General features: G+C 47.8%; 4 protein-coding genes and 2 pseudogenes across 12 annotated transcripts; 4 read left to right on the forward strand and 2 right to left on the reverse strand.

Moving 5' to 3' along the window:
- LOC130862340 (60S acidic ribosomal protein P1-like) overlaps positions 1-349 on the forward strand; it is a 440-nt pseudogene extending 91 nt beyond the window's left edge.
- A 7972-nt stretch (positions 350-8321) lies between these two features.
- U2af1 (U2 small nuclear RNA auxiliary factor 1) lies at positions 8322-19815 on the forward strand. Of its 2 annotated transcripts, none has more exons than XM_057751412.1 (8): positions 8322-8429; positions 11646-11733; positions 14848-14914; positions 17628-17677; positions 17760-17858; positions 18178-18311; positions 18391-18483; positions 19529-19815. In XM_057751412.1, exons 1-8 carry the CDS (start codon positions 8386-8388, stop codon positions 19671-19673), a joined length of 720 nt encoding a protein of 239 aa, XP_057607395.1. In that variant the 5' UTR covers positions 8322-8385; the 3' UTR covers positions 19674-19815. The 2 variants fall into 2 exon arrangements, with proteins under 2 accessions (XP_057607395.1, XP_057607394.1); XM_057751411.1 differs by lacking the exon at positions 14848-14914 and adding an exon at positions 14021-14087 and having other exon boundaries at positions 8323-8429.
- A 7534-nt stretch (positions 19816-27349) lies between these two features.
- Positions 27350-48864, forward strand: Cbs (cystathionine beta-synthase). Of its 2 annotated transcripts, XM_057751608.1 has the most exons (17): positions 27350-27433; positions 31191-31398; positions 35172-35278; positions 36184-36318; positions 36612-36691; positions 36995-37129; positions 37638-37707; positions 39034-39125; positions 40019-40144; positions 40563-40647; positions 42075-42180; positions 43163-43237; positions 43351-43485; positions 44849-44957; positions 45430-45514; positions 46236-46277; positions 47468-48864. In XM_057751608.1, the coding sequence occupies exons 2-17, from the start codon at positions 31199-31201 to the stop codon at positions 47569-47571; spliced, it is 1686 nt and encodes a 561-aa protein (XP_057607591.1). In that variant the 5' UTR covers positions 27350-27433; positions 31191-31198; the 3' UTR covers positions 47572-48864. The 2 variants fall into 2 exon arrangements, with proteins under 2 accessions (XP_057607591.1, XP_057607592.1); XM_057751609.1 differs by lacking the exon at positions 46236-46277.
- Positions 48865-53473: 4609 nt separating this feature from the next.
- Pknox1 (PBX/knotted 1 homeobox 1) lies at positions 53474-95662 on the reverse strand. 6 transcript variants are annotated; one of them, XM_057751108.1, is made up of 12 exons: positions 95588-95662; positions 74976-75221; positions 73307-73414; positions 71327-71454; positions 68740-68911; positions 66956-67126; positions 64447-64546; positions 63138-63235; positions 60365-60493; positions 58694-58770; positions 55719-55891; positions 53474-53859 (listed from the first exon to the last, which is right to left on the reverse strand). In XM_057751108.1, exons 3-12 carry the CDS (start codon positions 73355-73357, stop codon positions 53648-53650), a joined length of 1311 nt encoding a protein of 436 aa, XP_057607091.1. In that variant the 5' UTR covers positions 73358-73414; positions 74976-75221; positions 95588-95662; the 3' UTR covers positions 53474-53647. The 6 variants fall into 6 exon arrangements, with proteins under 6 accessions (XP_057607091.1, XP_057607092.1, XP_057607096.1 ...); XM_057751109.1 differs by lacking the exon at positions 95588-95662 and adding an exon at positions 88035-88084; XM_057751113.1 differs by lacking the exon at positions 74976-75221 and having other exon boundaries at positions 71327-71448.
- A 21295-nt stretch (positions 95663-116957) lies between these two features.
- Positions 116958-117078, forward strand: LOC130862495 (5S ribosomal RNA; annotated as a pseudogene).
- Positions 117079-123022: 5944 nt separating this feature from the next.
- Ndufv3 (NADH:ubiquinone oxidoreductase subunit V3) lies at positions 123023-132193 on the reverse strand. Of its 2 annotated transcripts, XM_057751922.1 has the most exons (4): positions 132068-132193; positions 130349-130469; positions 125770-126885; positions 123023-123240 (listed from the first exon to the last, which is right to left on the reverse strand). In XM_057751922.1, exons 1-4 carry the CDS (start codon positions 132113-132115, stop codon positions 123086-123088), a joined length of 1440 nt encoding a protein of 479 aa, XP_057607905.1. In that variant the 5' UTR covers positions 132116-132193; the 3' UTR covers positions 123023-123085. The 2 variants fall into 2 exon arrangements, with proteins under 2 accessions (XP_057607905.1, XP_057607906.1); XM_057751923.1 differs by lacking the exon at positions 125770-126885.
- Positions 132194-141315: the final 9122 nt, after the last annotated feature.

Here is a 141315-nt window from a genome sequence, read left to right on the forward strand (position 1 = left end):
GCCCTCATCCTCCAGGACGATGAGGTGACGATCACGGAGGATAAGATCAATGCCCTCATTAAAGCAGCTGGTGTCAATGTTGAACCTTTCTGGCCTGGCTTGTTTGCAAAGGCCCTGGCCAATGTCAACATTGGGAGCCTCATCTGCAATGTAGGGGCTGGTGGGCCTGCTCCCGCAGCCGGAGCCGCACCAGCAGGCTGTCCTGCCCCCCTCCACCGCTGCTGCCCCAGCTGAGGAGAAGAAAGTGGAAGCAAAGAAGGAAGAATCCGAGGAGTCTGATGACGACATGGGCTTTGGTCTTTTTGACTAGGCGTTTTGATACCATGGCTAATAAAAGAATGAATCTGTAAAAAAAAAGAGAGAAAGAAAGAAAGAAAGAAAGAAGGAAGGAAGGAAGAAAGAAAGAAAGAAAGAAAGAAAGAAAGAAAGAAAGAAAGAAAGAAAGAAAGAAAGAAAGAAAGAAAGAAAGAAAGAAAGAAAAGAGTCCAGGGGCAAAACTTAGATGAAAAGAATTAGGTCAACTTAAGTTATAAGAGTCAGTGGGACAAGCATAAGATAAGGCCGAGCATTCATAACTAATAATAAGTCTCCATGTCATGGTTTGGGGGCTGGTGGTCCGAGAAAGCCTGTTTTAGAGAAGAAGCATAAGACAGACAAGCACATTTTTATCGGGACCCTGCTCCCACAGCCACCACACCAGCATTCAGCTGGTCACCAAAACAGAGCCCTCCCGCCTCACACCTTGGCAATGCCCCACCTCTCCACATGGTGGCACTAGAGACCAGGTTTCCCACAGAAGCTTTGCCTGTGCCGGCTGCAGCAACTGGCTGACCTGTGCTAAGGAGAAATGGGCAGAACCTGCAGAAACCCACCAGCTCTGCCTGATTACTTTACACCCAGTTCGCCGAACTGAAAACTTTCTCCCTCTTACCCATGGCCCCTGCCTCCAGCTCAACCAAAACTCTCCAGAGTGTCCTTCCTAAACGTTTGTTCACTAGTTTACCGCCAGTCTCTTCCTGGTTCTAGATTCTTCTCCTCTCCCACGATCAGTCCACCCATCTCCTCCTCAGCATCCACAGCTCCGCTTTTTCAAGCACCAGTATTGAGACATGGCTGATATACCATCAACTTCAGCCTTTAAGTTAAGTGGTGTACCATGTTTAAAGTGGAACAGAATCCTCTATCCCTGCTCCACTACCAAGTGCCGGGACTTCCTCAGGATTTGCCTGCTTATCTGTTTCTGTTTGCTGGCTGGCTTGCTTTGAGACTAGGTTTCATTGTGTGCCCCAGGCTAATCTGGAACTCACTATGTAGCCCAAGATTGTAGTGGGAAGCCACTTGTTTGTTTCCTGGCCACCCAGAATTCCAAAATAACCACATAGAAACTGTAATAATTAAATCACTGCTTGCCCCATTAGCTCCAGCTTCTTATTGTCTAACTCTTACATATTAATTTAACCCATTTCTATTCATCTGTGTATCACCACAAGACTGTGGCTTATGGGGTAAAGCTCCAGTGTCTGTCTAAGGAAGGGTTTTATGGCTTCTCTTTGACTCTGCCTTCTTTCTCCCAGCATTCAGTTTAGTTTCCCCACCTAGCTCTGCTCTACCCTATCACAGGCCCAAAATAGCTTCTTTATTAACCAATGGTATTCACAGCATACAGAGGGGAATCCCACATCACAAGATGACCCTGAACTTGTGGCCACCATCTTTTCTCAGACTCCTGAGTCCTAGTATTATAGATGTGAGCCACCACCAGCAAGTTCTGGGATGTTTTCATCGCCCCAAAAGGAAGCACACCCATGAGCAGTCATCCCCTGCTGTAGTCCCCCAGCCCTGGGCAGCCTCACTTTCATCTAGGTGCACAACACACACACACACACAGACCCACAAAAATTAATAAATTTAAATTTTAAACCTGAAGAAAACAAACAATCTAGCTTAAAAACTGACTATGCAGCTAAGTGGAATCACAAATAGCTAATAAACACCTTTTATTTTTATTTTTTTTTGAGAGGGTTTCTCTGTGTACCCTGGCTGTCCTGGAATTCACTCTATAGACTAGGCTGACCTCAAACTCAGAGACCCACTTGCCTCTGCCTGCCAAGAGTTGACATGTGGTAATATTTTGTTTTTGCTATAACAAATAAAACTTGCAGCCAGGCAGTGGTGGCTCATACCTTTAATCCCAGCACTCGAGAGGCAGAGGCAGGCAGATCTCTGTGAGTTTGAGGCCAGCCTGGTCTATGAGAGCTGGTTCCAGGATAGGCTCCAAAGCTACAGAAAAGCCCTGTCTTGAAAAACGAAATAATAATAATAGTAGCAGCTCAGGATCGGTGTGGAACAAGCCACTAGAGCTACTAGTTAGCCACAGAGGCCAAGCAGTAGTGGCACACCCCTTTAATCCCAGCACTCAGGAGGCAGAAACAGAGGCAGATGAATCTCTGTGAGTTCAAGGCCACCCTGGGCTACACAAAATTAATCCAGTCTAAAGGAGAAACAGAGCCACCAGGCAGTGGTGGCTCACATTTTTAATCCCAGTATTTGGGAGTCCCACGCCTTTAATCCCACCCAGCACTAGGAAAGTGGCTGCAGGAAGGGTTATGACTGGGCTGAGCGAAGACTATAAGGTGGGAGGAGAGACATGAGTTTAGAGCATCCATTCTGAGGAGTTGTGGAGACAAGATCTTGCCCTCTTTGGCCTAAGGATCCGGTAGAGGTAAAAGGTCTCTCTAATGGCTGGCTCCTTTACTTCTCAGATCTTTCAGCTTTCACCCCAATATCTGACTCCGCGTATTTTATTATTAAACCCAATTAGAATTCACACTACACTGGGATTAAAGGTGTGTGCCACCGCCACCTGGCAGGAAACACTTTTTCAGATTATTTTTTAGTCTTAGAGATATGGCTCAGAGGTTGAAAGAACTTGCTGCTATCCCAGAGAACCCAAATTCAGTTCCCAGCACCTATATGGTGTCTCACGAAGACCCTGCAACTCTAGCTGCAAAAGTCCTAGCCAGGTGGTTGTGGTGAACGCCTTTAATCCCAGCGCTGGGGAGGCAGAGGCAGGAGGATCTCTGAGTTTGAAGCCAGCCTGGTCTACAAGAGCTAGTTCCAAGACAGGCAACAAAACAACACAGAGAAACCCTGTCTTGAAAGAAAAAAAGAAAAAACTATAACATCTAATTTTGTCATTTTTATTTTGTGTGTTTAGGTGTGTGCCTGCATATTGGATGTTCATCATGTGAATGCAGTACCCAAGGAGACCAGAAGAGGCATTGGAACTAGGGTTTCAGATCACTACAAACTGCCCTACTGCTGAACTCCCCTTCTAATCCTAAGAGGCTACATCATGATAAAAAATGTTATAAAGTCTCATTTGCAAGGGTCATGCCAATAGGAGATTAAGGACATTCTTTCAAAAAAAACACTGAAACAAACTATCCAGTGCAGAATGAAAACTAAGAACAAATAATACCTATTTCATGACCTCTAGCAGGGCCTGGACCAGGTTTCCAAATCAAATACATTCATATTTTTGCAACTAAATTCCTCTTGCTCTATGAGATAAATAGCAGAGGGATTGTGTGATACCTGGCTTCCAGTTGACTATTGGATCACTACTAGCTAAATCGTAACAAAGTGACTTGTTTAATTATAAGGTAACCACACACTGTAACTTTTCTGTTGTTGGTTCCTGGGAAAGCTTTGGACTTAGGTGGCCTCTGTAGCCGCTAACACAGTAATTCCAGGGTGGGTGGGGGGCAACTCCCGTAATACCAGCACTAGGAAGGAAAGGCAGACAGATATATTGTCAGTCTGGGGCCAGCCTGAATTCCAGGCCAGCCAAGGCTGCATAATGAGACCTTGTCTCAAAATAAATAAATAAATAAATAAATAACAATAGAAAATTCAGTGCTCCCTGCTCACTAAGACTCTTTTCACAAGCAGGTCATGTGGTCATGCTAAACAATCTGTGGGAGCTCCCACCCCCACACTGTCTTTCAACCCTTCCAACCCTTTCTCATTCTCACCTGTGTTTAACTCATTCTAGCAAGTTCTCCACCATTCAATGTCAATGTGTGAAGTACTTTGTGTACAAACTCAATGTTTTCTCCACCTGGCAGTGGTAGCCATGCCTTTAATCCCAACACTTGGGAGGCAGAGGCAGGCAGATCTCAGTGAGTTCAAAGCCAGCCTGGTATACAAAGAGAGTCAGTACAGCCAGGACTGCTACACAGAGAAATCCTGTCTCAAAAAACAAACAAACAGCCGGGCGGTGGTGGCGCACGCCTTTAATCCCAGCACTCGGGAGGCAGAGGCAGGCGGATCTCTATGAGTTCGAGGCCAGCCTGGTCTACAAGAGCTAGTTCCAGGACAGGAACCAAAAAGCTACGGAGAAACCCTGTCTCGAAAAATCAAAAAAAAAAAAACAAAAAACAAAAAACAAAAAAACAAATAAAATCAATGTTTTCTGTTCCTGTGTCTTTGGGTGATAAATTTTGGAGGTGAAGAAGGCAGTCTGCCACCCCTGGAGTTTGGAAATGTAGTTCATTTGGTAGAACACTTGCCTATTGTCTATGAGGCCCAGGAGTAGTGGTACAAATCTGCAATCCTAACACACAGGCAGAGGCGGGGAGATCAGGAGTTCGAGGATATCCTCAGCTATGTAAATTCAAGGGAAATCTGGGACATATAATAATGTCTTTAAAAACAGAAGAGTGGGGTGGTGGTGCTGCATGTCTTTAATTCCAGCACCTGGTAGGCAAGAGCAGATGGATATCTGAGTTTAAAGCCAGCCTGTTCTACATAGCAAGTTCCAGGACAGCCAGGACTACACAGAGAAACCTTGTCTCAAAAACAAACAAACAAACAAAAAATAAAAACAGAAAGAATTGTTTGGCCCAGAGACTATGAAAGCAAGTGCTGTTGGGGCCTACCAATTGTCTAAACACTTGCAATCGTGAAATGGTGGTGTTGATATTGATCGTGCAAAGACGGTGCCAATATCTATCTATCTACCTATCATCTATATATCATTCCCTCTTCTTAAAGGATATAAAACTCCCTTCACAAAGGGAAGGAAAGTAAATGTCAGAAACATGACTATTCAAAAGACATTCAGGAAGGGATGGATGTGTGGAGCGGTTGTGCAGAACACCGAAGGCCGCGTTTTCTTCCAGGCCAGCTTCTCTGTTGGGAATTCATGGCACTTACACAAGAGCCAGGCAGGAAACATGTCCTGGCTTCTTTTGCACAAGAGGCAAAAAGCCCATGTTCACACCTGTGGCCTTTTCCAACCTGCCAGCTTCACCGCGGCACCTGTTGTTCCTCTCTTAGCCCACCCTGCCTAACCAGAAACGGAGCCAGCAAGCTGCCTCCTCCGCCCCTGGCACTTGTTCAAACTGTAGCTTCCACGAGCAGATTCACAGAAAACCTGCCCGTGTGGTTTTCAGCTGTTTCCGGGTAGGAATCTTTCCATCCGGGCAGGTTGCTTTTCATCTCGGCGCTTTTGCATATTCATGTTCACCTTTAAAGTTCAACCGCTCCTGCTACTTTGCAGCTTGTCATGACCGACACACCACTCTCTGGCATATGGTGGCATCTCCATTGCCAGCTCCATCACTGGCAAAGATAGTCCCATATATGCACTTATAAGTTCCATTTATCTGTAGCTTTTTTTTCTCTCTCTATCTCAAGACAGGGTTTCTCTGAATAGCCCTGACTGACCTGGAACCTACCTCTGTAGACCATGCTGACCTCAAATTCACAGAGATCTGCCTCCCTCTCCCTCTGTGTGCTGAGATCAAAGGCGTGCTCCACAGTCACCACCACCCAGCTCATTTATCTGTATCTTAAACAAACTGGGAATTGAACCTGGGCCTTAGGAATGATAAACCACCATTTGTACCACGGAGTTACAAGCGCAGCATGCCTCCCTCCTTTTTGGAAGATCTCGCTATGTATAGTCCTGTCTGGCCTGTAATTCCCCATGTAGACCAGGCTGGCCCTTGGGAGTCTCTGCCTCCTGAGCATGGGATTAAATGTGTGCATTAACATCTGGCTTCCCCAGCCCTTTGCAAAACTTTTTGCATTAGAAATAAGAGTCACTAAGTTGTCCAAGATGGCCTTGAGTTTTTGAACCTCCTGATTTAGCCTCCAGAGTAGCTGTGATTCCAGGCTTAGACCACCAGAGCCAGCTTAAATTTTCCAGTTTTTCAATGGCTCTTGCCTATTATGGTTGCTATGAAACTTTGACTATTTCTTCTTGCCTCCTAAATGAGAGGAATTTTATTCATGTTTGATGCTTTTTGGAAAAGACAGCATTTCTGCAAGTCCTCCCAGTAAGCAATGGCTTCATTTAACTTTTTAAGAAAATGTATTCATTGTGCAATTATGCCCAAGGTCATAAAAATTTTGAAAATTAAAACACACTAGCCAAGTGCAGTGGACCATGCCTGCATCCCAGTTACTCTTACTGCTGAGGCAGGAGCATCACTTGGGTCCAGACTTGTAGGCCAGCCTGAACAACATAGTGAAATACTATCTCAGAAAAATTAATTCTAAAAAACCTTTAAAGTACACACGCGTTGGGTCTGGAGAGATGGCCTAGCAGTTAAGGGCACTTGGCTGGTCTTCCAGAGGGCTTGGGTATGATTTAAAGCACCCACACAGCCATTCACAACCATCTGTGGCTCCAGCTCTACGGGATCTGATGCTTTCCCTGTCCCCTATGGGCACAGTTTAGTGGAAGTGCCAGATAAAATAAACACAGAGCACCACTCGCTGAGGACGGTAACTGGGTTTCATGAGATGCAGCTGAGCCCATGAGCAAATGGAAACAAGAGCATAGCCAGGCAGTGGCAGCGCACGCCTTTAATCCCAGCACTCAGGAGGCAGAGGCAGATGGATCTCTATGAGTTCGAGGCCAGCCTGGTCTACACAGTGAGTTCCAGGCAACCACACAGAGAAACTCTGGGGTGGGGTGTACGGGTAAGAGCGTACAGACAACTGCCAGCTGGGCCAGTGGCTGGGATTCCAAACCGGCATCTGTTTGGAATACTACAGCTAATAGATGTAGTAGCTATCTTTACAGTCACGATAACCTAGCACCTGACAAGAAATAGCTTACAGGTTTGTTTTGCCTCGTAGTTGAGGGGATAGAGTCCATCACTGTGGGGAACGCATGGAGGAATATGGAAGTGACTGATCCTGTCCTCACAGACATCCCCAGAGATGCCTCTTCTCCACGATACAGGGAAGTTGACTTGAAGATTAAACATCACACCGGCCAAGGCACAGCTGATAACATGCTTAATAGTTGGTAGCGTGCTTAACAGACACGGAGTTCTGGTTTTGGTCCCTAGCTCCACATAAACGTGATTGGTAGTGCCCACCTGCAACCCTAACATTCAGGAAAGGTTCAGAAAGCTCAGAAGTTCAAGGTCATCAGTAGCTATACGTAACCTGCTGCTTATACAAGGTCCTCTCCTGGAGAAAAACAAAGCACGCACAATAAGACAAACATCACAGCAGCCCGTGTCTTAAGTATCTGTCACAGGGTTTGTTCTCATAATGTCTCCAAATAAGAGATAAATAGATGTGGCACGGAGAAGTGGATTAGAGACATGGGTAGATAGTTGGGTGGATTAGTGAGGGGTGGGGTGGGAAGATGAACAAATTGATGGTTTGGTCATCATTCTGGTTCCGATAACCAGGTTAATTGATAAGAGCCTGTATAAACCTCAGTTTCCCACAACCCAGCAGCCTTCCCTCTTCCACGGTTCATCCTCGGGTGGAAGAGGCTCTACAGCCAGTCGGTGGTGGTGCACGCCTTTAATTCCAGCACACGGGAGGCAAAGAAAGCAGGCAAAGTCATCCAACCGAGATGATCCCACGGCCTGGGTCTCAACTCGAGATAACAGGATTAGACTCTGCCTGGACATGTGGTAACTTGAAGGTGAGCTGGTGACTGTGGGGATGCTATAGGTTTAAATCCGTCCAGGAGGCCGGATAGGGGCCCTTGTCTAGAGCCGCACCACTGGGACGCCCGGGGTAAGAGAGTCAGCAAAGGGAGAAGGCGCGGTCCCAGCGGCGGGAGCGGGAAACCGCCGCGCTGAGCACGCGCGGAGCAGCAGTTCACAGTCCAGGTAGCAGGGAGCGCGCGGGACCCGCCCGAGCGGCAGGGAGTACGCAGGCGCCAGGGCCGGGGGCGGAGTTTCCGTGAGTTCTTCGTCCCTCCCCCACGCAGGCAACGCCTCTTCCAATTGGACGAAGCCGCTACGACGGGCGTGGAGAGAGTCGTCGCGTCCGGTGACGTCTTCCGAGGACGTCGGGAGAGTCGGCGGCGTCGGCTGCCGTGTCGGAGGCGTCCGCTGGAAAATGGCGGAGTACTTGGCCTCCATCTTCGGCACCGAGAAAGACAAGTGAGTAGGGGAGGCCTACCGAGGCTTGGGCCGGGGCGGCGGTGGGCCAACGAGTGCCGGCCGAGGCAAGCGATGGCGGCGCCCAGGCGTGGCAGGCCGAGAGGCCCTGGAGGCCTCGCGCCTCTGGGCGCCGCTGCCTCGTGGGCCGGGCGGCGGGACCTGGCGGGCTGCTCGGGCTGGGCCTCGGGCTTCATGGGACTCCGCGCCGGTTTCCACTCGGGACTCTGCCCCACGCCGCGCTCCCACTGCCGCCCTGGCTTCTGCGGCGAGTTAACGCGTTTCTTGCAACTTTGGGCTTTGAGTGTCGTGTCGGAAGTGCGGCGGCACTGTCCTCGCTAGAACTCAGTCTCTGGAACTGATCGTTGGGAGCGGAATCGACTGAGTAAACCTGCCTGCCGAAGCGTTGGCGGGCTGGCTCTTCTTTTTAAGTTAAGGTTTGCGTGGGGTAAGAAGAAAAAACATCACACTAATTCCGCTAGTATTTGTGTGCCACCGTGGCACATACCTATTTCCAGTGTGCTGGCTGAAGTTTAGACTAAAGGAAACGTCTTCAGACGCTTTGAAGGATAATTCTTATTTTCAAAACCTAAAGATTAAGTGTCTGGCGTAACTGCCCGGCGTAATAGTCACCATCTTGGTGTTCCTGAATCTCATACGAGGTTTATACAGATATCTGTACTGGGAAGCCTCTGTTTGTTAATAGATAACGTTTTTGGTGCCGCATCTCACTGTTCAAAATGTTCTCCTTTCCCGGCTGTCCAATCAGGCAGGCACCTTTATACAAGATAGTCTGCTGTGTGTGCAAAAGGGAATGTACCTAAAAGTCTCCTGCCCGAATCGGCAGTCACTTAGAGACGTCCGGGCCAGAGTTAGAGTATCAGCTGGGATAAAATTTAGGTTCTCAGGAAATCATGGAGGAAGTCTGTATGTGTTGTTAAGAATGACTGCAGTATATTAAAGGGACAGAGAGATGACTCAGTGGTTTCAGAGTGGGAACTGCTCTTTCAGAGGCCAGGAGTTTGGTTTCCCAAATCCATTTCATGATGTCTTGCAACTACCTGTAACTCCAGATCTGGGGAGCTTCATGGTCTGGCTACTACAGGCCCTATATATAGTAGGTGTACACATCCAGCCCCACATAGACTTCTTGGTCTTTTGAGACACGGTTTCTTTTCCTATCTCTGACAGAGTCCTGGAACTCTATAGACCAGGCTGGCCTTGGACTCAGATCTGCCTGCTTCGGCCTCCACTTCCTGAGTGCTGGGATTAAAACCACCCAGCCACATATAATTAAAAATAAAACCTTTAAAGTACTTTAAAATAGACATTCAAAACCAGGTGTGGTAGTGTGTGCCTTTAGTTCCAGAGCACTCCAGAGGCAGAGGAAAGCAGATCTCTGAGTTTCAGGTCAGTGTGGTCTGTACAGCAAGTTACGGGCCGGCCGGAACTACATAGAGACCCTGTCTCAATACATAAATATACACAGGAAATAAGTACTGTGAAGAGTGTGATTTCTAAATTCTGAGGTCACTGAGAAGATGGGTTGGAATGCAGTTAAATGTGTCCAGTTCTGACACAAGAGAGGCGTCCTTTCAAAATGCCTGAAGGGCCATGGTAGTTCTGGCCCTGTGTTCATGTCTGTAGTGAAGGGGTATCATTCAGATTTTTTATTTTTAACCTAGGTTCTGTTATTTCAGCAGAAAGGCATCTGTAATAGGGACTTGTGTGCCTATTAGTTTTTGAGTTTTTTTGTTTGTTTGGTTGGTTGGTTTTTTTGAGACAGGGTTTCTCTGTGGTTTTGGAGCCTGTCCTGGAACTAGCTCTTGTAGACCAGGCTGGCCTCGAACTCACAAAGATCCGCTTGTCTCTGCCTCCCGAGTGCTGGGATTAAAGACGTGCGCCACCACTGCCCAGCTAATTTTTGTTTTTAAGAAGTGAAATGGGGGACTTTTCTAGTTAAGTGTTTAGCTGTGATATATTTTTCTAGATTCAACTTGTCTGGTAGAAATCACCCTTGTACTCAACCACACACTCCATCAAGTCAGGGTTTCTCTGTAGCCCTGGCTATCTTAGAACTCAATTTCTAGACCATGCTGGCCTCAAACTCAGAGGTGGCCTGCCTCTGCCTCCCAGGTGTTGGTATTAAAGACATGCACCACCACTCCCCCAACCTTAAAAGGTCTTTATTTTCAGTTGATTTTCTTTTTTGTTTTTCAATACTTTTTTTTAATGTGAATTGGTGTTTTACCTATGTGTAGTCTGTGAGGGTGCCAGTTCCCTTGGAACTGGAGTTGCAGACAGTTGTGAGCTGCCGTGTGGGTGCTAGGAATTGAACCCAGGTCCTCTGGAAGAACAGCCTGTACTCTTAGCTGCTGAGACATCTTTCCAGCCCCTCAGTTGATTTTTCTAAAAAGATACTGTCTAATCAGGTTAGGTTGTGTAAGGAGGTCCCTCACAGTCGTCCTCTGGTAAACTCAGACTCTGATGTGTTGTTCCTGTCTGGTTATAACAGGAGGATAACTGGTCTTCGTGGTCCCAAATTTCACTGAAGTTGAGACCTTCAGGGTGAGGACCTAAGCATGTGGCTCTTGTAAAAGTTTTTATGGGGCAGCATTCCGAATAGGGAAGCTGCATCGAGTGAAAGTTCACATCACAGACTTGCACCCAGCCCTTGGTGGCTTTGGTTGGTTGTGTTTCCATGGAGTATCTAAGCAGTGCTAAAGAGACTTTGTGCAGACATGTGCTCTCCAAATAGCATGTTTGCAATGAGGTCTCCAAAGAAATTGCCTCCCCAAACATGAATTTGGAGAAAACCTGGATTTTGTTTTCTGTTTTCTTTAGATAATGACGGCTCTTAATTAAGCCTGTGAATAAGAATACATATCTCACTCAGTTCTTGAAACAGTCCCTAATTGGTATTGTCCTTATTCTGTAGATGACATCGAGGACCCAGAGAGTGGGGCGATCTTCAAAAAAGAAAAGCAAAGAAGATATTAAAAGGAGAGGGGCTTAGAGTAATGGAGCAGGCTAGAATTAGAGCATTCTGTAGGGAGATGATTACAGCCTCTAACATACTACCTGTAAGAGGAAGCATCCAGCCAGAGCTGCCGAACTTCTGTCATTGGAAGAAAAGTAGCTGGGAAATAAGATTCTGTTAATGGTGTTTTCACCATTTCTTCCCCAAAATAATCAGTTCTTATTCTTATTCCCTTACAGAGTCAACTGTTCATTTTATTTCAAAATTGGAGCATGTCGTCATGGAGACAGATGTTCTCGGTTGCACAATAAACCGACCTTTAGCCAGGTTTGTGTGTTGTTGGGCTTTTTTTTCCCCCTACATAAATTATCAAAAGTTCTTGTGCTTTCAATGGTGATTAATGTTTCCACACACTTAGTAAGTCCTTTTTCCCTCCAGTTTTCTTTTGTATTTGTTACAGAGGGTGATAGACCCACCACACCTCGGTAGGAAGTCCTGTTGTTCTTACCCTTAGAGGAGCTCCTTAAAGGGTTCACTGCCCTGCTCTCCCTTCAGATGACACTGGTGGATGTAGTAGTGATGAGCCACTGGGCGAGTATGTGGCATGGGTGTTTGTCTGCGGACCCAGCCTGCTCTAGTTCCTCAGAGAGGTCCACACTTTGACACAGTTTCAGCAGGCATCATGATCTTAGAGTTGTAATGATAAAGATGGGTATAAATTGCCCCAAGCAAGTCTGGTTAGCTCACTGAGAGGTGCTTGTCATCTTAGACTTAGGTCTGTCTAGGTTAGCCTCAGTCCCACATTATTTGGTTTGGTGGGGCAGGGAGTTGCAGGGAAGACGATCTGGTCTCAGCAGAGACTGACTAATGAATTAAGAGGGCAGAGATTGGAAGGTCTTGCTGCATCTGTCTGATTGGGCTGTGGAGTTCATTCTCCAGCCCAGGTCTACTTGCAGCAGCCCTCTAAGCCTTGGATGTGTCTTTTCTTGAGCACACACTTTTCTTTCACATACTTTGCCCTTCTTACATACTCTGTTTTTTGGGGTCTTGTTGTTGTTGTTTTGCTTTTTGTTGTTGTTGTTGTTGTGGGAGTTTAAGAAATAGACCAGTTAATACTGGGAGATAGAAGAAATGGATCTTGGTTTAGAACATAAGTCCCCAGGAAACCACAGCATTATATGTTTTTAGAGGGGAGAGTTCAATAGTTTAACTCCCCAGTTATCACTATGGTTAGTGTAGAAGGCACCTGTCCTCTAATGACCCTCAAAGTGACCCTTTTTTGTGAATTTTCATACTATCAAAGTACCTCCTTTAAACTGTTATGAGTGTGGTATTTGACTAGTAACAAACTCTCCCACCTGACCAATGGTTATTGGCTGCTAAATGTGCATGCCTTTAGCATGTTTGTGAGGCATGTGAAGTGGTAGGCAGGGGACTGTTCTCAGCCCTCTGGGCCTTTACTGTCCCGCAGTTGCCTCCTGTGGCCTGAGCACTGTCCTAGAACAAAGCAGGGAGGATGGAGCCCCATACAATGTAATGAGCTCAGCATTACAATAATCACCTCCTTTGGGTTTGGTTGACAAGTCAGAGGTCACTGTAGCTTGTCTTTGCATTGCTTTCCTACAGGGGACAGCCTTTGTATGCCTCAGTAGTGGGGAGACCTGCAGGGACCAGGGTAGTAGAGAACTGTTTTAGCTCAGTGACTCAGGGTGTGCGGTCTGGTGTTCAGCCTTCCTCCCAGGTGGGTTCCGGCAGCAAACGTGTCCCAAACACTATTCCTCGCCCTACACCCTTTGAGCACAGGCAGAACTGCTTTCTTTCTAGCACATTGTTGAGAGGCTGTGCTCTACTCACACAGTCTCTTGGCTAGCATAATTGTAGTGTGTTTCAGGGTGGGTTTCTTTGTAAGCTCATAGTCATGTGGACGTGAGATTGATGTACTATATTAGCTTACTAACTTAAACATGGTTTGTTTTTTCAGACAACTTGATTTTAAGAAGAACGGTACAGTGTAAGGTTTCAAGTCTGCCTGATCCAGTTTAAAGCACAAGGGTTAAAAGGATTTTTTCCTTAAAAGAAGGATCGCAAAAGAGCAAATGTTTTAACTATTGTATTATGTAAACAGAGACCCACCAAGAAAGTGTAAATAAGAGTCAGGTATCCAAGACAACTGGCGTGGCTGTTTTGCTAAGAGACCAGAGCTTGAGTACTGCATACAGTTGAAGTATGCGTTTGTTTAAGAGAGATACTGTGTGGGGAATATGATTATTATGTGACTTTTCAATATGTTTGTGTGTGCTGGCTTGAAGTACAAGAAAGTGTTAGTGTTCTCTTATCTTGTATTAAAGCACTTTATCATTGGTAACGGGGACCACTCAAAACAACAGATACAGTTCCTTCTTGGTTGCTGGCTGACTTGACCCAAGTCACTGCTCAAACTCTGTTTTCATAATATGATGGTTTTGGTGTTCTTGGCACAAGACACAAGTGTCTGACTTGTGAGAAAAACAGCAAACAAACGTTAACCGTTTGCAAACAAACTGTCTCTTTGCAATTGTCTGATATATGCACAGCAGCCAGTAGAATTCCCCTTTTTATTTTTTTTTCCCCGCAGACCATCTTGATTCAAAACATCTATCGTAATCCCCAAAACAGTGCACAGACGGCTGACGGCTCACACTGTAAGTCCCACAGTTGGAGAAATTTTTTTTAAAAACGATGGTGTTCAAGAGCCCACTCTTAATTGAGACATAACGCTGGCTCTGAGCTGCTGACATAGAGCTGTTGCAAACAGGACACGGTGCTGGAACCGCGTGGCGCACAGCCAGAACTTGACAGGGGCCGCGCTCAGGAGGCGCTTCTAGGGAAAGTCACTGGCCGGCCTCTCCTGTTGACTAACATTTGTCACGAGAGTGTCCGCCCACAGAAGCGGGTTTTAACCCGGGTAGCCGATTGCGGCTTTACAGTGACTGAACCCTGGCCTTCCTTAAGTTCTTTCTGTAAAGTTAAAATGTAGGAATATTAAGGTAAGTTGCCCAGTAAGTGTGGGTTTTATTTCATCATTATAATTTTTCCTCTAGGAAGTGGAGATTTCATGACATGAGATTATTGTATTTTTCTGGTACAGCGCTTGGTTCGTCGCAGGTGCGAGCACTTTTCCTCTTAGTCTCTGTCAGCTAAGAGCCGGTGCTATCCTTGCTTGGCTGGCACTTGGAGAGTCCGCTGTGGGCAGAAGTGCGATATTAGCATCTCATGAGATCTCCCAGCACTGCAGTGTTAGCGTAGTTCAAGACAGCCACCAACTAAGGGGACACCTCTGCTCTAGAGAAATAACCTGCTCTCTTTTCAGCGCCGACTCAACTGAAGCGATCATCACAGGCAACCGGTTAAGTGTGTACATTTAATTTCCATAATATAAAGTTGTTGCGTTTTGTATTTCAGACCATTGCCCTCTTGAACATTTACCGTAACCCTCAAAACTCTTCCCAGTCTGCTGACGGTTTGCGCTGTAAGTTCATACAAGTTCCTTCCCTGGTCCCCTGGGCTTGCGTGTCAGAGCTCAGTGTCCACTCCACCCGGTCTGCTGTGCTAGTGTCAACAACCGCCTTCCTAGAAGTGACAGGAGCTGTTGTCCCCACTGACCTTCTGGAGAGCTGACCTCCTGTCCCTTAGTCAGAGGATGACAGGACTGGCAAGGGCACCCTTGAAGTAGTTGGGACTTGCTGCTCTTTGCTCCCTCCGCATTTGGACCGTCACCCTGGGATGCACTGGGATTGAGTTCGAGGTCTGCTCTTCCCTGTGAAGAGCAGTGGCATCTGAATGGCTCTCACTTTCTGGAACTTGAGTGCAAATTGCTTAGAAATGTTCAGATTTTTACCTCTCAATAGCCTCGTTTCCATAAACTCTGCACGTCAGAGGTCATGTTCTTATATGAGGGCCTTGTTCTGAGTGTTTCCCGGGTGAGGGTCTGCAGCTCACACTGACCCAAATATTCCCGCTGCACCCCCCCGCAAGTGTGCTGACCAGATGAGCAGTCCCTGAAAAGATGCTCAGGGTCCAACCACGCACTTTGTATAGGTAGCACCTCCAGCCTCAGGAGGTAGTGTGCTACATTTGGTAATGAAGGGTACTTCATGGGGCAACAGCTTAAACTGGTACCAGTCAACATTGCAGATTTGTGTGCTGCGAATTACTGTATTTAAGTTAAAACTGTTCTCCAGTGGAACACTGGGATGCAGTCGTGTCCAAACCCAAGGTAGACTCCCTTGGATGGCCACAGCTAAATCCAGCACACCTGACCGCAACCTCCATCTGTTGGTTGGCTTACCCTGGGTAATAAATGGTCCCAGGGCCATCACCTACTGGAAATGGCCTGGCTGGGAGGCCTCTGGTGCACATGTCCATGAGTCGGGCTTTTCGTGTTTTCCCTGCTAAGGTGCTGGGTGTTTGTGATGGCCAACCCTGACCTGACAATAGAGCACTCTCTACATTGAGACAGCACTCACGTGGCAATCCTTGGTTTAAATACGTGGTCTCATTTTATTTTAGAAGGAAGGTCTGCATAGGAGGAGGGAGGTGTTTATGTGTGGCTTTATTAAGTAACGTTTGTTCTCATCCCTGCCCTGGGGTATAGCAAATGGAAACCGTGGTTGGTAACAGTGATTGTTCTTTGCCTGCTGGTTCAATTGGGGACTCTGCTTAATGACAGGGTGTTGTGTTTTCTGTCTCTTATTTGCAATGCACAGTATGTCTGGGGTATATTGTAAACTGAATTTTCAGCTCTTATTAAATCTTCCAGTCCTGGAGTCCAGGTTGTGGAAAGTAAATGAAACTAACGCTTCATTTTAGAGCAGATTACCACCTTGACATTTGTAGAAAAATACATTTCGGGTACACAGATTAAAGTTGAATATAAATCTCAGTTTTAAGAATAGTATTTCTTTAAGAAAAGTAATTTTCTAAGTTGTAGTATTTAAAATATATGGAGCCCATTGCTGTTCTGTCTGATCAGTTGTCTTGGTTGTGCTAGTCTCGGGCTTTTGGGGTCGTTTTGACTGATGGGAAATGGAACAGAGTAAAGTAGTCGTCAGTTTTAAACCATTACCAAATTGGGGGTGTTTTCCTTTCCGGATTTCCTGATCCAGAAGGCCTTGATATTAGCTGCTGTCATCTGCCTATGGAGCAGGCTTCTCGGGCATTTGCTGTTGCCTGTGACCTGTTCCTTTTCAGGCAGGGTGGGGCATCCCAGAAGGCTTGGTCAGGTACCATATATGGGGTAGGCTCCTGTCACATTTCAATAAAATTTGGGTTTTCAGGCCAAATCATTTCCTCAAAATTCAAAATAACTAAAACAACCCCAGATGGGTTAGAAAGAGAGCTGAAGTTATTAGAACCAGAGCCTAGACTAGGCCTTAGTTTCAGACACCAGAGCCAGGTGCCCTTGGTGTGGTGCCAGAAGAGGCAAGTTACCTGTAAGGTCGTCCAGGAATGTGGTTCACAGAAGGTGTTGATTGACGACCCAAGCTGGACAGCTCGGCCCCCAAACCCCGCCAGATCCTTTCCACCTCCTCGCTCAAGTGTTTGGAACATGACTTTATTGGCATCCAGTTCTGTGAGGTTGAGGGAATGATGGTTGGATTAGACCGACTGGGCACAAGTGCTCGTGACCAGCCATGACTTCACTTACTGCATGGCTTATGGAGGGTAAACTTGGCGCAGAAGTGGGGAACACCTTCAACAAGGTCTAACTGTGTATAGAGACATCTAAAATGCTGAAAGCTGGTGGCTTGGGTTTCAGTCACATCAGAAAGAAGTGTGTGGTATTCAGTGGTTGCCAGTGTGTAAAGGCACATGAGCTCTTGCTCACTCACCTGGTTTCAGCTTCCATTTTCACCTAATAAAGGGGAAATCAGTGTATTTATCTGGCCTCCAGTCTTAAGGAAAGCATTTTTATTTTAAAAGGTCTGAATCCAAGAGTCACCTTTTTCCTTGGACTTTGTGTGACCCTTTGGCACCTCCTAACGCTGGCTGTGGTTTTGGTAGCCAGGACTGAGGCTATGGTGGGCATTTTAAGATCTCAGCAACTCTAAATCACAAGCAGTTCGGTGCTCCTGTAGCATGCAGCTCTCTGGCCTGGCGTCCTCTAGACAGTCACTGTAGCAGTTGAGCTTGAGGATAGCAAGGCCACACGGCTCTTACCAGCTGGCTGTCTTTAACTGCAGGTGCTGTGAGCGACGTGGAGATGCAGGAGCACTATGATGAGTTCTTCGAGGTGAGCACTTGGGCACAGGTGGGAGGGCAGCCACGAGAGACCGGGCTGTGCACAGTGCTCCTCAACCCATGTTCCCCCTCAGGAAGTCTTCACCGAGATGGAAGAAAAGTACGGAGAAGTTGAGGAGATGAATGTCTGTGACAACCTAGGAGACCACCTGGTGGGGAACGTGTATGTCAAGGTACAGACCAGTGGGTAATGTCTAGAGTTGAAGCTGCTTGGACTGGCGGCTTAGTCTGTGTACTTTGTGTCTTTCTGAACTGGCTCCCTGTGGGAACAAACAGTCTGATACTTGCTCTTCGTGGGTTGGGTTTGAAAAGGTAGATAACACTTGGTGCAATCTTGGGCTGTCCTGGGGGCTGTCATGAGGAGGATTGGCAAAGTTTTACTGCATCAGCCCATAAGTGTTTTGCTCAGTGAGTGTGTAACAGTAGTGGGGTGGAGAATTAAACATTAGCAACACAGGAGTAGAGTGGCAAAGCCCTTTTTTTGCTTTTCAGTTTCGACGTGAGGAGGATGCAGAGAAAGCTGTGATCGATTTGAATAACCGTTGGTTTAATGGGCAGCCAATCCATGCAGAGCTGTCTCCAGTGACCGACTTCAGGGAAGCCTGCTGCCGCCAGTATGAGATGGGGTAAGCATAAGTACAACTCTTGGTGGGTGGAGCTTAGTCAGCATGGGCACAGCCTAACATGTCTGGATCTGACCCACAGAGAGTGCACAAGAGGGGGCTTTTGCAACTTCATGCATCTGAAGCCGATCTCAAGAGAGCTACGACGGGAGCTGTATGGACGCCGGCGCAAGAAGTGAGTCCTCTGGGTACATGGTGAAGTGGGAGGCTCCCCATTGCCAAAGAAAAACCAGGCCTGGGACTGGTGCAAATACAAAATGGTTGGGAGAAGCTCGCTCCCTGCTGTACAGGGAGGCACTTGTGTTCCAGAGCTGCATGGGTCTGCAGGGATTTCTGATGGTGCAGGTTGTCTGGTTTTGCATACATTGGGCCATCTTGCTGTATTGCTGACAGGTGGGCACTGTACTCTTGTTCCTGGCCCTGTGTCACAAAGAAGGGGTCAGGATGAGTCGAGGTCACTGATTCTTTCTAGATAGTTCTCTCCCTCTCCTGTTACACATAGTTCAGGAAGTAGAAATTGAGATTGCGGGCTGACGAGATGGCTCAGAGTTTAAGAGCACTGGCTGTTCTTCCAGGGGTCCTCAGTTCAGTTCCCAGCACCCACATGATGGCTCATAACCATCTGTAATGAAATCTGGTGTTCTCTTCTGACATGCAGGCAGAACAGTGTATATATAATAAATAAATCTTTAAAAAAAAATTGAGATTGCTTTGATTGTCAGCAAGAAGCAACTCTTTTTCTCTAAAAATCAACCTAATGGACTCTGCCTAGCCATTCCTAAGGAGTGGATCAGGTTGGAGAAGGAAGGGTTGTGTGTGCACAGCAAGTCAGTGTGGGTGTCTTCTGGGTGTGCATCCAGGCCTCACTGCTGCCCAGCCTGCGTCTGTTCTGTGTCTCTTTCCCACAGCATTTCAGTTGGTTCTAAGTTAGAGGATACTGAACATAGCACACACATTTAGTTTGGGGATGCATCCTTCCTAAAGATAGTATCTGAGTTCGAGACCAGCCTGGTCTACAAGAGCTAGTTCCAGGACAGGCTCCAAAGCCACAGAGAAACCCTGTCTCGAAAAACCAAAAAAAAAAAAAAAAGATAGTATCTAATTGGGGTGTGTCCCACACTTGAGACTTGGAAGCTACTGGCCTCATCTCTCAGTTCATTACTTTGCAGGTAGGGCTGTCAGTGCTATGCTTTGATGCCATTTTCTTGTCCTTGATCCAGGCATAGATCCAGGTCCAGATCCCGAGAACGGCGATCTCGATCCAGAGACCGTGGGCGCGGTGGCGGCGGAGGAGGTGGAGGTGGTGGAGGACGAGAGCGTGACAGGAGGCGGTCAAGAGACCGTGAGAGATCTGGGCGATTCTGAGCCGAGCTGTTTTTACCGTGTGTCTGCTAGACAGTGTTGTAGTTGGTTGACAAGCCAGTTCATAATGGGATTTTTTTTTTAAAAAACAACAAAAAAAAACAAAGATGGGTTTCTGAATAAAATTTGTAGTGATTATACAGTATTGGTGTGACTTCTTGTAAAGTCTCTGCGATTTTTTTAAAAAAATATATATTTATTTACTTATTTATTTATTATGTATATAATATTCTTTCTACGTGTATGCCTACAGGCCAGAAGAGGGCACCAGACCTCATTACAGATGGTTGTGAGCCACCATGTGGTTGCCGGGAATTGAACTCAGGACCTTTGGAAGAGCAGGCAATGCTCTTAACCGCTGAGCCATCTCTCCAGCCCCCTGCGATTTCTTTTTAAATGATTTATTTAAATTTATTTTTGTGTGAAATTGTGAACTGTCATGTGGGTGCTGGGAGTCGAACCCCGGTCCTAGAAGAGCAGCCAGTGCTTTCAATTGCTGAGCCATCTCTTCAGCCCCTGCAGTTTCTTTTCTAAAAGTACTAGTCCCATGTCCTTGAGGGAGGTTCATATCACTGGTTATAAACAAGTCTGAGGGCATAGAATCACAGCAGGCAAGGGTGGCTTCTTTGTTAAGAAAGCTGCTCTGGTGTCTTCATGACCAGGAATTGTTCTTCAAGCTTTGTAGGGTTCTTTCTTTCTCTGCTCTTAACAGCCGACAAGCTGGTGTCCAGCTACCACGGCTAATGTTTGTAAAAGAGCATGTCCTGGGGTGAGGTGCAGCCTGGGACCTGGTAGGGTCACGTGACTTGTGTTTTCGAGCCTGGTGTCAGTAGCGGTGCCTTTGGATGCAGTCCTGGTGGGACTGGCTGGCTGTGTTGATTGCTACGGAGCCCCCATGAACACTCACATTTGTCTAAGGCCTTCCTGTGTGTTGTCTTTTCCTAAACCTACCCTTGCTGCCTATCTAGATACTGTGATGGGTATTAACAGCCTGTGGCCATGCCAGGCCTCATTGCCAGGCCTGAGTCAGGTACCATCCTGAGTAACCTGCAGCCAGTTCTGGAAGTTTACGTAGTATCCTGCTAGCTCTTCACCCAGGGCAGGAACCCACTGTGGGTGTCCACTCCCATGTGTCCAGAGCATTGCTCTTGGGGTGGGAGGACTTGGGTCTCCCCCCGAGACATCACACAACACATAAGGAGGTACTACTTCCCCAGTCTGTTCCATGGACACCGTTCCATGGATATCGTTGGGGTGATACTGAAGTGTGTGCTGCCCCTTCAGTAAAGACAGGCTTTAATGGAGTTTAAGCGCCAAGAGTGATAGGGTTTGCATGTGAGCCTGCGACCATCGGCACAGGCTCATGTGTTTGAATACTTGGTCAGGTGCTGCTGAAGGCTGTGGAACTGTCAGAGGTGAAGCCTCGGGGGGAAGGAGATGATGGCTGAAGGTGGACCTTGACAGGTATAGCTCCTGGCTAAGCTCAGCTTCCTGTGCCGTCTGGGGTCTGAGCTACATATTCCCACTGCTATGGAGCCCCTGCCGCTGTACCTTTCCCACCATGAGGAACTCTGTCCCCTCAAACCTTTGGGTTATTCTGGCCATTATCAAAGCTGCAAGGAAAGACACTAATGTAAGTGGATAGGGAAAGCAAGGGTCTTCAACACAAATATCCCAAGCTCACCTTGTACAAGATTCATGTATGAAATGACTGGCAAATTATGGACGCTTGTCACCTCTACTGCCTCAATCTTTGAGTAGGAATCTAACTCCACAAGACACAGCAAACCTCTATACCCTGTAGTCACACAACTGTAGGTTCAAGTGAAAGGTTGGGGTTTAGGAAAAGTGACCTTCAAGTTTCTGCCATAGGAACATGAACAGCTTGTATCATGACCCAGACATGAGATGCTACCTCCAGTGGCCTAGTGCAAGGCTGATTGTGTACTAAGTTACGTTCACAGTCGGGGGTCTGACAGCCCTAACAGACCACGATTGCCCATACCCAATAGGCCAATTAAAATAGTGACAAGAAGGGCTGGAGAGATGGCTCAGAGGTTAAGAGCACTGACTGCTCTTCCAGAGGTCCTGAGTTCAATCCCCAGCAACCACATGGTGGCTCACAACCATCTGTAATGAGATCTGGTGCCCTCTTCTGGCCTGCAAGTATACATGCAAGCAGAACACTGTATACATAATAAATAAAAAAATCTTTAAAAAAAAATAGTGACAAGAAAAGAGGGTTTTATTTAATGTGGTCACCTTGGGAAGAGGACCAAAGAAGCCCAATGACCACACCCCCAAGTCCATCTTAAGAGGACTGCAACATGAAGTTTTTCTGTTTTAATTATTGCCTGTGTGTTGTCTTTGAGTGTTTTCTGTTCTGCCCATGTCCTGCAATCTTTTAAGTCCCAAAGAAATCACACAGAGGTCTACGTTAGTTATAAACTGATTGGCCCATTAGCTCAGCCTTCTTATTAACTCTTATAACTTATATTAACCCATTATTAGCCCATTATTCTTAATTGTGTTAGCCACATGGCTCAGTACCTTTTTCAGTGAGGCAGTCACATCTTGCTTCTCTGGTCAGGAGAGGACTGCAGAGGAATGGCTTCCTTCTTCCCAGAATTCTCCTGTTCTCCTGCCTCTACTTCCTATCTGGTTGTCCTGCCTATACTTTCTGCCTGGCTACTGGCCAATCAGCATTTATTTAAAATATAATTGGCAGAATACAGACCATGGTGGGTGAACATACTATGGCACACGTGGAGGTTCAAGGACAACTTTCAGGAGTTGGTTCCACCTTTCTGAAGCAGGGTCTTTTCTGGCCCACCTTGCTGAGTCGGGGTCTCCTTTTTTCTCTGCACTTCAGGCTGGCTGGTCTGCAAGCTTCCTGCCATGAGTCCCAAGGCTAGATCTGCACCACAAACTGCATCTGGCCTTTAATCCCAGCACTCAGGAGGCAGAGGCAGGCAGATCTCTGTAAGTTTGAAGCCAGCCTGGTCTACATAGTGAGATCCAGAACAGCCAGGACTACACAGAGAAACCCTGTCAAAAACAAAAACAAAAATCACAAAATACACAATCAGTGATCCCTGAGGGAAGGGAGAACCACCAATGATTAATGCAGAAAGAATGATGTGGTTAAAATGTCATTTGGTGACACTTGTCGATAAAAATTGGTTCAATGTAGATATTAGAGTGCGAGAGACCAAAGCGTCCCCATGGTTACTAAGTCTCCCCAGCAGGTTACTGAGTAATTGGAATGTGTGGCAGAGGAGCTTCTCAGGGAGATAGGCAGATTGCCCTAGCCATGCTCTCAGAGTTATTACCAGGGCTAGAGATGGAGCCCAGGAGACAGCATGCTGGCTAAGGGTTCATGAGGCCTGTGGCACCAAATAAACTGTCATCCTAGAACTCAGGAGAAGGTGGAGACAGAACCCGAAGTTCAAGGTCACCATTGGCTACGTAGCAATGGTGTATTTGAGGTCAGTCTGGACTACATATGAAATCTTGTCACAAACAAAACGAAAAGTTAGCATCAGCAAGGAGACAATATAATCCCTGACAAAAGCAGGGACATAAACTCAGTATCCCTTTCGTGGCCTTCAGGCAAAGTGTGTCATTCCCTGGGTCCCGCCAAGAGGAGGAAAGAACACACAAATTCAAATCCATGGATATGCTGCAAAAATGCCTGTCCTGGGCACTTCAGAAATGCCCCTGTTCAAATACAGGGTAACCTTGGAACCGCTCCAGATAAAAAGGAGGGCACAAACCCAGGGACTTGGCAGAGGACAATGTTGGGGCCACTGGCAAACTCTGAGTAATGGCAAGCAGCTGGAGTACAGTTTGTGACTTTAAGTTCCTGGCTGTTTTGGGTGGGGTGTTGTTTTAGAGACAGGGTTTCTCTGTGAGGCCCTGGCTGTCCTGGAACTAGCTCTTGTAGACCCGGCTGGCCTCGAACTCACAGAGATCCGCCTGCCTCTGCCTCCCAAGTGCCTGGATTAAAGGTGGCACCACCATCGAGCAGCAAGTTCCTGTTTTTGACAGGTGCATTGTGGGTATAGGAAGCAGTCCTGTTTTTAGGAAGTCATCAAGTATTGAAGGGAAAAGATGATTGTGCTGGCCAGTTTTTTTTTCTGTTTTTTATTTACTTATTTTTTTCAATTTGACACAATCTAGAGTCATCTGAGAAGAAAGATCCCCAAATGAGAAAATGCCTCCATCAAATTGGCCTTTAGGTAGGCCTGTGGGGGATTTCCTTGATTAATGACAGATGTGGAAGGGCCAGCCTATTGTGAGTGATGCTACCCCTGGGCAGGTGGTCCTCAGTGCTATGAGAAAGCAGGCTGAGCACGTCAGTGAGCATCACTCCCCTCTGCATCCATCCTGCCTTGACTTCCTGCCCTGACTCACCTCAGAGACGGACTATAATCTGTAAACCGTATACACTGGCTCTTCCACAAGTTGCTTTGATCATGGTGTTTTCACAGCAACAGGGAGCCAACTAGGACAGTGTCTCGCCTGCCTGCAGCTTGCTTCAAGAGCTCAGATGGCACAAGTGTGTGTGTGTGTGTGTGCGTGCGTGTGTGTGCGTGTGTGTGAGTGTGTGTAGGTGAGAGAATGTGAGTGACAATGTGTGGGGGGAGTGTGTGTGAGAGATAGAATGTGCGTGTATAAAAGGGGGGGTGGGGTGCAGGGCACAATGGGAAAGTCCACATGAAAGGCTCTTAGAACTTCCTTACTTCTCCCTACTCTTTCCCACCCCTGGCAGTCTGAAATTAGGTCACAACTGTCAATTTTAAACAAAACGAGATACTACACAAACTATCAAAAACTTGATTTAAAACTTAAACGCGTTTTTGTCCCCCACTTGCATGGGAAAGAAATGCAAACACGCGCGCGCACACACACACACACACACACACACACGTGCGGGGGCTGTTGGAAACTGGGGGAGGGACTTCTGGCCTCTTTCACTCTGTTTGAATAGGCAACCAGCCAGAGGCAAGCAGTCCTGGCTGCTTGAGTCTTGTCCACTGTAATTTCAATGCATGTCTACATCATCCCAGGGCTGTTCTCCATCCAAATTCTCATCTTCTCGTAAGGACACCTATCATCGTGGATTTAAGCCACTAGCATGGATGTAATCAAATCACATCCCCTAAGACCTGGATTGATTATTCTTTGATCTCTCTCTCTCTCCTCCTCTCTCATTTGTTTTTCTTTTGAGATAGGGTTTCTCTGTGTAGCTTTGGAGCCTGTCCCAGAACTCACTCTGTAGTCTCTAACTCATGGATCCCCCTGCCTCTGCCTCCCAAGTGCTGGGATTAAAGGCATGCACCACCACTGCCCGGCTCGCTTTCCTTCCTTTCTTTCTTTTTTTTTTTTTTTTTTTTTTTTTTTTTTTCTTTTTTTTTTTCTATATTCATTTTTTTCTTTTTTATTTTTTTCTTTTTCTCCTTTTTTTTTTTTTTTTTTTTTATTTCTTTCTTTTTTTTTTTTTTTTTTTTTTTTTTTTTTTTTTTTTGGTTTTTCGAGACAGGGTTTCTCTGTGGCTTTGGAGCCTGTCCTGGAACTAGCTCTGTAGACCAGGCTGGTCTCGAACTCACAGAGATCCACCTGCCTCTGCCTCCCAAGTGCTGGGATTAAAGGCGTGCGCCACCACCGCCCGGCCCTTCCTTTCTTTCTTAATTTATTTTTACAGGTGCTTTGTCTGCATATATGCCTGCAGACCAGAAGAGGGCATCAGCTGCCGTGTGGGTGCTGGCAATGAATCCTCTGGAAGAGCAACCAGTGCTCTTAACCGCTGAGCCATCTCTCCAACTCCAAGACCTGAATTTCTAAATATGGGCCAACACTCAGGAACTCAGGAGATGGGTTCCTGGAAATTCCTGTTAGTGTCCTTGCCTTTAGTATGATGGAATAAGTTATACCAGGAACCAACCAAACAAAAAACCTCAGCATACTTAACCCCCCTAACAAAAAGCCCCACTCTCCTATGCTGATCGCCAGGATCCACCCCTCCCCTCCCCTCCAGCCTCCTTTCCCGCTGGCACCCAGTTCTTAGACTCACCTTGCTCTTGCCCCAGGCACTCGCAGTTTCCAGCCCAGAAGACAAGATGTGGTCCCTTTGATCAAACGTTATCTTCAGATGTGCTTGGTGGCCCAGATCATCAATTCCAACTCTGGGGAGGCAGAAAGAACGGAAGTTGTTAGCCACCGTGTCTCAAAAAGCAGAAAGCAGGGGTGGGGAGATGGCTCAAGAGTTAAGGGCACTGACCACTCTCCAGAGGACCCAGGGTTCGATTCCCAGCACCAACATGGTGGCTCCCAGCAATCTGTAACTTCAGGTGCAGGGGATATGACATCCTCTTCTGGTTCCTGTGAGCACTGCCCACACAAGATGCACAGAAGTGCCCAAGCACACACACACAAAAAAAAATTTAAATGTATATTATCTTTATCCAAGACAGGGTTTCTCTGTGCAGCCTTGGCTATCCTAAAACTAGCTCTGTAGACCAGGCTGGTTTCCAACCCACAGAGATCGCCTGCCCTGCCTCCTGAGTACTAGGATTAAAGGCATGCGTCACCACAGCCAGGCAAAATAATTGTTTTTTTGAAAAGCAAAATTAATTAATTAATTAATTAAAAAATAGAAACAAATAAAACTGAGATCACCTACTTTGCCAGAGGAGACTCATCAAAATCAGCCTATTTAAGGTTCTTTTTAAAAAATTGATTTTATTGAGTTATAGATTTTTCTCTGCTCCCCTCCCTTCCTCTCCCCTCCCCTTCAACCATCTCCCATGGTCCCCATGCTCCCAATTTACTCAGGAGATGTCTTTTACTACATGAGATGTCTTTCTCATGTAGATTAGATCCATGTATGTCTCTCTTAGGGTCTTCATTGTTGTCTAGGTTTTCGGGGATTGTGAATTGTAGGCTGGTTTTCTTTGCTTTATGTCTAAAAGCCACTTATAAGTGTGTGTTTGTTTTTTAATTTTCCCTCAGAAGGAGTCTATATAGCCCAGGTTGACTTCGATCTCAAACTCGAGATCCTCCTTCTTCGAAGCCATCCCAAATGCGGGGATTCCAGGCATACCCCATCACGCCCATTTTAACCTCCTACGGATGGACATCAATATTGGGGCGCCCTTCCCGTGGCATCACGGGGCCAGGCCCCTCAGGCCGGTTGCTTAGTGAGCCTCAGGCAGAGCAGCGATGTGTGGCCCGAACATGCCAAGCCAGGAAACCTCACGTTTCGCCGAGGCACATCCTAGGGCGAAACGGGTCCTGGAAAAAGAGGTTGTCTGACACTCGGCCAAACTGTGCCTCAAGGTGCAAACCTTTGGGCACAGAACAGGAGCCCGCTCTGGTGCCGGGCGACAAACGTGTGTCAGACGGCAGAGCTTTCCGAACTTTCGAGCGCACCTCCCTGACTTCTCAAAGAACAGAAAGACGCCCGAGTGTGGAGGTGGGGCGTCCAGCCGGCCCCTTGCGGAGGCAGAGTGGGGGTGGGGAGGAGAAGGAGTGTGTGGGGGTGGGGTAGGTGGGCGGCCGCTCTGCGGCCCGGGATTGGCGGGTACCGGCCCTCCGCCCCCGTCGCCGAGCCAATCGCGTGTGCCTACTCTGAGCCGCGGGGTCGGTGCTAGACCGGCCCCCACCCCCACCCCCACCCCCGGTCCCCAACTGAGCGTTGAACCCGTTCTTGCGCGCTTTCCAGCCTAACCTAGCCGGAGCTTTCCCGCATCTGAGTCCAGGTAAGTTCTGGACGCTTGAGTCCCGCGGTGCCCCGCGGGCGCTCCCCACCCCTGCGCGAGGACTTGGCATCAGCTGCACCTGGAAGCTCAGAGCTGTGCCAGCTTGCGAGTCGGGTGCTCCGGGTCGCTAAAGTCTGTGTGACTCCACCGGGAGTACTCTGCCGTCCCCGTTGCTCCGCCGAGACCTGCGTCCCTTGCCCCGTTCCCACAAGCATCGACCTCCTCGCAACCCCAAGCTGAGTACCCACGTGTGGACCCCACGGCCACGCGTCTCGGAGCGTGGAGCCAGGTTCTAGGGTGCTCTGGTATCGGTCATCGATTTTTCCCTGTTTTGGTTGGAGACTGGTGTTTCGCAAATTGTTCTTATGGGGCCCTGGTGCCGAGTGGGGTAAATACTGAAGTAGTGGCGCGCGTGGGGTGGCTACTGCGTGGGAGAGCAGATTCTGTGCCTGGTGCCTGGTGCGGAGCCTGGCGCTGGGCGCGCGAGACCAGGAGTGTGCGGCAGCGGGGATGATGGGCGGCGGGAGGGTAGACCCGGGCTATATAACTTGCAACTTGGCAAGGGTTTCTCAGGTCACTGCCATACACTGTCCCCAATTGCCCCTTCCGCACGTCAAGTGGCCAGATGATGTGTGTGGGAATTCGAAGTCCCTCGGTAAACCCCGCTGGAAGAGTAGCCTCTTGTTGAGGAAGGTGAGGATGCCCTGGGGAGTGCTCTCCAAAGCGAGTTCGGGTCGCCGGGTGAGTTCCTGTTCCGCTAAGATACCTTGAAGGATGGCATCGGGTGACCAGTGCCTGAATGGCTTTCTGGGGAGTTCTACAACCAGTGGCGCCCAGCAGGAGGGCGCTCTGGAGAGGAGTCTTGCAGAACCACCTGCCTAGGCCAATACCTGGCTTCACGCCTGGAAGCTGTGTTCTCAGCGGCTCCCAGGTGGCAGGTTTGATTCAAATTAGTTTTCCACCAAGGGGACTAATGAGACAGGGCCGAGTGGGGCTCCTGACCTCAGCTGGGAGTGCTTGGCCCTGCCTCTCTTTTCCTTTTTATAGTCTATGCAGCCCAGATTAAGATTGAATCCCAGATTCTTGCTGGCCTCAGGCATGATGTTCAGTGCCCCATGGGCACGGTTACATCGGTTTTAGGGTGTTAGACATCCGCCCACCTCTCTGCTGGAGGTGGAGTCTTTGGCTTGCTGTCTAGTCTTGGGGCCCACAACACACTTGTGAGTACCCAGTATCAGCTTCTGTCTCTTGTGTTTTACACAGGAAGTTTATTCCTCCCTCCCCCACACACACACCCACTTTCAAGACAGAATTTCACCCAGCTGGCCTGGAACCCAGGCTGTCCTTGAACTTCTAATCTCCTGCTTCCACCTCTGGCGATTACTGGTTTGTGCCCCGTGTCTGGCCTTGTTCTTCTTTGGTGTAAATTGTGGGTTAATGTACATAAAACATAATGTCTTTTCTCCAGGTCATGGAGGGTGGGTCCTTCCACATAATCCTATGCACCTCTCACAAACTCCAAATCAGGCTTAGATTACTTAGAACACCAGAATGGTCCCCACGTTAGCAAACAGATGCTGAGGGATGTGGAGAGATACTCAGTGGTTAAGAGCTCTTGCTGTTCTTGCAGAGGACCCTGGTGGCTCACAATCATCTGTAACTCCAGCTCCAGGGATCTGGCTCTCTCATCTGGCCTCTAAGACCACCGGGCTTGCACATGGTGTACATACATACATTCAGGCAAACATCCACACATATTAGTAAATCTTAAAAAAAAATTTTTTTTTTTTTTTTTTTGGTTTTTCAAGACAGGGTTTCTCTATGGTTTTGGAGCCTGTCCTGGAACTAGCTCTTGTAGACCAGGTTGGTCTCGAACTCACAGAGATTCACCTGCCTCTGCCTCCCGAGTGCTGGGATTAAAGGCATGCGCCACCACCGCCCGGTCTTTTTTTTTTTTTTTTTTTTTGAGACAGGATTTCTCTGTCCTGGAACTCACTTTGCAGACCAGGCTGGCCTCAAGCTCAGAGAGATCCCCCTGCCTCTGCCTCCCAAGTGCTGGGATTAAAGGTGTGCGCCATCACACCCAGCTTTAAAAAATACCTTTTTAAAAAGCAGCTGTGATGCTCCATTCTTTGTGGAATAATAATAAGAAAACGTGTCTTATTAAGTACATACACATTTCTTTCACAACTGCATTCTTTGTGGAATAATAATATGAAAATGTGTCCTTAATAGGTACACACATTTCTTTCTTTTGTTTTGTTTTATTTTATTTACTTTTTATTTTTATTTATTTATTTATTTATTTATTTTGGACAATGAGTTGTCCTCTCCCACCAAGCTACATCCACCCTCTGAATAATTTCAACCTCCAGTGCAGTCTGAGGTGCAGAAACAGTCGCTATGGAGGCCGTATCTTCTCACTTTACCACAGTATGGCACAACGCCTGTCACTGTCTGTGCAAGGTTTTGGCTGGTGTTAAATGTTACCTTGATGCAGTTTAGATTCACCTGATCAGGGACCTCAACAGAGGGACTGTTGTCTAGGTCATTTTGGCTTGGGGTCGGTTAGTCCTCGATGTGGGAGGAGCCAGTCCCATGCGCTGCTCTATTCTCTGGACAGGGAGTTCTGAGCCGTGTAAGACCGGAGAAGGCAAGGTGAGAGCCAGTAACACCGCTGCATTTGTTTCTCCTGGCTCGTGACTGGCTATAATGTGACTAGCTGCAGAAGTTCTGCCCTGGCTGCCCTGAAATGACAGACCGTAACCAGGAACTGTAACTGAAATAAACCCTGGCTCCCCTCCGTGTGTTTGATCACAGCTACAGGGTGAAAATAGGACCAGTCTCGTGTGTTTTCATCATCTCAAAGGCCCTGTGTGTTAAACAGTTACTCTCTTTCTGCACACCCCTGCCTTTGATGTCCTGTACGCTCTGCTCCTATTGATTTGCCTATTCTGGGTCCCTCATATGTGTCAAATCATAGAGCATTTGATCATTCTGGGCATTTCTAGAAATGAAATTTGTTTTGTGATTGACTTCTTTCCTTTAACATCATGTCTTCAGAATTCATCCATTCTTATTTTTAAAAAACAGATTTACTTACTTGTGTCTATGTATGGGTGTGCGTTGGACATCTTGCTTGTTACATGTGTGCTTAAATATGAACTCCAGTCTTGATGAATTCAAAGCAAGCTTTTTTTTTTTTTTTTTTTCCGAGACAGGGTTTCCCTGTGGTTTTGGAGCCTGTCCTGGAACTAGCTCTTGTAGACCAGGTTGGTCTCGAACTCACAGAGATCCGCCTGCCTCTGCCTCCCAAGTGCTGGGATTAAAGGTGTGCGCCACCACCACCCGGCCAAAGCAAGCATTTTTAACTGCTGAACCATCTCTGTAGCCCCAGTCTATTCCTTTTTGTGGCTGGATAGTTAATATTCCATTGCATGGATGGAACACATTTTTGTGCATCCATTCATCCTTGACCTTGGGTGATGTTCACCTTTTGGATCTCAAGGCTGTCATGAGAACTAGCACACTAAATATCTATTTCCATTTTTTTTTTAATCTCTGCCTTGGGGTTGAGTTGCCAGATCATATGGGAGTTCTCTGTTTAATTTTCTGAACAGGAGCCTAACTATTTCCACAGCAGCTGGAGCCTATGCCTTTTCTCCCATCTTTGCTGGGTTTGTTTGAGTGGAGTGTCATTCTCACAGGTGATGTGTGAGCCAACTTCCAAACCAACAGATTTCTGCTCCCTCTACAGATCCCAGTATGCCTTTGGGGACATCCCAGTGTGAAGCTGGCTCTGCAGGGTGCCCTCAGCACCCCGAGATGCACTCAGGGAAAGGGCACCTAGAGAAGGGCTCTTCGGGGGACAGTGAGCGCCTATGGATCCCACCCGATACCCCGAGCAGATGTACCTGGCAGCTGAGCAAGCCCATGGCAGACTCCCCTCATTACCACACAGCACCGTAAGTCTTTGGCTTTGATCCCAAGATGGCGGGCCTATTTCCTTGAGAAGTGGAGCAAGGGTATGGGGGCATACAGCTACCAGGTTCAGAGTGGGGACCCCTGCTCTGGGATCCACATGGGGGCTGGCCCAGGGGGCTAGAAGCAATGTAGACCAGGTTCAGAGAGGCCAAGGTTTTTTTGTACTATACAGCGCAGATGTACTGAGTTGTACTGAGTGTTTGGCTCTGGTAGGTTCCTTTTATGGTTGGGCAGAGACTGTCAGTGGCACTGATAGATATCTGCTATGATTTTATTTGAAAGAACTCAAATCAGAAACGATTCCACACACAGTCACTCAGTAGCTTGCTCAGGAACAGTCACTGTGTCATGCCCTGTTCTAATCCCCAGGATGGAGCCATATGGGTTCCTGCCCTGTTGTAAAAGCCCTTAGGATTATCTTCATTCCCTTAGTCTAATGCCTTCAAATTAAAACAACTGGGTGAAAGGATTTGCGTTTTAAATCTTAGAGTCCTATTCCCTGTGTGTGGCCACCAACATTTATGGTTATTGGTTCAAAAGTCTGAGCAAGCAAGGGCAGGTGTGGGAGGCAGCATTTTCAAGACGCCAAAGGAGGGGGCGGGGGAGTATACAAACTAGAAGCTGTGCCCATTGAATGGGCTCCAGTGCTGAGAGGTCAGGAGACAAGTGGGGGCCTGGCGGGAGGAGTCCTTGCTGGGACAAGAGAGGAGGAGGTAGAGCCGGTGGCTGCAGAACTGACTGCCGAGGGCATCTGAAGGCCTGGGAACTTGTTCAAAGACATATGTGGCACGCATCAGCCCTAAAGGGCAGGTTTGTCCTTAGCTGCCTAGCCCTGCCTTTGTCAGAAGTCACTGGAGGGCCGGGCGGTGGTGGCGCACGCCTTTAATCCCAGCACTTGGGAGGCAGGGGCAGGTGGATCTCTGTGAGTTCGAGTCCAGCCTGGTCTACAAGAGCTAGTTCCAGGACAGACTCCAAAACCACAGAGAAACCCTGTCTCGAAAAACCAAAAAAAAAAAGTCACTGGAGGACCAGGGAGGGAGCCCGAGGGAAGGCTCACACACTAAACTGGGTCAGGGAACCTGGTATGGCCCCAGATATCAGCAGAGAAAAAGATGGAAGATATTGAACAGGGCGAGACAAGCCAGCCAGTTCCAGAGGTTCCTGATGTGGGGACTTCAGACGGAGGGACAGGTGGGCAGGCAGCCCTGATGGCGAATTGGAGTTTCTAAGGTCCTGTGGGGCTGCCCTCGTGAGCTGGTAAGGCACAGGCAGCTGGGACGGGCAACAGATCTGAGCCATGACCTGTACAAACAGCTGATAAGTTTCTGAGTGAGCACACCTGAGTTCCCAACCCCTATCCTGATGCTACCCCTGCCTGGCCTCGCTGCGGTTGAGGGTCAGGAGCTCTTTAACTTGTCCCAGCCTATCTCTACTTTTCTGAACCCAACCATAGACAGCCTTGGCAGGGAGCATGACCGGCTCTTCTACAGAGCAAGACTGCCTCTGTGGAACAGACACCTGGCTGGAGTTTAGCCTGTTGCTGCGTGTTGGCACCTGGGCAGCTGCTTTTCCTCCCTCCCTGGAACTCCAGATTGCTTACTCCTCCCCTGAACAGGGGCCAAAGGTGTCTGAGATTTCTATTTAGTCAGTTTGGCTCCAGTATGAGAAGCCTGGGGCGGGGAGACAGGAACCTGGCAGCCTTGAAGTCTAGGTGTGGGGCACAGCGTGGCTGAATACAGCTAGGGGAAGGCAGGGAGTGCGTGGACATGCAGCTATTCCTGAGCCTGTGGAGGGAGAGCTGTAGAGGAACTGTTCTGGAAACTGCTTTGGTCACTTTGTACTGCCATGGAAATGTTGAGGACAGCCTTGCAGACAGGCTTGACCTATCTATCACTGGCCCATAGCCCTGGCCCCAAGGGCAAACACGAGCAGCCCCAGCCTTGGCCCTTTTGTTTGTTTGTTTCTTTTCTTTTCTTTTTTGAGACAGGGTTTTTCCGTGTATCTCTGTCTGTCCTGGAACTCACTCTGAAGACCAAGCTGGTCTCAAACTCAGAGTTCCTCCTGCCTCTGCCTCCCGAGTGCTGGGATTAAAGGCATGTGCCACCACTATCCAACTGGGCCTTTTGTTTCTGTATACCACTTCTGCCTTGCTGGCTCTGTAACACCAGGCTTCTGGAGACTCTGATGGTATGTGCCATTGGCAGGTGGCAGGATATCTGGATGTCAGCAGTGAGGACTCACTCCTGAGAGGGAGGCACCTCAGTTGTTCAGGAAACTGAACGGAAAGAAGGAGCTCCTCTGTCAGCTGCGGTTGACGGACCAGAGGGCTAGGATACTCGGGGAAGACTTTCTAGGCAGAGGCTGGGTCTCTTGTCTCAAAGTCAGGCTTTGTTTGTTGGTTACATAGCCTAGCTTGTCCTGGGCCTTGAGCTCACAGTAATCCTCCTCCAGCCTCAGCCTCCCATGTACTAACTCAGATTACAGATGCCTGGCTGTTTTTAGTTTGACACTTTGGAGTCCACTGGTATCATGAACCCACGACACTGTCGGTTGGAGGTCGCATGTGGGTTTTGTCCCATTTGGCCTGGTGTAGAATATGATCCAGTCTGGGAGAGATGGCCAGTGCCTTTGCGGTAGAGCCATTTGAAGCATAATCTAATGAATTTTGAAGGAAGCTAACCCAATTAGCCATTGAGGAGGCACAGACTGAAAATGGAGAGGATGAGAAACTCTGCCACAGAGAAACGAGGGGCCAAACTTAGCTATATCTGTCTAAATAATGATTGGGAAAACCTCCACCTGACAGGGCAGCAGACCTGGCATGGAGGGAGTGCTCACTCCCCAGGAAGAGAGTGGGGAGGCAAGAGCTGCTGTGCAGGGGCAGAGGACTTGGGAGTTTTCTGGAAGCCCTATAAGGCAGGAGAGAGACAAGACAGGAGACATATGTGGTCAGTTAGTGTATCAGCTGCTCAGTGATACTCTGGGGTCCTATAATGTTTGAGACCCATAGAAGGAAGTAAGGGTTATATTTTGAAGACTGGGGTAAAGTTTATGCAGTGTAAGTTGAGCCTAAGGATGAGTAACAGACCCAGCTGGGATAGAGATCTTCTCCAGTAGTAAAGGAAAAGATGTTAAACAGAGAGGGGTGTGTGTGTGTGTGTGTGTATAGCACACATGCACATGTGGGAATCAGGGGGACAACCTTGGGTACCAGTTCTTGCCAACTTGTTTGAGACTCTCTTGCTGTTCTCCTCCTCCTCCTCCTGCTCCTCCTGCTCCTCCTCCTCCTCTTCTTCTTCTCCTTCTTCTCCTCCTCCTTTTCCTCCTCCTCCTCTTCTTTTTGTTTTGTTTTTGTCAAGACAGAGTTTCTCCATGTAGCCCTGGATGTCCTGGAACTTGCTCTGTAGACCAGGTTGATCTCGAACTCACAGAAATCTACCTGCCTCTGCCTCCCAACTGATTAAAGGCGTGTGCTACCACCTACTGGTTCTGCTGCTCTGGCTCATTTTTCTGGTTCGAGCACAGGAGTTTTAGAAACACACTACTATGTCCACATTTCCAGGGATTCTAAGGGTTCAAATCCAGGCTTGCCCAGTATGAAGCTTTAACCACTGAGCTGTCTCCTCAGCCCAGAGCCGGATTTTAACCCCTCAGAGCTGTTCTGTAATTCTTTATCTCCTAAATGCCCACGATGCCCAGCCTCCAACTGCTATTCTTTTTTTGGTTCCTGAATGGCCTCCTTTCTCTGTTTTAGGACAAAATCTCCAAAAATTTTGCCAGATATTCTGAAGAACATTGGGAACACCCCCATGGTCAGAATCAACAAGATTTCAAAGAATGCAGGACTCAAGTGTGAGCTGTGTGAGTGTTTGGCTCTGCTGGGACAGCCTCCATCTGGACCAGGATCCTGGGATGACCCCTAGCTGAGGCTCTGGCGGTTTTGGCAATGGGGTCTTCTGGGATGCAGGATGTGTGTTGGTGACAGAGATGGCCTCTCTAACTTATGGTTTGGGGTCAAAGAGCCTACCTGGGAAGGTTCTGCAGGGGTCAAAGGCAGAAGCAAAACCTGAGCGCTCAGCTCAGTGTATCTTTTTATATTTTTTAATTGTTTTTTGAGACAATGTTTCACTGTGTAGTTTTTTTTGTTGTTTGTTTTGGTTTTAAGAGACAGGGTTTCTTTGCTAGCCCTGGCTGTCGTGGAAGTAGCTTCTTCAGCCCAGAAACACCCGTGAGGTGGGAAAGAAGGCTAAAGAGCAAAGGAGGGTCCAGCATGGAGGGAGGCGATGTCAGGTGGGGGTGGGGCTGAGCAGAAAGGCTGGGCTCACTGACCAAAGATGATGGAGGCTGCCAGGGGTGGTGGAGTTTGGGGCAACTGGCAGGGGTTCCAGGGAACTCAGGTCTGAGGTGGTCTGTCCAGGGCTGCTTGAACTGGTTGCCTTGGCAGGAGTGTATGGACTCAAACCCAGACACCTACTGCCTGTACTCATTCTACTGGGACGGGTCTGCTACCCGTCTGCCTGCGGGTTCTTGACTGTCTTTCCCACTTACTTAGTATCGCCATGGGTCTGCAGGCCAGGTGGGAGACAGGCCAGCTATAACCAGGGGTGTCCAGGTACAGAAGTGGGCAATGGGTATACAGATGCCCAGAATGGCAAACACCCAGGCCCGCCCTCGTCCTGGGGGTATATCTGGGGTAGTTGAGGGTGGCAGGAATCTGTGGGGGCCAGAGAGTACTCCCCCCTCTCTGATTCATGTTTGGCTTTCAGTGGCCAAGTGTGAGTTCTTCAACGCGGGAGGGAGTGTGAAGGACCGCATCAGCCTTCGGATGATTGAGGATGCTGAGCGAGACGGCACCTTGAAGCCTGGGGACACGATCATTGAGCCGACTTCTGGGAACACAGGTGAGGATAGGACCAGCTGAGGCTGAGCAGAGGCTGAAAGTCCCTGGTCTGTGCAGACCTGCAGGGAAGTCAGGAGGCAAAGGTTGGCTACCTTGTTCTGTTTTACTTCACCCCCAGAAGTATACCTGGCTGCCAAAATAAATTCCCCTAACATCGCCATCAGAGTGTGGGGTTCCTCCCCAGAACAAGGGCCCTTTGTCCTTCCATGCTTCGGGGGCATGCTCCAGGCATGGGCAGGGAGGCACAGGGTCTTGGGCACAGGGCCCCTCTCACCCTCAGCATGCGCCCCTCAGGAATCGGGCTGGCTCTGGCAGCTGCTGTGAAGGGCTACCGCTGCATTATTGTGATGCCGGAGAAGATGAGCATGGAGAAGGTGTGTCTAGGGTGTGGCTAGGTGGAGGGCATGGCCAGTGGGAGGGCAATGACTTGATGGGCTATTGCTGAATCAAATGGATAAAAAGGGGAGCTGGGGGGGGGATAGGGGTGGCACTTTGGCTTTCCCTTCTGCTTTACAGTCTTTTTGCCTTGTTTTCTCTCTCTCTCTCTGTGTGTATGTCCCTCTGTGTCTTCACCCTTTAATAAAAGCCTTTCTTTACTGACTGGAGGGTACAACTTAGGCTGGTGCCTAGGCATAGGGATCAGACCCAGGGATGAAAGCATGGTTTTCCCTGTGCAGGTGGATGTGCTGCGGGCCCTGGGAGCTGAGATCGTGAGGACCCCCACCAATGTGAGGTTCGATTCCCCCAAGTCTCACGTGGGAGTGGCATGGCGACTGAAGAATGAAATCCCCAATTCTCACATTCTGGACCAGGTCAGGTGTCTCCCCTACCCCACTCCTGCTCCCCTAGGAGACAATTTTGTGGTCAGGGATTTGTGTTCAAGTGTGCTGTTTCCTCTGGGTCCTGTTGGGAGACTGGGAGACAGGTCTCTGCCCTGCATGAGCAAGGTGACAGTACTTCCTCTGGGGAGGTGCTTCAGGGCCCTGCTCAGTGGCAGCGCCAGTGGTTTTGGCTGTCCCACCACCCAGTTGTGCTTGGTCAGCAGTGAGGTTGGACTACCTTTCCAGAGGTCCCCCTGGGCTCTGAAGATGCAGAATGTCTATAGCCTGCATCCCAAGGCTCAATCCGCTGCTCATTTCCCTTCTGGGCTAATTTCACATTCTGATAACCTGATTTTAATATCTTGTCTGTGAGGTTCCCGAGATGAGGTTTTCTAGGCTGCTGTAGGACTTGCTGGTCAGCGTGGCACTGACTGTCCAGTGTCCGTACACGATGCAGGTGATTTCTGTTCCCTCACCACCCTTCTCTTCTTCCGCACAGTACCGCAATGCCAGCAACCCTTTGGCGCACTATGACGACACGGCCGAGGAGATCCTGCAGCAGTGTGATGGTGTGTGCTTTCCACTCCTCCTCCACACGCCTTGACCGCAATCATCTTCTTCTGCTTCTTCTGCTTCTTCTTCTTCTGCTTCTTCTTCTTCTTCTTCTTCTTCTTCTTCTTCTTCTTCTTCTTCTTCTTCTTCTTCTTCTTCTTCTTCTTCTTCTTCTTCTTCTTCATTATTTACTTATTATACATACAGTGTTCTGCCAAGGGAGTCACTTGCCCTCTCCTTGGCAAACTCAGCTTAAACACCCATCTTTGTGAAATAGTTTCTGGAGACACTATTCTTTCCCTGAGGCCTCTTGGCTTTCACCAGTGCCTCTCCCTGTGTTCCAGACACATGATTCAGACTGTGTGCCCACATTTAATTTTTTCTTTCTTTCTTTTTTTTTTTTTTTTTTTTTTTTTTTTTTTTTTTTTTGCTTTTGTTTTGGTTTTTGGTGTTTTTTGATACAGTGTAGCTCTGGCTGTTCTGGAACTAGCTTTTGTAAGACCAGGCTGGCCTCAAACTCACAGAGATCCACCTGCCTCTGCCTCCCGAGTGCTGGGATTAAAGGTGTGAGCCATATGCCCGGCTAGGGGCATTGAATTTGACATTCAGCTTTTCTTACCTCTGGAGCTACATGGTGATAGTTGTAGTTAGCTTACTCTAGTACAGGCATGAGGCTCCTTAGAACCATGTACATGTGCTGAGTGCCTATATCCTGGGGCTGGTGGGATCCCTAAGAGGGACTCATGGGAGAAGGTGCCTGAAGGTCCCACCCTTGGCTTCCAATTAGAACCTGGTGTTGGCATTGACCTGAGTGCAGACTTGTTCGGTGCCCAGGAACCGGCCCATAAAAGTCCGGATATTTGCTTAGCTGGTTTTATGAGTGAGAATTCTCATTTGGCAGAGTTGGTGCACATTGCTTCATTCCTGGGTTTGCCTAGTTCAGGCTTGCTTGATGTGGAGCTGACCCACAGCAGCATAAGAGAGCTTGGGCCGGTTCTCAGCTTCAGCCATTTTTCCTGTATCCTAAAAGCCCATTTTGCTTATCTGTAATCACCCAAGAATCAGACAGGCTAGGAAGGCACACCATTGACAGCTTATCTCTGTCAGACTTTTAGCTGCCCAGCTGTGACCCATCCTTGTAGATCAGCTACACTGGTGGTTTAAAGGCCAACGTCACAGTACAGACAGTAGCCCCTGCCTTGGGCATACTGTCCACAGGTGGGGGCAGTGCCAGGCGATGTTTATCTCACTGACATAGTTTGGCTTAATTGTATTTCCACCAATGGTCATTCAGAGTGGAGGACTGACTGAGCCATGACCTGAGAATGTCCTCCCTCCCCCAGGGAAACTGGACATGCTGGTGGCTTCAGCAGGCACGGGTGGCACCATCACAGGCATCGCCAGGAAGCTGAAGGAGAAGTGCCCCGGGTGTAAAGTGAGTGTGGCACCTGGGTGGTGCTGGTACAGACTGGGTGGCTGAGAGGGTGGGCCTGGACTCGCTCTCCTGCCTGTGCGGCCTGAGCTGTGTTGAGAGGCTCAGTGCCGTTGGCATCAGGCTGGCAGGTTCCTCTGCCTGGAAACTGGCTTCCTCCCACATTCCTCTCTCATTGCATTGCTGTCTTGAATAGTTGTATCTAGTCGCCCAGGAGGAACTTGGGGAGCAGAGGGTCCTGGGGGCTCCTATTCTGATTAGTGAGACTAGCCCAGAAGACACCAGAGAGAGTCCCAGGTTGTCTTGAGTTATGGCAGTGGTTCTCAACCTGTGGGTTATGACCCCCTTGGGGGTTGCACATCAGATATTCTGCACATCAGATATTTACATTATGATTCATAACAACAGCAAAGTTACAGTTAGGAAGTAACAACAAAAATAACTTTATGTTTGGAGGGTAGGCACAACATGAGGAACTGTATTAAAGGATTGTAGCATTAAGAAGGTTGAGAGCCACCGGGTTAGGAGCAGGCCTGATGAAGAGGGGCACAAAGAAATGGGCATCTTCTCCCCATGAGACTGTCCACCCTCCAGGAATATATCAGTGTGCAGAGCTGTCCTTTGCCCCCAAAGGGCTCTCCAAATGCCCATGACTGGGACCCTTCCTAGAGCAGCATGGGGAGAATCTTTCGAAATACCTTGGGCTGGATCTTAGCCCCAAAAGGTGTGACCTTCCTGCTTCTTGTCTGAGATTCTGGGACTAGCTAGCACAGGCATCCTGTGAGCCAGTCATTAACAGGCAGATATTAGTGGAATAATATCCTTTCTAATGGCAGCTGCCCCGGGCTGGGTTGGATTTCTCCCTGACCTGAGCCCTAAAGCTGCCCGCCCTGCAGATCATTGGTGTAGATCCTGAAGGGTCCATCCTTGCGGAGCCTGAGGAGCTGAACCAGACGGACCAAACAGTCTATGAGGTGGAAGGGATCGGCTATGACTTCATTCCGACCGTCCTGGACAGGGCGGTAGGTTGGGCCAATGTGCTCCCCCAAGGCAGAGTTACAGGCTGGTGGCCGCCAGATCCTTAATCCGCTTCTGCATTCCCGCACTCTAGCTGACCCAATGGGTGTTGAAGGGACGGCGTGGGGAGCAGTTACAGGAGCTGAGTCAGGGTGAAGCGCAACACCATGTTCAAACACAGCCTCTGAGATGCAATGGGAAGGATGGACAAGGATGGCCAGGGTGGATGTGGGATGACCACTGTTAACAGAGATTACCAGACCCATAGAGATGCGGGTGGTCTGAGTTACTCTGCAAAGCACAACGGAGCAGAGAAAGGGCAAAGAAGTCTCAGTTTGCAGACCCAGGGGACAAAGTCTTCTGGGAGGTTGCCCCCTCCACCCCCTCCACCGGAGCCGAGGCTCATGACCCATCTTGCCACAGGTGGTGGATAAGTGGTTCAAGAGCAACGACGAGGAGTCCTTCACCTTTGCCCGCATGCTCATTGCCCAGGAAGGGCTGCTGTGTGGTGAGTGACTGGGCGAGTCCTGTGCGGGGGCAGGGTAGAGGACCGTCCAGGCTGTGTGCAACCTACTCCAAATGCATGGACGTCATGGACATTCTGAGGCTGTGTAACCACAGTGACTTCCCTTCCCGTCCATCTGTCCAGGCTCTTCCTTAGCTGTTTGCTTGTCCTTTGCAGCCTCTTGGAGTCACCTGTGGAGATGAGAGCATGAGGCACAGGGCCCAGGCTTCATCTGCCCTTCTAGTGTCTGAGGCAAGCTCTTGTGGGTCCCCCCATTCATATACAGTCCTATCCCTGGAATGATGGCTCAATCTACAGCAGCTGGAGGCTAGGGCATGCTGGGTCCCACAGAAGGGCTTCCTCGGTCATCCTGTTCAGGGTGAACAGGGCACCATTGCCTGACCACAGGGCAGTGGAGACTCCAGCAGCTTGAGTTAGACCTGAGAATTGGAGAACACCAAGCATGCCTGAACTTGCCCTATAAGTGTGGCCCCATCTGTTCTGAGTCGTGCTGGAATGGGGCAGGGGAAGGCAATCAGCCCCTAGCATGGCCTGGTCAACAGCCAAACACTATTAGGAGAGCAGGAACAAGCCCTTCGATTGAAGAGAACTTTCAGTGTGACCACTAGGAGGAGGCCTGTGACGTGGGCTCTCATTCAGTGAATTTACACACACACACACACACACACACACACACACACACCCCCGCATGACCACTAGGAGGTGTGGCTTGAGCTCTCACTCAGGGAGTTTGTGCCCGCCTCTTGCACTCAGTGTAAGAAGTATAAACCTGGGGGCAGGACCATGGCCTCTGTGAGAGGCACCAGGTTGACCTTTCTGACTGACTTGCACCTTCTTAGGCTGAGCCCGGAGGAGCCCCAACTGGAGAGGCAGTGTCACAGTGTCTTTGGCTCTCTCTGGAGGTCCCAGGGCCAGGGCCCTCTATGGTCAGTGTCAGAGAACCTGATGTCACCTACTTGCTTTGCATGGTGGCTTTGAGCAGTCAGCGAGACACGTGTTGTCCTTGTTTGGCTCTTGGCTTGGGGTCAGGCTGTAGCTTGGGGAACCAGGAGCCCCTGTCGTGAGCCCCTCTTCTGACCGAGCATGAGTCACCTCTTTATCCCGGGGTCTCCTCAGTTCCCCAGAATGTTTAATTATGGAATGCGAGCTCCATTGACCTAGAGGAGAAAGATGATGCAGAGGAATAGAGTCCCTTAAGACCTGTTCTCTGTCCAGAGATCCCACAGATTCTTCCAGAGAATGCATGAGCCCTTCCAGAGCATGAATGGGCATGTGTGAGATGCATGCCTGAATGGTTCCCACAGATCCTTCTAGAGCATTGCCGTAGGTGTGGGGTTATACAAGCACATGTTGTTCATCTATGGATGCACGCACAAGCCTGTGGGCAAGTCTAACAGTCCTCTTGGCAGGTGGAAGTTCAGGCAGCGCCATGGCTGTGGCCGTGAAGGCTGCCCAGGAGCTGGAGAAAGGACAGCGCTGTGTGGTCATCCTGCCTGACTCTGTGCGGAACTACATGTAAGACACACCCCTGGTCCCTGTCGCCCTTCTGGCTGCTGTCACCTAAGTGCTGACTGTGGGATGCTAGGAAAGGGTAGTGGACAGGTGGACCCTGTAAGCCTGCTAGCCCCAGGATCCTCCATGTCTTCTGAGCCAGTGTTCACTTTGCATGGCTCTATCCTGAGCCTCTGTGTGTGTGTGTGTGTGTGTGTGTGTGTGTGTGTATGTGTATGCCCATGGTGACAGCTCTGGTAGACAGTTGTATCCCCTATACACTCCTCTGTCCTGGCTGAACTAGGAGGAGCTACTCTGCAGCAGGCCTCGTGGGCAGCAAGAGTGGTTCCTCACCCCTTGGACTTCCTCTACAGCCTGTGAGCTATGTTTGTTTTGAGTCTGGCAGCCTGGCAGGGCCACGCATGGTGCATGGGCATCCCGCTGGCTTCCAGGTAGGGTGATGAGCAACCCAAGAGACTATCCATCTCTCCTGCACATGGCTGGCCTGTCTTGTGTGTGCATGGTCCTGTTTTGTGTGAGTGCAGGCGTGTGCTCGAGGGGCCAGAAGCCCTTGAGCATCCTATACGAGAGTGCGTGAGTATGTATTTCATATCAGTGCTGGAGCAGGGGCTGCCTCTGCTGCAAGTCGTTGCCCCTCAGCCTGTATCCTGGTACAGATCCTAACAGCTCTGTAGCCTGCTCTGCAGCCTTTGGTCAGAATGGGAAAGGCTCCCTCTGTTGGGCAGACCTGGGGGGTCCAAGGAGGAGGCTGCCCAGGAACCTACAAGAGGGGTACTGATCACAGAGGCTTCCAGAAGCAACCTCCTTGGTTCCTTCAACCTCGATGCCCAGTAACCCCCAGTTCTCTGCCTCCCTGGAACTCTGCCATCCTTCCATCGTACGCTGAAATAGGCCCAAGGCAGTCACAAGGCCCTCTGAAACTCATCCCTGACCATGTATGTGCCCACTGCGTACAGAGGGCCTCAGTGACACCCTCACCCTGCAGGTCCAAGTTCCTGAGTGACAAATGGATGCTGCAGAAGGGTTTCATGAAGGAGGAGCTCTCTGTGAAGAGGCCTTGGTAAGGTGCTGCCTGACCCTGGCATCCCTGGACGAGCAGGAAAGGCGGCCTTCCCGTTTCCTGTCACGGCATTCACGCCGCCTCTCCCTGCCCTCTTCAACCTGCTCCTTCAGGTGGTGGCATCTACGTGTTCAAGAGCTGAGCCTGTCAGCGCCACTGACTGTGCTGCCCACAGTCACCTGTGAGCACACCATCAACATTCTCCGGGAGAAGGGCTTCGACCAGGCGCCCGTGGTCAATGAGTCAGGGTCAGTCTCACCCGCATGCTGGTCCAGGACTCTGCCTTTAGACTGTGCCAGGATCCCAGGTCCTGCTCTCCAGGCCTCTGTGCCCATGCCACTAAATGGGACGGGTAGCCACAGGCTGCATGTGGTCACTTTGCATACAATGTCTAGAGTGACAGACAGCTACTGACCACCTTGTCCCCCCAAGCAGCTGAGATTAGACCGTACTAACTCTTGGGGGGGGCCTCAGTTCTTCTGTCTCCCCAGTTCATTGTTAGTATGCAGGCCCACCCATGCCCTAGGGAGTAGGTGACAGGCACCCTGGGGGGTGGCACACACAGCAGTGCATGAATATGCATGGTAGGGAAATCCAGTTGACCAGCATCCTATATCCAGCTTCAGAAGTCTGATGGCTGGTCACCATGGACCCCCGTGGGGACATAAACACTGCAGGACTTGTAAGCTTGCTTGTCCCACTGTTCTTCCTCCCCCAACTGTTTTTTATGCATACAACTGCTTTTTGCCCTGAATACATGTATTTGTGTGTTTGTGTATCTATGTGTGTGTTTGTGTGTGCACACGCACGCATGTGAATGTGGGTGCACCACCTGTGTGCCTAATGCTTGTGGCAGTCAGAAGATATCAGATCGGGAGCTAGAGTTACAGGTATTTGTGAGCTGCCCTGTGGGTGCCAGGAACCAAACCCAGGTCCCCTGCAAGAGCAGCAAATGTGCTGATCACTGAGCTGTCTCTTTAGCTCCTGGGTTGAGTGTGAAAGGACCTTGACGTCAAGTCAACATAAGACACCCAAGACCAAGTTCTCTGCACAAGATTTATTTTCCCCAGAGGGACAAAGGGCAAGGAATGAGAGACAAAGACAGGAGATAGAGGATGAGGGAGAAGGGGAAGGGATATTATCTGGGGTTGGAAAAGGGAAGACAGGAGATAGAGGATGAGGGAGAAGGGAAAGGGGACATTATCTGGGGTTGGAGAAGGGAACATAGGACAACAGACTGCCTCTGGATAGACAGATGTGGCTCATAGGCCACTGGCAGATTTTAGAGGAAACAAAAGAAAGTAGGATGCGTTGGTTAATTTTGATTGGGCATGACAATTAGGGAAGCCAAAGGGGGGCATTTGATTGCTGGACTTTAATACTTTGATAGCCAGACATTGGTGCTTTGTCTTATGAATGAGTCAGTGGTCAAATAAGGGGATGGACCTTGATGGCTGGCTTTAGGAATATAATCTAACGGTTTGACAAGCCAGGGAGAATGGGGGAAGGGCAAGGCCTGCCAGAGCCACATTTGCCATGCTCAGTCCTGCTAGAGCCCCTTCTCTGACCCTTGCCTCTTCTCCCCCGCCCCCAACTCTACGCTCTTCCCAGGGCCATCTTAGGGATGGTGACTCTTGGGAACATGCTGTCATCCCTGCTTGCTGGGAAGGTGCAGCCATCAGATGAAGTCTGCAAAGTTCTCTACAAGCAGTTCAAACCGGTATGAGTGTTTTCCAGAGGGGAAGTGGGCATGGGAAAGCAAGTTGGGCCTTCAAGGCAGGGCATAGTGTTTGCTGTGCCCGAGGTAGGTCCCTGACCCATACCACCCCTTGGAAACTATACAGCTTGCTTAGGGGGTTCAAGGTTGCTTCAGTTCAAGGTCACCACTGTCACATAGATCTTGCGTACAGACCAGTAAAAACTCTGTACTCTTGGTTCATCTCTCCTTCACAGACCCCACAAGCCGTGGTCTATCTGCTAGTTTGGCCTCTAAGCAGAAGCCATGGTTGGAGTCAAATGGCAAGTCACTTCAAGCAGGTTGCCACAACACTGAACGCTCTAAGCTCTGTGGGGCCTTTGTTCTACTTATCTGAGCAGCTTTGGAGAATGTTGTGCCTCTCGCCTTTGTCAAGTCTGTGGGGGCTGGTAGCTCTGAGGGCCAGCATGGAGTATGGACACAGCTTTTCTTGCAGATCCACCTCTCCGACACACTGGGCACGCTCTCCCACATCCTGGAGATCGACCACTTCGCCCTGGTGATCCATGAGCAGATCCAGTGTGAGTGGGGTTCACTTGGTCCTGGGTTCTTGTTGCGGGCAGAGGGTGTTAAGCCCTGGACACTGGCCGTGCCTGGCCCAGGCTCTCTTGGTACAGACTTCTGCTATGCACAGTAGGCAGGTATGCTCCCTAGTGGGTGATAGGGAGTCTGTAGTCCTCATCTTCCCACCATAGCTTTTGACATCCTGAATCTCTCTCATGGACCTGTCAATCCAGTCATGTACCCAAGGAACACACAGGGCCAAATCATGCTCCAGTGGGCCCTCATGTCACCTGTTTAGATAGCGTAGCATTTACCTAGGCGCACAGGGCAAGACAGCAGGCAGTCTTTAAGGATGCTGGGGGTTGTCTCAGACACCTGTGACAGCTGGACTTCCTGGCCCTTCAGGACATATCGCCAGGAGCTATTGATTGGTTCTGATGGGCTCCAGGGGTACTCTGCAGGGAAGTGCTGGGCATCTGTTAAAAGGATAGCCTGTGAGCCACACTTGTCTCTGTGCATATGAAACACTGTCCTTCCTGCTCTCAGAAAACCTTTCCAATCTCAGCATCTTCAGGATGTCATCTGGGGATGACACTCTCAGGTCCCAGTGGGGTGAGGGGCATTGATTTTCATTCCTCAGTCCATAAGAACTGGGAGGGCCTTATATCTGGCTCCAAAGCTGGCCTACATGTGGGGGTGGCCCCATGTCTAACCCCTCTCCCGTCCTTGGCTCTACAGCACGAGACCAGGCCTGGTCAGGAGTGGTGGGGGGGCCCACAGGTATGTATGCCTCACCCATCCCAGCCCCTAGGAAGTGCTCCTCATGTTCAGAATCATAGCTTTCCAAGGGCATCTAGGGCCTTGGATCTCTGAGGTTGGGTTGGGTGGGAGGGGAACTCCTGATCTTTGAGCATCTCAAAAACAAACAAAACAAAACACGAATTCCAGCGTCAGGGGCAGCTGGACTGACAGGACAGAGCTGTGTGTTGTCACAAACTAAACATTCCCCACCAAAGCCTGCGCGGGGAATCAGCCTAATCGGAGCCTGCTATCACTTGCTCCATGTGGGTCCCAGAGCCAATCAAGTGGCCCCTTTGCTTCAGGGGTTCTGAAAGGCAGCAGTTGCAATTCTTCTGAGTTTTTCTGTCCTTTCCTGGGGTTCCAGATAGGCCAGTGAGGTGCCTATCCCTGATGAGTATCTCTCAAGGGGGCCTCTGTCTTCAGACCCTAGTTGACCTGAGCCTCTCAAGGACTATGCCGGCAAAGGCTACCCTGAGAAAAGGCCTGGGAGAACGGGTATCTGTGGGGGGGGGGAGGCACAAAGGCCCAGCCCACCATTATGGAGGTGGACACGTGTCAAGGGCTGAAGGCCAAGTCATCAGCCTAGAGACTTGTGAACCAGGGTAAGTCCTGGGCCAGGGACACCCCTACTCATGGGAAGCCCCTATGTTCCTCTCAGGCCCTCGCATGCTCTGTGGACAGAAGTCTGGGCTCCCCATATCCTGTCAAACTAATAGAAAACTGCTGTCATGTCCCCTCTCTGCCTGTAGGCCCTGTGCTGTAGGGCCAGGCCCAAGCCCAAGCTGACAGGAGGCTCCAATCTGAGAAACCTGAGCTGAAGAGGCTCTGGGTGCCATGCAGGACTCTGGACAGAAAGAGGGCCTGCGGCTTGCCCTGGCAGAGACACTGCACAAGGCCTGTGGGCATAGGCTGAGAGGACACCCCTGCCAGGCCGTCCATTCTGGGGAGCCTGGATTGGTTTCCGGTTCTGTTTCAGACAGCACCCAGCATCCTACATTAGAGCTGCCGAGAGGAACTGCCCTCTGGCGCTGCCCACGTGGCTCAGCTGGATCAGCAGTGGCTGGTACTGCTTAGAGGCTGGAAAGGGTCTCCTGCTTCCAACAGGCCGCAGCCTCAGATCAGCTCTGTATCCCAGCACCTTTAATCCAGCAGCTGTTTCCTTTCCTTAGACCACAGCAATGGCCTGTCCAGCAAGCGGCAGATGGTGTTTGGGGTTGTCACTGCCATTGACCTGCTAAACTTCGTGGCAACCCGTGAACAGAACCAAAAATAGAACCTGAAAGTTGGGACTGGCTTCCATCCTCCCTGCTGGGACCTTTTGGCTTTAGAGACCCCGACCAGTCATGCCCAAGTGCAACAGGCAGCACAAGCAGGTGGCTGTTGAGACCAGCTGCAGAGGTCCAGCCTCCCTCCTAGCATTCACCTTTCTAACTGAATCCCGAGCCTGAGTGCCTTACATGGGTGTCCTCTGGTGTCATGCCTTCCTGGTGTCACAAAAGAACTGAGGGGTGTCAGCTGTGCAACTGTGACAAGCCTGAGGGAGCAGCAAGTGTCCTCCCTAGAGAAGGGTCCAGCATGGGGAAGGGCAAACTCTGGACCGACTTTGTGCCCATCATCAGGGGCAGTGTTGTTCCCAGCACGGGAACACGTGGGTTTTAATGACGGTGTAGTTCCTGAGACCCGAGACCCACAGCTGTGAACAGAGTGCCCATGGTGTCACCACTTAGGTCATGCCTCCTGTCAAGCAGCTCTGGCTCACCCTCCCCTGCACCCCTGACAAGTACTTACTTACCCCACTTTCTGTCTCGATGGGTTTCCCTGTCCTGGGCACTTCATTAAATGGACTTACACACCCGTGGCCCCGTGTCTCATGGTTTCATGTTGAGACTGATGTCAGAGTTACATTCCTCTTCATGGCTGAGCAACGGTCTATTGTGTAGGTGGTCCTTGCTTTGTTCTGTTCACCCATGCACAAGTGTGTGTTGTTTTCACCTCTTGGATGTTGTGAGGGTCTGCACACGTGTCTGCTCGAACACATGTTTTTCCTGGGATGGATCCCGGATTGGGCTTGCTGCAATCCTGTTCAAGCATAATGCTTGACCAGGACCCATTGAGAAGTCAGATATAATTCTGATAGGTCTGCCTTTATGTTACTTGGCCTTTTTCCTTTGCAGCTCTTAATATTATTTCTTTATTCTCAATGTTTAGTGCTTTGAATGATGCAACATTTTTTTTTGATCCATTCTATTTGGTGTTCTGGAAGCTTCTTGTATTTTCATATGCATATCTTTCTTTAGGTTGGGAAAGTTTTCTCCAGTAATTTTGTTGAATATATTTTCTATGCCTTTGAGCTGGAGTTCTTGTCCTTATTCTATACCTATTATTCTTAGGTTTGGTCTTTTCATGGTGTCTCATATTTCCTGGATATTTTCTGTGACGCTTTTGTTAGATTTAATGTTTTCTTTGACAGGTAAGAGCACTGTTCTTTAGGACCATTGTCAGCAGCTACACGGTTATCACATAACCATCTGTAACACCAGTGCCAGGGCATTCAAGGCCCTCTTCTGGCCTCTGTGAGCATCAGGCCATACATGCAGGCAAAACACCCATCCACATAAAATAATAAAAACTGTCCAAGTATGATGGTATGAAAGAATTCCCAATTTGTATTAACAGTATTGCTGTTTTTACATGGCCAAGTCTTGGGTTCAAACAACAGGACCCCGAATGGCATCACTGGCATAGGTAATGGCTCTAAATGCTGCTTACCTATGAAGTACTCACCAGATGATCCCTTGAGCTCGGGCCACATTGGCCTTCGAGAACATCGAAGGCCAGGCAAGAGACTGGGAAGGGAGTATAACAGGGACCTTAGCACAACTGACTCCATGATGGAAGTACTGTTTAGGCCATAAAACTCCACAGGTATAGTAGCACTACCTGCCAAAATGAAAACAAAGACCTAATCCATCAAAGTCCATAGTTCTGAGAAAGTCTTTAAATATACTAACCTTGCTTTTAGGCTTCTGCATTTCCACTTCTGGCTAACTGTTCTTGTTAACTGAAGTATGTCAACCCAGAACATGGTTTTTGTGTTTAAAAGCTCATCCTGAGAAAGGCTCAGAGCTACAATGGGATCCTGGGCACCCAGTGGAGTCCACCAGGCCAGCTATTAGACTTCCTGTGTAAGTCCATGTCCGAGCAGTCTTCTCTGGGCCCCCTGCAGAGGAGAGCACACTGTTGGCCTATGGGGGTCTCACCAGGCAGACATACTCAGATGCCACAGCTGTGGGGGTCTTTAGGTTTGACCCAGGTTGTTGTTGGACTTGTAATTCTCCTGCCTCAGCATCCTAAATACTGGGATTATCAGCACAAGTCACCATACTTGGCAACATTTAGGTCTGAAGAATGGAAGGGGAATACAGGATCTAGTGAAGGCTGAAGAGCTAATCGTACAAGGATAAAAAACTGTGCACTAAGGCTCCCTCTTTGACTCCATTGAAAGGCTTGAGGGCTAAACATTGTATAAATCACAAAAGGCAAAAGCCCTAAGCTTTTTTTTTTTTTTTTTTTTGGTTTTTCGAGACAGGGTTTCTCTGTGGCTGTGGAGCCTGTCCTGGAACTAGCTCTATAGACCAGGCTGGTCTCGAACTCACAGAGATCCGCCTGCCTCTGCCTCCCAAGTGCTGGGATTAAAGGCGTGCGCCACCACCGCCCGGCAAGCCCTAAGCTTTTAATTCAAATACACTATCCATCTGCAATTATTATGCTAGGCTTGTCTCTGTTTAAATAGGTATGTTGAATCTGTAAGTCATCAATACTTCCCAAGATACTGGCCACCCAGAGTTCCAATTTTAATGTTATTTTTGTCTTTTTAGACAAGGTCTCTCCTATCTCAAACTTCCAATACAGCTCAATTTGAGCTTGAACTTCTGATTTTCTGACCTTGCACTCCCAACTTCCAGGATTATGGGGTGCTGGGCATTGAATTCAGGGTTCTGTTCAGGTGCTCTACCATCTGAGCTCCACCCCCAGCCCTTAGACACATTTCTGAAGAAAAAGCCTTTGGTCCACTGCTCCAAGCACAAGCTGTACCTTCAACTCCTAGACAATTTCCTGTGCACCTTGGACGCGCCCAGGATCCGCCTCGCAAGGGGTTTTACAGTGTGGACCAGCAGAGGGCACTGCACCCATGAGTCATTCTTTTCTTGTTACACCAAAGTAATTCAATTTATGAAAAAAAAAAAAGAAAACTATTTTGTAAATTTTTCCTGAAAAATAACGAACCGAAGCCCAGACCCTTGAAGGTGCAAATAAAGCTAAACTGTTGGTGCAATGTCAGCTTGTCCCTAGGAACTCTGGTGTCACCGCACGATGTGTGACAGTCTGCAAGTCTCAGCGTGAAAAAGCAGCTTGGTGGCACAAGCTTTACAGAATCAATTATCCACAAGGCATGTTTTTGTTTTTAATTTTTTCTTTGATAAATCAATTGCTTCACAAAAACCCTTTTCAAGACAACAACCCGAGAAAACATCGTTACAGTGCTCACATTTTAGAGATTGTCAGTTTCAGAGACCGAACTTAACTGAAGGAGGCAGGCTGCCGAGTTCTGTGGCCACCTGCGGGAGAAGTCCTCAGAATGGGTATTCCCTGCCAGTGTGCGGTAGCTATGCAGAGGGGAGCATGTTGCCGACTGCCCGCACAGGTGCGCCGGCCACTCAGCAGGCTACACAGTGTCCCATCAGCCTTAGGCGGAAAGGTCACAGTGCACATTGCATATACACTATTTGACAATCTGGACTCAAAAGGGAGAAAACTGAAGCCACCAGATGGGTGGTCAGCCAGTCTAGATTTCTGCTAGGCAGCCAAACAGCAGGAATGACACGGGTTGACTCAGAACACATTCGAAAGGCTCCAATGTCAGGGAGGACTTTAATAGGAATGGAAGCTGGAATCTGACCATTTAAACAAAGCCCAAAGGAGATGGACTTTCAGATTTTCTCCACAGGCCAAGGAAAGGAGAGCAGAAGTTATGCTTGGGCTTTTGAGACAGGGTTTCAGAATGCACCAGACTGATCTCAGCCTTGTAGCAATCCTCCTGCTTCAGCCTCCTAAGTGCTTGTATTCCAGGCACATGCCACAATGCCCAGTAAGCAGGTGTCTTGAAGGTGCAACCGACAGACAAGAAATGTGCTGGGCAGCAATTCTATGAACAGCTTGCCTCATGGGAGTTACTTAGAGGCATCTCAGTATGCATGGGAGGTGGACAGAAACTCAGGCTATGACCCTGTGCCAGCTCTTTTACAATCTTTTTTTAGAGTCAGGTTATGTAGGCCAGGCTTGCCTCCTGTCTCGAGTTCTGAGATTTGGGATTCCAGGAGTATGCCACTACACCCAGGTTTTCTCAAGATCTTCATGTTATCCCTCTGAATTTAGAAGCTGAGAGTTCAGGGCTTAAGAAAGCTGATTCAACTGGAAAGGACACACTGGATCACAGTGTTCAAATCCCAGCTAGCCACCAGCTGGCACGCAAGCCAGACAGCAGGGACTAGGCTTCCTTTAGGGAGAGTGCAGACCTCTGCAGGAGCTCACAGGGGCAACGCATTTCTGCTTTAAACTCAATACTGACAGTCTATCAGGCTTTTATATGCAGGACTTAAAACATTAAAGGAATTTGAGCATAAGTAATGGAAAGGCTGCCTAAAACATTATTCTCTCCTCAGAAAAGTTGCTGGCAAGAATTTTGGTTTTGTTTATTTTGTTCTGGTTTTGTAGTGCAGGCTCCTTAAATGGTTTGAAAGGAGACCCTATTTTTCTTGTGACTATTTGGCTGTCCAGGTATCCGCTCTATGACTAAACGGAATCAAGACAATTGGGGTGTGTGTGAACCGTTCCAGAAGAAAAATGTGAATTAGCTAAAGATGTCCCTCTAAGGTGACCTTGGCCATAACCATTACCACCCTTGGTTCCCAAGAATGGCACCCTTGACAGCTGCACAGCAGGTGGCCTAGGTACCATCTGTGAAAATACAGCCGCTCGCTCAACATGAAGTAGGGAACTAGTTTTCAGAGAAAAGGCCTCCGAAGTAAATCAAAAGCAAACCCCCAAACCTCAGCCTACAGTCTGCTCTGTCTTGACACCAGGAAATGAAGTCCCCAAACTGTCCTAAACCGTGGAAGGGGAGGAGTCTGGAAATGGAGGCAGCACCTGCACTGAGAGTGTGTGACAGCAAGAGCACCGCAGCCTCTGGGAGCCCGGAGTGGGGCCACCGGGACAACCCCTGCACGGGTCTAACTCCAGAGTCTGCCCATTGTGTAAGACGGTTTGGGCGTTTCATGTTTCCCCAGCTCTGAGCCAGTGGGGTAGAACACATTTTATATTAGTTTATAATAAACATTCTATGTATAACATGTTTTAACTAAAAAAAAAATCTAAAATTACCACCCAGTTAACATGGCAAGGCAGCCATGTAACTGCAGTCAGGTTTGAATTAGGCTGGACTAGGTATGGCAGAGAGCTATGACACTAAGGGCACTGCATGGCGGCAGCTCTCACTTACCATCCATTCTACTGAGTACACTCTGTGAGACGCTAGAGCAAGTGTACACTGTAGTCTGAGTATCACATATGAACACAAACTGGAGATGTCAAAAGTTCACTTGACGGTTGCTTTCTTTGAGCAGTTATGGTGAGACCCCCACCCGGGGAGCAGGAGACCACCATGGGCGGCTGCCTTTCAGAACATTCCAAATCCAAAGACAAGCATGTGCTGTTCCTTCTCTAGAAATTTATCCTCAATATAGTCATAATCCAATTAATAATTGATCTATAAAAATAGCTTTTTATCCAATAATCCCAGCAAGGTAAAAATAGGAGTTTCTTTTTCTATATAGCAAATGAAACAGGCAAATGCTGCCCAAAGAGAACTCAAGTGTGCTGTGGGCACTCGCAGCCCACCAGGGCCAGCGTCCTCTTGCCCTGTAGCCCACATGCAGGTCATCTTCAGACCTGTGGGCGACATAAGCAGCAGCCCCCAGACCTGCTGTAAACCACAGAACTCAACTGCAACTGCATCATTTTGTAAAAATGACAGCACTGTTCCTTGATCCTGTCAGGATGGAGGGGCAGGGGCCACTCATCACTTTTCTAGCATTAAAAACCCACACACGCACATCTGAAGGAAGTCGCTGCACCAGCGAAGACATCTTGAAGCTTGCTGTGAAATACAAAAGTGCACTCTTCTATATCTACATATAAAACATATTACAAAGAAAACTGTGTAAAATGTTTGCTGTGCAAACAATAGAGTCAGGTGTTCCAGCTCCGCGCTGGCCCTGCTGGCGCAGGTCCTACTGCAGGGAGTCACTGTTCTCCAGCACCAGCCCACCGATGTGTGTGGGCGCCAGCGCACCCCCGTCATCTTCTGTGCTGTCCACCGACTCATCTTCACTCTGCCCCGCCATCATGACCTGCTGTACGGCCAAGGTGGCCCCATCTGAGGACAGGGACTGAAGGCTGTCCACATTCATGTTTACAGGTGTGGTGATGGTCACGACGGCACCTAAAGTGGAGCACAAGGGTGTCACTGCCTTCACCAGCCAGAGAGAAGCACAGACAGGAACTGCCTGCTTGTTCAGTCTACATTTAAGACAGCCGTGTGGATGCCAGTCACTGCACCAAAGGATACAAACTACTCCCACCCTACTTCTGGAAAGGCGAAGTCCATACCATCTAAGACAAACTCACACTGTACAGAATCAACACTGCAAAGGAAGGGCAGCGACGTGGCGACAAGAGCAGCAGAAACAACTCAGCATGAAATGGATAGAAAGGAGAGGCATGCCAGTGACATGGACAGACTGCAAACACGCGCAACAGAAGGCTTGAAAAGAGGCAGGGCGGGGGCTGGGCTGGGGCTCAGCAGTAGAGTACACGTGTGAGGTCAGGGGATCTGTACCCAGCACTCCAATAACAACGTTAAAGAAATAAAACGCCATGATCATGTTCCTGCTGACTATAAGGGGCAAGGAAGCTACTTCTGCAGTGTTATCGATGACTGAGAGTCACAGTTGAGAAGAGGGACAAAGAAGGCTTCTGTGACAGTCCTTACCTCCACCATACCCATCCAAAAAAACAGTAACAGCCTAGACAGAAAGCCATTGAAGAGAACTTTTAAAAACTGTGATAAGGACCCTGAAGTGTAGCTCTCCACAGTTGATAGTTTCGGGGGGCGGGGAGGTAGGGGTAGGGAAGGGATTGGCCACCAGGAGTTTGACCATGCTTCAGTGAGCATATGGGTAATACGAATTGGACTTTTTTTCTTTTTTCTTCTTTTTTGGGGGGGCTATAGGCCTGGGAGGACTGAGAAGTGTGATCAGGGTTCATGATGTAAAATTCCCAAATAATCAATAAAAATATTGTAAGAAAAAGAAATGAAAAACTGTGCCCAAAGCTTCCTAACCACATAGCAGAGTATTGTCAAGGGAAAAAAGAAAGAATAAGGAGACACGGCTATGCCTGCACATTCAAACACACACACCACACCCAGTTGGAGGCAGTGGCACACACCTCAGTCAGAACTACTGAGGGGAAAGTGCTTAAGCCTGGAGTTCAAGGCCATTCTGAGCAGCTTCAGGAGGCCTTGCTTAAAGCAAAACTAATCCTGTACAAAACAAGGCAGACCTTGAAGAGCACACTGCACACAGTCACACAGTTGCTGGGACACACATCAGGACGATGACTTGGGACACGGAGAGTAGGAAAAGGTCAAAAGCAAGAGACAGGCACATGCCCTAAAGAAAGAGGCCAGGTGTGAGGAGGATCAACTCCGCTGTCTGCTGAAGGCTGAAAGGGAAAGGAAGCAAGCTGCAAGTAAAGGAGAGTGCCTCACTAAGGACACCTCAAGACCGGTAAGCATTCTCACAGGCAGCATGCACAAATTAACTCCCCACCACTGGAGAGCCTGAACAGCCATCCATGGACACCTCCTCCCGTTCTTTACTTTGAAATGTATTTGTTTAGTATCTGTGGAGTATGATGTAATGTGGGCATGATGTGACGGTCACAGGACAGCTTGCAGGAGTTGGTTCTCTCCTGGGAACCAAACTCAGGTTCTTAGGCTTGGTGGCAAGAGCCTTTACCCGATGAGCCATCTTGCCAGCCTTGAGTCTTAAGAAGCAAAGAAAGGCCGGGCGGTGGTGGCGCACGCCTTTAATCCCAGCACTTGGGAGGCAGAGGCAGGCGGATCTCTGTGAGTTCGAGACCAGCCCAAACCCTGTCTCGAAAAACAAAACAAAAAAACAAAAAAAAAAAAAAAAAAGAGGCAAAGAAAGGGCATCTCAGGTACACAGCTCTGCACAGGATACAGCTACAGCAGTGGGCCGGGCCCATCACTCCCTATGCCCATCTGAAGGGACGCACCTTCTGACATGGCAAGCTCACTGGGTGCTGCTTGTGCCACTCCTGATGCAAGAGAATCCGGCCAAAACCTCTGAACTGGCCTGTTCTGAGCAGGCTTTTTCTTTGTTTTTGGAGTCTCTGAACAGCTGGAATCCAACATTGGCTGGAGAATTCGTCTTCGGGCATTGATGAACCTGTGAGTAGACAGAGATACTCAGGCCAAAAGAACTTGTAAAGATTTGGCATGGGGTACCACCCTTTAGGAACCATGTTGGCAAGAGGAACACGAGTGACAAGCTCACAGACTAACAGGTCTCCAGAAGAGCAGGCCCAGCTCTTTTTTAGAAAATGAACTTAATGGGGCATGGTGGTGCACACCTTTAATCCTAGCACTTAGGAGGCAAAGGCAGGTAGATTTCTATGAGTTGAAGGCCAGTCAAGTCTACATATTGAGTTCTAGACTAGCCAGGGCTATACAAGGAGAACCTGTCTCAATTTAAAAAAAAAAAAATTCTTCACAGCACTATCTTGTCTGGTTAGCTCCACTCCTGTGGATTATATATTGATACTAACATGAGTCTGTGAGTTTGACTCTTTTCTCTAAGAATAAAAATGTAACACAACCAGCCGATATGGCTTGTGCTGCAGAGCATCCACCTGTGCTACCAGCAGCAGGCTGAGCCGTCAGCGAGACGCTGTGAGTCAGAGCTAGGGTCTAGTGTAAGAACCATGTCTGGGGCCAGTGAGATTGCTCAGCCAGTACAGGCACCCAGTGACTGTCCATCTCCAGACTCAGGTAAAGGTGGAAGGAGCTGACTCCATTAAGTTCTCCTCTGACCTCCATATGCATGTCATGGCACATGTGATCCTCCACCCTATTATGCACATATACACAGTAATAGAATGTTTAAAAAGAGATGTGTCTTTTCAGATGATGATTTCAAGTGAGAGGCTCTGCGTGCCCCACACACCCAGCAGCACAGCGAGCATGCAGTGACGAAATCTCCAATAGATCACACTGCTCTGTGAGTTGAAGAGCTCACACCCGAGCTCAGAGAGAGAGAGAGAGAGACAGAGAGACAGACAGACAGAGCAGCAGAGAGAACAGGCTGACCAGGTAGGTTGGACATGGCTTCTCATTGGGTATATGCTAAGAAGACAATGCCTCAGCGTCTGAGCTTCTGGCCTCCAAGACATCAACACAGTTGACTTTCTCTTTCTTTCTTTCTTTCTTTCTTTCTTTCTTTCTTTCTTTCTTTCTTTCTTTCTTTCTTTTCTTTTCTTTTCTTTTCTTTTCTTTCGATTTTCGAGACAGTGTTTCTCTGTAGTTTTGGTGCCTGGAACTAGCTCTTGTAGACTAGGCTGGCCTCGAATTCACAGAGATCTGCCTGCCTCTGCCTCCCAAGTGCTGGGATTAAAGGCATGCGCCACCACCACCTGGCTTTTCTTTCTTTTTCTTTTTTTGTTTTGCTTTTGTTTTTTCGTGACAGGGTTTCACTGTGTAGCTTTGGAATCTATACTGAAATTTACTCTGTAGACCAGACGAGCCTCAAACTCACAGAGATCTGCCTGCCTCTGCCTCCTGAGTGCTGGGATTAAAGGCGTGTGCCACCACTGCCTGACTAAAATAATACATTTAAAAAAAATTAAAAGTTGGTATTAAGTCTTCTAGATTATACAATTCTGGGAGCTGAGCAGAGCAGCAAGGTGGGGTACACAAGGATGTGAATGGAGAGAGCAAGGAGTCCAGCAGTGACAGAGGGCCCAGAGCAGCCACCAGGCACCTCTCAGAATATCTGTCAATGGGGTAACACATCAATCAAATGTGATACTAACATGTCATAATCAGGTGAAAATAGCCATAGAGACACTCAGGAGATTGTCACAGGAGTTGCCCAGTCTCAGCTACACCGCATGAAACTATCTCACCAATCACCAAAGAGAGAGTAGAGAGAGAGTCAGCCAGCAAGAATATTTCATTGTATTCAAAGCAACGAGAGAGAGAGAGAGAGAGAGAGAGAGAGAGAGAGAGAGAGAGAGAGCCAGTCAGTCATCCAAGAATGGTTCACTGTATTGACAGCAACATGCTTGAACCCTTTATATTTTTGCCGGCACTATATTTAACAGGAAATAACTCAAGCAGCATGGTCTACTATTTCTACTTAAATATTAAATACTGGCCCAAATGCAAGAAAGTAGGCATGCTTATGTACCCCTGAAGGATAGCTCCTGCATCTCTGGTAGAATAAGCAGGCCAACTGCACGGCGTACTCTAGAACTGCAGCAGGCATGGACGATGGTGATAGCACAGCCCCACTATGAAGTTATAATGCTTCTGAGTGGTAATGTGTGCTTCCCTTTCTGTGTGCTAATTCTACGAAGCTGACATTGTCTTCCATCTGAACACAGTGAAATGGAGACAGTGACTGCCCAGTGAAAGAGAACAGCACCCTGATGAACACCAGTTCTCACCATGGGAACACATGCCTAGGGCTCAACTATCTCCAACAGTGTAACCCAAATCTGCAGAGAATGTTTCACTTATAAACATGGTGGTCTTCTCCAGGCAGGTCTATCTGGGGAATGGCTCTAAGTCCCATCATGCAGCAGAATGAATGCAGGGACACATGCAAGACTGTCCCTAAACTGTAGGTCTAAAGTGATGGCATGGGTTTTTGTTTTTTTGAGACGGGGGTCTCTCAACAGCCCTGGTCATCTTGGAACTTACGTAGACGAGGCTGACCTCAAACCCACAGAGATCCACCTGCCTCTGCCTCCTGAGTGCTGAGTTAAAGGCATCACACCTGGCCATAGCCTATTTCTAAAGGAGAGCAAGAGGGCCACTGTGTTAGCATACCCGTGAGGCGGAAACATGTGCCAATATACCCTGACACATGTTGTCTCTGGCTGCAGCACTCTGATGGCAGCAGAGAGCATATCGGGAGGCCAGGCTCTGCCACAGTAACAGGTGTGGTGTCAGCACATGGTCATCTTACCAGTTGTTAACTTGAAGCAGTGTCAAATTTGTCTGAGCAGCAATTTGCTTTTTTTCATCCTCTGTTGGGTAGGGATGCTAAAAATAAAGAGGGTTACTGTCACAATGGGCTTTGAATTGAAAACGGAAACCCAAGACTATCTAGGCAAATAAGATGCATACAAATAAAGAAGAGAAAAAGCCGATACAGTAGAGCTTTCAGCACAACTAGACTACTTCGCAAATCCTTATCTTAGAAATGTTCAGATAAGAAAGAAGGGGGCTGAAGACATGGTTCAGCAGGTAAGAGCTCTTCCAGAGGACTGGGGTTGACATGGCAGTTGACAACTGTCTGTAACTCCAGTTCCAAGTGATCTGATGCCCTCACACAGACATATATGCAGGCAAAACATCAATGCACATAAAATAAGAATAAATAAATCCTTTTAAAAAAAACAGGTAAGAATGAAGCATCTCTCCTCCCTGACCAAGAATGTCCAACACTAGCAGCTGTCAGTGTGTGGTGAGAATGTGGTCAGCCAGTGTCCCAAGATGCACAGGTAATAGTAGTGGGAGTCGCAGCCCTGTTGTGGGGCATCCTCTGTGCCCAGACATTTGAGCCTTGACACAGCACATCTATATCAACTTCGTTGAGGTTTATTGCATGAGCAACACAACACGTGGCATCTTCTTTGACCCTGAGAATAAACGGAACTAGGATAGACCAGTGTCACTGACAGTTTTCTTAGGATCAAACCTCTGTTGGATTAACATGGTGTTAAAGTCCAGACACTGACTGCCCCTCAAAGGTCTGGGTATCAAAGGCTTGGTTCTTAGGCTGCTGCTATTGTGAGGTGGTGGAAACTTAGAAGGTGGAGCCAAGAGGGGGAGACCTTATGCCACTAAACAATAAATAAAAAGTGAGGTCAGAAACACAAGCACAGAGCGAGAAATCAGACAGCAGTCACTGCTTTCCCACTGCTTGGAAAACTAGGTGTTGCAAAGAAATGAAGACAAGAAGGCACAGGAAAAAAGGAAATATGTCCTCACTGGTCCTTATAACCAGGGTTTATGTTTGAGGAATATTAATTCATTAAAGGGAAGTGTGATAAGACACTGACGCCCGAAAAGGAAAGAGGTTCACCCAACGCATCACTTCCATGGGGAACTGTAGCCACTGCAGCACAGCCATTGCACTGGCCATCACTTCTTGTCCTTTACCTGACACACCTGCGTGGCAGCCCTCACCATCAAGTACACTTGTGTGCCTCTCTTCCTGCTGGGCTGCTCATCTTAAACTAAGCAAGCCATGCATTGGCGCTCCTCATTGTGCCCAACTTCACGATGTGCCTTAACTTACTGCATCTCCCTCTTAGATCCACTGCACAAGCAATGCTGCTTGCTCTTTTTCTTTGCCGCCTCCTCCCGTTAGCCCCATCACAGGTTAGGTTTTTCTGACCCAAATGGGCATGATAAGTAGTAGCTCAGTTGCTCCCTTTCCAGCCATAGGGGTATCCTTGCTGCATTTTAAGTTTCTTCAAGTCATTACTAGGGACCTATGCTCAAGCCCCACTATGGACACAGTATAATACTAAACTTAGACCTGGGTTAAATAAACACAAAAGTCAGTTTCCCGGGGACAGAAGCCAGGAGGGCACCTTGGTCACTCAGGGTGTACCCAATGCACTCTTACCCCTATGTGCTGAAAGAGCCAAGACCGCATCACATTGGTGGCATGTTTCGGCAGGACGCCCCTCTTGTTCTTGGAGGAGCCGTCTTCTTGATGCAAGATGCTGAGATCTTGATTCAACTGCAGCTGAAGCTTTTACACAGTGGACAAATAATGTCAGCAAGGCTTTGAAATGACAACACATCAAGCAGCTTCAGGTAGAGAAAGCTAACTTACTCCAAGGCTCTCAGGCTTACTTACAGCCAACAGGCACGTGTGGGAACCCTATACAGATTATATATATATATATATTTTGAGGATGCTGCAACACAGACAACACATTTGGTCTTCATTCCCATCTTTGCAGCATGTAAGCCCTACAATTTGTAGACTCTCCAAACTGCTAAGGGATGCTTCCATATTCTGAACTATGTCAGCTGTTGACTTCAGCCCCCAGGAAGGGACTGTTCACAGACTGGACTGAGGCAGAATCACAGATATCAACTTCTGTCGTGCACCAATGGGCTAAAGTTTAGGGTGATCACCAACAGGCAGTGGGGTTCAACAATCCTACTTGTGTTGTGAAGTTTCCAAGCTCTTGGAGGATGGCATACTAGTGAGGAACCAGGGAGTTCTGTGCCCGCCCTCTACACGATTCCTGCCTCTATCTGCATCCTCTGCAATAGACTTCACAATAAGACCAGCAGAATGGGCCCAGGCCTGGAAGACAGTCCTGAAACAGCTGGCTCTGACAAGACAAGCAGCACCGATGTGTCACCTGGCACTGTGGACACAGACCAAGGGGCAACTGGACACTTACATAATAAAAACCTGGTACACACAAAAAATAAGCACGCTGCAAGCCAGAGCATCGTGGAACTACGGCTGAGAGCACAACAGGAGCTGGGGCTGGTGTCGCAATAAGTGCTGACTTGATGCGACTGGAGGAGGTGAGCAGGATGTGAGAGTGGAGCCCCGTGCAGTGGAAGGAGGTGGGCAGGATGTGAGAGTGGAGCCCCGTGCAGTGGAGGAGGTGGGCAGGATGTGAGAGTGGAGCCCCGTGCAGTGGAAGGCAGGCAAGAAAGTTCCAAGGACACTCATCAGAGGCATGCTTCCCTTTAGAATCATATGTGGATAGAATAATTGGCTCAAAGGCTTGGAGGGGACCTGGGGGCAGTGGAGAAGTATTCAGATCTGCAGCCTGCCTATGGTGCTCTGTGAAGGCTGAGCCGTGACATATCCCAACCTGACAGAAGCATTCCAACTAATGCTGAGAGGTGAGGGAGTCAAAATCCGATACTCTTCTGAGTAGCAGTGGTACAATAAGTGGTCAGGCAGCTGGGGCTGCAGCTATGCGAGTAACCTTAGGTTCCACCCACAGCACCACATAAGTCAGGGGTGGTGACCCAAGCCTGTGTCCTAACACTCAGAAGGCGGAAGCAGAGAATGAGTTCAGGGTTATTCTTGGTTAGATACAGAGCTTAAGGACAGCTTGTGAAACATAAAAACCTACCTCCTGCCTAGTCCTCCCTCTCAAAACCATTTTTACGTGTGTGCTAGCAGTATGGTTAAAGACTTCTCAGTGGTCATCTCTCAGGAAGTCAGAGTCAACTCCAGCCTACTATCATCCTCATGACCAGGCCATGCACGGCCAGGAGGCAGAGGCAGGCGGATCTCTGTGAGTTCGAGACCAGCCTGGTCTACAGAGCTAGTTCCAGGACAGGCTCCAAAGCCACAGAGAAACCCTGTCTCGAAAAACCAAAAAAAAAAAAAAAAAAAAAAGAAACTAGGCAGGAATTGGACATGGTTCTATTGTCACAAATATTTAAAATGGAAAACGGCGAGGAAAGAAGGCCGACAGGGGGACAAGTGGCAACATTAGTGAGCTCTATCTCTCCCCTGTTGGACTTGGACCTGAGCAGTCACGCAGCTCAGACAGTCTCTGAAGTCCCCACCTATGCCAGGGGCACATGCATCTTTTTCTCTAGTGCTGTCACCAAACCTTTATGGACAAGATGGCAGCCCCAGACTACCCAGACACTGAGAGCACCTGCAGTCTACTTAGGTGACTTCTCCTTTCAGACAACAGCCATACCCCAGGGCTAGGCATGAGAGTCCTGGATAAGGATGTGGATAGAGACCTCACAAAGTGAATCATCTACAAAGTAGAACTATACTTTAAACCTTGTCTTTAATTATTCAAAGTAAAAAATTCATGTTTCTAGAACTCAGAGGGTCTTTCAGCTCAGAAGATCCAACTTCCCCATTTTACTACAAAGGAATAGGAAGACTGTAGAATGACTATGGCCACAATATGCCACAGGTCACCTTTGTTCAAGGAGCCAAACACCTGAAGGTCAAAGTCAAGAATTGCTACTGCAGACACCCAGAGCCTGACCTCAATAAAATACCCCAATCATGTCAAGGATACAAAGCAGAGGCCTGGGATGATTCCAGAGCTTGGGGTGTAGCTTCAGGCTAGGGGTATAGTCTGGGCTTTGTGGTTCTGAAAACTGAGCCTGGTTGTTCTGCATCATAGGACTATGAGTCATGATGTGTATACACAGTGGACATCATTGCCATGGCTGCACCTGGGGTTGTGAACAGCTTCCCTGGTGCTTCAGACTGTTCTGAATTTTGTAAACTTCCACAACAAGGGAGACGAAGCATGAAAGGAAACAAACCGACTACAGGCTGCTTGACAGCAAATGACAGTCACAAAAAGGGACAGCTTAGCTTGCTTCACCTACCCCCACTTAGGCAGCACTCATTACAAGTCCTAGAGGACATCACACACCTGGGAGTTCTGGATCCTAATTGTCCCAGGAGACAACGCCTGTGTGACCACTTGACCTTGTGGAGTGACCACGGTAACAGGCTGGTACACTGTGCCACCTCAAAAAGAAAAAGAGAATTTAAATATTAAACTACTTTTAAGTCTTAATGATTTAAAGCCATTCTTCCTGATATGCTTATGGAAGAAATGAAAAGCCTATTGGGTGAGCCTTTTAATCATTTCAAATGGTCAACAAGACTTAGCAAAGTATGTGGTGAGACAAATTATCACATCAATTCTGGTCTGCATGGCATCTGTCCTTGTCACTGGGGACCAATTCATAATACTAGGTAGTTTCCAGGTCCTGTGGATAGCACAATTAAAAACTATGTTATTTGAGAAGTTAGCAGATGACTCAGCAGGTAAAGGTGCTTGCTACCAAGCCTAGATAACCCGAGTTTGATCCCTAGAACCAATTCCTACAAGTTGTCCTCTGACCACACCCATGCAGTGACACATGTACATGAATTTGTGTATGTGGGTGCATGCACACACACACACACCAACTAAGTATTTTTAAACCTATGTTGTTTGAAACCATAATTAATTTTTGCTGTATCTTTTCTTTTTCTCTTTCTTTTTCTTTCTTTCTTCCTTCCCTCTTTCTTTTTCTTCTTCTTTTTTTTTTTTCCAACACAGAGTTTCTGTGTAACAGCTTTGGCTGTCATGGTACTCTTTGTTGACCAGGCTGGCCTCGAGCTCATAGATATCCACCTTCTTCTTCTTCCCGAGTGCTCAGATTAAAGGTGTGTGCCACCAACTTCTTTTCTTTTTTTACTTTATTATTTTAAATGTGTGTGTGAGAGAAAGAGAAAGGGAGAGTGGGAGCAGTATATGCACATGAATACAGGTGCCCACAGGGGATCTCCTGGAGGTGGAGTTATAGATAGTTATGAGCAACCTGACACAGATGCTGGGAATCAAACTTGGATCTTCTGGAAGAGTAGTAAGTGCTCTTAACAGCTCAGCCACCTCTCCAGCCCCTTGCTACATACAGTCAATTCCTATATAAAACCTTTCCCCCAAATGCTTTTGGTAGAAAACTACAATCTGTATAATATACTTGTTGAAAAATCAACAAGATGCAGATATTCAAACTGCTCTGGACTCTAGCACTATTATATTAGTAACTGGCATTGAGTAAAATACAATGAAATTCAGAAGAAAAAACCCAGAAGTTAAAAGGCATTCATATATGTGCTTGTTCTAATATAATGGATGTTTTCTACAAAAGCTCACAGAAAAGGTGCCCATTTTTAGGTGGTCCTACCTGCCACTGTTGCCATGGTTACATTTCCCTGTTGCAGGGCTGATGCTGGCACCACGATTCCCTGGGGGCTGAGAGTGCCTGTGATGGCGCTTTGAATCTGCTGAATGTCAGAACACACACATGTGGGAATTATTAGAACACAGAGAAAGCATGTTCAAACGTCAAAGGAAGCAAGATTATAATGTTGCAATAAGGAAGGTGAGGGAGGCCAGGGACACTGAGCAGATTCAGTGGACTGGCTTTCAGAAAGCAAACATCCTATATGGGAACTAGAGATGCAAAAGCAGTCAGACTAGCTGTGATCCACACCGTGGTGTGTGTGCAGTGTGTGGCTTTCCTCTTGCTGCTCAAGCCCAGGAGGTGAGCAGAAAGACCCTGCCTTCACATTACCACTTTCTCCTACATTAGGCTCAGGTACCAGTTCTCCATAACCAGACCCTTCAGGACAGAAGAACAGGTGCAAAGCTGACACCACTGGCTCAGAGGCACCAGAAGTGACCAGGACAAGAGAAGGAAGTGAGCACTTAGTGAGCACTGGATATTTCAGCCAATGCAATGAGGCAAGAAAAAGGAACAAATGCATAGTGGTCAGAAAGCGAGCAGACAGAGTTGTTCCTATTTGTACAGGACACCAGTGAAAGAAAATAACTAGGGAATGAGGCCGGGCGGGCTTAATCCCAGCACTCAGGAAGCAGAGGCAGGCGGATCTCTGTGAGTTCAAGGCCAGCCTGGTCTACAAGAGCTAGCTCAAGGACAGGCTCCAAAGCAACACAGAGAAACCCTGTCTCAAAAAACAAACAAAAAAAATAAAATAAAATAAAAAGAATTAGGGAATAGACCAATAAACACTTTACTTAGAACAGAGAAATGAACTCATCAGGTCATAGGATATGAGAACAAACACCAAACGTCGAAGGGGCTCTGAGGGGCAGGAAAGAAGGATGAAGAAGTAACAGGGGTGAGGGGCACCAAAGCACCACACACACGTGGAGTGTCAAAATGCAATCCACTATTTTCTACAGCTGACATCTGCTCACAGAAAAACACGGCTTTATCTGATTTTCTTATGAATGCTTTTACAGCACATTAAAATGTAACTGCTTTTTTTCAGGTTAGCAATGAACACAAAACCCAAAAAGTACAATCCAGGGGCTGGAGAGACAGCTCAGCAGTTAAGAACACATGAGGCTCTTACAGAGGACTGGGATTGGTTTCCAGGAACTACATGGCAGCTCACAACTGTTGGAAACTACAGTTCCAGGGAGTTTTATACCTTCTTCCAGCTACCTCAGACACCAGACAAAGTACACATACGTTCATGCAGATAACACTCATATATCTAAAAACAACAAATCTTAAAAAACAATTTATTTACAGTCATTTAAAGATATACTTGTGTGTAATTCTGTTTGTTTGAGATAGGGTCTCACTGAGTAGCTCTAGCTGTCTTAGAACTCTCTAAGTAAACTAGACTGACCTGACCTTGAACTCACAGAGATCCTCTGGCCTCTGCTTCTGGAATGCTGGGATTAAAGGTGTGCGTCAATATACAGTTGGCTACTTGTATGTACTTCTAAAAGTGCGTGGATTGCTATGGTGAAAGCTACAAAACACTGATGAAAAAGCCCTAAGAGATGTAAATAAATGCAGAGATGTGGCACATTCTGGATTGAAGAGTCACACAGTAAAGATGTCGGCTCCCCTAAACTGATACAGAGAGTTAATGCAATGCTATCAACGCCCACAGTGGAATTTGTTTTGTAGATCTACACGGCATCATTGACAATTTATATGGAAAGGCAAAGCAACCAGAAGAGAGCTAAAAACAACTCTGAGAAGGCTGAGCTGGAGGACAGCATCTCTTCAGTGCTGAGACTGCCAGGCGGCTGTAGTAATCACGGCCTGGTGGTACAGACACACAGCTCAAGAGAACACCAGACTCCTGAAACATGCCCACCTGGCTTTTGACAAAAGGGGAAAAAGCAGTTCAGTAGGACAGCTGCTAACAACAGGTGCTGAAGCACGTGAACATCTACAAACAATGAGAACTTTCAAAACTCAGAAATTTAAGAAAAATAAAAGTTTAAAAATGAGCAAAAGACATAAGCAAACTTTTCCAGCAAAGACGACACACAGAAGGCAGATCAGCACATAAAAGTATCATTTGCTATCGGGAAAATGCAAGTCCTTGATGAAATACCACCACATATCAGAATAGTTAAAACACAATGATGCTTCTTTCCTGCCTAGGCTTAAGAACATTCTGAGAAGTGAAATTAGTCAGATATTGTGTGATTCTACATCTGTGAGGAACTCAGAGTAGTCAGTTCACAGAGATGGAAACAGAATGATAGGGCCAGGGCAGGGGAGGTCAGGATGAGTTAGCAGTCAACTGGGACAGGACTTCAGGGCAGCCAACGATTCTGAAGGAGCTGGCAGTCTCAGAAGTAATGATGCATGATCAATACTACAGTGACCAAGAAGCACAGTAGGCCCCAAAGGCAAGTACCTGGGACTGCACAGGAGAGTATGGGCTCCCAGGCTCCCCACTCAACAGGGTCTCGCTGTTCATTTTTGTCTTCAGACAAGCAATGTACCGACTACAAAAATCTTTACAGAGTTCATTAACCTTTTCCAGTTCAAGAAGATGAATGCGCAGAACCTGGATTGCTTTCACCATCTAGAGGTAGAAAAAATAATGACTGTTAAGTGAGAAATAATGTGCCGTTATCAGAAGTCACCGTTATCACACATACTGCTTAGTTATCAAGTGGGAGCGACATCAGTGGCAGCAGCAGAAATGGAGCAGCACTGGCAATTGCACACAGCGTTCCAGCACTCCAGGGCCTCTGCCCCAGCCCGGCTGCACCTGTGCCAGACACGGGAACAAGGTGCCTCCTTCAGCATGGCCATGCTGGGAGTGTGGTTCAGTGCTTGCAGATGACGGGGCTACAGCCTCGCTCTGCTCCACCTCAATGTCCACATCTATCCTAGGGGTGGTTCTAAAAGTTTAACCCACCAGCTCTGCCTTTTCTGGATCATACTTCTGGTGTCAAGTTTAAGAACTCTTTCCTAGCTCTAGATCCCCAAGTTCTCCTCCTATCATTTCTCTTTTGTTTACTATGAAGTCACCACGGTTGAGCATTGCTCTCTAGCAATGGGTCACTAATGCCAAAGTGCCATGTCACTGACAGCCCTTGCTATGAACAAGGCCCAGCCCCTCAGCCACAGACTCAGGTATGAAGTCACCTACATTCTTGATGCTGTGAGAGACATCAGTAACAAGAGCTACGGAGCATGAGCTCTGTTAGATCCTGTGCTTAGATGAGGAGGTGCTTGCAGGGTGTAGAGGATACCTGTCTCCTTGACTGAGCCAGGCCAGGGATGGGCCAGGACCAAAAGGGCTTCTGCACCTTACTCAAATGACATGCATTTATTTCAGAGACCATAAAAAGTCGAACAGAGCGCATCTGCGAAAGCTCTCAGGTAGTAAACATTGAACACACAACGAGAAATCAGGAGCAGCAGAGCTAAGGCCAATACGATTTATCCACAGATGATGAAGACCTGCTGAGGGCCAGTCTTCCAGATACAAAACCCAGAGAACGCACCTTGCTGTGGGGCTCTGAGTTAATCTGATTTTGGGAGAAACTCAGGCTGGAAGGGCAGACAGTGTGGGTGCCCTGACAAAGGATGCTGGCACTGCCTGTGTCCTCAGAGACCTTGCCACTGGGTCGGACAGGAAGAAGGCACAGCAACTGGTGTCAGCACTGGGAGGGAGGCTGCTCTACAGATGATGGCTCGAGCCTGTGTCTAAGATTAGACTTGTACTCACAACACAAGTGCAACAGACACCCCGTAGGAGCAGCCTGCCCCAGGAAGTTTTTACAGACACCCATGAGAGGACTAAGTCCCACCTCAGGAGGAAGTACAAATCAGTTAGATTGTTTTTCTTTTTTTTTTTTTTTTCGAGACAGGGTTTCTCTGTAGCTTTGGTGCCTTGTCCCAGAACTAGCTCTTGTAGACCAGGCTGGCCTCGAACTTCCAGAGATCCGCCTGCCTCTGCCTCCCGAGTGCTGGGATTAAAGGCGTGCGCCACCACCGCCCGGCATCAGTTAGATTGTTAAAGGGAAAACTAGCTAGAAACTAGAAGACTAGGAAGGAGGAAGGGAGGGAGGGAGGGAGGGAGGGAGGGAGGGAGGGAGGGAGGGAGGGAGGGAGGGAGGAAGGAAGGAAGGAAGGAAGGAAGGAAGGAAGGAAGGAAGGAAGGAAGGAAGGATAAACTTTACTCACTAAGTTGTCAGTTTCTGGATCTTCACAGAAGAAGGGCTTCCCGTCCTTCTCTTGCTTCCTGACAAAGTTCTCAATGTCCACATCGAAGCTGGCAGAGGTTGTACCTTCTGAGCCCTGTGTGGACTGCTCACATTTCTCAAACAACAAAGCTAGTAATGGAAATAGCGGGTGCCTGCAGGGAAAGAGAGCAAAGGTGTGCCACCTCTCTCCACAAGTCTTTGCACCAATGACCCTCCCACCCTTTGTAGACAGGGATCCATTATATGAGCCAGGTTGGCTTCTAACTTGAGGCTCCCCTGCCTCAGCCTCCAAGTACTAAGTTACAGGGATGCGTTGTCTGGCCTGTATGAATGATTTTAAACAGTCTGTTACTTCTTTTTGTTTGCTCTTTTACATTTTTATTAAATATATGTGTGTTCTGCACCCACTGAGGTCAGAAGAAGGCATCGGATCTCCTGGGAACTGAAGCGGGGTCCTCTGAAAGAGTCTGTGCTCTTCCACCCTGAGCCATCTCTCTTAACCCGTCTGTGACTTGCTTTTTAGTTTGTTTATATGGCATGGATATTCTGAATGAAAGTGTTTCGTGAAAAAAAATTTTTTTTTCTGGTTTTCGGAGATAGGGTTTCTTTGTGTAGCTCTGTCTGTCCTGGAACTCACTCTGTAGACCAGTCTGGCCTCAAATTCAGAGATGTGCCTGCTTCTACCACCAACACCCAGCAAAATACTTTTAATTGAGTTAGTTTTAAGTTACATTAAGATAATTTGTCAAAGCTCCTGATCTATTTGTTTTATGATGGAGCATCTCACTACACAGTCCTTGCTGGCTTTGATTCACACTTCTCTTACCCCAGCTTCCCAAGGCGTGGATTACAGCATGGACCACCATGCATGTATTTAAATTATTATCTGTGAACTATCCAAAAATAAATGGACTATTCTTGGTGTTTAGACCCTTATATGTATATCTAGTCACATCAGAACCCCCAAACCCTCCTTTTTTTCTCCCTTTGGTATACCATGCTGGGATCCCTAGTCCCAGCAGGGGTCACCATTAAATTTTCTCTTGGTGTTATAAAAAGGCATTCATACAAAATGCAAGCCTTGGCCGGGCGGTGGTGGCGCACGCCTTTAATCCCAGCACTTGGGAGGCAGAGGCAGGCGGATCTCTGTGAGTTCGAGACCAGCCTGGTCTACAAGAGCTAGTTCCAGGACAGGCTCCAAAACCACAGAGAAACCCTGTCTCGAAAAACCAAAACCAAAACCAAAACCAAAAACAAAAACAAAATGCAAGCCTTCTGAGAAGGGCTTCCTTCATCAGAATAAGACAGCTGGGATTCACGTATGAAGTTGCATGCAGCCATATTCCTTCCTTTTAATGTTGAGTAGCATACACTGTATGGACCCGCTACTATCTGAGAAACATATAGGCTGTTCTAGTCTGTCAGTCATGAGGGGAGCTTCTAATACACTGTGGACAGCTAGATCTGCACACCAGCTCATAGTGCACTAACTGTCAAAAGGAGAAAGCACAACCAGGGGTGGTGTACACCTTTGATCCTAGCACTTGGGAGGTAGAGGCAGGTGGATCTCTATGAGTTCAAGGCCAGCTTGAACTACCAGTGAGTTCCAGGCCAGGCTAGGCCTATAAAGAGAAAGCCTGTCTCAAGGGGAAAAAAAAAAAGAAGAAGAAGAAAGGATGAAGCAACACAAATAGATAAATGTGGTATATACACAGAGAACACAGTGAAATATTATTCAGCCTCAAAAAGTCCCAGCAGATTCTATATAACAGATTCATGTTTAAAACATTTTCTGTGAAAGAAGCCAGTCAAGAAAAGAAAATCAAGAAGATACTACGTAACGGAAATGAACCCTCACTATAGAACATGACCTCACTCAGGAGATACTGTCAGAAGTTGAGGTCTACAGAGCAAAATGACAATTTCTTTCTTTCTTTTTTTTTTTTGGGGGGGGGGTGTTTCAAGACAAAGTTTCTCTGTAGCTTTGGAGCTTGTCCTGGAACTAGCTCTTGTAGACCAGGCTGGCCTCGAACTCACAGAGATCCGCCTGCCTCTGCCTCCCGAGTGCTGGAATTAAAGGCATGTGCCACCACTGCCCAGTTACAAAACGACAATTTCTAAAGCTGCATATGTGGAGGTCAGAGTCAGCTCTGTAGACTTCTCTCTACTTTCTGTGGTTCAAGAAATCAAACTCAGGTCATGTTTTAGACGGCAAGAGCTTTCCTTGCTGACCCATCTCAAGGCCCCCTTTCTCTTTTGGAGTCTGTAAAGTAGTCCAGACTGGCCTGGAACTGACTTTGAATTCTCTGTCCCCAGTGCTGATATTCCAAGTGTGTGCACCGCCATGCCTGGCTGAAGCTTTTCTGAAAGGCTACCCAACACAAAGATCTGTAGTATAGAACCTGTTTTACTATTAGAAGTAACACCTCAGTCTGAAAGGCGTCCCATAGTCACGGTATCCCAGTGGTCCCTCCCAGCTCAGTCTAGAGCCCAGCCCTGGTTCCACTTCACATGTCTGCACTCCTCCTGCTCCTCTGAAAACCACACAGTTCACACCTGGGCACTACCTATAAATTGCCTGCTTGTCGGCATCCATTGGGGTCTGAGACTCCATGGGAGGAGGACTCACTCCTTCTGCATCTGGGTCAGAGCAGTTGGGATCTTGCTCTGTTTTTAACTCGGTTACCACCTGCATCTTAAAAGGAGAAATTTTGTTACAAAATACAAAATATAAAGTGCTATTCATTCTGCAATTGGAAGACTATATAATTGCCAATAACACATAGAACATTAGCAGCAAAACTCCTTTGAATATCTCATGCTCTACCAGTAGACAACATAAAGGTCAAATTTCCAACACATTAAGACTTGAGATGAGCCGGGCAGTGATGGTGCACACTTTTAAACCCAGTACTCAAGAGGCAGAGGCAAGCAGATCTCCGTGAGTTCAAGGCCAGCCTGGTCTACAAAGCAGATACCATGACAGCCAGGACTGTTACACAGAGAAACCTTGTCTCAAAAAACCACACAGACACACACACATACAACAAAAACTGAAAGGATTTTGAAGCCATCACGATGAATTGCAGACAGGAACGGTGCAGTGCTCCCAACTAGAAACTCAGGAGACTGAACGGAAGGCTTGTGTTCTTATACTCGCACACAAACAGTTCAAACGCGACAGCACAACTTTGTGGCAGGGTTCAAGTTCTCCCACACCTGCCCTACACCATTATGCAAATAAGAACACGGGCTGGGGGCATAGCTCATGTGCAACATCCTGCCTGGATCTGATCCCCAGCACACTCACATCCATATAATATTTTTGTAAGATTTTTACATGTGTGTGTGTGGTGTGCATGGGGTGGTGGGTATATACATGCATGAGTATGGGTGCTCTTGAGGTCTAAAAGAGGATACTGGATACCCTGGAGCTGGAGTTACAGGTAGCTGTAAGCTGCCAGGGGTTCTAGGAACTGAACTCAGATGCTCCGTAAGAGAAGTAGTCAATCTTAATGCTCTGCCATCTCTCCAGACCCAGGATTCCCTTCTTGTAATCTATACTCACAAGGCTGAGGCAGGTCTTCCACAAGTTCAAGGCTATACTGGACTATAGCATGAGACCCTGTCTCACAAAACAAAATGCAGGGGCTACTAGATGGCTCAGTAGGTAAAGGCCCTCACTGTCAAGATTGATACACTGAGTTCAAGCCCTGGTACCCACACAGTGGAAGGAGAGAACTGAGTCTAGACAGTTGTCCTCTGACCTCACAATGCACTATGGTACATGTGCCCTATGTACAATAAACAGACATTAAAAAAAAAAAAAAAACAGAGCCAGGCACATGGTATACTTTGTGTCCTAGCACTTAGGACACCAAGGCAGGTGGGTTGTGAGTTCAAGGCCAGTCTAGGCTATGCAGAAAGCCTCTGTCTCAAAACCAAACAATAAACCCTCTAGAACACCCAGCTTATGGGGCATAGCAGTAAAGTGCTTGTCAAGCACTAGAGTTGCAAACAGACAAACATCCATCCAGCTTTTCTTTCCTTTTTTCTTCCCTGTGCTGGAATCAATCCAAATGCTTCACAAAAGCTAGGCAAGCGTCCAGTTTTAGTTTTTGCTTGTTTGTTTAGTTTTTTGAGACAGGGTTTCTCCCAGAACTCTGTAGAGCAGGCTGGCCCCTAACTCTGAGATCCTCCTGCCTCTGCCTTGTCTCCTGAGTGCTGGAATTAAAGACATGCCCCACCATCACTCCAAAAGTACCCAGTTTTTAATCCCCAGCACCACATGCTTGCATGCACCCATGCATCCGTGCACAATAAAATACTCTAAAAATGGTTTAGTGGCCGGGCAGCAATTGGTGTCGCTTAAGGAACAAGCATGAGCAATTGATAGCTCTGAGCTCTAATGTGCAATGGATGCCTAATATATTTGTAAGGTGGATGTGCGAGCTCATGGAGCTGAACATTCACACTGAGTGCTGTCCACATTTAGTGTCGGGTCGCCTGGCAGTGATCAGGATGCAAAATAAAGGTCAGGCCCTTACTTGCTGTCCATCTTGATAGCTGTCTATACTTAACGTCTGTGTAGCCATCATGGTTGATGAGGGTTCACTTCAGACATCAGATCATCTTGAGTCAGAAGCGAATGGTGTCTAGAAAAATAAAGCAGAAGAGTACCGGTTAACACGTCTTCAGCATTTCTTGTCTTTTATCCCAGAGCATCATGTAATTTCTAAATACTATGTATTTTATACAGAGGACAATCCCTTCTTAACTCCAAGCCAGACCCTCCTCGGCAACACCACATTTGCTTAGCGGTCACTCGCCTTACTGTGCTGGGCCCCAACCTGCTATGAGACGGCTGAGCACACCCCTTTATTCCCTAACAAGGAGCCAGTAAATACTGCACACACAGGACACTGGGGGCTGTGACACCAGAAGCACAGGGGTTAACCTAGAGAGACCCCACCTTCCTTGAGAACAGGACAGTGGCAGCAGAATAGGAGACTAATAGAAGAGACACCAAGGGCACGAGGAGAAAAGGAGAGTATGGAGATTCCTGGGATGTGTGGGCAGAATAGGCCTCCCCAGGAAAGGCCATCTAAGAAAGGCTTGAGAACCTGCAAGACTGGAGAGAAAAGAAAGGACTAATGTGCCCCACAGGAGCAGATGGCACTCTGACGTATCTGTGTGTGTGGCACAAATAAGTAAGCAATGTCATTTGCTTAATGATGACAGAAACCCTCAAAATAATGTTGCTGAGCTGGAATGCTAAGCAGGGATCTGACAAGCACGGGAGGTGGAGGGGGATGGGCAGCACTGGTCAGCCCCAGCTGGCCTACACCAGCATGCAGGAACTTGCCTAGACAGTCACTTTAAGACCAAGGGCAGGAACATCACTTGTCTGCACCAGCAGAATCAACTAAGGGGCACCAAGGGAAGTACTCTAGACTGTACAAAACAGAAGCACATACAGTCAGAGCAGGGCAAGCCAAGGACAGGAATGAGCAGCATGTCTTGAGACAGCTCAAAGAAGGGTGTCTATCCCACAAACAGTGTAGTGTAGCGGTAGCTGAGCTACCTCCTGTGCACATGACAGCTCCTCGGGGTTCTCAGATGAGGCCCACTTTATATCTTAAAAGTCAGAATAATGGGGCTAAGGCCACAGGGCTGACCAAAAGGTGAGCTAGCTCACCTCAGCATCATCATACTGAGTCTGTCCCCAGGTACCAGAGTTTCCATAGGCCCAGGAGCTAGCACATGGGATGGAGCTAATATATAAATTCATTAGATGCTTTGGGGACAAATGGCTTGGTGTAGACGCAAACTACTGACAAACACTGGCAAGTCAATGCAGGAGTGATGACAGAGGACGACCAGGGATAAGTAAGGCATCTTAGAGGAGAGGTCTGACTAGGGAAGTAATAATAGGCTGCCTACCACCCCTGTGCAGAAGGAAGACAAGAGACAAGATGGCTGAACAGAGCGGTAAGGATGTGTCTGATCAGGTGAGTCTGTGGCTACCGTAAGAACAGCAAGTTGCTGGACAGAAACCCACAGCAGGGGTGAGCAGTGGGTGACACATGTATAGACCAGACTGCATGGCTTAGGGGCACAGGAGCCAAGAAGGAGCTATAGGCACAAGAATCAGAGGAAGTGAGCCAGGGACCTGCAGGTGGACTAAGGGAGCAGGGATAGGTCCAAGCTTCCCACCTGAACACCTGGAAGAATAGAGCCGCAGGTCCCGAGATGAGCAAACAGCTAAGGTCAGCTCCATGGCTTGGGAGAGAAACAAGGCAGGACATCTCAGGCAGCAGGCGAATCTCAGATACCTTCTCGGAAACTGAGCAGAGGAGGCTGGGCTGGAATCACTTGGTCATCATCAAGGTACAGTGGGTACGGGTACACATGGAGATGAGCTGAGTCCTCCATAAGACACGTCCCACTCTAACCCAGCACCTGAACATGGACCAGATTTAGAAACAGGGTCTTACAGAGGGAATGACACTAAGGACTTGGGAGGGAGTATCTGGTTGTCTATCTAAGAGGAGAGGGGAAGCTCTGAGACATACAAAGAGGTTCACCATGGAAAGGCAGAGGCACACACTGTAGTAATATACCCCTCAGTCCAGGAAGTCTAAGCAGGGTCACCAGAAGCTGGAAGAGGCAAGGACAGACCCCTAGAGCCTTCAGAGAGAGTACAGTCCTATCTATAACTTGATCATGGATTTCCAGAACCATGAGAGAATCCCTTTCTGAGAGTGGTAGGGATTAAATCGGGAGCTGTATACATGCCAGAGAGCAGTCTACTGTTTAATATACCCAGTTTGCAGTAAACTGGCACAGCAACCCTAGTTTAAAATATATATACACATAAATGCATAATGTAAAGCCAAGAGAGCAGAGGAGAACAGAAGGAAGACAGAAGTGTGCTAAGAGATGGCATGGAGGCCGGGGACAAGAGGACACAGCATGATGTGATCAGCATGAGGAGGGAGCCACGATGGGGGAGTGCCAACCATGTGAAGGACTTCCTCAGGACCAGGAAGATGAGGACTGAGTCAGCAGCTGATGAACAGAAGGTCTGTGGGGGAGCAAAACAAGAACCATGGCCCCAAACTCTACCCCCAGAAGTGATAGTACCGGCACGGCACATTCCTGAGAACTGTCTGTACTAGGAAGGGTGGAAAAATAATAGAAACGGCTTACAGACTCAGAAGATGGGAGCTGAGTGCAGTGAAGAACTAAGTTAAAGACTTTTTTTCTCTTTTTTTAGAGACAGGCTCTCACTATGTAGCTTTGGTTATACTAGAATTCAATTTGAAGACCAGGGTGGTCTCGAACTCACAGAGACCTGCCTCTGCCTCCCAAGTGCTGGGAAGTCATACCACCCCCTATGCCCAGCTTCTGAATTAACATCTTTAAAACCCTGTTTTAAGTCTGCTACATCCGTGTGCTCTACCTCCCCCAGGACCTCGCTCTGGACAGAGCCACACACCTACACCTTGTTGAGCATCTCCTAAAGGCCTTTGTGCTGATTAAAGTCTGACTCTCCCAAATTCTGACTTCCACCTGCCCCTCCACCTTCAGAGCCAGCACAGCACAGTACCCTAAGACTTCATTTCCCTGTGGCTGTCATAGCCCAACTCTGGCCTTGCTCCAAACCACTCGCCAGGCTTTCTAAAATGCAAATCTGGTCATGTGACTAGCCTCATAAGGTTGCTTCTACCCAAGCCCAACCCCTGTATCAGCCCACCTCCACCCAACTTTCCTACCACCAAGAGTACAGCTCTATCTCCCTTCTGCAGTCACTCTCTCCCACCACAGACCCTAGAAGGTCTGTCTGCCTCCCACCCCTTCTGTATGTATGGCTAGCTATGAGTGCGACCACCTTCCTCCTGGGTCTTGCCTAGGAAACAAGAACCCCACAAAGAGTCTGGGAACTGGTGATCTTCAACCATCAGTAAACTGGAGGCATATGTCTCTAAAGGTCTGAGATGCTTAAGATATAAAAGTTTTTTGTTTGTTTGTTTGTTTGTTTTTGCTTTTTTGGAGACAGGGTTTCTCTGTAGCTTTGGAGCCTGGCCTGGAACTAGCTCTTGTAGACCAGGCTGGCCTAGAACTCACAGAGATCCGCCTGCCTCTGCCTCCCAAGTGCTGGGATTAAAGGGCCTGAGCCACCACCAACTGGCTGCAAGCTTTACTTGTCATAGCAAAAACAAAATATTATAACAACAACAAAAAGGCTAATTATTTTAGTATATGTATGCATGCCTGTGTGAGTTTATATGCACCACGTAGAGGCCAAAGGCCGCTGAATCCCCAGGAATTGGAGTTCCAGGATGCTGGAAGAAGCTGAGTATGGAGATCTGAATTTGGGTCCTCTGAAAAAACAGCAAGTGTTCTCAACTACTCAACAATGTCTCCAGTCTTACAGAAAGTTGTTCTTGTTGTTCTATTTGTTCTTTTTTTAAGACAGGGTTTTGAAGCATAATTAATAAAAACTCAGAAAAATTGGGGTTCAACCTAAAGGTTTGAAAAAGCAAAGCAGCCAGCCACTGGCTCTTACTTCTACCTCAGTTCAAAGTGGCGATCCTCGCCGGGCGGTGGTGGCGCACGCCTTTAATCCCAGCACTCGGGAGGCAGAGGCAGGCGGATCTCTGTGAGTTCGAGACCAGCCTGGTCTACAAGAGCTAGTTCCAGGACAGGTTCCAAAACCACAGAGAAACCCTGTCTCGAAAAACCAAGAAACAAAAAATCTACAAAGTGGCGATCCTGACTCCAGGAATCTCAGAATGAGAGTAAGACTGTGAGCTGTCTCCTCCCATTTTATATTCCTCTCTAGGGCTGGGATTAAAGGTATACACTGCCTATTTTCTAGGGCAAACTAGTGTGGCTACTGGGATTAAAGATGTGTGTCACCACTGCCTGGCTGTAAGGCTGACCAGTGGGGCTGTTTTACTCTCTGATCTTCAGGTAAGCTTTAGTTATTAAAATACAAATGAAATGCCACTACAGGGTTTCTCTGTGTAGCCCTGGCTGTCCTGGAACTCATTTTGTAGACCAGGGTGGTCTCAAACTCACTGAGATTCATCTGCCTCTGCCTACCAAGTGCTGGGATTAAGAGCGTGCACCACCACCACTTGGCATCATTTTGGTTTTTTTGGGATGGGATCTCTCTACAAATCACTAGCAGCAGTCCTAGACCAGGTTGGCCTAGAACTCAGAGATCTGCCCGACTCTATCTCTGAATACTGAAGGATTAAGGGCGTTCACCACCACACCCAGTCTCTTATAAAAGTTTTTTAAACAATTAGCATTCAAAAAAAAAAAAAAAGCCACTAGACTCCCTCACACGTGTAACTCCTTCCCTGGCCACTCTGGGTGGAGAGGCATATCTTCCAGTGTAGCCAGACCTCAAATCTAACAGGTTACTGACGGTTCTCCGCGTAAAGCAGGTCAGTCTGGAAGTGACCACAGCACAGGTCGATGGCCCTGAGGCTTCCAGATAGCTCTCACAGAGCATTTCCCATGCTAGGGAGAGTGGTTTAGAACAAAGGTGCCGCCCTGCTGTGTTAGGAGACACTTTTCCCAGTCTCACTGACAAGGCTTCCTGGGCAAATCTGGCTAAAAGATGAAGGCCGATGAACACACCTGGGAAGCCAGGGCAGTGTAACAATCCAAAGATTTAGTGTCTCCATGTCTGTGTTCCAGAACAGAGTACTGGGGAACCTCCCAAAACACTTGTCTGTCCACAGTCCCCAAGTACAGCACATGGGCTTCTGACTGCCAGCCAGAGGGTAGGACACAGTGAATTCTTTTTTCAAAAGGAAAAAAAAAAACCTAGAAAGAACATCAAAAAAACCCAAGAAGCATATGTTGCCGGGCGGTGGTGGCGCAAGCCTTTAATCCCAGCACTCGGGAGGCAGAGGCAGGCGGATCTCTGGGAGTTCGAGGCCAGCCTGGTCTACAAGAGCTAGTTCCAGGCCAGGCTTCAAAGCTACAGAGAAACCCTGTCTCGAAAAACCAAAAAAAAAAAAAAAAAAAAAAAAAAAAAAAAAAAACCAAGAATAGGGACGGCGGTGGTGGCTCCCACATTTAATCCGGCACTCGCGGGCAGGCGGATCTCTGTAAATTCGAGGACAGCCTGGATGGACTACAAGAGCTAATTCCAGGACAGGCTACAAGAAAAACCCTGTCTCAAAAACAAACAAAAAGAATAAGCTAGCACTTGGGAGGCAGAGGCAGGCGGATCTCTGGGAGTTCAAGACCAGCCCGGTCTACAAGAGCTAGTTCCAGGACAGGCTCCAAAACCACAGAGAAACCCTGTCTCGAAAAACCAAAAAAAAAAAAAAAAAAAAAAAAAAAGAATAAGCTGTGGGCATTAAAGTTGTGCTGATTTGAATGTGTTCTTCAAAAGTTCACGTTAAGTTAGGGAGCTGGAGAGATGGCTCAGTGGCTAAGGACACTCACTGGCTGTTCTTCCAAAGGACCGAGGTTTACCTCCCAGCACCCACATGGAGGCACACAGTCAACTGGAACTCCAGCTCCAGGATTCAATATACTCTTCTGCCCTCCACAGGTACCAGGTATATAAGTGATGCACATTCAGGCAAAATACCCATACACATAAAATAAAACAAATAAGGGCTAGGTAAGAGCCCTGGCTGGGGCTGGAGAGATGGCTCAGCGGTTAAGAGCACTGACTTACTTTCCAGAGGTCCTGAGTTCAATTCCCAGCATCCACATGGTGGCTCACAACCATCTGTAATGAGATCTGGTGCCCTCTTCTGGCATGTAGGCACACATGCAGACAGAACATTGTACATTGTATACATAATAAATAAATAAATCTTAAAAAAAAAAAAAAAAAAGAGCCCTGGCTGCTCTTCCAGAGGACCAAGGTTCAATTCCCAGAACCCACATGGCAGCTCACAACCATCCATAACTCTAATTCCAGGGGATCCAATGTATATAATCTCCTTGAGCACTACAGGTATATAGTACACATGTGGACATGTAAGGAGACACTCATACATATAAAATAACCTTTAATGTGTTTTTAAAAATAAATAAATTGGGGGAGAACGAGGAGGGCGATGGATAGCAGGGATGTGCACCTCTGCATGCATGCTGAAGCCCAGGATTCAGTCCCCAGAATAAAAACAAACGAAACCCAAAAGCAGTGAGAATGAGTATACAGCAGTGAGTGGGGAAGGCAAAGGTGCAGCCAGCATGCACTTCACTGCACCTTTCATTCACTCTTCATATATACTGGGGAGAGGGAGAGTCGTTCTCCTCGCTAGGATCTATCCTAAGTGTAGGGATGGATCAGTAAACAAAGTTGCTACCATACAGAAATCACTTTATTAACAACTGCTGTAACAGACTATGGGTGATTTAGGGAGGGACAGGGGTCTTTAACTTCCAAGTCAACCAACCAAAAAAACACAGGACCCTTGTTTCCTCATCTTTACCCATTACTAAGTTCCTCATTGGATGTCTCCCCTACGCAGCCCATGGTTTTTCCTACAGCTGCTGCATATATTTCACTGCGCTTGGCTCTTGTTGGTGGATGCTGATGGATGGAGCAGCACTGCGCAGTCTGACCTTGGATCTGCTATGTTAGTGGACTCCTTTAATCTATGGTTTATGCAGATTCCATGTTTTTTCCCATAAATGTCATTGCAAGCCATGCAGATACAATCCTGTGGAAAAATCTCTGTTTTAAGATCTCCAACTACACTCAAATGTAAATGAAGAGTAACAACAAACTCCAGGTGGTGGTGGCTCACACCTTTAATCCCAGCACTCAGGAGGCAGAGGCAGGTGGATCTCTGTGAGTTCGAGACCAGTCTGGTCTACAAGAACTGGTTCCAGGATAGGATCCAAAGCTACAGAGAAACCCTGTCTTGAAAAACAAAAAAAACAAAAAACAAAAAACAAACAAACAAACAAAAAACAATGAAAGTAAATCTTTAAGTGATGTGCTTGGATAACAATTGACAAGGATGAACTTGTGATGGCTTTGTCAACTGGATTAAAGAAAGAACTGCTTAGGGAGTCAGTGAGTAAGGGTATTCCCAGAGAGAGGTAATGAGGGGTAAGACACACCTGTGCAGCAGTGGCGCCATTTCACAAGCTGGGTCTAGGAAGGAATCAAATAGGAAAACAAGAGAACGGGAGCTGAGCACAAATACCTCCCCACATAGTTTTTTGAGACAGGGTCTTTCTATGTAGTCCTGGATGTTCTAGAACTCAGTATGTAGACCAGGCTGTCCTCAAATTCACAGAAATCCACCTGCCTCTGCCTCCCGAGTGCTGGAATTAAAAGCATGAGCCACTACCACTCATCTCTGTTTCCTGATCCTCCTAGAGATGAGCAAGCAGCCTCCATGTTTTCCCCACCATGATGGATTAATTGTACCCTAAAACTGTGAGTCAAAATGAACTCCTCCCTTAGATTACTTCTTGTCAAGTATTGATGGAGCTAGTGAGAAGAGTCCCGCAACCCCTTAGGGTAGAAGCCATCAAACCTGTGACAAGCCTTTAGGTCTGGAAGCAAATATCACAAGATTATGAAGAACTCCTCTTAGGCTACAAGGATGACTCCTTGATTTTAGGAGCAACCTTCTTAAGGCTATGAGGAAATTTCTCTGATTCTGTGCAACCCACTAGTTCTGTGAGTTATTCCTTTCAAGACTGTAAGAAAGCCCCATAAGGCTATAAGCAAGCCCCGGGTCACGTGGAACCTCTATAGACTAAGTGTTCTGGCCAACATCCCCTCCTTATATTAGAACTGACAGCTACATCTGTAAGATTTAAGAAAATGTCCCGCCGGGCGGTGGTGGCGCACGCCTTTAATCCCAGCACTAGGGAGGCAGAGGCAGGCGGATCTCTGTGAGTTCGAGACCAGCCTGGTCTACAAGAGCTAGTTCCAGGACAGGCTCCAAAACCACAGAGAAACCCTGTCTCGAAAAACCAAAAGAAAAAAAAAAAAAGAAAATGTCCCCACTGCTCAGGAGGCAGAGACCAAACGATCTCTGTGAGACCAGTCTGGTCTACATGCTAAGTTCCAGGACAGTCAGAACTACATACAGAGACCCTGGAAGAAGAAGGGGAAAGAAAGATGATGACAAAGGAGGAGGAAAAGAAATGATGTCCCTAACAGACTGCATCTCTTTATTATCAAGCTATCCTAGTCTCTAAGTTGAGGACCCAAACATCATAGACATGCAAGCTGTTTCCTATGATGTTTTTTTCCAACTCTAGCCTACAGAAAGCATGCATATGATAAAATGGTTGCTTTATGCCACTAAAAGTTACTAGATTTATACCAGAAATAACCATGTATTTTTTTTTTTTTTTTTTTTTTTTTTGGTTTTGGTTTTTCGAGACAGGGTTCTCTGTGGTTTTGGAGCCTGTCCTGGAACTAGCTCTTGTAGACCAGGCTGGTCTCGAACTCACAGAGATCCGCCTGAACCATGTACTTTTGAAATAGATAAAGTTACGATCTAGGAAACATACACCAAGTTAAACCAGTTTCCTGAGGTCGCTCTGCCCAGCTCCAAGGTCCTTTAGTTTCTTCTTCTATATAATAATACAGACTTCACAAGGAAATCAGGAAGCATTCTGTAACTTGATAAGCTCTGGTGCCTGTTAAGTTTCATCAACTCAATTCATGTATCATGGTGTTTTTCAAACTCTGAGTCAGCTAGACAGTTGACTGAACAGAGAAACACGGGGAATCTGTGTGGGGTTTAGACATGAAGTGTCCTTCTCTAAAAGACCATGTGTTCGATCTTTGACTGGTGACACTATTGAGAAGCAGTTGGGTGATGGGGTACTAAGTTCGTCAATGGTTAGGGTACTAAATTCACCATGAATGGGCTATAAAAAGATGGGGCCTTGCTGGAGGAGTAGGGCCTTATTGCAGCAGGTGCCTAGAGGTGTACCTTTAAATGGGTTAGCTAGCCTGATCCTTTCCTGCTTCTCTCTCTGTTTACTGGTTGCCATGTAATGAGCAAGTATCCTCTGCCATGCCCGTCCATGGTGCTTGTCTTGCCATTGGCCTAGAAGCAACGGGCAGCTAACCATGGACTGAAACCTCTTGAGTCTGTGAGTCAATATTACATCCTTCCTCCTCTAAGTTGTGTATGGTGGGCTATCTTGCTACAGTGATGAAATCCTAACAGAAATAACTGGCACCAAGAAGCTGGTGCACAGCCAAGAGATGGTGGCACATGCCTTTAATTCCAGCACTAGGGAGGCAGAGGCAGGCGGATCTCTGTGAGTTTGAGGCCAGCCTGGTCTACAAGGCTCCAAAGCAACAGAGAAACCCTGTTTCGAAACCGGCCCCCAACAAAGAAGACAACGAAGGAGGAGGAGGAGGAAGAAAGAAGAAGCAGGTACATTACTGTGACTATCTCACCATGTGGTTCATAAGCCTACGGAACTTGTTTGTAGGAGGAATGTGGAAAAGCTTGTAAGAGAGTTAAAAACTCTTTACTGGGCTGGAGAGATGGCTCAGCGGTTAAGAACACTGACTGCTCTTCCAGAGGACCCGGGTTCAATTCCCAGCACCCACATGGCAGGTCACAACTGTCTGAAAATGCAGTTCCACAAGATCTGATTCTTTCACATCAGTCCTTCACATCAATGTGCATAAAATGAAGTTAAATAAATCGTAAAAAAAAAAAAAAAAAAAACTCTTTACTGCTTCTGTCTTTCAGAGTGAACTTGGAAGGCCAGAGGTTGACAGGAAAGTGGAGAGAAAATATTGTGCGTGCTTTCAAGGTTTCTAACAGGAGTGAGGATTCCATTGAGAACGGGATTAGAGGCCATTTGTGTACATTCTGGCAAAGATGTATGCCTATATCTTGTCTATAATGAATTATGTGGGGCTGAATTGAAAGCAGATGGGCTAATTAAGCTTGTGGAAGAAATTCCCAGTCAGCCTGTGATGTGCTTATCGGTGGGTACTTTTGGACAGGTTTACAATAAAAACTGTGAGCAAAAAGCAGAAGAAAAAGATTTAGAAAAACAGTTTAGACACAAAAGGAGCTCACTTAGAATTACAGGCAAGATTGTTTTGGCTCTCCTGGGTTTTTTGTTTTTCCATATAAAGTTGATTATTGTCTTCTCCAGATCTGTGAAGAATTTTGATGGGATTTTGATGGGGATTGCATTGAATCTATAGATTCATAGGTGGCCTGGGTCTGAAAAAGCATGGGACAAAACCGGACTCGCTGAACAATGAGGACTACTGAGAACTCAAGAACAATGGCAATGGGTTTTTTATCCCACTGCATGTAATGGCTTTGTGGGAGCCTAGGCAGTTTGGATGCTCACCTTACTAGACCTGGATGGAGGTGGGTGGTCCTTGGACTTCCCATAGGACAGGGAACCCTGATTGCTCTTTGGGCTGACAAGGGAGGGAGACTTGATCGGGGGAGGGGGAGGGAGATGGGAGGCGGTGGCGGGGAAGAAGCAGAAATCTTTAAGAAATCAATCAATAAATAAATAAAAAAAAAAGAAAAAAAAAAGGAAAAAAAATTACAGGCAAGAGCTGGGCGGTGGCAGTGTAGATCTTTAACCCCAGCACTCAGAAGGTGGATCTCTGTGAGCTGGAGGCCAGCCTGCTCTACAGACAGCCAGGACTGTTATATAGAGAACAAGAACATAACTGCAGAAAAGACTAGACACTAAAGAGAAGCCAAGTACTTTGCATCAGGACAATAACAAAGCTGCTGTGAGGACACCTCAGGATTTGCCAGGCCCCATGGACCCCCCTCCCCCGCACCCAGGTTTAAGGATGTAAAGGCAAATATTCATTTGACTTTCTGCTAAGAAGAGAGTGCTTCCGGGAGTGTGCTGTTCTCCATAGGAATCAAGTTTTGTAACCTGAAAAATGCAAGATTTAGTGTCTTGCTGAGTCTTATACCCAGCTGTCAAAGGAAGGTGAAGTGTGATGGGGGTAGAGTCCCTGCAGGTAGACTTGAGTGATGTGTGAAACTCTGAGCATTTTCCCCATGATGTGGGAGACAATGACAATGGATTATTTCTGCCAGGAAAAGCTACAAACATGGAGCAGAGCCAGCTTAAGGATGAGGACATGAAGACTGCAAACAGCAAGACTGCAGTGGTGGGGTTGGCTACATAGGACACCAGGTACCTAAATATGGCAAATGCCCTACAAAGTTTAGTGTTTGCTCTACAGCTTTCAATCTTGCTTGATCCCAAGTCTTTAAAGAGAGACTTCAGTCTGATACTAACATACCTAAGCCTGTCTAAGACCTTTCAGGGATTTTCTATTAGCCATGAGATAAGGGCCATAACTCTGAGCATATCCAATGGTGGCTGGGCGTTGGTTTTCCCTTCCTCCTTGGCCCCCACCAGTCACTTCAGGTTTCTTGCAGGCTTCTTAGTATCTTCTCCAAGCTGCCTTCAAATGCATAACTTCTGTCTAGAATGGCTTGGCTCCCGTTCTCCTCGGCACGGCAGTCATCTCATTGCATGAGTCACCCCATCCCTCCCTTCCAGTCCTTACCCTGGTTGTAATAGACCACTTCTTTTGATGAGTCACTGATAAACTCATTTCCTTCCAGGCACAAACTTCTGTACATTCCAGATAGGAACTTCAGCTGTTTCTATTCATCCCCACATTCCCAGTCACTATCACAATGCTGGGTACACAGTGGAGTTCCATTATTTAGTAAGAGATTCCTAAAGTCTGTACAACATAGGAATTACCTGTTCTATGAAAATTCCATAGATCTCACCCATCTGTGCCTGGAGCCTGTTCAAGATGCTCTACCTAGAAGGTCAACTCAGACTCTGCCTTCATATCCGACCCACAACTCCTCAAAGGCATTGCCATCAGGTAGCATATGGTGTTCCTTTTTGTTATTAGACCTTTACGAATGCTTTGTCTGCATGCACATCTGTACACCGTGTGTGCCTGATATTTTCAGAAGCCAGTAGAAATCACTAGTTCACAGAACTCAAGTTACAGTTGTGAGCTGCCAGGTGGGTGCTGGAAATAGAACTCAGGTCCTCTGGAAGAGCAGTCAGCAATCCTGAACCTTTGGGCTATCTCTGCAGCCCCAATGTAATGTGTCCTTATTTTTGTCACCATCAATCTATCTTTCTGTCTCTTTTTATAATTATTTTTCTCTAATTTCTTCTTTTTTAATATTTATTTATTATGTATACAATATTCTTTCTGCGTGTATGCCTGAAGACCAGAAGAGGGCACCAGACCTCATTACAGATGGTTGCGAGCCACCATGTGGTTGCTGGGAATTGAACTCAGGACCTTTGGAAGAGCAGGCAATGCTCTTAACCGCTGAGCCATCTCTCCAGCCCCTCTAATTTCTTCTTAATCAAATTTAACAAGCTCAAAATCAGATTTGCCCTCTTTGGGTCAATTTTACTTTTCTTTTCTTTTCTTTGAGACAGGGTTTCTCTGTGGTTTTGGAACCTGTCCTGGAACTAGCTCTTGTAGACCAGGCTGGTCTCGAACTCACAGAGATCCGCCTGCCTCTGCCTCCCGAGTGCTGGGATTAAAGGCGTGCGCCACCACCGCCCGGCTTTTTTTTTTTTTTTTTTTTTTTTTTGCAATTTTACTTTTCTTGTGTCTTAAGGCGAAAGCTCAATCTGCTTCCTTTCTTATGTCCTAGAACAAGCACTTGTGGATTTCGTTTTTCCTGAGCCCTATTCCGGCTCTATCCTGGAGGTGAGCATGTGTAATACAGTTATTCATTTGTAAGTCAGAAAACAGCTGTGGTCATTCTTTTATTCAGAGGCAGAAAACAGTTTTGTTCTTTGAAACAGGGTCTAACGTGCAACCCTAACTGACCTCGAACTCACTATGTGTCTAGGCCTCAAACTCAGAGAGATCCTCTTGCTCTTGCCTGTTGAGTGCTAAGAATAAAGGCATGTCCCATCTCACTGGAATAGTTTTGGAATATCCTCTTTCTTCCAAGAAATATACAGAAGAATGAGATCCACCTGCCTCTGCCTCCAAGTGCTGAACAGAATTAAAGGTGAGCACCACCATAATCGGCTCAAAATTTCTTTCTAGGAATCTTTGGCTTCCCTTCTAAAGTTCAAACTAAGCTCTGGTCTCAGATTCCCATTCGCAGAACTCCTTGTTCAACTTTACTTGTCTTTGAGAAGCGGAAGACAACCTTGAACCCCTGAGGCAGCCTCCACTTCCTAGAGCTGGAATTGTAGGAAGATGCTACCATACCTTTTAGGCAAGGGGTCTGTTTTTTAAGATTTCACTGTATAGCCCAGACTAGCCTTGAACTCACAGCAATTCTCCTGATCTGTTGTTTAATGCTGGAATTAAAGTGGTACACCACACCCGGCTAGAATTTACTTTTCTGAAATCTGAGATTTTCTTTTACCCTTAACACACAGCTAATTTTGTTAAGTGTTTATGTGACAAAGACAATCTACATTTTCTTTAATAGGCACAAATTTCTGCCCATGTTTATTGGTTCCTCTGCATCAGTAGTTCTCTACTGGACAATGTTGGCACCCAGGGGACATCTGACAATGCCCAGAGACATTTCTGATGATTGAAGCATGTGAGATCTTGACCGAGTGATCTGGCTCATGTCCTGCCTACCCTCCTTTGATAACTTCTTGGTAACTGAGCTGCTAGGATCACAAGGAGATCTCTCTCAGAGAGATCTGTTTGTCTGTGTGTTTGAGTGTGTGTGCACACACATGCTTGTTAGTTTACCTGCTATAATCTATCTCAGTAAGGCATATTAAGTTTAGTAACTGATCCTTTGTGTGACATGCAGTGGCCCTCACTGCTTTTCCCCTCTATCTAGTACTGCCACCAGGAGTTTGTCTTGCCTGGCAGCTGCTCCTGATAGGCTGTTTTCTACCCCTTGTTCGCCATCTACTTGCCAGTCTTAGATGCCCTATATAGTCACATTATTTAGTTAGAAGTCACTTTCCTGCTTAATCTGGAGCTTTATCAGATGAAAGACAGAGCCCTTTCAAACTAGCTGTGGTTCCTGATATTCTGGGCTTATGTTTCTTGATTTTCCTTTGTTAAAGCTTTTCTGTTCAGTCATCCTGCGTGTTTGGCATGTTCCCTGTCCTCACCTGTCCTCAGTTATCAACTGGTTATTTTCAAACTAAGAATCCTAAAGTCAACAGTAACATTCTATCCCTGTTGGTTTCCATAACAACCCTGTATTATCTGTTACACATAAACAGGTTTATAAGCCCAGGTGTGCAGGTGCTCACCTGCAGTTCAACTGCCCAAGAAGATGCTTCAGGAAGATCCTTGTGAGTGGTTCAAGGGGAGCCTGGGCAACATGGAAGAACAGACTGCTTTTCCAGAGGACAGAGGTTTGCTACCCAGAACCTACATGGCAGTTCACAATCACGTGACTCCACTTTCAAGAGATTCAGTGCCCTCTTCTGGCCTCTATAGACACACATGTGCACAGACGTACATGCAGGCAAAAACACTCATACACATAAAAATAAATCTTTAAAAATATCCAGTGGCAAATGTCTTTAATCCCAGTACTCAGGAGGCAGAGGCAGGCACATTTCTGCAAGTTCAAAGCCAGCTTGGGCTACAGGGCAAGTTCCAGGACAGGCTCTACAGCAACAGAGAAACCTGGTCTCAAAAAAAAGAAAGAAAGAAAAAAGAAAAAAACCCACTAAAAGCCAGGTGGTGGTGGCACACACCTTTAATCCCAGCACTAAGGAGGCAGAGGTAGATGGATTTATAAATTCAAGGCCAGTCTGGTCTACACAGTGAGTTCCAGGACAGCCAGGGCTATACAGAAAAATAAACAAACAAACAAACAATCGCTAAAATGTAGAAAAAAAAAAAAAGAACACATTTAAAAAAGGAAAAAGCCTGAATCAGGTTAGGTAGACAGTCCAATGGGCAAAGCATCTACTATACAAATTTGAGACCCCAAGTTCAGATCCTCAGAACCCATCTAAGGGCCAGGAACAGTAACATGCATCTGTAACCTCTGCACTGGGGAAACACGGACAGATGATAGACCCCTAAAGCTCATTGGTCAGCCATTCTAGTCAAATCCATGAGCTCTAGGTTTGGTGAGAGACCCTGCCTGCCTTCAAAAAGATAAAGAGAGAGAGAGAGAGAGAGAGAGACAGAGAGAGAGAGAGAGAAACACCTTACCTTGACTTTTGGTCTTCACCACACGTGCATGGTGTATTATCTCACATGTGTGCTCTCTCTCTCTCTCTCTCTCTCTCTCTCTCTCTCTCTCTCTCACACACACACACACACACACACACACTCTCCCCCCTGCTTTCCGCCATGAACTAATCCTTGGCTCTAGGGCCATACAAATGCAGGCCACCGTGGGATTTTGTAGTTTGCTAACTCCTGGTCTAAATAAAGTAGAGCTAACCAAAGAAAAATGTCTCTCTTTTTCTTTCCTTTTTTTCCCTCATTTTTTTTGGAAGAGAGTTTCTGTGTAACCCTGGCTGTCCCAGAATACTCTTAACCCACCTAAAATGTTTACCAACTCAGTTGGTGATTTTTTTGGGGGGGGGGTGTTTAATATTTTTATGGTTTATTTAACTTTATTTTATGTACATTGGTGTGAATGTGTCAGATCCCCTGCAACTGGATCTTCAGACAGTTGTGAGCTGCCATGTGGGTGCTGGGAATTGAACCCGGGTCCTCTGGAAGAGCAGTCAGTGCTCTTAACCACTGAGCCATCTCTCCAGCCCCAGTTGGTGATGTTTTATGCCATTGGGTAGGCCCTAGCATCCTATGTTCCTTTCCAGTTGCCACACCAACACAGGACAAGTTTCTCAGTCCTACCTGCTTCAGAGTGAGCCTTAGTAATCCCAATCCAAAAACACCTGGGCATTCTGGGCAAGTTCAGTTCTAGTATCTGCAGAGAGCAAAACCAGCACTAAAAGAGACAGACATGACAGCAGAAGGCTGAAGAAAGCACTCAGGAGTTTCTGCATTTTCCTTGTTACTAATCCTCCTAAGAACTGTTGGTCTTTGTCCAAATTAAACCTGCTTTTTTAAAAATTTTATATACAATGGTGTTTTGCCTCCACATATGTCTGGGTGAGGGTGTTGAATCTCCTGGAACTGGAGTTACAGACAACTGTGAGCTGCCATGTGGGTGCTGGGAACTGAACCCAGTTAACTGCTGAGCCATCTCTCTAGCCCTAAATCTGCTTTTTAATAAACCTGCAAAGCCGGGCGGTGGTGGCACATGCCTTTAATCCCAGCACTCGGGAGGCAGAGGCAGGCGGATCTCTGGGAGTTCGAGACCAGCCTGGTTGGTCTACAAGAGCTAGTTCCGGGACCGGCACCAAAGCTACAGAGAAATCCTGTCTCGAAAAAAACCTGCAAAGCCAGAGCATTCTAAGAGCACTAGCGAAGGTCTATCTTCAAAAGTACACTTTCTCCAGGAGCTCTTTTGGAATTAACCACCTAGCATAAAGTTCAGGGAGTTTCACTGTGTAAGAAGTCTCAGGTGACTGGGGCTCACAACTCATAAACAGCCCCAGTTCTCCTTCCCCAGCACAGAGACAGTCAGTCAATAAGTAACTCATTTGAAGGAAAACATCTGCCAAGAAACCACTTTAGTTTTCAAACAAAGCTTGAGAAGGTGCCATTTAAAACTTAATATCCAAATAAAATCAGATATTAAATCTTATTAAAACAAAACCTGTGCCAGGTTCAGTGGTACACTTATAACCCAAAACAACTCAGCCACATGGGAGGCTCAAACAGAAGAATGGTTTGAGGCAAGCCTGGGATACAAAGCAAGAAACACACTAAAAATCTACATAATAAAAAACACAGCAAATTTCTAATAACAAAGACACATGTGTGTTAGTGTAAGGGTGTGATTGCTGGCATAGTGCTATAGCATGAGTGTGCAGAGGTCAGGGGACAGACTTGAGACAGTCCTCACCTTCCACTTTTCTTGTTTGCTACTGCATTTGCCAGGCAAGCTGGCCCATGAGCTTCCAGGGATTCTCATGTCTGTCTGCCTTCCATCTCACAGGAGTGCTGGGATTTACAGATGTGCTACCACATGAGGCTTTGTGTGGGATCTGGGGATCTGAGTTTGGTTCACACTTGTGTAGCAAGCACTTTACCTGTTATCTCCTTAGCCCTAATAAAAGACATTTTACAGGTTTTAGAATTTATTCTGATAGACTGAATTAAACAGTCTATTATAGCTATGAAATTCATTATCAAAGTTTTAAGACTTTATGACTATCACACAAAACTTACATAATGTCCTGTAGGCAGTAAAACTGTCCTGTGAGAGATGGGTGCTAGGCTATAGCATAATGGCAATATGTGCTTACCATGTACAGCGTCCCAGGGTCAATTCCTAGCACAAGGAAAGCAAAGGAAGGAAGTAGAAACAGGGCCTCTTAACTCCTGCACTCTGAGCACCCTTTCCCTAGGACAGTCTCTCTCCCTCGGGCACTGCCAGTGTTGCTGAGAGCCATCGATGGTGCACTACAGAAAGAGGCTCCAGAGGGCCCTTCTGCCTGCAGCTGCTGCCTTTCCACAGCAGAGTCCTTGTCAACCTGGCTAGTACCGTGGTGAGCAGATCAGAGGAAAGCCAGCTTTCAGATGGGAAACAGACAATGTCAAAAGCTAAATGTTCAAAGGCATTGACATACTAGGCATAACCATCAGATATTTTAAAAAAAGAAAAAATGTGACACATTTTTAAATTAAATTTATTTCTTTATTGTGTGTTTGTACAATGCCACAGCTAATGTGGAGGTTAAAGAGCAACTTGTAGAAGTCAATTCTCTTCTTCTACCATGTGGGATCTGGGAATGAACGCAGGTTGTTAGGCTTGGTGGCAAGTGCCCTTCTTTACCTGCTGAGCCATCTCTCTGGCCCAACTTTAAAATTTTAAAATAAGAAACAGTTATGTTAACATGCATAAAATTATATGATATATGATAATGCCAGATACAGAAACATTTTAACAATTGATACATAAAATGTATGCTTATAAACTAGATTCAGAAGTGGGCAAAGAACTTAAAAAAAGAAGTTTCTCCAAAGAAAACACACAACTGGCAAATAAAACAGAAAAAGATGCTGAGCATCACTAATCACCAGAGAAATGAATTAAAATTATAAAATGCCACCTCACATCCAGCAGGATAGCTATCAACAACTACACAGAAAACGGGTGCTAGGAGAGCACTTGCCTACTGTTCAAAAAGCTCTCGGTTCTTGCCCCAAATCAACAAAACACCCAAGAGCCAGGATGGCGAGAAGCTAGAAACCGTGAGTATTTCACTGCCATTGTAGAAAAGCAGGATAGGGGTTAAGACATAACTAACATGGTATCACAATCTACTTCTGAGACCACCAAAGCACTACAGGCATAGCCTCGGATACTGACAACTCATGTTCATGGCCATGTTATTCACAATAGCCAAACGGTGGAAGGAACCAAGTGCTCAGCAAAGGGTGGGTGAACAAAATGCAGGACAGATATAGAATGGGACTGTATTAGGCTTAAAAATATGGAAATGCTGGCACAAACTAAAGTATGAAAAAAATTTTACTAAGTGAAATGAGGCAATCATAAAAAGGCAAATGTATTATCCCACTTGTATGGAATACCTAAAATTGGCACCTTCATACACAGAAAGTCAAATGTGGTTGTTGGGAAGAAAAAGTAGTTAATGTGGAAAAAGGCAGCCCCCAGCTCCGAGGCAGCGTGTGAATGGTGATGTGTGGGGAAAGAACTCAGAAATCTCAGGTTCATGCCTAACAAAGGGAAGAGGATGAAGAATGTATAAGTGGGCACTGAGAGAATGTGAGATGGACTGGGTGAGGACCAGGCAACATGGTGGTTACAGAGGGAACCCTGGACTCCTGCTGTCTCATCCCACTGAGCACACATATACATTGTCACCTGAGAAGGTTTTACTCTATTAGAAAGTGGGCCAAATAAGTGACACAGGAATTTAGGATGACAGGATTCCCCTGAGCAGAAATGACCTCACACACAACGAGCACGGACAATCCACACTAATCTCTCCTCAAGAGGGAAGAAGGGCCTGTGGCTTAACACATCAGGGTGATCACACTCTATCACTCTATCATTCCAGAGACTGGCCCAAGACAATAAAGCCACCTGGGGTAGGGATGTTCAGAATCAGCTTCAGGGCTCTGTAAAGCAAAGTTCTGTCTGTAAGCTACAACCCTGCCTAGTGGTTTTCAACATTATAAAGACACTCCAAGCCGGGCGGTGGTGGTGCACGCCTTTAATCCCAGCACTTGGGAGGCAGAGGCAGGCAGATCTCTGTGAGTTCGAGACCAGCCTGGTCTACAAGAGCTAGTTCCAGGATAGGCTCCAAAAAAACCACAGAGAAACCCTGTCTCGAAAAACCAAAAAAAAAAAAAAAAAAAAAAAAAAAGACACTCCAGATGTTTTCCTCCCTTGGAAAATACTTGGAATAAGAAGCTGCTCCATCCTCTTTCCATGCTCCTGAGGCATGTCCTGAGAGCCACAGAACAGCAGAGAAACAGGAGTTTTCAACCACAGGCCAGGCACCACACTGACTGCCTTCTGCAGAAAATTTCCAGAAACAATAGCAGAAGAGCAGAGGCTGCAGCAGGCTGGGTACCCCACATCCTCTCAGCAAAGGAACACTCGGCAGCCTTTGTGGCCAGGCCTATGGACGCTTGGCACCAAATGACAGTACAGCCCAGACTTTGTTCATCCTACCAATCTCTGCCACCAACTTCTATACACAACATACTTCACTTTATACAGGCTCTAAACAGAACTGAAGACACATGGATTCAACAAGGCTAGTTGTAAGCCACCTTAATCATCTCAGCCACTTTGAGGCCACACCATTACATCAGGATATTCACGTCCCCCAACTGTTGTATTACTTGAATTCCTTGTCACCTCTGCCATCAAAGAACCGTGTCAGGAAGGCTGGGGAGGGGCACACCCCCCCACACACACACCCCTCACCCCCCCCCCCCGCATTCCTGCCAAAGATCGCTGAGTGTACATGGGTTTCTAATGAGGACCTTTTAAACTAAGTAGCTGAAACTGACAAAATCAAAAGTATCTGCAGCAGCTTCCAACTGCTGGAGGTGTGCTCCAACTCTTGGAGGAAGGCAGTAAGAGCAGATCTAGCAGGGCCAGTGTGAGGCATGTCCGCAAAGCATCCAGGTTGTCACAGAAACCTCACCACACTCCCGAAGGACGCGAAGGGCTCTGTTCAGCCTGGTTGCACCGTGAGCTAATTCAGGGCTCAGATGAGACTCTTTCCACTTTGGTCCCATACTTTTGACAGCTATTTCAATACAGCCGGTTTTGTTTGACCCTGGGAAAGTTACGGCTCCTGGATACACACTTGGAACTTTAGCAAATTTCTTTTCTTCTCAGCCGTTCTAGTTTTAACAATACCCGACCAAAAACAAGCTTGTAACCGAATGTTACTACTCCCGTAGTGACTTTGTTTCCACAATTCACAGGGCTTTCCTAAAGTTAGGCCACAAAAGCCAAAGAAACGGAACTAAACATTAACCTGCTTGCAACATGAATCAGAGACCGTGGGGGGATGAGCTATCATTCCAGCCATCATTGCTCGATTCTAAAGCACAGGGAACTAACTCTCTTAAGGTGCCTCCACGCCTGATACCCCGGTGACAAAGTTTGCCAGGAGAAACCGTGAGCTTAAGCGATATCTCACACAATGGTGGCACTCAACACGCTATTGCAGTGGGATGCTCGACAGGCACAGACCCCAGACTAAGAGGGTCTGCCGACTCCTGCATCACCTACACACCGCCTGAGCAACAAAACGTGCTGGCAACGCGATCCCGCCCGGGTCAAATCTTTCCTCGGAGTGTTTAAAGAAAGCTCATTTTTCTAATGCCATGACAGGAGTTCTGCTTAGGAGCGGATTCTTCCATCCTTAGTGGAAAGCACCTACATCTAAAAAAAATAAAAAAATCAAACCAGTCACTTCTGGAAGAAGCTTCCGTGTCGAGGTTGACACCTATGTCTCAGTTATCCAGAATCCCAGGCGTGCGCTCAAACTTGGGCCTCGCGGCCCGCGCTCCCGGGTGGCGTGGCAGGACCGATCGCGCAAGCCGTAGCCTCAGGAGCCCGGAGCCCCGAGATCGGCGGGCTCCGATCTCCTCATCTGTACCGCTTCCCTTTACAAGAACACACAGAGCTGGAGCAGCGGGCCAATCGCTCCCTAAGAAGCTATCCCTGATGGGCCGCGGACACGCGCGACACGCTGTCACCGTCCGCGGACTCCCGCGGGAAGCCCCACGCTGGCTCGGGCCGCCCCTCTGGGCCGCGGACCCCGCCGCCATCTTCCTGCCTCGCAGCCCCCCTGACCTCGGCCCGCGCGCCCCCGCCGGCCCGCGCGCCCCCGCCGCCCGCGCGCCGCGCTCCGTGAGCGACGGTTAGGCGCGAGCCTCGAGCGGGCCCAGCGCGGAGGCCCTGCCGCCTTCCAGAAATTTCCGCGCCCCTGAACCCGCAGAGGAAAACAAGCCGGGCGCGCCCCCGCGCCGCGGCCGCAGCGCCCCCTCCCCCATCGGCGCTCCCCTCCCCCCGCCCCCCGCCCCCGCCCCGGGCGCGGGTCAAGTGCGGCCCGGGGCACCGCCCGCCCGCCCGACCACCCGCTCGGCCCGCGGCGGAAGAGGCAGCGGCGGAGGCGGCGGCAGCGGCGGCCTCGGCCGGTGTGATTGATAGGGACGGCAGCGGCGAGAGCGGTGGCGGCGGCGGCGGAGCGGTTGAGTGACAGCTTACCTGGGTGCCAATCTTCATCACACTGACAAGCGGCTGCAGCAATCGGGACCCGCAGTGCCGCGCCCGCGTCCAACCGTCACGCCGACGCTAGGCCACGCGACACAGCTTCGCTCAATGGGAGGAGGGCGACGGCGACGCGCGCCGCATCAATATTCACCGCGGGGGCGGGGCCTGCCGGGCTCCGGCCCCGCCCCCGCCCAGCGCGGCGGCGGGTACAGGGCGGGGCGGCGGCGGGCGGGGGCGAGGCAGGGGGCGGGGCGGGACCCTAAGGGGCGGGGCAGAGACCGGTCCCGCCCCTCCGCGCTCCCTCAGCCAGGCCCCACCCAGCGGCCGGCCCCGCCGCCTGTAGTTTCCTGCCCCGCCCCAGAGGCAGAGCTTACCATCTCATGATTATGCGATGAAGGCGTGGCCCGGATTGCTATAGGTCACGCCCCCTATGCGCCCGCCTCCGCTTTGGAGAGACGTTTTCCGAGCCGGGAGGAACCATCTGTAGCTCTGGCTGGGAGTACAGGCTGTACCATCTGAAGACCTGCGACTCTGGGCCAGCTCCAGCCCTTCTGCCCGTGCGGCGGCTAACAGTTCAGATTCTGGAGCTGGGGTAGGCACGGGGGTCGGCGGGTGGTGCGCCTTTGAGGACTGAGCGCCCTAGGTGTCTACCCTGAGAACTGATCCTGGATGCTGTCTCCCGAGCGCTCGGCTACACACTGACCATGGTGTCTGAGAAGTGGTTACTGTCTGGCCTCTGGTCCGCTTAGCTTCACTCCCAAGGTTCTCAAGTGCACCCGGACTCCAGGCAAATAACTTGCCCTTTCTTAGGCGAACTGGAAAATGTTGTCTCTAGTTGGAGCTCTGCCGAGCCAGGTCATCTGCAGCAGCGTACCGACGGGTTCCGTGGCATCACAGAAAGATGTAAAGACAGAGATGGAAGCCCTGGGTTTGCCTGGCTTGTCTAAGTTCACTCGTTTTATGCTGCGGCCACCTGTGTGTGCGGTCAGTGCTTTGCATCCACGCACAGATTAAAAAAAGCGGTTCTGGTGACCCACACTCCTCAGGAGGAACGGGGTACACCAGGACTGGTGGCTGGAAGGGGCCTGAGGTAAATCCACCACGCACAGCTCAGAAAACTTGCTCCTGTGTCCTCAGAGCTCCACAGACACGAGGAAGCCAGTGCAAGGCAGCCTTTGTAGCTACCGTTCAGTTCATAGAACAACTACCAACACATATGCATACTCATTTACACACACACACATTAGCAACAATAATATCTGAAAAAAATGAGTTTGGGAGGCAGAAGATGTATTTTTAGTTGATAGAGTGCTTGCCTAGCATACACAAGGGGGACATGCCTGTCATCCCAGCTCTTGGGAAGTAGAAGCTGGGGACCAGAAGTTCAAAGTCATCTTTGGCTACATACTGGACTCGTGGCCGGTATGGAATACATGGCACCGTGTCTCAAAAACAAAAAGATAGCCAGGCGGTGGTGGCGCATGCCTTTAATCCCAGCACTCGGGAGGCAGAGGCAGGCGGATCTCTGGGAGTTTGAGGCCAGCCTGGTCTACAAGAGCTAGTTCCAGGACAGGAACCAAAAGCTACGGAGAAACCCTGTCTCGCCGCTATGGCAAAACACCGACCAAAACACCTGGGAGAGCAAAGGGCTTATTTGGCTCACACTTCCAATTATGGTCTGAAATTTGTAGTGATATTTCATTTGTATTTTAATAAATAAAGCTTGCCTGAATTTCAGAGAGTAAGACAGCCCCACTGGTCTCCTCACAACCAGGCAGTGGTAGCACACACTTTTAATCCCAGCAGCCACACTAGTTTGCCATAGAAAACAGGCAGTGGTGGTGCACGCCTTTAATCCCAGCGCTAGACAGGAATATAATACATAAAACGGGAGGAGGCAGCTCTCACAGTCTCATCCTGAGCTCCCTGGAGTCAAGATCGCCATTTTGGACTAAGGCAAAGCTAAGAGTCAGTGACTGGCTGTTTTGCTTTTCTGACCTTCAGGTTAAACCCCAATTTCTGTCTCTGGGTTTTTATTTATTCTGCTGCAGTCATTGAGGAAAGTCAAGGCAGGAACTGAGGCAGAGACCACAAAGGACCTCTGCTTACTGACTTGCTCTCCATGACTTGCTTGATCAGCTCGCTTTCTTATACAACCCAGGACCACCTGCCCAAGGTAGGCACTACCCACAACAATCTGTGCCCTCCCACATAACCAGCAATTAAGAAAATGTCCCACAGGTATGCCCAAGGCAAATCTGATGAAGACAATTCTTCATTTGAGGTGTTGGCTTCCCAGGTGACTTTAGTTTGTGAAGTTGACAAAAATCAGCCAGTGCAGAAGGTGAAAGCCCTGGTAAACAGGGTCCTACGCAATGGCCCAATGGCCATGGCTGGTGTCAAGGAAGGGGCATAGGGGTTCGCCTCATCCGGGCTTTGCCTGAAGGTTTCTGTTCTCTTCCATCCAGCCTGACTTTGTCATGAGGATCCAGGTGCATGGTCACCCAAAAACAAGCTGCTGTCCCAGAACCCAGAGCCAGCTAAGTCCTCTTTCCCCGGTCTGGTTTCAGAGTGCAGGAATCTAGTCTTCTTGCCTTATTCTTTTCTGCCATTTATTTCCTTGTTCACGCAAGTTCATCTGTGGGAAAAGGAAAGCTCTCTTGTTTATTCTGCAAGTGTGACCCATCCATCAGGGCAGCAGAGACTCTAACATCAGGGGCCCTTGCTTCTCTCATAACTGTTCACACAGGACCTCTTCCTAGAGCTGAGATCCAGAGTGACTTCTAAGGAAAGGGGTATTATACATTTAACTCTTTACCATTTACTCTGTGTCTTTGCAAAGCCTTTTATAGCTTTGTTATTAGGGGTTGGAGAGAAGGCTCTGTGGTTAAAAGCATGTATTGCTCTTCCAGAGGCAGACCACCTGTGTCACCTCCTCTTAGGGATCCTACATCCTCTCTAGCATCTGTAGGCACATACCCATAGAAACATGTACACATAAATAAAAAATTATTTTTAAAAGCTTCGTCACTGTTTTCCTAAGGACCAGGTTTCAGGACACGAAAATGGAAAACCACACAGTAACTGTATGAGGAAATCAAGAATGGAATTCTTTCCCATTTTTACAATACTGGCTGAAACTTGTGGGATTAAGGGTATGATCTTGGGACTTAAGTTTGCACCCTGCTTTTCCCGCTCAAGAAGCACCTGGCCACGACCTCCCTCTGGCTTGCACACACTCATCGTTGCTTTCCTAAAAATGTATCACGTCTCTGTTTTTCTTCATTCTGTTTCTGATTGTACCCCAACTGTCATTCACAGGAAGGGGGATTTTAGTGCTCTGAGTATAGGTGCTCTCGGTGTACAAAAGTCTGCAGCTGTAACAGAGGAAGGGAGGGACCAGAGAGCCACCTGCACTGGGTGGAAAGCGGGCACACTGAGCAGTCAAGAAGAGGATTAACTGGGTTGGAGCAAAATCACAGGAAGGGCAGAATCGATAAAGGCAGCAACTTGAGAAATCGATCTTTCCCTCTGGCCCAGCCAGGGCTCAGGACTACAGGGGACCTCACAGAAAAAGGATATGGCCCCTGACCCCTGACTTCAGTGTGCCTATCAGTCCAGTACGTGGGATCATCAGCCGTCAGAGGGACACACAGAGCCCTGCTCGTCCATGCGAACTAGGGGACTAGGGGAGGACTTTGGATGTCTTTTTTTTTTTTTTTTTTCGAGACAGGGTTTCTCTGTAGCTTTGGAGCCTGTCCTGGAACTAGCTCTTGTAGACCAGGCTGGTCTTGAACTCACAGAGATCCGCCTGCCTCTGCCTCCCGAGTGCTGGGATTAAAGGCGTGCGCCACCACCGCCAGGCTTGGACGTCCTTAAGGAGTGTCAGGCAGAGCTTTTTGTGCTACAGGACACCTGTAGTCCCAACTACGCAGGAGGCTGAGTCTGGAAGATTGAGAGTTCAGAGCCAGCCTGAATGATTTATCAACACACACACCCGTCTCGAAATCAACCATCTAGGCTTGGGGTTTTGTATCTGTAATCCTAGCACTTGTGGAGGTGGACCAGAGTTCAAGAACATCCGTGGCTACACAGAGAGTTCCAGGCTAGCCAGGCAGGCCTATGTAAGGCCCTGTCTCTAAAAAAATGAAAAACAAAGACAAAACTCAAATTAGTCACTTAGGGTGTGTAGATTCCATTGGAGTTATTTATTTTTCAGTTTTAATTTTATCTTCGTGTGTGTAGTGTGTAATATATGAGTGTATTGTTTGTGTGCACATGTATGCATGTATGTGTGTGTGTGTGTGTGTGTAGACCAGGCACCGACTTTGAATGTCTTTCTCAGTCACTCTCCACCTTATCTTTTGAGACAAAGCCTCTCAGTGAACCTAAAGTCACCTGCCAATTCAGCTAGATGGACTGGACAGTAAGTCTCAGGGATATCTTGTCTCTACCTCCCCAGCTGGCTCTGGAATTATAGGTGTATAAAAACCTCTCCAGACTTTTTGTTTTGCTTTGTTTTTCGAGATAAGGTTTCTCTGTGTAACAACCCTGGCTGTCCTGGAACTTGCTTTGTAGACCAGGCTGGCCTCGAACTCACAGAGATCCACCTGCCTCGGCCTCCTGAGTGCTGGGATTATAAATGTGCACCACTACCACCACTGCCCAGCTTCTCCTGGACTTTTACATGATCAAAAGCAGACCCTCACACCGGTGTTGCTAGCACCTACCCATCTCTCCAGGTCCTGGATGTGTCTTTAATTCCAAGTCTCTTTATACAGGTATATAAGTTTCCTAGGGACACCATAACTACCAAGCGATTTACTATTTGAGAAGGCCAGAAGAGCCTCAAGGTTCAGGTAGGGCTGTCACACACACACACACACACACACACACACACACACACACACGGCTCTGTGGGAAGGTCTGCTGGCCCCACCATAGCTTCCCTCAAGGTTTCCACAGTGGGAGGTGAAGATCCCCAGGGGCCCCAGCACTTGGGAGGCAGAGGCAGGCGGATCTCTTTGAGTTCGAGGCCAGCCTAGTCTACAAGAGCTAGTTCCAGGACAGGCTCCAAAGCCACAGAGAAACCCTGTCTCGAAAAACCATAAAAAATAAATAAATTAATTAATTAAAAAAAAAAAAAAGATCCCCAGGGGCTTCGCCTTGTCCTGCTCTTTGCTTCCACATTTCCTGTGTGTTTTTAGCCTCTGAGCTCCTCCTCTTTTGTAAGGACACAAGCCAGACTGGACCAGTGCCCACCTAAGGATTTCACTTTAACTTGGTGTTGTTGGGTGCTGTTGAGAATTACCCCCCCAAAAAAAAAGCCGGGCGATGGTGGCGCACGCCTTTAATCCCAGCACTCGGGAGGCAGAGGCAGGCGGATCTCTGTGAGTTCGAGACCAGCCTGGTCTACAGAGCTAGTTCCAGGACAAGCTCCAAAGCCACAGAGAAACCCTGTCTCGAAAAACCAAAAAAAAAAAAAAAAGAGAGAATTACCCTGACCTTGTCTTCCTTATCACTACCAGCCAGTTGCTAAGCACTTGCATATCTGGCCTGAAGCACCCTGGCCGTGGTGGCCGTTGGGGAGCTGTGGGAAGGCATAGTTGAAAATGGCAGACCACTACCTGTGTCAGCCCTAAAGCTAAAAATGTCATCAGAATGCACCCAAGGCCTATAGAAGAGATCCCTCGGTCTGCTAACCTACCCACTCAAGTCCTCACCGGTGTAAGCCTTTGGTAAATGCACTGACTTATGACTGTCCTGTGTTCATGTAACCTCTTCCACAGTGGGCTGGGTCATTCACTGTGGTCTGAATCTGTGTCCCGGGGCCACTCTTCTCAGATTTGACTCTGAACAATCTCTTATTCCTTTTAGAATGACAAATACGTTTCTCATCAACCATAACCCAGTACATTTTGGCTTCACCTGGTTCCTAGAACCTTTGCTGTTTCCTGGGTAAAGGCCTGGCTTGTTATCTAAGTTAGGGTCGCTATTGTGATGCAACACCATGACCTAAACAAGCAGGGGAGAAAGGGTTTATTTGGCTTGCATTTCCAAATTATTGTTCCTCAACAAAGGAAATTAGGATAGGAATTCAAGCAGGGCAGGGCAGCAATTGACACATAGGCCTTGCAGGGGGCTGCTTACTGCCTTGCTCCCCACGGCTTGCTCAGCCTGCTTTCTTGTAGAGCCCAGGACCACCAACCCAGAGGTAGCACCACCCACCATGGGCTGGGCCTTCTCTCACCAATAACTAAAGTAAACGCCCTACAGGCTTGCCTGGGGCCCATCTTATGGAGACATTTTCTTAACTGAGGCTCCTTCTTCTCAGAGGACTTTAGCTTGTGTCAAGTTAATTTAAAACTAAGCCGGGCGATGGTGGCGCACGCCTTTAATCCCAGCACTCGGGAGGCAGAGGCAGGCGGATCTCTGTGAGTTCGAGACCAGCCTGGTCTACAGAGCTAGTTCCAGGACAGGCTCCAAAGCCACAGAGAAACCCTGTCTCGAAAAACCAAAAAAAAAAAAAAAAAAAAAAAAAAAAGTTAATTTAAAACTAGCCAGCAGGCTTGTTCTGGCCCTCGGTATCTGACTCTGGTTACTGACACAGAGCCCCCTGAACAAAGGAGGCAACTCTGGGTGGCTCCTAAATGTCGGAAGACCACCAAAAAGACCAGTTCTAATTAGAAGCCTAGAGCTTGCTGCCCCCTCTTCCTCTGAGAAGGAGATGTAGTTGAACAAGATGTCCCTCACAGTCTCAGGCATTTGAATACTTGGTCCCCAGTATGGCATGTGTGGTGTGATTCTGTTTGTGGAGTTTAAAGAGGTATGGCCGGGCTGGAGAGATGGCCCAGTGGTTTGGAGCATTGCCTGCTCTTCCAAAGGTCCTGAGTTCAATTCCCGGCAACCACGTGGTGGCTCACAACCATCTATAATGAGATCTGGTGCCCTCTTCTGGCCCACAGACATACACACAGTACAGAATATTGTGTACATAATAAATAAATATTTTAAAATAAATAAATCAAAAAAATAAAGAGGTATGGCCTAGCTGGAGGAAGTACGTCATGGGGGGGGGGTAAAAAAAGCCTCTTAGGGGTTCCTCCTACCCCCTCTAACATAGCGTTTGTGGTTTAAGGTGTGAGCCCTAAGCTGTAGCCGCTGCTGTAGCATGTAGCTGCTGCTCACTGCTCTGCTCTTCCCACTATGATGGACTCTTACTCCTCTGAGATTGTAATCCCAAATAAAGTCTTCTTTCTATAAACCGCCTTGCTCGTGGTTTTTCATCTGAGGGCAGAAAAGTAACAAACAGAGAGGAACTATGGGCTCCAGAGAACTTCCAGGTATGGGAGCAGCTGTGGAGGGCAGCCCCTGACCCCTTGCCTCTACCTCAGAACCTCTGCCGCCCGCTTGGTTCTAAATTGTCCTCTTTAAAATAAAAAGGATAAATATAAGTCAAATGTCTTTCTGAGTTCTGTGAACAATTCTAGAAGATGGCAAAACAGGCTCAGAGGAATTCAAATCCGAGGCCTAAATACCTCCAGTTTGTAGGGAATCTATCCAAAGCACCCATGCCAGCCAGGACCTGAAGCTATTGTCTGAAGTGGGGTCCAGCCTGTGGGGGTCGGATCTTGGCCTGTGGGATCTGATGTTCCAGGTGGAGCCAGGGTTGAGTGAATCTCCCACCTGGGAACCTGTGCGGGGAGAAGCTCACCAGGTTTGGACCACAGAGGTCTGCGTGAAGGAGAAAGCAGTCCGGTTGTTGCGCTCTCCCGACCATGCACAATTCAACCCACACAGTTGCAAAGGCTAGGCCCAATGTATGGGGGAATTCCTATCAGGAAACAGCTGTTCCGGGGGTACCAGGCCCTTGCTGCATGAGGATTATCTCTCCTGTCCATTTCCCCCCCTCCCCCACTTCATTCAGCATGACTGGGCCCCATGGTGGGCTCAGATGCTGGCACCAGAGTGGTACGGTTTACCATGGCATCTCTCAGTCGGTAGCTGCTATGGTTTGGAGAACAGTCCTCAGAAGGCTTGTACATTGAAGGCTTATGATGTTATTGGGAGTGCTGGGGCCTTTAATAGACAGAGTCTAGAGGGAGGGGTTGGCTCACTGGAGGCCTGCCCTTAAGGAGTACATTGGGAACCCCGTCCTGTTCCTGTTTTGTTTCCTGGATGCTGTGCGAGGGGCTTCCTATAGCGCAGGCTCTTGCATTGATGTGCCTCCTCCCCACAGGCCCAATGCAACAGAGCCAATAGACCATTTTTCTTTTTTGTTTTTGTTGTTGTTGTTTTTTTTGTTTGTTTTTGTTTTTTTTTTTTTTTGAGACAGGGTTTCTCTGCTTAACAGTCCTAGCTGTCCTGGAACTAGCCGACCTTGAACTCACCGAGATCTGCCTGCCTCCCAAGTGCTGGGATAAAGGTGTGCGCCACCACCACCCGGCCCCTTCCTTCTTAAATTGATAATCTCAGGGATCTTGTGATGGTAGTAACTGACCCACACAGAAACTTAAAACTTGCTTCTCTGTAAAGCGTTTGCTGAGGGGCCATCCTGGAGGTGCTGTACAGCTGTCAGGCCTCGTCTGCTGGCCAGGCATGTTCCCTGAGAGTGTAAGCAGCGACACAGAGCTCCAAGGTTCTGGCTTCCATGATTCCTGGTTTTACTCTGACAGCTTCAAGCTTTAGATGAGTTCCAGATCCAAAGACGTTGTCCCACTGCCTGTCCCTGAACAGCTTGCAGCATCTTACAGCCCTAGGGTCACACAGGCCCCTGAGGTGCAGGGCCAGAAGCTGGCTTGTGATACCCATACAGCTCAGGGTGGCGACAGGGGGTTAGACTGTGGGTCAGATCCAGTCTCCCAGGCCTCAGGGGACCATGCTGCACTGTGCCTGTGGCCCACCCACCCTGCTTTCTTGCAAGCAGCCGCAACTTGTATAGCCAGTTGCAGCTGGGTTTCTTTTCCGAGTGGGTCAGCTTCCAAATTAGATCCACAGACTCAAGGGATGGCAACATTTTGTAAAGTGTTGTTTTGTGCCGAGTCAGGGTCTTGCTATGTGGCCCAGGCTAGCCTTCAACTTGGCAGTCTTTCCGCTCCAATCCCATTAATGTTGGGATTACAGAGCTGACCCTCCCGGCCCAACACTGTAAAATATGTTTTACAAAGAAACTAGGGAAGTGAGTGCGAATGTCTTCCTGCAGGGACAAGCCCTTATTCATCCTCCTATTCAGTGTGGGGCTGGGGACAGGTCAGCTTGGTTGCTGTGCCCAGCTCAGTCTGACAAAGGAGCCTATCTGCTGAGTCAAGATTCTTCCTGTTGTTTGTTATGAAGATTGATCCATTTTAAACAGTTCTCAAAGCCCTCTGGCTTCTTTCCCATGACGTAGCAAGTGCAGGATTGCCTTCCTTTTGAAGGCTGAAGGCTAGCCCATTGAAGGCTGAAGGTTAGCCCAATGAAGGTTGAAGGCTACCCCATTGTGTGGGTGGATTCCAATGTGTTACTCCACCCATCAGCCATGGAGTACTGGGGTTGCGTCCAAAGTTCTGCATTGGGGAGAGAATATGGCTTCTCTGAACACAGGTATACAGGGAGCTCTTGGAAATCCTGCTTTCAGGTTTTTGTTCGGTTGGTTGGTTAGTTGGTTGGTTTTCTGGTATCGACCCCCAAACTGGAAGTGTGAAATTACTGTGGAATCATTTTAAGTGCTTTTTAAAAAAGGTTTTGTTTTGAATTATGTATAAGTGTATGGGGGTTGTGCACATGAGAGCAGGGACCCAACGGAGTTCTCCCTGGAGCTGGAGTTCCTGGGACATTGTGAGCTACTTGATATGGGTTTGGGGAACCAAACTCGGGTCTTGTGGAAGAGCAGGAGATGTTAACTCTCTAGCCCTTTCATGTTTGTTTGTTTGTTTGTTTGCCTTTTAAACAAAGTCTCGTGTGTCCCAGGCTGGTGTTGAACTCATTGTGTAGCTGATAATTGACCCTGCTCCAGCTCCAGGACCTCGGGATGACAGGTGTGTGTCACCACGCCCTGTTTCGTAAATCCATGTTTAATCTCTGGAGCAGCCACCACACTGTTTTCCACAGCAGCTGTGCAGTTTTGTGTCCCCACCAGCTGCACACAAGGGCTCTAGTCTCTCCACTTCTTCCCAGCATTTATCTCTCTCCCCACCATTCTCTCTCTCCCTTTCTCTCCTCTCTCTCTCACTCCTCCGTCTCTCTTGTCTCTCTCATATCTCTCTCTCTCTCAATATGACCATGCTGATGGGTATGAAGTAGTATCACTGATTTCTGAGATCAATTTGATTCTAGCTTGCTGCTACACTTTCTTTCTCCCCCTTCACCTCCTGGGATTTTTAAGACATCCGGTTGATGATATGGAATTTCCTAAACATAAAGAGTTAAGAAGACTAAACTCCCCAGAGTTGGGGATAGGACTGTTTGTTTACACTACTGAACGCTCCCAGCTGAAGCCTGAGCTGTCTCTCTTTCCAGCTAGCTGGCTTCCAGCTCATGCAAGCATACAGTCCCCAAAAACTGAAACAGACCTAAAAACAAAAACAAAAATTAAAAAACCTAGTCTGTGCCACTTTTGATAACCTAAACATTTAAGAAAAGATTTCCCCAAACAAAGAACAGACAATGAGGAGGATGACATTGTTCAACATTTCTGCAAATCCCTTCAACATCTGGCTTCACCGAGGACAGCCAGATTGCCCCATCCGCTTCTGCATTCAGCGAGTCGTGATTTATAACTCTGGCTGATGTATGTGAAGAATGAGTCCTTGCAGACAGGTCTGTAGCTGGGATGCAAAGGAGGATTTAGGTGGCCTTTGCAGACAACACAATGCACTGCCAAACTCCATGTGGCTGTTTCTGGCAGGGCTGCGCCATTGGCAGCAGGCTTAGATATAGTCAGGGTTGCCACATCGATGAACTAAAAGCCACTGCTGCCTGGGGCTTGACTGATAGACACATCACCCCTGTGGAATTGTGCAATGGGGCCATTTGGAAAGCATCATTTCACTGATTGTGAAGACACACCAAATGTCGGTTATTTTCACTAAATTAACCAAAACCCTGGTTGTTAGTGCCCCTACCTCGTTCCTAAGAGTCAGCACCAGAAAGTGATCAAGTTCACATCAGAGATGTTAAGTTCTCCAGAATTTTAACTTTTGCTTGAAATTTCAGATTTTATTCATCACAACCAAAGAGCTAGCACTGTCCATGGCCAAAGTCACAGGCCTACTGAGTGCTCAGTCTGGCTGTGAACTTCAGGGCTCACTGAGTAGCTGGGACCCCAAGTGTGTACACTGGGTCTGATCTTAGTGCTTATTTTAAAGAAATCATCTGCCCAGGGGTCTGGGTAGCAAGGGCTGGCTGCACAAGCACAAGGACCTGAGTCCAGATCCCCAGCATTCGCGAACAAAGCCAGGAATGGCGGCAAGTGCCTGGGACCCCAGCATTGGGTGTTGGGGTGTGTGGGGGAGTGACAGGATCCTGGGGGCTAGCTGGTCAGCCAGCCTGGCCAAAATGGGAGCTCCAGGTTAAGTGAGACACACTGTCTCAACAAAGTAGCAAAAACCAGGTGGAAAGCAAAAGAGAAAAACATCCGAAATCAGCCTCTGGACTCTCCAGACACCCACATGGGTAGTGCATCTAGACAGACAGACAGACACACACACACACACATACACACACACACGCGCAGGATGAGTAAATTAAAAATAATAACAAAGGAATTGTCTGCTTAGTGTTCATGTGTGTGTTTTTTTGTTTTGTTTTTTTGTTTTTTGTTTTTTTCGAGACAGGGTTTCTCTGTGGTTTTGGAGCCTGTCCTGGAACTAGCTCTTGTAGACCAGGCTGGTCTCGAACTCACAAAGATCCACCTGCCTCTGCCTCCCAAGTGCTGGAATTAAAGGCGTACGCCACCACTGCCCGGCAGTGTTCATGTGTTTTCTGCTTTGGGTGTCTGTGCTCCGGAGGCTTGAAGTTGATGTCGGCATCCCTGTCCTCTTCAATTCTCCCCCTTAGTTTTTGGGACAAGCTCTCTCTCTCTCTCTCTCTCTCTCTCTCTCTCTCTTGGACCTTGGAGCTTATAGATCTGGCTAGATGTCTAACCAGGGGCTCCAGGGTGTGCATGCGTCCACCCCCCAGCGCTGGGGTGACAGATGTGCACTGTCAAACCTGGCTTTCACATGAGCTCTAGGGACCCAGACTCAGGTCCTTGCGCTTGCTCAACAAACTCTATACTCACTGGTCTTTCTCCCTAGCTCCCAATACTCATGTCTTGAGTAACCAAAGTGTGTCAATCAGCTGTCCTTTCAAATAAAGAGGATTCCAGTGGTGGCACAGGCCTTGAATCCCAGCACTCGGGAGGCAGATAGGTAGAACTCTCAGTTTAAGGCCAACCTGGTCTGCAGAGTGAGTTCCAGGACAGCCAAGGTTACATAGAAAAACCCTGTCTCAAACAAAACAAAACAAAAGAGTATTCCATAAAAATAAATCCAGCAGACCTCAGGATGTGGCTCATTGTTTGGCAGGCACAGGAGTCCTGGGTTCTACTTCTGGCACTGAAAAAAATCTGGGAGGGATGAAGGAAAATGGGAGGGAGAGAGGAAAAAAAGGGGAGAGAGGGGGAACAAGGAAGGAAAGAAATGAGGAAGAAAGGGAGGGAGGGGAAGGAGGAGGGAGAAGAAATAAGAAAGGGAAGAATGGAGAAAAAGAAAAAAAAGAGCCTGAAAAAGGAGAATAAACAACTGGCAGTAATTTGATTCTCCTGCCTCAGCCTCCTGCCTGGGATCACAGGTGTGTGTCATGACAGCTTTAACAACAAACAAACAACCAGCAAGGGTTTAGGGGTAACAGGCAGTGCCTGTCTGGCAGGATTCTCCTGCTGTCTCATTGGTAAGCAGTCAGGAAGGAGGTGAACTGTTTCAGTGAAAGAAATTCAGGAGACAGCAACATGGTCATCAGACTTGGGTAAAGCAGCTAACTTTCCATGATGTGGCTGGGTTTCTGTCCCTCGGCTTAAGGCCTTAAGAAATGACAAGGCAGGGCTGGAGAGATGGCTCAGAGGTTAAGAGCATTGACTGCTCTTCCAGAGGTCCTGAGTTCAATTCCCAACAACCACATGGTGGCTCACAGCCATCTATAAAGAGATCTGGTGCCCTCTTCTGGCATGCAGGCAGACATGGAAGGAATGTTGTATACATAATAAATAAATAAATATTTTTTTAAAAAACGACAGGGCCCAGCAAGGAAGGAATTCCTCCGGGTAACCAGACTCTGGCCAGGCAGCTGCCTACTCTGGTGTTCATTGTTGCAAAACAATCTTTCAAAGCACATTGCTTGGCTTGCACAGCACTCAGAACTAAAGGAAATCAGATCTGAGAAGCTGCCTTGGGGTGATTGCTCCTGTGCATACTCCTGGCTCCAAGAATGGGCAGGGCTCTCTCTAGGTTCTCTTGCTTGATTGAGAAGTTTCTTCCAAGAGCAGCATGGGGACCCCATAAACCCCACTAGCAGGGAAGATGAGTTGACAGCAAGAAAGGCAAGAGGCTGGAGCAGAGTTGCAGAGGTAGGAGCTAGGTTCCCGCCATCCTGGAATGGTCAGTCCTCACTTCAACACAATTAGGACAGCCAGGAAAGAGGGGCCAACTAGGGAAAGGCTCCAGCATGCATTTACACGGTGCCTGCCTTCTATTCCAAGGCTACACCCACGTTGTAAGAAGGCCTTTGTTCTGGCACAGCCTGCCACCTGTCACCACCTTCCCCAGAGCCTGGAGCACTTCGTGCCAAGCCTCGGTATATCCTTCGGACCAATCCATTTCTCTCCAAATCACGGGGCCTGCCCTTTCCCTGCCTGAAGGGCTCTTTAGCCATTCCCTCTTCCCTCATCCCTGCAAGGGAAGGTACTTAAGCTCCAACCATCTGGCCCTTCTCTGGCTTTCATATTTCGTATGGCTTCTGTGCAGATGTGCGTGTTAATAAATCTGCCCACTCTTCTCCCCTTGTCCTGTTGGCTCAGCTTCAGTGTGCTCAGTTCGCAAAACTGTAGGGGCTTGAGCTTTGCTGCACCTGCAGACCTCACACTTCACAGACTCCAAGCTCCTTAAAATAATCCTGAGAAGGAAGAAAGGAAGGAAGGGCAGATGGATGGGTGGGCGGATGTATGGATGGGTAGATGGATGAATGGATAGGTGCATGTGTGTGTGTGTGTGTGTAGATGGAAGGATGTCTTCAGCCTACACATTATGCTTCTCAGGAGCGTATTGCCGTTCTAACCCCCTCCTATCTCTGTTTGGACTTTGACATGCTTCTCTGATACATCACACCACTGTCTTGTCCCCCACTGTGGAGAGTCAGGACAGTTCTGGATGGCTGTGGTCCTGGCTGGCCACTCAGCGCGGGCTCTTCCTAGAGGTAAGGTGTAGGAAGGACCAGTCACAGGAAGAGGAGGCTTTTGAACACCTGCTGTCCTGCTTGCCATCTGCAGACATCAGTGTCACCAAGGCTCTTTCCCTTCTGCCCACAGGCAGGGGCAGCAGGGGGTCCCACACTGTCTCCTGGAGAGGACCTTGTCCCTCTCATCCTGGTTGAGGATTGAAGAGGATGAAAAGAGAGGGGAAGTGGGAGGGGCAGTGACTGGGCTCCTCCCTGCCCCCCAGCTGGTCACAAAGGCCTTTGCAGACTCAAGTGGCCTACTTCAGCTATCTGAAGAAACTTAACATGAAAGACTGGGCAGGTGGAGCTAGACAAGACTAGCGCTCTGCCTTCCTGTTCCCTGGACCTGCAGAGTTAATCCACAAAAGAATTGTCAAACTCAAAGAAAATCCTTCCTTTGTTGGTCATGTTTTCCTAGGAGCTAGCTGTCCTCTCATCATGCCGAAGAGAAGACTTGCCATCTGATACCGAGAGGCATCCAAGTACAGGTTTCTGCTTCCCCAACACAGTCAATGAAGACAAAGAGGGTGGCCTTGTGGGTGGGGCCCCTCAGGACCCACAGGGCTGCTTCTCTGGCTTCCTGTCTAGGAGAGTAGGCTGCCCTCACCCTTGGCCCCTTTCCATATGTATTATCCATCTACACATTGGGGCCTTTTTGTGTGTGCACGCATGTGTGCGCACGTGTACAAGATCAGACAGCATCCATCAAAGCTGAACGAATGGAGTGAACTCGACGCAGAATGTACTCAGAAGTTTAAAGCAGAAGCATCAGGATGCAGCCTGCTCTACAGAGAACAAGTTCAAGTCCAGCTCCCAGGCACCCTCATCCCTAGCCCCACAAATATTCTTTGTGATCAACTGTGCGGGAAGGGAAATTCCCTTCAGTTATTTGCCAGGGTCCCTGTCAGAAAAGGCAAATCAACAAAAGAAAAACATGCAAAGGTATAATCTGTATGGCTCCTAATGTATGAAGAAGGAATTAATTCAGGGGTGAAGGAGCCCAGAGGTGGCTTAAACAGATTCTCTAAAGCCAAGGGAAGGCAGACTATGATAAGGTGGCCCTGTATGGGAAAAGCACCTCAAGAAGTATTGTGCAGATTTAAATCTCTGGAGAGACATAGGGTGGGAAAAGGAAACTTCTGTACAAAATGACTTCACCCCCTCCCCAAGAGTGTCTCTGGTGTCTCAGGGTGCTCGTCTTATGCTAGTGAGGTATATTTACGGTGACATGTACTGGTGTCCTATAAGTGACTGCCTTCTCGAACTGTTCCATATGAACAAGGACGACAAAGTCTTTTTGTTTGTTTGTTTGTTTGTTTGTTTGGAGACAGAGTCTCACTATATATCCCTGGCTGTCCTGGAACTCGCTTTGTAGACCAGGCTGGCCCCCGACTCACAGATCCACTTCTTTTTGCCTCCTAAGTATTAGGATTAAAGGCATGTGCCATCATGCCTAGCTTTAGGACCACAAAGTCTTAATCGATAAAGATCTTTTGAAGACTTAACAGTAACAGCTTGATGGAAAGAATACATAATTAGTTAGGCAGCTGGTAAACATTTGTAAACATTTCCAAAGTCCTTCAAGTAGCATTTGTTACTTAGTGAAAATTCTCCCAAGGCATCGCCTTGCCCTTATTATCCCAATACTAAGGGTTTGTAAACAAAACAAGTTCCAACCCTCCATCCTGGTCACTGGAGATCCTGACTGACCAAAGACTCCTGTGTATCAATTTACGGTGTTGACTTGCTTGCTTATTTTTGTGATTAATGTGGGAGGCATTTTATAGTTTTCTTTTTAATTGGAAAGCGGGCTATGATGTTGCACACTTGGGACCCCAGCTCTTTGGAGGCTGAGGCAGGAGGATTGAGAATTGAAGGCTAGCCTGGGCTATTTAGTGAGATGTCGCCTGGAAACAAAACAAAATGAAATGTGGTTGCTGGCACTTTTAGGCCAGACTCCTATACTTGTGGGAAAGCTGCTGCCCTTTTAAAGCCTGTAATGGGGCCTTTGTTTCAGTTTAACTAAGGTGCTTTGGGAGAACTTGGAGGGACTGAACTTTACCTCTGGGTGCCATATTTTTGTACATATCCTTGTGATCTTGAATTCTTACACAGGAGGATGCCTCTGCAAGTGATGGTGAGTCTCCCCTGTGCAAATGCACACAAGCTCCCTCTTATCTGCCACACACACTGTCCTCCAGGGTCATAAAAGGGGGTTGGATCCCCTGGAACTGAAGTTATGAGTGGTTGGGAGCCACCACATGGGTTCTGGCACCTGAACCCAGGTCCTCTGTAACCATAGCAAGTGCTCTTAACTGTTGAGCCAGCAATCCAGCACCAATCTTTGATTTCTGAATGGTGGCCACACAGTTTCAAAATGCATAGCAATTCCCTCCCAGTCTAGACCGCTCACGGTCCTTATCACAAGGCCGGTGCTCTGACAGCCATGTGTCCTATGCGTACTGGATCCTCTCACTGACACCTGAATCCCTGCACTCAGCCAATCGGTCCCCTCATTCAAGATGGTGGGAATTAGCCAGCTTCCTCGGGAGCCTCTCTGTATTCAGTGTGTGTACCTGTCTGGGAGCCAGTGATATATAAATAAAAAGATATTATTTATCATTTACTGGGCTAGAAATGTTACTGGAACTCCAGAGATAAATCGTCAGCTAGGAGGCAGCATATCTTTGATATATTTTGAGTTTATATCCTTCATCACCAGTGAGCCCAGATGGGGTTCCCAATCGCTCATGTTAAAAGCAAGTCCCCTGCATAGCGGCCCCTGTTTGAAAGCTTTATTTTTGTCCTTTGCAGCCTCTCCTCCCCAGGGTTCTAATCTATTTTCTGTTTCCTTGTCAACAGTGCCTCAAGGTGTGATGCAATCATTTTAGGGCCATGGAATAATAATGCAAAGTCTTATTTATGATGCTGTCTTCTCCAAGGAGCGAAAGGCACCCTGAGAGGACTGTTGGAAGTTAGTGTGGCTTTTATTTAATGCGTTAGGCAGGGCCGGGTGTTATTAAAGCTATTTTTTTACTCATTATTTTGGACATTTCTGTATGCATAAAGGTAGAGAAGAACATATAATGATCCTATGTGATGAGCATTCAGCTGCAAAATTAAGGGTTGGGGGAACAGTTTAACCGTAGGACACATGCTTAACATCCATAAGGCCCTCTATCCAATCGCCTTCGATCCCCATCACACATGTACCCCCACACAGAGAGAGAGAGAGAGAGAGTACAAACAGAAGAGTAATAGTGTGTCAACCTTGTTTTTTCTATTTCCTATCCATCTCCTTTTCTCCTTAGATTGCTTTAGTATTTGTTTGTTTCTTGTCATACATGTAAAGCAAGTATCTGCCACTAAGCCACGTACCCCCAGCCCTTTCCCCTTGGAGGCAAATCCTAGACATTATGTTGTTTCACTACAATCTGGGCAAGTATTATTAACTCAATTTTATGGGGAATTAAAGGCATTGACAAGTTAAGAATCTCACCCAAAATGAAATACAGAATCTGGGAAAGATGGTCAAGCTGAATTCCCCTCAGAGACCCCCAGAAGGTAAAGAAAACTACCCAACAAATTATCTTAGTAGTATATGTTACTTAGCTGCCTAGTTACCTTTCAAACCCCACTACAAACTGCAATAGTAGTGACAAAGTTCAAACAGATTAGTTACATGGATTTATCCAGTGCATGGTGTTTAAAGACCTGAAGAGTTTACTCCTTGAATCAAAAGCAGAGTTTCTTTAAAGGGGAAACGGACTGGGGGTGGTGATGGTCACCTTTTCTCTGTGACTTTGGAGCCTGTCCTGGAACTAGCTCTTATAGACCAGGCTGGCCTCGAACTCACAGAAATCTGCTTGCCTCTGTCTCCCAAGTGCTGGGATTAAAGGTGTGTGCCACCACCGCCCAACTGGTGATGCTCACCTTTAATCCCAACACTTAGGAGGTTGAGGCAGGAACATTCCTGAGTTTGAAACTACAAGGGCTACATAGTGAAACCTTGTTGTGTTTTGTTTTTTAAAGACTAACAGGAAATCTAAATCCAAAGTCACATTTACTTATAAGGTTGTTGCTTAAAATCTTCATGTGAGCGTGTGATTGGCTGGGCACCTGAGACTTGGCACGCGTGTCTTGTTTTTGCTGTTGCACACGGCCTACAGTAATTTGTACCCTTATGGGGAAGTTTTCCTGAACACTGCCCCACTGAGAGATCTCAGCTGTGAGTTTCCCCCTGACAGGTCTTTGAGTTTTGAGGATCTTGACTGACAGACAGCTCTCTGTTCTTTGGTTTCCCATGAGGTATGGTTATCAGGATGGGTCCCAGAGAAGTCTCACAGGGAAATGCCTTTTGTCCTCCACTGTCCCTGGAAATACAAAGAATATGGCCTTGTCCCCGGCTCCTCGCTGGAGTGTCTGAATGCATGAATAATCTGAGTGGCTTGTGACAGCCCACACACTACACATGGTAGACGCCCACTTTCAGGAGGGTCCCTTCCTATTGGAAAGAGCAGCCATGGCATTGGATGGTTGGGAGTTTTTAACCTTACTGGGGTAGCCTTGGGTCACTGTGACCTAATATGGCCAAGAACAACACAAGGGAAGAGCGTTGGCTCCTAGCTTTAGAGGCTCTGATGATCCTGGCCCCACGCTGGGGTGGAATGGCCTGGTGGACAGGAAGCAGAGAGAGGACATATAGGAAGGGACACTAAGAAGATACAGTTCCCAAGGCCCCTTCCCCAGTGACCTGTCTTCTAGTAGGTGTCACCTCTCAATAGTGGCATCATACATTGAGAGATAATCAACTCATCAGGTCAGGACCCTCAGGACCCAGTTTCATTCCCCCCCGCCACCACCCCGAAACCATCAGCTGGCAACTAAGCCCCTAGTTCACAAGCCTGTGGGAGACAGTTCCAATTCAAACCATCCTCTGGGATTACTAGTCTGCTCTTGAGTGGAGAGAAGGCTGCAGACTGAGTTAGGTCAGGTGACCTGTGATCTAGTTCATCTCCTTAAGGACAGCTGGAGATCAGAACTGCCACTCACAGATGAGCTTCCTAGTGGGTAGCCACATTCTATGGTTACCTGGTCACTTGGTTCTACTAGCCCCGAACTCAGAGATCCACCTGCCTCTGCCTCCCAAGAGCTGGGACTAAAGGTGTGTGCTACCACTAACCAGCTGACTTAGTGCTTTTTAGTGTTTGGATTTTCTTTGGTGGGAGCGCTGATGGAATTCAGGGCCCTGAACATGCTCAGTTCTGGCTGGCTCTACAAAAATCTGTCTCTCTGTCTCAGTCTCTGTCTCTTTCTTGCGCTCTCTCTCTCTGTGTACGGGTATGTGGTGTGTGTGTATATGTGTGTGTGTGTGTATGTATGGGTATGTGGTGTGTATGTGTATAGGGGTATGTGGTGTATGTGTGTGTGTATGGGTATGTGGTGTGTGTGTGTGTAAGGATATGTGGTGTGTGTGTTTGTATGGGTATGTGATGTGTGTGTATGTTTGTATGGGTATGTGATGTGTATGTATGTGTGTATAGGTATGTGGGGTGGGTATGTTTGTATGGGTATGTGGTGTGTGTGTGTGCATGGGTATGTGGTGTATGTCTGTGTGCATGGGTATGTGGTGTGTGTATGTAAGGATATCTGAGGTGTGTGTGTGTGTGTACATGGGTATGTGGTGTATGTGTGTATGGGTATGTGGTGTGTATGTGTGGGGGGGTATGTAGTATATGTGTATGGTTATGTGGTGTGTATGTATGTGTATATGGGTATGTGGTATGTGTGTGTGTATGGGTATGTGGTGTGTGTATCTGTGTGAGTACATGTGTACACATGGGTCTATAGAAGCCAAGGGTCAGTCTCTGGTGTTGTGCCTTAGTTGCTATCCACTTTGGGGTTTTTTGTTGTTGTTGGTTTTTTTGTTTTGTTTTGTTTTGTTTTTGTTTTTGTTTTTCGAGACAGGGTTTCTCTGTGGTTTTGGAGCCTGTCCTGGAACTTGCTCTTGTAGACCAGGCTGGTCTCGAACTCACAGAGATCCGCCTGTCTCTGCCTCCCGAGTGCTGGGATTAAAGACGTGTGCCACCAACCGCCCGGCCTTGTTGTTGTTTTGAGACAGAATCTCTCAGGGGGCTGGAGCTCATCAACTAGGCCAGGATAGCTAACAAACCCAGGAAATCACCTGTCTTTGCCTCCCTACCTTTGTCTGCTGGAGCGACAGGCAAATGCCACTATGTTTTGTCAGGGCCAGAGAGACAACTCGGCAGTTAAGAGCACTGTCGCTCTTGCAGAGGACCTGGACTTAACTCCCAGCACCCACACGGTAGATCACAACCAGCTGCAACTCCAGTTCTAGGGTACCTGACACACTTTTCTGGCCTTTGTGGGCCTCAGGTAAATGCGTTGCACACATACATGTGCAGGTAAAACACTCATACACACAAAACCAGATAAATCTAAAACTAACAGCAACAGTGACCATGCCTTCTGGGGATTGAACTCAGGTTCCCCAAGTCTGAAAGGCAAGCGCTTTACCAGCTGAGTCTTCTCTCCCTAGCCCTCAGCTACTCTGGGGCTCCTGGGGCTCTACCCTTGCCGCTAAACTATTGGCAATTGATGGGTTCTAGGGCGGTTCCCAGAAACCACCACAACTCACAACCACCTGTAACTCCAGCTGCAGGGCATCTGACATGATACTTTCTTCTGGGCCTTCACAATATATATAATTAAAAAATAAAAGGCTCGGGAGATGGCTCAGCAGTTAAGAGCACCGGCTGCTCTTCCAGAGGTCCTGAGTTCAATTCCCAGCACCCACATGGTGACTCACAGCCATCAATAGTGGGATCTGATGTTCTTTTCTGGTGTGCAGTTGTACATGCAGAGAGAACACCGTACACATAAAATAAGTAAATAAGTCTTTAAAAAATTAGTAGACTGAACGCGCCCGATCTCGTCTGATCTCGGAAGCTAAGCAGGGTCGGGCCTGGTTAGTACTTGGATGGGAGACCGCCTGGGAATACCGGGTGCTGTAGGCTTTAAAAAAAAAAAAAAAAAAAAATTAGTAGAACAACATCTTTAGCCAGCATGGTGGTACACATCTCTGATCCCAGTACCCAGGAGGCAGAGGCAAAAAAGTCTTTATCAGTAAAACAGCCTGAATCGGGCAGGGGTGAGAATTCTGCAGCTGAGGCTCCCCTTCAGAAAGCAGGGGACGCAGCCTTCCTGGCCCGTTGGCAGGCCTCTTCCCCTGGCCATTAGTGGTTTGTCACTGTAGCCTTTGCTGACAGTGAATCTCCTCTCGGTGGGACTGTCACAAGAACTGCTGCCGCGCCAGGCTCCTTTGGTACAAAACTCCTCTGAGTGGAAGCCAGAGCCATTAGCTGGGGAGGAACAGCTGCGAGGGCCACACATCTGTGAGTCATTTGAACATTTTATGACCAACGAAAAGTATCCATTACCCAGACTTATGCATTATATATGAGCCCAGTGCCTCCTCTTTTAACTGTGCCAGCGGGTCCTTTTGTTGTCGGTCTTTTCCCATCCCCTAATGACATACTAACTCCAACAATAAATTCAAAAGTCAAAAACTTTACGTCTCTAGCAACACTACATAAACGTTCCTATTCTGCCGTGGAATTCTCAACAGCCACAGTAAGCAACAATGATGAGTACAGCATCCACCGCAAAGATTCAGGCGTGGAAAACCCTGGAAAGCATTTGGGATGAGAATTATGCATTTTAGAGAAAATAACTGGAAGATTAATGCAACACAAAGAGCATCACAAGATGCCAGAAATTAGCCTTAAATACACAGGGAAAGAAGAAGTCTCCCTAAAATGCCTCCTGCTGCCGATGACCTTGGTTTACAAGAGGGTTTCTGGCAAAACGATGAGGATCTTTTAAAGGGCCCAGCACCACAGTGGAAAGGGAGGAAAGCGGAAACTGAGCCAGGATAAGCCGGCTGTCTGAGGTGTCTGAAACTGAGCGAGGGCTCGCCCTGCAGTCCAGAGTCCGGCAATGAGGACAGCACTGGACAACCAACCTGTATGCCTTCCCCACCCTCAGGATCTCAGAGGACCTCAGACCCGGAGAGCTGCTTCCCCGCCCCACCCCCACCCACTCCACCCCCACCCCACCCCACTTCACCCAACCCTACCCCACCTTTTCTGTCCTTTCTTCCCAACTCTTTAATTTAAATAGCTTTCTCCTGGAAATAGCTTTGAAGGCAGGAAGCTTTGTTCCTGGTAGAGGCAAGGGAATGACCTTCCTGGAACCTCTGAAGGCAGCAGTGGTTGTGGTGGCTGCGGTGGCAATGGTGGCAGAGGTACTTGGTACCTTGCTTTGCTCTGCTGTTCCTTGGCTGTCTCAGAGATGAGGACAGGTATGGCTGCCATATTCAGTAGCTGGCCCTTTACCACCCACCACTTGAGCATAGCCTTGTCCCAATCCTCCCTGGCTTGAGTTTGTTTTCCTAGTCCATTCTGCATGGGATTAGTGGGAGCTTCAATGGTCTTTTACTATGAAAATGGAACCACAAACCCCCTTCTGCCCCCACCAACCCTTTCCACCCCTTCCATTTCTGCCACTGTCCCTCCCGCCACACAGTTGAGGGTAGAGAGTGAGAATTCCAATCACAGGGGTTTGGTTTTGGTTTTAATAAAACACAGGAGCAGAGTTCTCCCAGAGGCTAGAGCTCAACCCTCACGGTTTGGTCTAGCCTCAAACTGTGACCGCAGTTTCTGGCACTCCCAGTGTTGCTAGCTTATCATATATGCCTGGACACACATGAAGGCCTGGAGAGCCCCCTCTCCAGGGCCCCTAGCATCAGTCTCACGGTGGTCCTCGTCTCTTTCCCACAGTCTGCCTCTTTCAGCTGCTCATTACCACCCTGCAGGTTCTTTGCAAGGGTTCCCATGTGCTTTTTTCCCCCCAGCCTTTAAACTCAGAGAAGGGGCAGTGTCTTCATTGGGATGCAGGGCTGCAGTACTAACAGCAAGAGAATTTAAAATAAAGCTGCTTGCTTCATGGCCATACCACCCTGAACATGCCCATACCAAGTACTAAGATTAAAACAATAATAATAATAAAATAATAAAATAATAATAATAATAATAATGCTTCTTCCAACTTCTGAGGTGACAATCACTCTTGTTAGCTGTTGTGAACCTTTTACATTATAGCATTTTTGGGCCCTTCTGGAACAAAGGTGAGAGGAGAGTAAAAAAGAAAGATGGGGTAAAGGTGCCAAGCACCTCAAGCACTCTACCTGCCTCAGTTTCATCTCTGACCAGTCTTTTGCTAAAGAAACCATGGTGATGCCAGGCGGTGGTGGCATATGCCTCTAATCCCAGAGCTCAAGGGGCAGAAGCAGGCGGATCTCTGTGAGTCCGAGGTCAGCCTGATCTACAGAGCGAGTTCCAGGACAGCTAGGACATCCTGTCTGGAAAAAGCAAAAAAGAAGCCATGGTGACACCTTGAATCCCCTGACTGGCAAACCATGGCCTTACTGACAAGGTCTTGCACACTGCCCCCTTCAGTACACAAGGGTAGTGCTACTGCCATGGTGGCCTTGTACTTTAAGAGGGCTACGGGAAGAGACCAGAATTGAGACCTTGTGAGGACTGCAATACCTACTGCATTTCCTGCTGGCTTGGCAGAGCATCTGCTGCCCTACCTTAACAGAAGCTAAGTGTGCAACCTTGCTAACCTCAGGGGCACTGAGCACACCTTCTGAATGTTGGCTTGTTTCTTGTGTGCAAGCCAGACTCTGCTGAGGCGATCTGGGTGTGCATTTGGCTCCGAGGCCAGTATGGCAAGCAGAATACAAGTTATTCAAATGAGAAGTGGTGTTTACAGTGACTCTACAACAGACACAGCAGGACAGACTCCTGCTGGCTTCAAGGGTTGAGGGAACTTTGTGTACAACCTGCTCTGTTCCATGGGCATCTGCACCATGTACGAAGGAGCAACATCTAGAAAAGATGCCAGGGTACAGGTGACAGAAAAATAGGAACCATAGTCATACATGTCACACTGTTTTAAAATTCAGCCAAAGGAAAGCAGAACTAAAGTCGACAGTGTGTGACTCGGTTGAGCATCAGGAAAGCCATCCTAAGGCAGTGACTCAAAGCACAGGCAAGTTTGAGTCACACAGATGCTCTGGCAACAGTCCTTAGAGCAGGGGGAAAACAACAGAAAGCCCCCTCTGCCACCCCAAAACTGACTCTGGGAGTAACCACTACATTGCTACCAGATGGAGTACCCAGGAGGCACCAGCTGTGACCGTGCCTGGGGCTGCCTGTCATTGTCTTTCAGCCCTCTCAATGGGCAGTGAGCCAACTGCCAAGGAGGCAGAGACAGCCCAGAGGGACCAGTTCCAAGGCGAGAATGTTCAAGCCTCATGATTCCTGTTTAGAACAAAATGTACTTATTCTTGGGGTGAGAAGATGCCTCCGAGGGTGGGAGCTGCTAAGCCTGGTGACCTGAGTTCTGTCCCTCGGACCCCCATAGTGGAAGGAGAAAATCAGCTCCTGCAGGTTGTCGTCTGACCTCCATGTGTGTGTTGTGACAGGTGTGCATGTGTGTGGGTACACTCGAGCACGTGCACACACAAATGCAATTTATATATTCCTTTCCATTCAAGGCTTCACATCCCTCAATTGCCTTTGCATGGGCCTGAATTTGAGAAGCTGCTAAGCTAAAGTCAAAGTCTGAACATTAAAGCTAGGTACATCCACCTCACACCATCTCCATCTTGGGAGACGAGCTGGTATGGTGAATTCTGGAAATTCTTACTGCTTTCCACTTTTGTTACTTTTGGTACAGTATTTAAGTAGTTTAATAAGAAACGTGATTAGGAGACCCCAGGTGACAGGCGAGAGTCAATCACAATCACTCTACTCTCTGTCTCAGTGGGTGGCGGTTAACACAGGGACTCATCAGAACTGGTGAAAGGGCTGAGAAAAAGTGACTGTTCTCAGTTCTAAATGGGACATCTGTACCTATCCTGTCCTATCCAAAGCTCAGAGAATTCCTTGGAACAATGGATGGAAGGATGCTAGAGCCAGAAGATGAGGAGGAGGACTGTGAAATAGTAGAGGCTACTTACGCTAGACTGAGCCAGTCAACATGGACTGTGGATGGAGGAGGGACTCATTGGCCCAGTTCCTCCTGTGAAGTTGCCAGCAGTCTGTTAGAGGGCAGTCCATGTCCTCCGTGGTACAGTCGCTCAGCAGTCAATATTAGAGGGCAGTCAGGTCCTCAGTAGTACAGTCGTTCAGCAATGTTAGAGGGCAGTCATGTCCTCCGTGGTACAGTCGTTCAGCAATGTTAGAGGGTAGTCAGGTCCTCCGTGGTACAGTCACTCAGCAGTCAATGTTAGAGGGCAGTCATGTCCTCAGTAGTACAGTTGTTCAGCAATGTTAGAGGGTAGTCAGGTCCTCAGTGGTATAGCTGCTCATAAGTTGACCCTGTGCTTGTTAGTTTTTTTATCAACTTGACTAGATAGGGTTAAACCTGGGAAGAAAGACCCTGTGTTGGAAAACCTGCCTCATCAGATTGCCCGTAGGCAAGGCTGTAGGGAATTGTCTAGACTAAGTTGATCGGGAATCAAGCTCACTGTGCAGCCCCTGGCCGGGTGATCCTGGGTTATATAAGAACACAAGCAAATCAGTAGATTCTCCAGGGGCCTCTGCTTTTAGTTTCTGTCTCCAGGCTCCTGCCCAGACTTCTCTCAGAGGTGGACTGCTAAGGTCTGGGATGAAACAGACCCTTTCCTCCCTAAGTTGCTTTTGGCCATGGTGTTCATCACAGCAATAGAAACCCTAAGACACCCCCGCTCCAGAGAGGAGTCCCAGCCCACACTCACATAAGCAATCCTAGTTAAATGAAGTAGACATCAGAGTAGGAGGGAGGTCTAATGGGAGGGAGAGGGGGGCTGGAGTGGGTAATGGATGTGTGATCCAAGTACATTATATAAACCTATAAGAGCAGAAGAATAAGTCTTACCACGTGATTAAAAGACCCTTGCTGAGTTGCCGAGCCTCATGCTGGTTACAAAACCAACAGAGGATCACAGTATCGTTGGGTGAGTTTTCCACTTGAACTAACTCTGAGAAGTGTGAATGCGGGAATTCTGATGGAAGCTGGGTGGCAAGGGTTCCTCAGCTAACACGGACCGCTGCACAGCTTACATTGCTCAGTGTGCTGTGGCCACCAGTATCTGCTGTCCTGGAGGGCATCCAGCTGGCCCTTTCAGATATGGTAGCACATGTTTGTATCCCAGAGGTAGGGAAGCTGAGGCAGGAGGGCCAAGCTGAAGGCCAGTCTGGGCATTCTGTTTACATATATATATGTATATATATATATATGTATGTATGTATATATGAACACACACTAATTTTTTTTGTAACATAGCAGTTAAAATCAGCGTAACCCCTACCCTTTTCTACTCTTCGTGTATATACATGTGTGTGTGCTTACTTTTTTATAATGTAGTAGCTACAATCAGTATAATTGCCACCCCGTTTCTACTCTTTCTCTCTCTCACACACACCAGTTTTTCTTTTGTGATGCAGTAACTACAATCAGTGTAACTCCTACCCCCAGTCTATCCAGGCTGTGGCTCAGATCAAGTTACCACTCCATTTAACCAACACCCCACTGCCTGCCAGTGCAAAGCTGAGTGGTTTGGAAGGTACCTTGCTTCTCTCCTATTACAGATCCCTCTGGCTGGCTGTGGACTTGCAATTAAACAGAGATGTCGTACATAGTCGTTCCTAATAGGTGACAACCCCAGGCCTTGTTAGGGATGATGCAGTTTATCATTGTCTCCAGGAGCCGCAGATTCTGGAGCTGTGAACACATCACTGTGGCGACTGGAAGATGCCACTGAATGATACAGACTCTACAAAAATAATCAGGGTTACTAATTCATTCTCTGGGAGCTGTGAGGGATAATAATGACACATTGAGCTTGTGACTGACTTTTATTCTCACAGGCAATGAATTCATGGGACCGACATGGGGCTATGTGAGCTGAACTCAGTGCCGAGGCGACTCTCGTCCTGAAGAGGGCTGCGGCATTCTGAACTTGGAGAGGTCCAGGTTCAGGTCTAGGAAGGTGTATGTATTGTAGTCATGATGCTGCAGGTTCTTGTAGGTGGTGGCATCCGTCGGCTCAGGGGCCAGAGTGGGCTCTGTAGAGGAAACAGACAGGAGAGCCGTCAGACACCTGCCCATCTGAGCACTCAGGAAGCGGACGTCCCCACAACTCCAGTCTGACGTGAGAGCAGTCTAACTAGAAGGGAGGGGACCCTGAGGACCCCCATGTCTTCGAAATAATAAAAGAATCACCTGAAAATGCAGGCTGAGATTTATCATCTTACTGGTTAAGAACAATCACATGAAGGCAATGCTGTCATCCTAAGACACCCACCCCTGGTCCTGCCACAGAAACCTTCCTGAGATTGCATCACAGGCCTGCCAGGACACAGGATGACTCTGCTTTGATAACAAAGTGGCAGTGTCCTAAAATCACGTCCCTTTGTGTATTTCATCACATCTGTTTGTGATGAAAACGGCCATCACAGATCTGAGAAAAAAGTTGAGTGTCCCAATAATGATTAAAAAACAAAAAACAAACAAAAAAAAACCACGGGAACCAGGGAGGAAGGTGCACTTTTGCTGTTTTAACTTTTTGGGGAAAATTGTTGCTATCTTCAGACTCATAGACAGAAATGAACAAACACACACTTAGCCTTTTATCTTAAATGAGAAAAATTAAATCTATATACCTAAATACTCGATAAACTTAAAATTCGAAGTGTGGGACTGAAGCAAGAGGACAGGGCTCTTCCGCAATGCAAATGCAACCAGACAGGAGACAAAGCTGGCGAGGGCCACGGACAAGGTCTGGGCTGACATCCCAAGGCTCTAGAAATCAGGCCAATAGAGCTGTCTCAGTCCCTACTCACAGTGCACAAAAGCTATGCGCCCTAACAACTTAAATACCTACTTCTCTATTCCAAATCCAAAAGCTGATTCTCATTACTTAATTTAAAAAGGGAAAAAGAAAGAAAAGAATGTCTACTGGAGCTGGCCTCTTCTCCATGCTGGCAAGCTGAAGCTCTTCGGGTGGTGAAGGCACACCTTCAAAGCCATGGATTACCTGGTTATTATAGGGGAGGCGACAACAGACAGAGTCGGGGAATTCCAAACTCTTTCAAAAGCCGCTCACCTGTAAGCACGGAGCTTTGGGCAAGGACCACTTGTGAGCCTTAGCTGCCAGCAAAAACGGTTTGGGGGCAGGGAGCAAGTTTGTTTCTGCAGTTTTGGAAACTGAGCTCAGGCCCTTCCTCACTGGCTGAACCCTCACACTAATCTACATCGGCAGCCCCGTGAGGATTTGTTTCCCCTAGAAACCCCCAGTCCTGTATTTTCATCCTGGGTTTGAGGCACTCCACTCTAGTTGAGACCAAATCTGAAAGCTGCCACAGTGTCAGAAGGGCAGGTCCCGAGGCCTTAGGATGTCTGCCGTGCACTGGTACCTGGTGTATTAGTGAGAAAAGGGAAACGGAAAAGGAAGAAAACAAATGCTGTCAGCATCCTGGAAGAGCAACAGTTAGCACACTGGGAAGGGCAAAGCAGGCAAGCAAGGGTGGGCTCGGAATAGGATGAAGGTGCAGGAAGAAGGTCTTGTTAGCGATGCTGCATCTTAAGCAACTCTCCAGAACTGCAGATTCTAAAATCAAAGAATTCCTGTTTTCCAGTGAGCTGCCGGAGGATGTCGCACATACACAAGAGCACGCAGGATGTCAGGAGTATAGTCCTCCTTGAAAAGCTCCTCAATAGAAACTCACTGTAGAAGATGAACAGCCTGTGGTGTTGTAGCTGCGAAAGGACCACGGGGTCCATGGCTGCCTACCTGCTAACGCTTACTTCAACTGTGAACAAGGTTGCTAAGGTGCCACTCTAGTTCAGTCCACCCAAGGGCCACCATCCCCAAGTGACTGCTGCTCCTGACCCATGCAGTGTCACAGGAGACTCTGATTTCCACTCAGCAGGAAGTTGGCCAAGTTCATGAACTATGTGCTTAGGCACCCTCCAAGGCTAAGCGTGGTGATGCTAAGCTATCAATTTCCATACATTACTGTCTAAGAAACAGTCGAACAGCTGGGTGGTGGTGGCTTGCGCCTTTAATCCCAGCTCTTGGGAGGCAGAGGCAGGCAGATCTCTGAGTTCGAGAGCCAGCCTGGTCTACAGAGCTAGTTTCAGGACAGGCTCCAAAGCTACAGAGAAACCTTGTCTTGAAAAACAAACAAACAAAAAACAAAACAAAACAAAAAACCCAAAAAACCAAAAAAAAAAAAAAAAAAAAAAAGAAAGAAAGAAAGAAAAGCTACTTCTATGACAGGCTCCTAAGCTACAGGGAAACCCTGTCTTGGAAAAAAAAGAAAAAAAAAGAAAGAAACAGTCGAACAAGGTCAAACGGCGCACATCTGAACTCAGCACAGGGAGTCAGAGGCAGGAGGATCAGGGGTGGCGGCAATACCAGTGCCAGCTATCTAGCAAGATTGAAATCGCCCTGAGCTACATGACTCTGTGCCAAAGAAATAAACAGATGAAAATAAAGATACTGCTTTCTAAACACACAGAAACTCAAGAGGATTCTTCAGAATCTATACACCCTAAAGGACAAGGAGAGTCTGAACCAAGGCAAGGTGTACCCTGAGTGTCGCCTGGCGCTTCCTGGGGTGGGCTTGCATCAGTGGGCGGGGCTTCACCGACTGCCTCCTGGAACCTCCCCTCTAGCTGTGGTTCTGCTCTCTCTTCAAAGGTATCTTTCTTCTGGACAGGAACTGTCTTCGAATATCCCACAGGTGTCTGATCTTCCAAGGTCTCCGCCTTGGCCGTCAAGCATCCTTCTGGCACCTGCTTCTCCGGGCTTTCTTTTCCAACAGGGACCTGAGGAGAAGCTGCCTTAAATTCAGGCTTTGGCACTTTTGGTTCCAGATGTCTGGCTCCGGCCATGGGTGTAGTGGCTGCCAGCTGTTCTCCTGCTCTGATCTCTTGTGTTCTCGCTGTGGGCACTGGGCCACTGGTGAGCCTTGCAGATGACCTGGCCTTTGTGCGGTCGGGTAAGATTTCTTCAGCTTCAAGCGGCTTTGGGCTCTCCTTCCTGGCCTTACTTGGCCTCAGTTTCCCCTGCAGGTGTTCTTCCTTCACGTTTTGGTCCAAAATCTCACTGAACTGTGATCTGGATGTCATAGGCTTGGATCTGGTTTCTTTGCTGTCCTCTATAGGCTTGGTGATGGTCCCTTTCTTCTTTGGCTGCTGGGACTTCTCTGGGTAGGTGACATCTGTGCGTGGCTTTTGCACCTTGGCTTTCTCTTTTGCAGGTACAGTGATGTTAGGGACTCCATTCTGGAAGGGCCGAGAGGCCTCTGGTTTGTAAGACCCTGCCTTGCCTTTGCTCACCACTCGAGGCTCCATCTTTGAGTCATGTCCCTCCCCATCAGAGTCTGAATCTGAGGAGCTGGATGAAGAAGACGAGGATGAACCATTTGTCCCCTTCTGCTTACGCCGCTGAGCCTCTGAGTCAGAACCCTGTACTCGGGGTGGAGACAGAACTTTCTGAGGAAACTCTACCAAAGTCTTTCTTGACAAACACTTCGAAAGCCTTTCATCTGTGAGCGGCAGGCTGCTACTAGGGTGTGGGCCGGCTACAGCCCCACCTGTGTTCTCCACGGCTGGGTAAGGACTGCGTGGAGATGCACTTTTGGACATTCCTGCTGCCGTGTGGGTGGCTAGAAGCTTGCCCCTCTCCTCTGCTCCCACCACATCTGGGAAATGGCATAAAGAGGAACATTTATTATTTAACGGACAATTCAAAGCCATAGACACCGCATTGCATACCAGCATGTTATAATGTCATCCAGGAACCTCCCTCCCCACAAGCTGGGGCAGCAGCAGGAGTGGGCAGACTTGCCTCTGACCAAAACCTTTAAGGAGGATCTTTCTCACCAACAAGAGCCACAAACTGACTCCATTTCTCACACTTATGGCTTCCCAGATGGTAATTTTTAAAACGATCTCACCCAAATTTAAACAAGTTAAACTCTAATGCAAGCATTTTCAGTTGACTATACAAGTTTTCCAAATGCATAATTTCTTGAAGGGCTGAGACCACTCAAGTGTTTGGTGCTTTTCCAATATTAAAAAGGTGCAGAGTCTGGCCTTTCTAAACAAAGCAGAGGCAGTATAGACAAGAGTCTGTTGGCGTATGGGTAAAGCGCACCCTGTGAGGAAGCGTGTGGAGGAGGGAGTGGCAACAGCTTTTCAAGGAAAACTGCCCTAAAAAGGAAGGAAAGTCCTCAAAATCCCACAGGTCACATGGGGATTTCTTCAGCCAAGAAAACAAGATTTGCAAAGCTATCTTTGCAATTTGCAAAAAGTCTAAAATAATTTAATACCATACATATCACTGGAAACAGCTGTTAAACTGCAGAAAAAGCAGGGCAACAGAAAAACCTTACATTTCATAGGCACTTAGGAAAGAGCAACAAAGAAACAACCGAACAAACAAAACCACATCTCTTAGAGCTAATTTTACTCCATCTTTGCAAGTGCCAATCTTTCTAAGCATATGGATCAGAAGAAAAACACAGGACATTATTAATATGGAAAACTATCTTTCATACCTGAGTGGAACCAAACATTCTCCAGATGAACAGATCTACAGAGGGGCTACATCTAGGCTAAAACTGCCTGCTTCCTCCTCTATGGCAGAATCAGGACTATGATTAACTATGATTAACTGAAAGGGTAGGAACAGAGAAAAGTGAAGTTTCCAAACCAGAGAAAGCGTGACAGGACTGTGAAAGGAAATGACCGGAGCGAGAGCAGTGGGTGACAGTTGAAACCAGTGAAGGCTATGTCTGTCTTGGCCTTGGCCACCTAGAGCAGGGATTGACAGGGTGACAGCTCCAGGTCATGCCGAGTAGGTTGGCAGAGCATGGCAGCACATACCTGCTCTCCCTGGGCTTTAGCCACACAGCTCAGATTCCAACAGCCCCCAGGCCAGCTAGCCCACTCATCCACACCACTGTTTCTCTGAACTTGCCTCTCACAAACAGGAAATGACCTTAGGGGTGGGGTTCAGCTGGCACAGTGCTAGCTCAACAGGCACAAGGTCCCTGGTTCTGAGTCCAACACTGCAATAAGGTAGGTGTGGTGAGATTCTAGCACTCTGGAGATAGAGGCAGGAGGATCATAGGTTCAAGGTCACGCTCAGCTGCGTGGTAAGTTTGAAGCTAGCCTGGCCTATGTATGGCTCTATCTCAAAAATAAAAAAAATAATAAAGTTCTCAGCTGACTATTTTTGAACAGAAAAATGATAGACTAATTCTCCTGAAATATGTTTAGGATTTGGGGATTTTGTTTTTCTGCTCTTGATTGGACGCAGGGGCTCAGGCACACTAGGCACACTGCCACCAAGCACCACTCTCCTTGAGATTTTAGGAATTGTAACGAGCTCCAAAACTACATTCTTGAGGTTGAGGTGTAGCTCAGTGATATGGCATGTGCTGGACAGATGCAAGGCCCTGGTGTCAAACCACAGCCTTCCACCCCCCAATACACACACAGAAGAAAAATTTACCTCACAGGGTATTTACCTACAAAAACGGAAAGAACATTCCAGAGCATCTTAACAAGGAGACTCCACTGTATGGAAGGAGAAGGCCTGAACAGTTTCTCTTCTTCTCATTGGCTACAGGAAGAATTCTAGGGAAGGCTAACGGATGCAGGGACTGGTTTTGCTTTTGATGATGGTGTGTGTGTAAGAGAGAGAGAGAAACACACACACACAAAGAGAGAGAGAGAGAGAGAGAGAGAGAGAGAGAGAGAGAGAGAGAGAGAAAGAGAGAAAAAGAGAGAAAAAGAGAGAGAGAGAGAGTTTCTGGCCCGCCCAAACCCAGCCCTGGCCTCATCCTTTGAGCCTTAGACACAAGCCTGCCTATGGACTTACAGTTGTTCTCAGGGGTGGTTCCTGAGCCTCGGGCTGGGGACCAAGAGCAGATGCAGTAAGCCCCAGGGGCTCCCAAAGCCACTCTGGACTCTGGTAGTTTCTAATCCCTGGCACCTCAAGGAAAAAACACAGCCTACATGTGGCTATTTGGAAACATTATCTTTCTTTGTACAGAAATTATGTTATAATATACAGGTGTGATATACACAGAAGACAATTTACTTCTGAAGACTATCTTCCACCCCAAAGTGCACGAGTATACATACACTGAAGTGCACAGACAGACACAGGCACACACAGCCCACATTTCCATCAGCGCCACAGCACTGAGGGAGGTGGCAAAGCTGCAGGCTCAAATGGTCTTCCCAGGTCGACATCACTTTAACTCACACAGACACTTGTTCTTTTCTTGTCTGTTTTTTGAGACAGTGTTTCTCTGTGTAGCCTTGGCTATCCTGGAACTCACTCTGTAGACCAGGCTGGCCTTGATCTTACAGAGATCCACCTGCCTCTGCTTCCCAAGTGCTGAGGTTCCAGATGTACACCACCACCACCCAGCTCAGACACTTGTTTTATAAAGAAGGTACTTAGATCCTAAAATTCATTTAGTTTAAAATCATGTACTTACCACCAGAGAAGAGGACATAGTTAATATTGAAATCCAAGTCACCAGTAAGCAGTCATAAGCATTCCAGGCTATGTAAAGCCCTGGGTTGAAATCTATAGCATGCAAAAATAAAAGACCATGCCACATACAGTCCATGACTTAACAGGCATTCTTGTTGGAGACATTTCTTAGGTATACTGGGATTCTATGTGTTGTTATTGTTGAATAGCCCTCATGTTTAAGATTTCTGTTTTTCTTTTTTTTTAATATTTATTTATTATGGATACAATATTCTGTTTGCATATATGCCTGAAGGCTAGAAGAGGACACCAGACCTCATTACAGATGGTTATGAGCCACCATGTGGTTGCTGGGAATCGAACTCGGGTCCTTTGGAAGAGCACACAATGTTCTTAACCGCTGAGCCATCTTTTCAGCCCTAGATTTCTGTTTTTCAATGCATCCAAGAGGAAAAGAGCACTGTATTTTAAAACCAGGCAGGTTTGGGAAGAACAGAATCAAATCCCTCTGGAATTCAGGCCAGGACACCTTTGCCATGTCTATAAACACTGAAAAGATTAAGAACCTTAGGTTGTGTGGCTGGTCAAACTCATTTCATGCTAATGACTTTGTAGTCTCTGTTCCTCCAAGACCATCCTTAAAATCTCACCTTTGGGTGCACTTTGCTTCTTGGGATTTGGTTGTATTCCCTTTCCAATCTTCCCTGACTCTGTAGAAAGGGACACCGTAGAAGACAGTTCTCGGAACACCCTTGCCTCCAGGAACGCAGCCTGGGGAGAGTCAACAGGAAGGATACTCACCTTGATGACAGCCATTATAATGTGAGTGCTATATATTAATATTCATGTGGCACATTTATTACAATGTTCATAACATTGGGAAGTATGAAAAGTACAAAAAAAAAAGCTGTAAGATAAATAAACCCAAGTTCCCGAGCAACCACCGTTAGCATCTGGGTAAAGGAAAGAATCTTCATTTCCCCATTCTCTGCAAAAATTTTCCCTAGAAACTTGGAAATTTAATCAACAACAACAACAATAATAATAATAATAATAACTTTGCCAGCTTCTTCTTCTTTTTTTTTTTTTGTGGTTTTTCGAGACAGGGTTTCTCTGTAGCTACGGAGCCTGTCCTGGAACTAGCTCTTGTAGACCAGGCTGGCCTCGAACTCACAAAGATCCGCCTGTCTCTGTCTCCCGAGTGCTGGGATTTTGCCAGCTTCTTTATATAAAACTTCAGAGCATCTGGGTGAAGAGCCTGTGGCTCGGGGCGTAGGGGTAGACAAGAGGCATGCGATGCTGGGAGAAGCCCTTGCTGTCACTTGTCCTGCAAAGTCCGGGTGAGATAGACCTGTACTGACATCGGGAAAAGGAGGGAGGTGCTGGCCTCTGGGCCTCTGTCATCGCTCAGATGGCAAGGTGCAACCCTCACCACCAGGATCCTGGAAGCAAGGCCCAGCAGGCACTAGACAGTGTTCAGACTTCTGAGTCTAGACAGGGCAGCCAATTTACTCCACTGGCTTGCTTTGTTACTCTACTGAATCACTACAAAATACTATGTTTCTTTTTTGCAAATTATCTCCCTACACTTAGTAACACTATCTGTTAGTAAACACAAAGCAACTAATTGCTTCAGAAATGTTACAATGTAAATGGGAAGACTCCTAATTCCCCGGGCAACCACTAAGGTATGTGCTAAGTCTAAGCTGTTCCATGCCGGGCCCAGAAAAGAACGGGAAAACTACTATTACATTTGATTCTTCGCGTGTGTACAAATTATGTGTATCTTTACACGCTGAAAAAAAAATTGCTGGGAACAAGATACCTGAAGGAGTGTTTAAATAGTGCCCATCTGACGACGGGGACCCTAGGTCACCTGTAGTATTTTGGTTTTTTTTGTTTTTGTTTTTTTCGAGACAGCGTTTCTCTGTGGTTTTGGAGCCTGTCCTGGAACTAGCTCTTGTAGACCAGGCTGGTCTCGAACTCAAAGAGATCCGCCTGCCTCTGCCTCCCAAGTGCTGGGATTAAAGGCGTGCGCCACCACCGCCCGGCCCCCCTGTAGTATTTTATTTTGCTGTGAGCACTTCCTGCTTTGAGAATGGTTCAGTGACAGCACTTGACAAGCAAGTGCAGGGCCCCGGGTTCCATCTTCAGAACCCAACCCAAACAACCCCCAACACTGGTTTTACAGAGAAAGCCAGGTTTCGTTTTTAAATCAGCCAAAGAGCCTAAGCTTTGCTCCTGCAGAAAAAGACCTCTCCGGGTCAGCTGAGCACAGGCCCTGGGACCCGTCATCGTGGCACCCAGCCCGCGGGTACAGCTGAGGGTCAGGCTACGGGCCGGGGAGGTCGCGCCCGTACGCCCTTTACCTTCAGCGCCCGGATTCGTCCTCCCCGAAGCAGGAGAGAGACCGCCATGGTACCGACGCTGCTCGCCGAGGTCGCACCTAGGTGCGTGACCGGCGCGCGCACGCACTACCCGAGGCTCCGCCCTGCGTTCACGTTCGCCAATCGCAGGCCACGGTGGGCACAAGCGACTGAGCGCGCATTTCGGGACTTCCCGAGGCCACACCCCTGAAGGAGTTCACCAATCCTAGGTGGGAGCGCGCGGGGACCGCCCCTGTGCCGGTCCTACTGGAAGTCCCGCTCCTTCGTTTAGGGCCTGCCTACGCTGCCCTGATGTCACCCTTAACTGTGCTTGGCGAGGTTTTTGTGAGTTTGTTGTTTGTTGGAGTCACAGCTTCGTGGTAGGGCGCTTACCCCGTAGGAGCGTGGCCTTGTAAAAACAAATCAGAAGCTGGGTATGGTGGCTCGCACCTTCCCTTCCAGCCATAGGCTAGTTCAAAGCCAGCCTGTGCCTTATACATCAGCTTTAAGGATTATAATTAACATATTGATTCTTTAATGAAGTCAGAACACTCCCTCCCCTCAGTAACTTCACCAGCTGGAGACCAAGACTTCAACACCCGAGGCTTATGAGGGGAACCTTCCTATCCAAGGTATAGCTGTGGAGTATGCGTTATTGGTTAAAAATTCCTCCTTCCCGTTGTTGATTGATGTTCCCCCGCCCCCCCCCCCCCCAAGGTATCCAGTGCACCGTAAGTATTTCATGCAGATGAATGTGTCCATACCTCCAGTTTCCACCCAGGAAAACTCCCTTCCACAAGCTGTTAGGCTTTGGATGGTAGTGCAAGGGTTTAGGACACTAAAATTAATTATTGGCGGGGGAGAGTTTATTGGAGCTATTAAGGTCCTGTACGGTCTGACGGGAGGCAGCAGCATGGTGGGAGCTCCGAGGACCATTCAGGCACCAGAGACAGGGGGCGTGGCCAGGTCTCTGAAGGGTGGAATCAGCCCGTGTTGGAGCCTCAAGGGATGGGACAGGATTTTGTGAAAGGAGGGGATTGGTGCAGACGGTGTGGGCTGAGCAGAAGCTAGATCCTAACATTACAGTCTTTGAGAATGACTGGAAATGGACCTTTGAGCAACATCTGGAAACCCACTCATGTGGCAGGATAAACTGTAAGAGTCACGAGTCCTCTGACCTTGGCAGAGCACAGGAAGGCAGAAAGAACAAATGCAGTTCTAGACAACAGTGCACAGTTCACTGTCTCTAAAGGAAGAAGACACAAACAGCGTGGTAACAGAACTGCCCTCTCTTTACCCAACTCTTTTCTCCAGGGGACCTTCCCATGCAACTTCCTAAAGTGAACTTATGTGGAACTTATTTATACTCCAGCACCCCCATCCCACCCTGATTCCACCCCCATTCCCGTCTGCCACCTCCTCCCACCCCACGCAGTTCCCAGCACACATGCAGAGGACTGCAGATCGCTACTCTTCCTGTGAGTTTATCCCCAGATAAATAAATCTTTGTTATACTCCATTCTGGGCTATCGTAGAGCTTATTTGTACCCCAATAAGCTTAGTTTACAGGTGAGTAAATAATATTGAAGGGAGCAGGTCCTGCCTGTCCTTCGGGCTACTGGAGCTGAACTGTAAGATCATGGGACCCAGAACCTCTGCTTCTCAGAGCCAACTAGTTAGACCTTGGAGGAACTGGGGGACTCAAGAACAAATAAAAGGGAGATTCTCCAGCGGGAGAGTTGATGCATGTGTCCCCACGAGGGCTCATGAGTTGGAAGCTCATGGTCTCCAGGGTGGTGATGTGGGAATAGAACCAGTAAGAGGTGGGGCCCGTGGGAAGTAACTAATCATAAAGGTGCAGCTCTTGGAAGGAACAGATAGGTGCCCCCTCCTGTTCTGTTACTGCCAATGAAGTAAGCAAGATCAAGCCGAACTAGAAAAGTATAACAGGTATATTTGAGCAGAGCAGTTCCCAGGCAGTTCTCCTATTCCAGAGATAGAGGCCAGAGAAGTTGTGTCCCCGAACTAAGGCAGAGAGACTTTATAGGTTAGGTTGTAGGCAAAGGGTGAAGATGTGTCGGCCACAAGCTGGGTTTGTGTCCAAGTATGATCAAAAGCTGAACTCTTAGGTGGGCTTGTGATGTGGGATTCCCCTCTGTACAGTTTTATTCATCAGCCAATAAAAGCAACACATATACAGAAGGACATTCCATGTCATCCTTTGGGCTGCTGGTGGCAACAGGGGAAGAAGTTGCAATTGTTGCTGATGGGTTTTGGGGGGGCAAGGGGTGAGGGAGAGGAGAAGCAGAGAGGGAAAGAGAGAGAGAGGAATGGGGTTTTCCGGATCATGCTGAACAGGAACTAATGTTGCTGCTCCTGGGGGAACCTGGTAATTTTCATAAGAAGGGTGGTGTTTGGGGGTGATATGATTGTTTGATTTTGGGGTTCTTTGCGACAAGGTCTCCCTAAGTAGCCCAGACTGATCTTGATGTCACTCTCTTCCTTACTCAGCCTTCCTTGTGTCGGGGTTATAAGTCGTGATGTCAGGCTCGAGAGGGTTTTGTAAAGGAGCAAGCCTGGCTCTTCACTGTTCTCTTGCCTCCTGTCTCATCAGGCGGTCTCTCTTCCTTTCTGACAATGCCATGACTATGATGTGGCAGCAGTGGGAGGTGGGGGGGTCTTTGCCAGAGCCAGCACCATACTGTCTGGATTTTAATCTTTATATTAGGCTAAAGAATTTTTCCCTTTTTTATGCGTGTGTGAATGTTCATGCATGTGAAGGGTGAAACAGTCAATCAGTCCACTTTGTTTTGTGAGCCAGAGTCTCATTAGCCTGGAGCTTGGCACATATGCTAGTCTGGTTGGCTAGCAAGCCCCAGGGATCTGCCTGTCTCTATCTCCTGGGCATGGGTTTAGATATGTGTGCCGTCATGCCTGCCTTTTTAATGTGGGTGCTTGAGGTTCAAATGCAGATCCTCATTCTTGCAAGGCAAGCCTTTTATTGACTGACCTATCTTCCCATTTTATTATTATTATTATTATTATATTTTATTATTGTTGTTATTATTTTGGTTTTTCAAGACAGGGTTACTCTGTGTAACCCTGGCTATCCTGGTACTTGATTTGTAGACCAGACTGGTCTCAAACTCACAGAAATCTGCCTGCCACTACAAAAACAAAATAAATTAAAAAACAAAATAAATAAATTAAAAAACCAACTCTAATAGCCGGGCGGTGGTGGCGCACGCCTTTAATCCCAGCACTTGGGAGGCAGAGGCAGGCAGATCTCTTTGAGTTCGAGACCAGCCTGGTCTACAAGAGCTAGTTCCAGGACAGGTTCCAAAACCACAGAGAAACCCTGTCTCGAAAAACCAACTCTATCTACATCTTGTTCTTGCTCCCCTACCCTTCAATCTCCCACCCCAATTTCTAGTGTTGTTTGTTCTGTGTAACAGCCCTGGCTGTCCTGGTACTCACTTTGTAGACCAGACTAGCCTCGAACTCACAGAGGTCTACCTGCTCTGCCTCCAGAGAGCTGGGATTAGAGGTGTGCACTGCCACCATGGCCCCGCCCATTACTTTTTTTAAAGCTACTCAAGCAAAACTATTTTGCTACGGCGACAGCAGATGGACTAATACAGACAGGATGTTGTTACAAGACAGGATGTTGTTACAAGCCAGGTTGTTGGGGAGGAGCTATGTAGCTAAGGGGGAGCATAGGAGAGAAAGAGATAGAGCAGGGGTGAGAAGCTTTGGGTTTTTTTGTTTTGTTTTGTTTTGTTTTGTTTTTTTGTGGAGAGAATGGATTGCAGTGTAGTCGTTTCCTCTGAGCTGGACATGGCCATTGCTGCTTGGAATCAGAGTAGATGAAGCCTCCATGGAGGTCCTCACAAGACCATAACACTGGCATTTCCTCCTGGAGGGAGCAAGAGGCTCATGAAGCCTTCCTCAAGACTATAGAAGAGATAAACAATTCATTATGGGTGGGAGTCTTGAGTGGCACAGTGCTCGGTGAGGCCTCCAGGGTGGGGCGGGAGTCCCTGGCGGTAGGGCTGCCTGTGAGGTGTGCAGAGGACCGCCCAGTAGTGTAGATGCCTGCAGTCATCCCCTGTGAACAGTAGAAAGTAAGCTCATGGTTTGCCAAAGTGGGCTTGGATGTGTGAAGGAGAGTTCCTGGAAGCACACTCTGTCTGCGGAGGCTGAGTCACTGCTTAGAGCTGCAGTGGGGTGGGGAGGTTTCAGTGTTGCAGGCCCAGAGCCTGATTACAGTTTGTCTAGGGGTAGCTTTAGCCCCCTAAATAGTCATTCCTCTGTATGTGACCTAATGTACTGACAAATAGATAAAACCCTTGGACTGAGTTAATCAAACCTTCTCCACTCATCAAAGGGCTAAGAGTCGTCCGCCAAGCAGCGTCTCAGACTTACAGCTGAGCTTTCTCCACCTTGCCCGTAGCTGCCTTTAACATTCCCACCCATGTGTCTAAGTGGTGCCTTGTTTGTAATTCCTTTTTGTTCTGTTGCTATAAAAACTTCATAGTCGGGCCGGGCGGTGGTGGCACTTGCCTTTAATCCCAGCACTCGGGAGGCAGAGGCAGGGGGATCTCTGTGAGTTCAAGGCCAGCCTGGTCTACAAAGGGAGTCCCAGGACAGGCTCCAAAGCCACAGAGAAACCCTGTCTCGGAAAAAAAAAAATAAAAACTTCATAGTAGTCGGGCAGGTGAATTCTGTGAGTTTAAGGCCAGCCTGGTCTACAAGAGCTAATTCCAGGACAGCAAAGCTTCATTTAGTTTAAGTTTCTGAAGGCTGGGAGTGTAAGGTGGATTCTCTGCAGAGGTTTTAGGCAGTGCAAAGCATCACATGACTGAGAGGCCATCCAGCCTGGCCTCGCTAACAGATCCACTCCTGAGAGAGCTCTTTGACCTGCTAATGCATGGGTGCTTTGGTCTCCTGTGACCCCGTTACCTCTACACTATCCCGTCTGGCCTGATTGCTTAATACCTCAAAGTGGAGCCTAAATTCTCTCTTTCTTTTTTTTTTTGGTTTTTCGCGACAGGGTTTCTCTGTGGCTTTGGAGCCTGTCCTGGAACTAGCTCTGTAGACCAGGCTGGTCTCAAACTCACAGAGATCCGCCTGCCTCTGCCTCCCGAGTGCTGGGATTAAAGGCGTGTGCCACCATCACCCGGCCCTGAATTCTTTTTTATATAAAAACTAGTTATTTAGCGGGGAAGATGGCTCCGTGGGTAAGGGCATTTATTGTGCAGTCATGAGGACCCGAGTTCGAATTTCCAGCATGCATGTAAAATAAGCAAAATAATGCACACACAAAAAACAAATCTTATTTAGGGGCTGGAGAGGTGCTTAGTGGTTAAGAGCTGCTCTTCCAGAGGTCCTGAGTTAATTCCCAGCACCCACATGGCAACTCACAAACTGATGTCCTCTTCTGATGTGCAGACTTACATGAAGATAAAGCACTCATATACATAAAATACATAAATACATTTTCAAAAATTATTTATTCTATTTCTTTTTGAGGCAGGGTCTCTCTACATAGCCCTGGTTGTCCTGGAACTCACTATGTAGATCATAGTGGCACTGAATTCCCAGAGATCTGCTTGTATCTCTGCCTTTTGAGTGCTGGGATTAAAGGTGTGTGCCACCACACCAGGCTGTGATTTCTTTCTTTTTGTTTTATGTGTATGGGTGTATTGCCCGAATATATGATCGTGCACCATGTGAATACAGTACCCACCAAGGTCAGAAGAGGGTGATCGATTCCCTGGAACTGGAGTTGCAGACAGTTGCGAACCACCACATGGGTCCTGGGAATTGCACCTGGGTTCTCTGAAAGAGCAGGTAATGTTCTTTTTTTTTTTTTTTTTTTTTTTTTTTTGGTTTTTCGAGACAGGGTTTCTCTGTGGTTTTGGAGCCTGTCCTGGAACTCCCTTTGTAGACCAGGCTGGCCTCGAACTCACAGAGATCCGCCTGCCTCTGCCTCCCGAGTGCTGGGATTAAAGGCGTGCGCCACCACCGCCCGGCAGCAGGTAATGTTCTTAACCCCATGCACCGTCTTTCTAGTCTTCAAGACTCAATTTCAATGTGAATTTTGATGGGGACATTTAAGCACAGAGCATCATGACATAAGGGCTGAAGGGATTCTCCTCAGCAGCAAGTCACCATCTCCTTTGGGATGGAGACGGGGTGGTACCACAAAGCCAATGTGGGGTCACTTGTGGGCGACAGGGATCATCATGGGCTTGTTCAACAGTGGCAGGAGCTGTTGGGGGGAACACATTTTTGTGTCTGGGAATTCTGGCTAAACCCATCTGGCACACAGCTGACCTGAAGACCTAGGAGCAGCCTGCAACGGCCCCTCCCTTGGCAAGAGCAGATGGCCACATGCCAGGATAGTTGGCAGTGTCTGTTAGCAAGTCCCAGGAGATAGTGAGAAACATGATGAGAATTCAGAAAAACTACTGGATGAAAGAGTAATTTATAAAAATATAATCTGCATCTTTTTAGACAGCAGGAACAAATACCGAATATAGTTTTAATTATGTTAGCAAAACCCATATATTTTGGTAAGAATATCTTTAAATATTTTTTCTGTGCCCTTAAAGGATAATGTCAGACAATACTATGAGATAAGAGAAGCTATTAGAGGAAAAGAAAATGTGTTTCTACACACTGTAGACATGCTATTTTTCTCCCAAACAGTCTAATACATTCAATTATTTCCTAATCACTATCCCAGCAGGGTCCTGGGGGAATTGGACAATTTAATTGGTACAATTATTTGAAAGTGGGGGGAAGGAAACTGAGTAGTTAGCAGTGAGGGAGGAGGGGGGTAGCGGGGAGACACAGACACAAAGCGAGTTGCCCAGTAAATTCTAAAACTGAACCTGCTGCCAGAATGAGTATTTCTGGGTAGCATTTGCTCAGGGGTTTGACATTTGACACCAGCACAGAACAGAATCCAGGAGGAAGTTAAATTTATTTAGTTTTATTTTTAAATTGTGTGTGTGTGTGTGTGTGTGTGTGTGTGTGTGTGAGAGAGAGAGAGAGAGAGAGAGAGAGAGAGAGAGAGAGAGAGAGAGAGAGAATTTGTGTGTGTGAGTTCAGGCATTGTGCATGTGAGTTCAGTGCCCGTGGAGGCCAGGAGCGAACATCAGAAGCCCTATAAGTGGAGTTAGAGGCAATTGTGAGCTGCCTGAGTGCAGGCCTTCTGGAAAAGCAGCACACATTCTTGACTGCTGAGTTATCTCTCTAGTTTCTTTTCTGTTGTTGTTTTTTGAGGCAGGGTCTCACTATGTAGTCCTTACTGATCTGGAACTGGATATGTAGACTAGAACTCACAGAGAGATTTGCCTCCCTCTGCCTCCTGAGTACTGGGATTAAAGGCATTGCCACCATGCTAGGCTTTATTTATTTATTTATTTATCTATGGGTTTTCCAAACAGCGTTTCTCTGTGTAAGCCTGGCTGTCCTGGAACTTGCTCTGTAGACTGGTTGGCCTCAAATTCAGAGATCCGTCTGCCTCTCCTTCTGAGTGTTGGGTGCTGAGTGTGAGCCTTCACTACCCGACTATTTTTGGTTTTTTTGAGACAGGGTTTTTCTGTGTAGCCCCGACTGTCTTGTAATGCACTCTGTAGACCAGGCTGGTTGGACTGGGAGATCCCCTGCTTCTGCCTCCCAGGTGCTGGGATTAAAGGTGTGTGCTACCACTACCTGACCTGACTCTGCTCTTTTATTTATTTTTATGAAGAATTCCAAACATGCATATGTGTTTTGATAAAGTCTGCCCTTCATTCCTTCCTCTCCAGCTCCTTCCCTCTCCTCACCATCACTATTCCCTCCCAAATTCGTGTGTGTGTGAGAGAGTGTGTGTGTGCACGTGTGTGTGGGGGTGTGTGTGTGTTTAGTTCACTGAGTCCTTTTGATGCTGCCAGTATGCATGAGTGAGATACCATCTACTAGATTATGGGTCATATGGCTTCTCAGAGGCCACATTCTTTTATTTTTTCTATTTATTTATTTAATACAATCTTTTCTCATTTTACATACCAATCCCAGTTTCCTCTCCCTTTGTTCTTCTGCCCCCTCCAACTCCTCAGAGAGGGAAAGGCTTCCCATGGGAGTCAGGACCAAGGTCCTCTGCCCTATACCTAGGCTGAGCAAGGGATCCCTCCAAAGAGAATGGGCTCCAAAACACCAATTCAAACATAGGGATAAATTCTGGTCCCACTGCCAGTGGCCCCAGAGACTGCCCCAGCCACTCAACTATCACCCACATTCAGAGGGCCTAGTTTGGCAGAGGCTACATTCTTGAAGACAGCTGACTCCTCCTCTCCCAGCAGCCATCAATTGTCAATAACTTCCCAGCTATGTTTAAATTGGAGCCTTTTTTTTAGGGGAGTTAACACTGAACAGCCTTCCAGAAAGCTGGACTAAAGCGACTCCAATGGCTGTAAGGTAAATGGGGAATTTAACAGGAATAAAGGCCTCTGGTTCCAGATTTCCCAAGGGCAGGAAAGTAAGGGGAGAATGTTGCTCAAAGGGCACTTTCATCAAAGCAGCCAAGAAGATTCTGGAGGATAGGCACTTAAGAGGGCAGATCTCAGGCCCCATCAAGGCAAAACCTGCTCTTATAAATACTAAAACCTTTGCACAGTGGGCTTCAGAATTGTGATAGACCAAGGATCCTGTCATGTGTGAGTGTTGTGTCCTCCCTCCCCTGCCCCCTTCACATGTTAGTGTTTGAGTAAGCTGTTACATAAATGAGCATGTTTGTGCCTTTCTATACTGTCAGGACTGTGCAGGAGGGCTTGATGACAGGTGGGTACCGAGTTACCTTAGCATCAGGCCCCACTTTCTCTCTAAGGCCCAGGCTTGCATTATTCATTGGCATTTGATAAGCTCAGGACCTGGCTTCTCTGATAAGATTTTAGTTCACCCATGATACATTTGTAGACGGTGATTTCACTTGCGCAAGTGATTTTTCAGTCTATGCTTTGCATTAGACAGGTGGTGAATGTTTATTTGCACAAGCAAAATGAAGAGTCATTCTGACTCAGTTTGAGGTAAAAATGGAGCCAACTACTGCTTTATAAAATAGACTCACTCAGGTACCCACTCAGCGTTAAGACGGCAACTCTACACAGTGGTGACTGTGACTTTGAGGCAGGACACAGACTGACCGCTCAAGTAGTTTTTCACTAGGATGTGATGTGATGGGTGGGTGGGGCAGGTAAACC

The sequence above is a fragment of the Chionomys nivalis genome, chromosome 19 (assembly GCF_950005125.1).
Source record: "Chionomys nivalis chromosome 19, mChiNiv1.1, whole genome shotgun sequence".
Taxonomy (NCBI): domain Eukaryota; kingdom Metazoa; phylum Chordata; class Mammalia; order Rodentia; family Cricetidae; genus Chionomys; species Chionomys nivalis.

Bases quoted from the DNA above. Each gene is read 5' to 3' on its own strand.
- U2af1 (XM_057751412.1), top strand. From the start codon at position 8,386: ATGGCGGAGTACTTGGCCTCCATCTTCGGCACCGAGAAAGACAA. The intron at 14,915-17,627 runs GTAAGTTCATAC...CTTTAACTGCAG, and splicing joins GTCTGCTGACGGTTTGCGCT to GTGCTGTGAGCGACGTGGAG. The intron at 17,859-18,177 runs GTACAGACCAGT...TTTGCTTTTCAG, and splicing joins TGGGGAACGTGTATGTCAAG to TTTCGACGTGAGGAGGATGC.
- Cbs (XM_057751608.1), top strand. From the start codon at position 31,199: ATGCCTTTGGGGACATCCCAGTGTGAAGCTGGCTCTGCAGGGTGCCCT. The intron at 43,238-43,350 runs GTAAGGTGCTGC...CTGCTCCTTCAG, and splicing joins CTCTCTGTGAAGAGGCCTTG to GTGGTGGCATCTACGTGTTC. The intron at 45,515-46,235 runs GTGAGTGGGGTT...TTGGCTCTACAG, and splicing joins GATCCATGAGCAGATCCAGT to CACGAGACCAGGCCTGGTCA.
- Pknox1 (XM_057751107.1), bottom strand. From the start codon at position 73,357: ATGATGGCTACACAGACGTTAAGTATAGACAGCTATCAAGATGGACAG. The intron at 60,494-63,137 runs GTGTGTGATGTC...ACTGTGTAAAAG, and splicing joins TTAGGATCCAGAACTCCCAG to CTTCAGCTGCAGTTGAATCA. The intron at 55,892-58,693 runs GTAAGATGACCA...GTCTACTCACAG, and splicing joins CTGCTTCAAGTTAACAACTG to GTTCATCAATGCCCGAAGAC.
- Ndufv3 (XM_057751922.1), bottom strand. From the start codon at position 132,115: ATGGCGGTCTCTCTCCTGCTTCGGGGAGGACGAATCCGGGCGCTGAAG. The intron at 130,470-132,067 runs GTAAAGGGCGTA...GACTCTCCCCAG, and splicing joins GACGAATCCGGGCGCTGAAG to GCTGCGTTCCTGGAGGCAAG. The intron at 126,886-130,348 runs GTGAGATTTTAA...GCCATTTCCCAG, and splicing joins GAAGCAAAGTGCACCCAAAG to ATGTGGTGGGAGCAGAGGAG.